The following is a 144,179-nucleotide window of genomic DNA, read 5'->3' on the forward strand; positions in this document are numbered from 1 at the left end:
GATGGCGAGTCGCATGCAAAACTCTTCCGTGCTCGTCCAGTGGTCTGAACCAACAAAAGTCACTTCGTGCCTGTCATTTGTACTCAATACTGAAACTCTGCAAAAAATTTGTAACAACGTACGTCCTGTTTCATCCAATTCATTACATACATATTGAAGGACCAGTCATCGCTTCAAGGTCGGTCTACCGGCTCGTCCCACAAAATTCTGCAACGTCTCTTACTCCTAGACCAAGCGTCGCATGGAACCACCATACCTCCACAATCCCCCGCATAACTGATGACCACGAGTTCAACATCGCTTTCCAAGATGTTTTGTAATATATATATATATATATATATATATATATATATATATATATATATATATATATATATATATATATATATATATATATATATATATATATATATATATGTATATATATACGTCTTTCTATTTCTCCCCCACTCATTTTTGTAGTACCTTTGGGCACTGCACGTATTTTTAGTAAATATTTTGCTAGAATTCTCAAATCGCATAACAATGCATGGTGGAGCCATGATTTCTCATGCGTTACAAAATTGGTCAATTTTATGTGGAACACGGTGGCAGGAAATTATGCTAATGATCGTATATTTTTCATCTAAAACGATGCCTTGCCCGGCGTGGTGGCGTAGTGAGTTTATTATTGCGCTGCGAAGCCCGTGGGTGCGAGATCAAATCCATGATGCGGCAGCCGCATTTTGATCAGAGCCAAATTGCAAAGCCACCTGTGTACCGTGAATTGAGTAAACGTTAATGAACCCGAGGTGGTTCTAAATAATCTGGGGTGCCCCACTACGGCGTGCGTCATCATAATATTGTGGGTTTACCCAAAGTAAAATGGAGGTATTGAGGTGAAAGTGTGTAGCGTGAAAGTAGATAAGATCCTGATACCTGTAACTCTACAGAAGAGAGAGAAATTTATTTACTCAAAGGTACAGAGGTCGGCCTGAGCTATAACTTGCTCTGGCCTGCTACACAACACTGGGGAAAAGGGCTGATGAATGATGATGGTGATATGAGGAGGAGGTGCATATATACAAGTTCAGAAATTGTGACAACTCTAAAGCCGTGCTTCTAGCCCAGTGACTTGCAGAAAGGCTATAGCGGCACTTATCACGACTGTGCTATTTGCATTAGGCCAAGGACCTAAAATAAACTCGTCTGACAGCGGCCTCTTATCGACGTTTGCAATGATAGAGACCAGTTTCTGCCGTTCTTCCCTTTACGCAGGACAGACACACAATGCAATATCAAGTGTTTCTTGTAGCTGACAGTATTCAGAATGTGAGCTAATATCGCTGCAACCTATCAGGTGTCCATAACGATGAGTGAATGTGAAACCAAGGCGTATCCGGTGCGCCAGGCTTCTTTGGTTTCGTTTGAGCTTCTGAGGCATACGAAATTTCATTTCAAGGTCCAATTTATGCACTCACTTGTCTCGTCAATCTGATAGGGTCCAGTGCTCCAACGTACACTTACGTCTTAGGCAACGTAGTAGGGCGTCTGCGGCTCTTCGTGAGAATGAAATACGTACTCCAGAAGCATTAGTTAAAGCAGTTTTTGTATGAATGTCTGCCTGTTCGTTCCCTATCACGCCACAGTGAGAAAGGATCCACGGAAAGGTGATATTAGGGGAATTGCTATTTGCGTGGTCGAGATACTGTGTACCTTCTGTAGCCATTGAATAATGTGGGCGCCGTCTGAGGGCACAGAAAATGGTTTGAAGAGCTGGCTTAGAAACGCAGAATATCGTCCATGCACGAGGAGGCTCCTCGGAGAGAAACCAAAATGCCTCTCGAATAGCAACAAATTCTGCGGCTGCTCATGTTGATTTATGGTCCAGTTTAAACCGCCCTGTGATGGTCATATGTGGGAGGGCGAAGGCTGCAGTAGAGGCATATGGTGGGACAAAGCCATCGGTATACACGTGCAGAGTAACTCTGTGCTCTGCATAGATGTGAAACAGGGTAAGCTGCTTGAGCCCAATGGATGCTACGGACGACTTCTTTCGGGCCTGCAGATTAACGAAAGGGTTACCCGCGGGGTAGTTATTCTCAGAATATAGGCGGGAGAAAAGTTTGACGGTAGCATATTTTGATGAAGCGATCAAGTCTTCTTGAAAAGCTGCAACCTCGGTTGGTGGAAGCGAGCGATGACAATGGATGGTGTTTGTGTCGGTCAATCCGAAAAGATTCATTCGAAGAGGTTCGTAGAGCAAGTATACAACAATAGCGCAAGCATGAGCTTCCGCTATTGTTCCATTCGTTAACATGCATTGTGGGAGGCTCAAACATTTGTGCAATGTTTCTGTTTGAATGCTCTCCAGCATGCGCAAGGTCGCATGTTTGAGAGCGCGGGCATGGTGTACCTTATATAGCCAACAAATAGTGCTTGGTACAGTAGCAGTAATAACGACTCCGAGGGTTCCCATCTTGTTCCTGCAACGACGTGAAGGACGTGAACGAAACTCTTCAGCTTTGGCTTCAGTGCGGAGTACGTGTCTTGACCAAGATAGTCCACGGTCTATGACCATGCCAAAGAATTGGTGGTGCGTTACTGCAGGTATCGCTGTTTCATTAACATTTATGGGATACTTGCTAATTTGTTTTCACGTGAATGCTATCACGAAACATTCTTCTGTTGAGAGCTGGAGGCCTTGACGCCGCAGATGCTTAGCTGTGATTGTCACTGCACGTTTAAGCCTAGTACGCATTTGGGGAAGGTGGCTCCAAATGGCCATATGTATATGTCGTCCGCATATGTGCTAATCTTCATCATGTTAGGAAATATAGTTGCAAGGACAATAAATATAACACTGAAGAAAGTTGGACTGACACCCCCCTGCCTTGTGGAACACCTCGGTTGGTATCGTAACGGCCGATGTCGCCATCGCTTGTCGACATTTACACGGCGCAGCCACTGAGATAGCTAACAATCCATGCATATAGCCGGCCACCGACTTATACATCTTCCAGCACTTTAAGAACTATATAATGGAGTGTATTGCCGTATGTAGCCTTAATATCCGAAAAACGGCTCCAACTAACCGGCGGCGCTTATTTCCTGCTCAACAGTGGAGACCAAGTCGGCAATACCGCCAATGGAAGAACGGCCTCTTCTGAATACGTTCGTAAATATGGAAAGCAGCTATTGCTTTCTAGGAACCTCTCCCATCTTTGACAAGACCATTCTTTCCATTATTTTACCGACGCAACTGGCCAAGGCATTCGATCTGTAGGAGTAAAGGTCGTTAGGGCACTTTCCCGGTTTGAGCAATGCTACAATGCGACGGCATTTCCAACTGTCTGAGACATTTCCTGACTCGCACTTGATTTTATAAAAAGATAAAAGGATACGTCCAGGTGCCCTTCCAAGATAGCAGAGTGCAGCGTACGTGATTACGTCAGGCCCTGGTGCAAATGAGCGCCGGGAAACAGCAATTGCAGCGTCAAGCTCTTGCATCGTAAAATTTACTTTAAGTCGCTTATCAGGTGATGGGGGCGCGATGGTGACAAGAGATGAAATCACTGCATTAGGCGTGCCCACAGTAAGTTTACAGTAGTCCTCTGCTACCATCAATTCGGTCCGGTGTTTGACGTAGAGCGACGGCATGGAATGGGTGTTTTTATGGTAGCGTTGTCTGGAGACTCCGTATGACCCGCCAGATCTTAGATGGGGATTGTCTTAGGTCTGGGGATCCAAAGAATGTCCTCCAACGCGGTGTGCCAAGCTTGTAGAGAGGTCTAAGAACAGGTCGTTAAGCTTGGCGATGGTTCTAAAGATCTGACAGTGTCTTTCTTCTTCCGTATCGCCGTTCTGCACAGCGACAGATTACACGAAGCCCCTCATATTGTGTTTCGACCGATGATGTGTGCCTCGCTACATTAACTTATCTGGTTTTGTCCCACAGGGCAGGCGCAATGATTGCCTCTATTTCGAATGGAATTACTTACTCTGAGAGCCGGTATCGACAGAAATCTTAAATAAAGTCCAGTTTGTTTGACAGATGCAACATGAGGCTGGCCTGCGAAACCAGCTAAAACTGAACATAAGCTGGGAGGTGGTCGCTACCATAAGTCGGTACATCCGTCGACAGGGTGATCAAAACAGAATGCTCCTTGATACAAACGTTATGTGAAGGCAACTGCTGTACGACGTGCCACGAATAAATGTAGGAGATCCGTCATTAAGTAGACTCAGTCCCTAACTACATGTAAGTCGGCCAAATGTTTGCCCACGAGAATTCACAACAGTGCTACCCCACAGGGAATGGTGTGCGTTAAAGTCAGGGATCACAATATGCTGCCCTTCCAATGCTTGCAGCGCAGCTGTCAGGTGCGAGCCATAAATCTTCGCGCTTGGGTAGATGCATCCTTCAATCCTGAGAACGTGCGCCAACTGTGTTTTATGGTAACGCATACGTAACAATTAGTAGTATGTGATAGGACGTCGTGTCTGAAGTACACCAAATTGTGACGTAAGCAAACCAATACTTCGCTTGAGGTTTGGTTGTTACGAGACCATATCTGGACATATCCGGAAATACCGAAACAATCCATCTTAGGTTCACAGATAACAATAACTTGAAATTGGTACCTAAATAGCCGCTGTCGGAAGTCCTACAAACGACCACGTATACCTCGACCATTCCATCGCATAACAAGCGATCGACGCATCCGTTCGTCAAATATCATCGCCATACTTCCTTAGTGAGTAACCACTAGAAGTGGCTCTAGCAGTTCAAGTTACTGCACAGCAGCCTTAGCAGCCGGGCTATTTAGGCCGGAATGAACACGGCGCATTGCTCCCATCAAATATTGCAGCATGCACTTGTCAATATCATCAATTTTTTCATGAATTTTTTTTCAGTTTTGGTATCAGCCTCGATACTGTGGCGCCCTCTCTTGACTAGTTTCGGTATCAGCCTGGGTGCGTGACGCCCAACAAGGGTGGACGGACCATCGCTACTAGATACTTTTCAGTTGTAAAACTCCGCCTGGGAGCGGCGCGAGAACGTGACCCTCTGCCGTCTCCTCTCGCGAGGTGGCGCTGCCGCCACGGTTGGCCCGGTTGGCTACAGAAGCTTCCCAAGGTAGCAGCGCGCCGCCGACTCAATGCCAGTTTTTTCTTTTCTTTTGCTGCTTTTCGTGGCGCTAATTAGTATTCAAAGAACAACATTTTTACATTGTGCGCTCTGTAAAAAGCAGCTAATAGGTGAATGAAGAGGACAGTGAGGCTTTTCATTTGTGGCATGTTTTATGTACAGATGAAAAAAAATGATACAACCGGTACAACGCCGTATTGATGAATCTAAGCATGATGCATCGATATTCACAAAAGACGCGCTTTCTTGGTTGCTACAGCTACCTTGTGACTGCTTTCTAGATGACAGTTTGTATCCCTGGAGTAAAAATGCATCCGCATAACAATGAAGAAATTCAGTACTCCGCACTTGAACGCGAACAAATGCTCTGCACAACCAAGAAGAGAAAAGCAGCACCCCTCTAGATCATCTAAAACCTTCCAAAATATCTCTCCGCAAAGGCCTGCCTCATCCAGGGAAGCTGACACACTTTTGTTAGCAGTCTTCATAAAGCCCAGCATCTTTGGCGTCGGGACGTGCTTTAAGGAACCTTGCTTGAGACTTCTGCACTCAATTAAGTAACTGTCGCAGCCAACTGCTGAGATTTCAAAGCTTATGTCGGCTATGCATAGTTCGCATGGTGCGCCCTTTCTGACTTTATGAATGACATATCCACACAGATAATAAACAGCATTGTCCCTTACGTTTCCTCGAGCATAAGTGTGCTCATTGCAAGCACATTCTGGTGAGCTGCTTGGCTCCAGGCAACTTATCAAAGCCGCCTCAATGGCATTGCGAAAACTTTTTTTTTTTTTACTGGCAGGCTTCTCTCATCTGCTTAAATGTGTCGATGACGCCGACGAGCACAGACAGGGCCTGACATACCTACCACACTAGCACGTATAGCGCTGTTTTAACAGGTGTATACAGGCTTAGAAGGCGGAATCTGCGGGAAGTTGATTACAGTAGGATGGGACTCATCACAATCGAAGGAACGCACTAGTCCTATCTATTGCTGAAAAAACATGAGTGAGGGAATTTCCTAGAAAACAGTGCAACGTGTATGCAGTCACAACAAATGTGAACAGTGTGCCTTACCTCCAGTGAATCTTGATAATGAACTGGCTGTCGAAACATAGAGCGCAACTGGACGCGGCAGATCATCGACAATGTCTAAAGTCGACGTCAAAGTTACTCGCAGCGACTTTGTCGTTTGTTGTGATGCAAAAAGCTTCAGGTTCTTTTGAATTGCACTCTGTTCTGTCAAGTTTAGCTGTTCCGAAAAATCTTTGATGACCTGAAATGATTAGTGCAACAAGTTTATAGCCCTTGGGAAATGCGCACGAACTTCAAAGCCGGTAGCCTGGTACACTATTTCATCGTAGAATGCTCGCAAGTTTTTAATAAAACACAAAAAAAAACAGGAGTGAAAACAGACAGTGATAGTTAGGAAGGGCGCGGCACCCTCCCTAGCTATCACTTTCTTTCTCGTGGTTTTTCTTGTTTCATTGCCGTTTCATTGTTCCATTGCAGGCATGTTTGCTCACAAGGCGAGCAGAATTTTCCTGGCATACAAATCAGAAACACGAGCAAAACGTGGCACGCTGCTGCGCTCATCGGCGTCTTTGTCCGCCCGCACAAACGTTGCGCGCACCGCCCGCCTTCGGGCCGATAGTGTCGCGCGCGCCACCCCGCGGGCGCGACAGAAAGGGGTCAGGTGCCGCGGCGGAGTTTGACAACTGAAACCAATCTAGTAACGTTGGGACGGACGACATCCCGGGCCCCTAAAGTGCTCCGCACTTAAAAAAATATTACAACTTATCTGCGCAAGCACAACGCAGGGCAACGCCAACGCGTCAATCATGGACACGTGTGGGCCGTCGGGAAAGATAACTATTTAGGCATGGAAATTCATCGTTCTGCAAGATTATCAAGGGCTCGGTTACCAATGTGCGACCACTGCTAATCATCTGTGATGCCTCGACCAGAAGGCCCACTTCTTCATTCTAGTGTCTGTAAAACTGCTCTTTTGATTACATGTATTGGAGTACAATATAGCAATTGTGGCAGTAAAACTAGAAGTTGCACGGTGTTCCGGCGCCCAACGAACGCTCATACTCAATTGTTCCCTGATTGGCAAAACGATCTGTCTGCCCTACAAAAAAGCGGCTGTAGCTGAAACGAGCTCGATAAACTACATCCGTACGGAATTCTTCAAATTTACCGGCATGCTTTATATAACACATGTCCGGTCTTACAGTTCAACTGGTGTTTCGCTGCTTGTGTATGAGTTCATGTACCGGGGAAGGAGTTCCCATTTCGGGGGCCGCGAGATGCAAAAACGCTCGTATATCGTGCATTGGATGCACGTTAAGGAATCCCACCTGGTCTAAATTATTTCGGAGTCCCGCACTACGGGCGTTCCTTCTACTGGTATCTCAGTTTTCGCGAATGAAACCACCGAAATATATTATTTATTTTTTTATTGTTCGCACCACGCCTTACATATCTTTCCTCTCTCATAGTGAGCCACAAACACAATGTTTTCCCCGTGTTAATTCCTTATTTTTCTTAAGTATATGTGACCGTAAGTAAATGTTGGAGAAGTGTGGTAGAAGCCTTTGCCCTGCAGTGAGCGTAACCAGGCTGCTGCTGCTGTTGCTGCTGCTGCTGCTGCTGCTGATGATGATGATGATGATGATGATGAAGAAGAAGCAGAAGAAGAAGAAGAAGAAGAAGAAGAAGAAGAAGAAGAAGTAAATGTAAGGCATCCCACAAGTTTCTTCTGCTTAGTTGTTTGCTTATGCATTACCAGCTTGCTACTCGCCCTTTCAAACGGAGTTTTATAGAACCGACCTAAACTTACCAAGCTGGCATTCTAGTTTTCTCATCATTTATTTTGCCTCAGTATTATTACGCTATCATCAAGCGATGCTCAAGAAAGGAACCGCCGCGAGAACGACGATTAAGTTGGTTTGTGCCCTTGGCGCGAGCGAGTGTCAGCCTAGCTGTCTGGCTCCAGTGTAAATAGTCTGTAAATAGCCTATTTCGTCTGTGTCTTTCCACACGTAACATTCTGGTGGAAGTTAGCGATCGCCGTCCTCGCCACGGAACTCCGAAGTGGTCGGCACATCGAGCTTGTCACCATGCCTCCCGTTTACGAGCCCGCCTCTGCAACGGTTTCGGCTTGTCCGGCTGCTCCAATGGTCACGGTTTCCCCACGTCGCAACCCTGGTGTGTTCTCTGGCATGGAGGGACAGGACGTTGACGAATGGATCAAACTCTATGAACACACCAGTGCTAATAACAGGCGGGACCCAACGATTATGCTCGCCGATGTCATCTTTTACCTCGGTGGCACCCCACACGTGTAGCACCAAACGCTTGACGACGAGATAACCAGTTGGGACAGAACTCGAGGCCACCTGTTCACCAGCTTTCTCCGCGACGCCTCCCGATCCACTAGCAACCATCATTGCGATGATTCAGGCCGTCGTCAGGCAGAAATTTCAGAACATGGGTCTGACCTCCGTGTGTTCCACGTCTAAACCCAGCGTTCCCCAGATCTCTAGCGGCCCTCCTCGCCCCCGGCAGTCCTTTTCTGTCACATCTCGCCGCAACCCGCCCGGATGGCGTACCCCTGATGACAGGCCGATCTGCTTCCACTGCTGTCGCATCCGCCACGCCGCACGTCACTGCGGCAACCGATGGCCACCACCTACTCGGAAATACTCCACCGCTTATTCCTGCACCTTTGGACCTTCTGTTCCCTACACCACCCGCCATGAACCCACTGCCGTTGATGATCCTGCTCCGAACCTTCGCTCTAGACGCTCGCCCTCACCTCGACGCCATCAGTCTCGTTCGTCCCCACCCCGTCACTTCTCTTCACCGGCTATTGCCTCCCGGATCCGGCCAGAAAACTAGTCACTAAGCTTCTGGAGGCGAAGCTGCGTTGTCAACCCTGCACTGAAATCCTCCACTCACGTTAGCTACGAACCAAAACCTTCGAGATGTTGACGTTGACGGCTCTCCTGTCACTGCACTCATCAATACAGGCGCACATCTTTCTATAATGAGTGCTGCCTTTCGACGACGACTCAAAAAGCTCCTCACCCCAGCGTCGGCGCCAGTCGTCCACGTTGAGGATGGCGGTACTGTGCCTAACGCCACACTCCTCTCCTCTTAACCGTAATTGCTAATTGCCCCACCTAACCAAATTGTCGGCCTCGATTTTCTCCATGCATTCTGCTCTTATTGACTGCTCTGCTAGTACCCTTCACCTTGAGTTGCCGATTCTCGCAGAACCTTCTGACGCACCCCACCGCCGCTTATGCCCCACCGACTTTCTTCGCCTACCGCCAAAGTCAATAGCCTGTATTGAACTTTTGTCTTCCCCACCAGTTCCTGATGGCAAGTACCTCGTCAATCCTCTGTCCGACATTCCACTGCAGTATGCTTATCCATCACATCACAGTATACTTACTATTACTGCGAACCGCCCTCGCATGACTGTCTAACTTTGGATTGGCAAAACAGATTCTACCGCAAGGAATTTGCCTTGCCACCGTTGATTTTCTCGGCGACCATCACGTGACAGCATTATCGACGGACGGTTTTGCTAGTTTAGCAGGCTCCTAGCTCGAGACTCGGGCGCCGATACTAACATAAAGAAAATGTTGCGACGGACCTGTCCTCTGCGCAGGCTGAAGGCCTTTGCCAAGTATTATTCTTCTACCAAGATATTTTCGACTTCGACGATCGCCCTTTAGGCCAGATGTTTGCGGTCAAGCTCCGGATTCTTACTGGCGATGCTACACCTATTCACCGGCGACCGTATCGAGTTTCTGCGTCGGAACGCCGAGTAATTCAAAGTGAAGTAAACAAAATGCTAGATAAAAACATCATTGAGCCTTGTTCGAGTCCCTGGGTATCACCTGGTTAAAAAGAAGGACGGCACGTGGCGCTTCGGTGTGAACTACCGTAATCTAAACATTACTAAGAAGGACGCCTACCCGCTTCCACCTATAGACGACGCCCTTGACTGCCTGCACGGTTCCAGCTATTTCTGTTCTATTGATCTTCGTTCTGCGTACTGGCGACTTGCTGTTGGCAATATGGACAGAGAAAAAAACGCATTCATTACACCTCATGGCCTATACCAATATAAAGTGATGTCGTTTGAAATATGCAATGCCCCTGCCACCTTTGAACGTATGATGGACTCCTTGCTCCAAGATGCTTGATGTATTTCGAAAGGCGACGCTGCAACTTAACTCGTCCAAATGTCGTTTTGGCCACCGACAAATTACTCTTCTGGGTCATCTCGTTGACGCTTCCGGAGTACAGCCTGATCCCGACAAAACTCGTGCTGTCCGAGAGCTTCCGGTTCCGAAGACAGCCGCAGACGTTCGAAATTTTTAGGGCTATGCTCGTACTTTCGTCGTTTTGTTCCAGGTTTTGCGGCAATTGTAGACGGCTCACTAATCCTTTGGAGCAAGGCGTACAATTCTCTTGGGGTACTGCAGAAGCCGCCGCCTTCTCTCGCCTCGTCACTTTTCTAACCTGACCACCCATTCTCGCCCAATTCGACCCTGATGCCCCCTACAGAATTGCATACAGATGCCAGCGGTCACGGTGCTGTCTTAGCCCAACGTCAGCGTGGCCAAGATCGTGTTATTGCTTATGCGAGCCGCCTCCTAGCACCATCGGAGCGCAACATTTCCATTACGGAACGAGAATGCCTTGCTGTAGTCTGGGTGGTTGCGAAGTTCCGTCCTTACCTTTACGGTCGCCCTTTTTCCGTAGTCGCTCACCATCATGCTGGCTCACATCGCTAAAATATCCTACAGGCCGGCTTGGTCGATGGCCTTTAAGGCTGCAAGAATTTTAATATTCCGTAGTGTACAAGTCTGACCGCCTGCACCAAGACGCTGACAGCTTGTCGCGTTACCCATTTGACGATTCTGACTCCTTCGATATTGCCAGTGCTTCTTGCGTATTCTCTGTATCACAGTTGCTTCAGTTGACTGACGAGCAGCGTCGTGACGCCTACATCAGAGCACTCATCGACGATTTTGAACAATCTCCGGCCGATGCTGCTCTAGGCCTCTTCGTCCTCCGCATCGGTACTCTGTACCGTGGTAACCTTCATCGGGATGACTCTCAGTTCCTACTTGTAATTCCTAAAGACCTCCGCTCCATCGTTCTAGAAGGCCTTCACGACGCACCAAAGGCAGGACACCTCGCCGTATCTCCAACCTATGACCGTGTACGTCACCGTTTTTCCTGGTCGGGCCTTGCCCGATCCGTACGACGTTACGTCACCGCTTGTGAACCTTAACGACGCAAGAAGCCTTCCCAGCTCCCCGCTGGTTACCTGCAGCCGCTCTACATCCCTGCCGAGCCCTTCAATTGTGTCAGCTTAGACCTTCTCGGCCCATTTCCGGAATCTACAGCAGGAAGCAAGTGGGTTGCTGTCGCGGCGGACTACGCGAACCGCTACGCCGTAACCCGCGCTCTTCCGACCAGTTGGGCAACTGATGTTGCGGACTTCCTCCTACATGATATCATTTTGATGCATGGTGCTCCCCGTCAATTGCTAACAGACCGTGCCCGTACGTTCTTGGCCAAAGTCATTGACAACATTGTGCGTGCCTGCTCCATGCAGCATAAATTTACCACCTCCTACCACCCTCAAACAAACGAAAAAAGTTGGCCGACTACACTTGTGTTGCTTTGTCTACGGCTCCTTAGATCGGATGGATGGATGTTATGAGCGTCCCCTTTGGAATGGTGCGGTTGGTTGTGCCACCAATATCTTGTTATTATATTGCCGAATGTCCTACCTAGGTTACAAAAAACAAAACGAGAAACCCGGCAATGAATTCGCAAAACCAAATTTTCTTACCTCTGAGTGTGAACTTTGTTTTCGTACGTCTAACTTCTTTCTCGCTTCCCTACTTTTCTTGCACCAATCTTCCAACCACCTCTTACTAATCTCTATTGCGGACATGTTTACTTTCCCCCTGCTCTAGCTGGATCAAATGGCTTCAAGAAGGCCAGTGGTGCCTAAATCGACCACTGAGTAGATATCTTCACATTCTAGTAAAACATGCTCCATCGTTTCCCTAGCTTTACCGCAGCAAGCGCGTGCATTTCTTCCTTCCTATATCTCGCTTTATAGGTGCGTGTTGTAAGGCATCCCGATCTCGCTTCGAAAAGCAATGAGCTTCCCTTTGAGTTGTCATGAATTTTTTCTTTCCTTATTTAATTTTTCCCTCTTAAGTAGTTACTCATGGCAGGTTTCTGTGATCGGAAGTGCTGCGCGCGCTGCCCCCTGGTGCTGCACTCTGTGGGCACGAACAAAACAGAATCGTTTTAGTTTTCGCATTTGTGCTGTAGTTGCTGGAACCGCAAAATAATTGATTAAGAAATAATTGAATTATGAAAGAGGACAACGCTTTCTCTCCCACAAGGTGGGGCATTTTATAAAAAGAGATGAAGAATGCAAGAAGAAATAAGGCAGGAAGGTGAACCAGGCGGCTTCCTACTGGGGATAGCAAACCCCAGTGTTCCAATGCACTGCAAAGCAGTGTACTGCGAAGTGTCAATAAGCTGTAGTATAGTACTAATTTGAGCTCTTTGGTGCATGTAATGAATAGGTGAATAATTAGCAGTGTCTTAACATTTACTCATGGATAAATGCACGTGACAGAAATGGGATTGTATTTAACTGGGAGAGGCGGGTTAATTGGGGGTCGATATGGGAATGCATCATGTAACCGCGCAAACGACAACGGACGGAGAAAGAAACACACTGGACAGGCGCAGAACTTCAACTGAGATTTACTGCGGGAAAGCCCACATTTATACATGTGTCATGATCCGACTTGATAATCATCGGACAAGCATCGCTCGACATGGGCATGCCATGTAAATAATTGAACTCTTTATCACTCCGTGACACTGAAGAGCTGCTTACGCAGCTGCCAGATTGCATTTTTATACTGTAAGCTTCAAAGATTTCTCCCCTCAGTTGTGACGCGAACATCTTCAAGACTTTAGTGTCGCGGAACCTAGGCGTGCAATTACGACAGTGGCGACAATGGTCAGCCAGTTTGCCATCCCGTGCCAATCCTTTTACCCTTGCGCGGTGCTCCTGCAGTCTGACGCTTAGACACCGTCCCATCTGCCCTATGTACCTGTTGCCACAAGAGTGGAGTATCTGATACACTACCCCTATTCTGCATGGGACGAACCTATCAACGTGCTTGATACTGCATTCATTCTTTCCTTCCTTCCCTGCACCACGTTGTACATGCCCGCCAGTTCCTTGGGTGCCGTAAAACCATCCGGACTTCGCATGTATGCTGGATCAGAAATAAATAAAGCTTGAATCATTACGCCAACCCGGCACTGGACGTTCTCTCTTGCCTTCTTATTTTATTTTATTTTTGCATTTTGACAGTACACACACTACTAGCATGGTACTAGGTCCCTCATCTCCAGTCACCTTCCTGTAGTTTGCACACATATCGGTGCACGTTCGCGATCTTTATTCTGCCGTACAAGAACGTGCGCGCTCACCGGTCTTATTACAAGATGAAGCGCCAAATATTTCGATTGCGTATTACTGCAAGAACTGAGAACGCACGTACAGTGAAGAATATGCGTAACCGTTGTGTGTCAATTAATGCACAGTTATTGACAGAGACGAGATGCTCTAGAATTATTATGGGAATGAGTTAACCCAACTACATTACAGTTGAGCGAACCCTTTCACTCGTGGGTTAATTGATTCCCGCATTCTAATGTTTCATTCAGCCGTTGTACTTGGATATAAAGACCGCCAGTTGCTTTCGAGACCATTTGTTGCTAAATGTAAACGCAGGTACGGTCATTGTACCACTCCCGGCGTTTCGGTACTGAATAATAGTGGACACAATTTTCGGCGTAGAGCACCAATGTCATCCCCAGTGCACCGGAATCTGAGTGCCGTAAGTTTGGTTACATGTGCAAGTATGCCCACGGCTCTTCGTTCACGTAAACATATATGCTGCATTATTAACTACAAAGCGCTTAATTTCAGAACGTTGCAAACACACGCATATATTTGGGCATGTGATTAAATTGTAACTAAAATTAAAATTGTAATAAATGTAACGGGGAGCATTTCCGTAGAGTGACGGAAGCTTCTGCCGTATTTTTGAAATACGACATGCTTTCAGTATTGTTACATGTAATTCCTCTGTATAATTACGGAATTCAATATCTAAAGTGTACCATAAAAAAAAGAGAGAGGACCCCTCCCTGCCCACGTTCTCACTTCGAGCGAACCCTAAAATGAGTGGCTGGATTCACCACGGAATCACGCTGTAAGACACTGTTCCAACACTCGTGGTAAACCGTTAATCAGATCGCAAAAAGGACCGCGGTCAAGAAATAGTGGGGTCCACTCTCAAGTATCTTACAAATTTTGATGCAGTCGGCTCAGAAAACACTTTTTGCAAGCAGCATCAAAGTCAAGAACGAAGGAAGCTTCGCTGTTCAAATATAGATGCAAATAGTGGCTGAGCATCTTGCTGGCAGGCTGTACAGAAAGTTGCGCTGCGCACAAGAAATCCTAGTCGGGCTTTGTTTTTCACTTCGATCAAGCGACGTTGTGTTTTCCTTGCGTTCTCATACGCAAGGTATTAGAATGTAGGCTTAATATTTGCTTATTGAGCTTTCTTTGTCGCCGCCATGGGGCGTCGTCACAGCGAGGCGTTGCAAATGCACTGATACACATGACCTTGTAGTTGTCCTCTTAGCAATAAAAGCAGACTGACTTAGTTCAATGCTAGCCTGTGTCGTCGCTGTGTCATGGCGATGATCATCTTGCCATGTTATCCCGGTATTCAGAAAAGTATCTTAGCTTGAAGTTCGTGATTGAGCTGGTCTGAATACCGCCTGTTGTGAAAGCTCCGAAGGAAGCGCAATGAGCGCTTTCTGCACGTTCACACCGGGCATCAGCTAGATCAAGTCAAGCATGTAATTTTGAACTTCTGAATACGGGGGATAGTGTTGAGTTTTCTGGTCGTACCATGTTCATGCAGTCGTTGCCGTCATCATCGTCATCGCCCAATCGCCCTTCATGGTAGTTTAGTGGCTTTGACGTTGCGCCGTTAAGCAAGATGTTGCGGGTACGACTCGGTATAGCGGCAGTCTCATCCGGATACCGCCATAGGGCAAAAATGCACGTCAGTTAGGTAAACGGTAAAGCACCACAGGTTTTCATAATCATTTCCGAGTCCTCCACTGTGGCGTGCCACGTCTCGTCGTTCCGTTCCTGTGTCAGGCCACCGTCGTGTAATCGTCGTCAAACCATCATGTGATAGGCCTTGCGTATTTTTTTATTACCGGTAACAGCATATCACGACGCTGCTTCATATATCAATTGCTAAATCTTTCAAAAGGCACGCAGAAATTAGAAACGCTAGCATATGGTAGAGTTAGAATAAGTAATTTCTCATTTTTACAGTTACGTGTTGTTTACGTGTGGAGAAACACAAACAAAGCAACTAATTAAAATCTATTTACAAAAGCAGCGCGGCTGGAGACCAAGATGGAAGCCAGCTCCTGCCAAGCCCAGATGCCCGTTTTCGTCTTCCTTTTCGCCATGCCATTTAAGTGTTTGTACCGCAACAAACAACAAAATGTACCGCAACAAAACAACCGGCGGCAAAAGCGCCGACCCTGTGCCGTTAGATATATGTGGTAAGCGGAGAACTATAAGCCTTCAGTCTGGCGATGTGGACGATATCCCTGGTGGTTGGAGCGGAGGACATAGTGAGGCTCGCTGGAACAGTTTCATAGGTGACATCATTCATTCGGAGAACCACACGACATGGGCCTTTCTAACTGGACAGGAGCTTCTAGCAAGTGCCTACGCGACGGGAAGGCGACCAAAGCAGCACTAGGGAACCAGGCGTGAAGTGCACATCATGGTGACAGAGATCGTAGCCGCGCTTCTGGTTGTCTTATGACACTGATGGGTGAGCGCCTCCAAGTTTTGGAGCGTGGTTGCCGCTAGCGATGGTACCACGTGCATGTTCACTTGCCGAGGTCGTAATCGATGTTAGCAAGGTGTCTATTGCTAGCGTATGTTCCCGGCCATAAGAGAGGTAGAACGGGCAATAGCTGGTAGTGTCAAGGCGAGAAGAATTGTAGGCAAATTGTAGGCTTGAATCAGAGCATTCACGATTGCGATCTGTCAACCCCTTGGGTTAACAAGGAGGAACTATCCGCTCGAGTGCAGACGTCAACGGAGCCATATTTCACTAAGATAAAAGTCGTGGAACTCTCTGCTGCAAAGGCGACGGAAACACGGCCGAGGTAGGCAAAGTTGCTTGCGTCATTAAATGTAATCCTGACGATGCCTTCAACTTGCCCGAGTTTACCAATTTTTCAACTGCTGGCGCCACTATTAAAGAATGCTGCCGCCTATAACAAGCCAAAAGCCGACGCGTCGCACATTAGTTCCAGTGCCTTCCGAATACTGTAGCGACGTCATCATGTGAGGATGTCTTTAACCCAGCCAGCACCTACGATTACGTTACGCGTATCGTTTGTCGTGAGCCCGAAGTGGCCACTCCAACTATCTTGTAACCTAAGTACTTCGGCCTGCCTTCGGTTCCTATACCCCATAATCAAGCCATCGTCCAACAGAAGGTCGCCTACATGGGTATCTACTCCCTTTCCTCACCTGCTTGCCTCGATGTTTAGCCACATTTTGCGACACACCGCGATCGACCCACATACATCAATGTTCCCCTCCTTGGTCCCGGAATCCGTCCATAAGCGAACTCCCGACGACAAGGCTATATTGCCACATCCTACATAGTCACCGCGGGCATGTGCCAGGCGATGAAAATGACGCTAAAATAGCGCGCGGGTATGAAAACAGAGACGACAACGATGTCGCGTTCACAGCTCTAATAAAGTGCTTTTACATGTCCACGACACCGGCTTTCCCGTCTCCTATTAGGCTATGACACTGGTGGAGGTGCGGGATATGATTTCCTCATGCTCGGCACCCCTTCGCGGAGCCATGCATCGAACGCGGAATCACCTTCGTACCTCTAAACTCATGTTCACCGGTACAGTCGCCGCCTGCTAGGCCTGACGCCCGAGTTCAACCCTTTGCAGGACCCTGCAGGCACGCGTCTACAGACTTGCGCCATGGCCACTGCAACTCCATCGCAGGTGACGCTGCAGAATCCTAAGATCCCAGAAAGTTTCTATTGTGACGCTTTAGAAGATGTCCACGATCGGCTGGACCAATTTGCTGGTCGCCATTTATAAAGACTGGGGCTCCCAGCAAAAGCTGGCTAATGTCTATTTTGCGCTTCAAGACAGTGCGCGGATGTGGTTGGTGAACCGGTAGAGGAGTTTGACCACATGGGATGCCTTCCGCACCCAGCAGCTAGACACATTCACTAGTAGCAACAGAAGAGACAACGCGCAGCGTCATCTCGAATCCCGTATTCCAACACCAAACGAGAGCGTTGCCATATTTGCAGAAGATATGGCCCGCTTTTTCCGAAGAGCAGACTTTGAGATGACCGAAGAAAATAAGTTGCGCTATCTCTAGCGCGGAGTGAAGGAGGAACTGTTTGCCGGACTCATGAGTAACCCACTGACGACCGTGGCCGAACTTATCAAGGGGGCTACCGCTATAGAACGGGCACTACAGCAACGGTACCACCAATATGATCAGCAGAACTCATCGGTGAATGCTTCAATTCTACCTGAGAGCTGCGGTGCGTCTCTGCGTGAAGTCATCCGAGAAATTGTGCGAGAGGAGATCCTGCATCTCGGGATTTCTCCCGTGGCACCAGCGGTGGCTTCTGTCGCTAATGTCGTTCGGGAGGAAGTTCGACAGGCCTTTTCGTCGCCCGACTGGCAGGCAGTGGCGTGACAATTAACCTGCACGGAAGCTGTCCGTCGTCCACCTCCCGCCACTTCGATGCTGCTGACACCGTCAACCACTGCGATGCAGCCATCATCGCCACCCCCGACGCCCTATTTTCGACAATCACAGCCACCGCCAGCTATGCCGTATCGCCGCCAGCCGATCGCTGCATCTCGTCCTTACGGTGAATACCCTGTCGCCTGCCCGCTTCGAAAGACCGATTTGTGTTCGCACCGCTGACCGCCGGCCGCTATGCTTTCATTGCGGCGAATCAGGACATGTTTGCCGCGCATGCCACTACCGCGCGGCTGGGTATCCAAGATTTCCCAACTCTAATTACCTTGTGTTTGATGCTGCACGTACCTTCGACGGAAATTCTATGAACTTTAGGCCGGAAGGTTCAATGACGTTTCGATCGCGTTCACCTTCTCCGGCTCGTTACACCCCACCAACCCGTAGCGATTTTTCTAATGCCTCTAGGGGCAGGTCCCTTAGACCGCGCCGGGCAAACTAGAGGCAGCGACCTCGGGTGGTGAGGTTTCAAACCTGCTAGCTTTCCAAGAGCCTTCCTCACCGACGATCAACGACGCTAAAACTACGACGACTCCACCCATACCCTATATAACCGACGTCGTCAGCGCCGATCTTGTCGTTTGCATTGACGGCCACCAAGTGGCCGCTCTCGTCGACGATACTGGTTCGCATTTTTCCATAATAAGTCACACGCTGGCCGATAGGCTAGGAAAAGGGAAGACGCTATGGACCGGGCCCTACATCAGAACTGCCGGCGGCCAGTTGATGACGCCGATTGGAAAATGCACAGCCAGAATAGTAATCGCCGGTGCAACCTTCGTCACCACCCTCGTCATGCTCTTTGAGTGTTGTAAGAAACTTATATTGGGGATGGTTTTCTTAAGAGAGTATGATGCAGTGATTAATGTCCGTGACCTCGTCGTCACATTTTCTACGCGCTCAGACGACGTCGACACCGCGGAACACCAGCAACCCCGCTTACGTATCGCCGACGACGACATCATGCTTCCGCCTTGAAGCTGTTCCCTCGAACCTGTAATCTGCGACAACTTTAACACCGGGACTGGGGCCTTATAACGCAAAACTATTCCAACATGTTTCTATTCCAATCTCCTGACGTCAAATTTGCGTAACCACCAACGCAAGCACCGGGGGGTAACCCGCAGGGTTGTCTGAACAGACTAATCAAACGCTCTCCTCGTTCATAGGAGGTCACTTTTGTTTGCTTGAAAAACGAATAACATTGCCTACACTGAGCGGCTTGTCGTATCTAATTGAGGCGAGGAGAACGCTCAAGTGGAGAGAGATTCGATGGGGCCGATCCACTGCACTGAAAGTCGATTACCGGATGAAGAGGGTGGTGCCGGCGTCTACGATTGGTCGGCTTTCCCTTACTTAGCTTGCGGTGTCTGGTGGAAAATCGCGGCGGCATGCAATGGAAGCTCAAGAATGAGGCTAAAACGGACGCTCAGCATAGAAGAGTTAGCAGAATGAGGGGGTAAACGAGCCGAAAGTGCTCGAAAACGTTACACGGCCACGCAAGAAGTTTTATTATACGCAAATACACCCATGCTCTCCGGCAGGTGCGAGTAGACAGCGTCTGAGCGATCGGCGGCAGCCATCTTCTATTCCTTTCGGAACGGGACAGCCTGCGGCTATTCCGAAGAAAATTCAGTTTTGTTCGGCATATTAATGCATCTTTATTGCGTACACGTCGCTAAGACATGGTGAGTTCTTGCGGTTTTGTGACGTCGCGTGACAGGCAGGTGAAGTGGGTGCAGCCTGAAAACTTTTTACCAATAGCCGAGGGCTAATGGCGGAAAGGGGTCGAATCAGAAATAACTGTTTTTCTTTTTTCTCTCAAATCATGCATAATCAGTGTGTACACATCATATCAGATGGGGAGGTATCGCGGTTTTCGTGACGTCGCGTGACAGACAGGTGTAGTGGGGGTGGTCGAAAAAAGTTTTTGACGAATTGTGAAAGCTGATAGCAGACTTGGAATAGAAAAGTTTGGAATAGTCTTACGTTATAGCGCCCCTGGTGTCGCTGAACACATCGACGCATTGGTACTCAGTCAAGGGGCTTCCGTTGCCAGGGCTGTAATTAACGTACACGACGAACATGCTGAACTCCTACTGATGAATTTTAACCGGGAACGTTGACACATTGCTAAAGGCATGGCTGTTGCTTACTTCGACGAATTTACCTCAATACAGGACTGCCTCTCAGTGGAGCACGTGACGTCCACAGTGGTTGTGCCTGCCCCTGTCGTTGATATTAGTCCGACCTTATCGCCCGTTGAACGCAACAGCCTTCTTGCGCTCATCGGTGAGTTTAAGAGCTACTTCTCATCCACGTCACGAGTTAGCCAGACGCCGCTCACTAAGCACCGTATTGTCACCGAAGCCGATGCCACACCAATTCGGCGGAATGATTATCGTGTAGCACCGAAAGAGCGCGAGACAATACAAACACAAGTGAAGACGATGCTTGAGGACGGTGTTGTTCGGCCATCTAAGCGTTCTTGGGCATCGCCTGTCGTATTGGTGAAAAAGAAGGACGGTAGCCTGCGCGTCTGCGTCGACTATCGAAAACTGTACCAGATCACAAAGAAAGACGTTTATCCGCAACCGCGTATCGATGATTCACTGGACGGGCTACGCAACGCCCATTACTTTTAGTCGATGGAGTTGAAAAGCGGCTACTGGCAAATAGAAGTTGATGAAAGAGACCACGAGAAGACAGCTTTTGTCATGCCCAACGGCCTTTAAGCATTTCAGGTGCTTCCCTTCGGTTTGTGTTCTACGCCAGCAACGCCTCGACTAATCGACACGGTACTCTCAGGCCTCAAATGGCAACCCTGTCTGCTGTACCTCGACGACGTGATTATTTTCTCCGTCACGTTTGAGGAACACTTAAAGAGGCTAAAGATGGTCTTTGAAGCAATACGCTCAGCTGGCCTAAATTTGAATTCTGAAAAGTGCTATTTTGGTTTTGAAGAACTTCAATTTCTCGGTCACTTTGTTAGTCGGGAAGGTCTCCGATTTGATCCCGATAAAATCTCTGCCGTTGCTAATTTCCCAACGCCATCAGGTAAAAAGGCTGTGCGACGTTTTCTAGGCGTTGGCGCCTACTATCGACGGTTTATTGCGGAATTTTCGCGCATCGCATGGCCATTAACACATCTCACCCGAGAAGAAGTCACCTTCGTGTGGGGTGAGGACCAGCAACGGGCGGTTCACGACATGCGGGAACGGCTGCAGACGCCTCCCGTGCTCGCACACTTTCATGAAGACGCCCCTACGATTCTTCATACCGAAGCTAGTAATGTCAGCCTTGGCCCAGTGCTTGCACAGCGGCAGGACGGCACCGAACGAGTGATTGCTTACGCCAGCTGGATGCTATCAAGAATGGAGCCTACCTGCTCCAGTACAGAAAAAGAGTGTCTCGCATTGGTGAAGGCCACCCTGAAATTACGGCCACATTTGTATGGTGGATGTTTCACCGTTGTCACTGATCAACATCCACTTTGCTGGCTGACTAATTTAAAGGATCCAGCTGGTCGGCTTGCGCGCTGGAGTCTTCGACTCCAAGATTGCGTGCCCCCCTACGAGGTCATCTGCACCGCCGATGGCGGGACAGCCGCTGTCGTTAGAATGCGTACCGCTTGGTCGAGGTTCTACTGTTCGGGCAGAAACCACCGTCTTGATCTCTGTCTTTGGGGCCCCGCTTGACTACTTCCGAGCCCCCTATGATCCGCTGAGCACGCCCGCTTGCCACCGCAAAGGCTGACTTACGTCGATATCATGTCGACGCCTTTAGTTCCTGATGCTGACTATGCTTTGATGCCCGTCACTGACACATTGCTCACTCATGGTATCACAATTGTTTATCACCGCATGAGTATCACCGCATAGAGTTCCATCTGTAGCGGTGAACTGGACTTTCCTTCTTTTTGTTGATTTCAGCTTGACGCCGTAAATGCTGCCACATGGGATTGAACTCCATTTGCTTTGTGCTTTCAATGAGCATAAAATAGAAGTTTTCCTGGTGGCCACTCGCCTCGATTGCTTCACTCATCAGCAGACCGCGTCTTGCCCTCACAGCCCCTTTAAATACCTCATCGCTTCTGACTTAACACCTCAGTAGACTGAATATGACCACCACGTTCTGCTTTCTTATATTCACATTTTCGACAGCAGCGGCCGTGTCTTGGGCCAAGGTACTCGTAGGACTCAGCGCATAAATACTGGTGGTGTGTTTTCATTTCAATGTCGCCCATATTGGGCGCCCACCGGTGAATGACAAATTATTCAACGTTAACTTGACAACACAGTCGCCAAGAACCTCATCGATCCATCTTGCAGTCCCTGGGAATCACTTGTCCTGATAGTCTGAAATAAAGACGGCGCCTGCCGATTCAGCATGGATTTTCGCCACCTTAACAGAATTATAAAAAAGAGAATGTCTACCCTCTGCTCGACATTGACGATCCTCCTGATTGCTTGTATGTTACCCGCTATTTTCCCGCCATCGACTGTTGCTCCCGGTACTGGCGATTGCCGTGGACGACGTGGGCCATGAAAATAAGGAATTTCTAACATCTGATGGCATTATCCACTTTAGGGTAATGTCATTCGGAATTCCTAACATCCGCACACTTTTAAGCGCACTCTTGGCTCAGAGTCTTTAAATGGCCAACTTGTTTATGTTACTTTCGACAATGTCCTCGTTCTCCCTCAAACTTAAAAACTCATATAGAGACCCTCCGAATCGTTTTCCGCGTTTTTCTTCACCTGGGATTGCAGCTGAACTCGTCCAAATATCACTTTGGCCGCCTCCAAATCACAACGCTTCAATCACCAGACACTGGAAAAATCTTCGCAGTTATGACCTTCCCTGTTAGCCGATGTGCAGAGCATGTTCGAAGCTTTCTAGGGCTATGCTTATACTTCGACTGCTTCGTGAAGAATGTTTTGGACATACTGAGCTCACTTACTGAGCTTTTGAGGCAAGACGTTCTTTTTTCATTGGGCCCGCAACGGGTTCGCGTTTCTCGCACTTCATCAGACTGCTCATTACTTCTCCGATCCATGCCCACTTTGACCGGGCTGCTCCTACCGAGGTCTATACCGAGGCAAGTGGGAATGTAGCCTGTGCAGTAGTAGCCCAACGCCAACGCGGCCATGACAATGTGTAGGCTAGCTAGCTCCTATCTGCCACTGAGCGCAATGATTTCTTTACAGGGCCCGATTCGATTCGATTGGAGCTAACTTTATTTTCGCAGTTGGGCGCTCGCGCGCCCCCACAAGGGCCTACGTCATCTACGATGTCGCCGTTACTCGGCGCGGGTCTCCACTCGCCGTTGCCGGCTCGCAGGCTCTCTGCCTTTCGAGCGCCCCGAGGACCTGCTGGACGGCCCAGATACAGGGCCCGACTATTCTGACGTCGTTTGGGTGGTTGCGAAATTGAGACCACACTTATACTGACGACCCTGCTCTATAGTTAGCGACGCCTACGTGCTGTGCTCGACGTCCTCTCCCAAAGATCCTTCCGCACAGATTGGTGGTTGGCCCATGCGCACGCAAAAATTGATTTGCTTCATGCATTTATTTGCTGAACGCAATGTTCGCATAGTGCACTAAATCTTCTGCGACTGTCGAGTTGAAGGATAAGCTGGTGTCGTCCCCACAGATTATAAACCTAGTTCTTTGGAAAATGTTTAACATCTCATTTGAATACAGGTTAAATAAAAGGGCCCTATAATACTTCCTTGATGTGCACTTGATGCGGCTGCGAGATCGTTCGAAGCTTCACTATTTATTAGAGCCCTGTGACTGCGAAATTTCGTATACCTATTGATTAAAGCTAAAAAGACACCCCTGAATCCATATATCTCAAATTTCATCAACAAGTACTCATGATTTGTCCGATCGAATGCCTTTGAAAAATTCATGGGTATCCCGAGTGCTAGTAATTTACGTTCAACATCGTCTAGAAGAAATTCTGTTTGTGTCAGGAGCGCCAGCTCGGTGGAGAGCCCTTTCCGAAAGCCACACTAACATTTTGTTACTATGCATGCACTTCTTTTTACGTGACGTTAGAGTGCTTCGCGGCACCGTGAGACAATTTCTCGCTGACTGTGTTACTACGTGACCATGTTACCTTCTCAAGTAATCGCCGACATACTGCGTTCAAGCTCTACTCAACGCTAACTGACCAGTTTTCACCATCCCCAGGCTGGTCACGATCGAAAAAACGATTAGGCCGAAGTAATGTCATCATTCCAGTCCCTCAACATCCATAAGAAATTTTAAAAAAAGGTGAATGAAGCACGTAGTTTGTTAATGACCTAACCCGCTATGCTGCTGCCATCACATGTCTTTCAGAATTTATGGAAACTATTCAATCTTGTATTTCACCATAACAGCTGCCTCTCCATTTGTATACATGTCAAGCGCACCTTATGTAATACTCTGAACGCGGTCTTTAAAGTAATAGAATGAAATGAAATTATGTGAGAAATGTGATATGCATGTACTGCAGGCCTAGGTAATTAAGCTGATTCTGAATGTTCGAAACGTGGGTAATACTATTTCTTTCTGGAATATTTTTCTTAGATTTTCTTTGCCCCTTTGCATTCCAGCATGCCCGGCAGTTGTATAAATAAATTAAAATACAGAAATCGCATCTGGCACATAGCATAATTGTTGCTGAGGTCGATCAATGCGGTGGATATTGCGCACACGAGAAATTGAGATACATAATTGCGCAGTTAGGAAAAAATTAAGAAATCAGGTTTTTAATAACTACTTTGCGGCACTCAACGCAACTCACTTGGAGTGAACTCTAAGGATGGCATGGGTTTTGATATGTGCGTCATAAAACTGGTGGTAAAATGTGCTCCCGTTCTACTTATTCTTTAGCGAAAAACGGTGTTATGCATTGAAGCACAGAAGTAACTGGAATGGCCTTGTATTTCGTCACGCGCTTTGGGAATGAGTAAATCGAAACTAGTTTCACGCTAAAGATTTCTTCCATGTGGTTACAACTTGCGAACAAATAGGATACAGCTTGTAATTTGCAGTATGGGTCTTACAGTTTCGTTTAAAACGGATTTCTTGAAATTTTTGTAATTATTCCATGACGGGCTTTGATTTTCCGTCCATCTTTTGTGCGCGTTTTTGAGTAATGGAGCTCAGGGACTGGAAGCATGTGAACTGCCGTAAGCCATTCTTATATATTTTCTACAATCTAGAAAAACAAGTCGCCTGGTATATTTCTCGAAAAGCCTACTATTTAAATAAGATCGCAAAACGTGCACATTCCTAAATTATGTATGACAGGATACCTTTGTTGTATCCAAGGAAGAAGGTTATCACTGAGGTTCAATTTTGCCCCTCTGTGTAAAAGAATGTCCTGCGCATATAGGTGGGAGCCAAGTTCTGCAAGGAATTGCGAAAACTGTCGGAAAAAACACGCGAAACAGCGCACAATTAATTCCTCTCAGATGTTTACCACCAGTGTTCGTTCATCACGGCTTTGTTGTCCGCTGCTCAGACGTAATAGCAGTGGTCACCGCGTGCGCCACGCCACCAGATGGCGATCGTGGCAGAGATACGCTTGTTTCTCCGAAACGCGGGTGCGAGAGCAACAAAAGAAATGAATCTAATGGAGAAAAAGCTTCGTGGCCAATGTTAAATTGATCAATGAATGCCAAGCTGACAGGTATGTAAAGTATGTGAAATTGAATATACGTGAAGTAGGAAGATGTATGCCACATTCGTTAGTAAGACACATTACTTTCTTTATTTCGTCTGGTAAAATTCTGTCGGAAGTGTACAGCACTCAATATACTTTCGCAAACGTGCGGTGTAGTGCTGCCGTGGCCTCCTTTTCTCTAACAAAAGCCTTAGTTCACTTTCTTTCCGTTGCGGAAGTCCACATACCTATTCCGTTCTCGTTACCAGTCTTCGCCATAACGTAGGCCTTGAAAAAATTGGGAGGGTCGTACACACGCCATTTCCTTGCCTTCCATATGTCTGTCTTAAATTTTTTACACACCAACTTCGACTTTGGTTTGTCCGTTCTGCAAAATGGGTCATAGCACTTAATGGAACCGTGTTGTACCTCGGCACAATAACAATGTCGCATGAAATATAGCACGTGCCCTTAATTTTAAATCGATTCAAGACAAAAGCTTAAGTTTTGACGAAGAAATGATCAGTAAACATGTACGGACAAACAAAATTGTTTCGTGCAACAGTTAATATTAAAATTAAACGGAGTCCTTAACCTAATAAATCCGTGAAATAAGCCGAAATTATTTGTTAAAACAAATGGCAGTGGTGACGCCTAAATAAACGTCTTGTGTACGAGCAACGAAGTCGGACAGGAAGCCACGAAAGCACGTATCTTTTGTTGTTCACATAATTGTACACTTCAGAAAACATGAGCCGCATAATAATCGGCTTGTAAATTAAACATTACTTTCACAGAGCAAGCGTTGCACATGTCCCGCCAAAACAACGGGATTAATTGCCAGAGCAACGTCACAAACAACTTTGAACGGATTCCAAGACCATTATCAGACGTATCGGTTCTCGCACAGTGACCGGATTGTTCATGCATCTACAATTAAGGAATGCGTACTAGGCTCCGCTACTGTTTCATATATGCGGATTGCAAGGTGGCCGAAGCAAGGGCTCAAATTGCCAGAGTCATGTACGAAATAGCTCTGAAGTCCTGTTTGTACACTTGTTGTGCGTCTCTGTTCTCGTACTCTGTTAGGAAACGATGGGTGTGTGCGTGTATAATTAATGAAGACACGCTATATCTCGTGCCAATGGCCCCTTTAACTCTTTTGATGCTCCGCCACAATAAATAACGTATGCTTAGGGGCATAACACTGTTGCATTGCGGCGACGCTAACGTTATAAAAATAGTATTATGCAGAGCTTTTTATATCTTTGTCATTGTGAAATTGGGATTGATTGTTGTGAGACATTCAGAAGACAATAAAAGTTCGGTGTAGTTGCTGTAATTATACAACCACCACAGGACAAAAAAAAACAACAGCTAATTATAATCTGGGGATGTATTATTATGAAAAAGATTTACGCATGACGTCTATCAACCAAGGGAACATGCTGGCTTTGAAAAGGGGTATTCTGCAATGAATCATTTTCATGTGTTTATTTCGGTAATCGAAAAATCTGCGGAGTGCAATGAATCTCTCTATATGGCTTTCATAAGCAAAAATTCCACAGCTACCTTGGCTCATCACAAGAAAAGTGAAAGTAGAATGGACACACAATCCCTCCAATTCTTTTAACTGCACGGTTAAAAGAAGTATTCAAGTCATTAGACTGGGAAGGCTTAGGAGTGAAGATCAACAGCAAATATCTCAGCACAGATAGGTTTGCAGATGACATTGCCCTATTCACCAGCCCTGGGGTTGAACTACAACAAATTATTTACGACTTTAACCAAGAAAGTGCGAACGTGAGGTTGACGGTTAATATGCAGAAGACAAACAAAATGGTCAGTAGCCTGGTAAAGCAACAGGAATTCAGGATAGCCAGCTAGCATCGGGAGTCTGCACAGGAGTAGGTTTCTCTAGGTCAATTCCTCACAGGCGACCCTGGTAATGTCAAGAAAATTTACAGAAGAACAAAAATGGATTGGAATGCATTCTACAGGCACTACCAAATCCTGACATGGAGCTTACCACTGCCATTGCAAAGGAAAGTGCTCAGCGACTGCATCCTGCCGGTGCTAAAATATGGGGCAGTAAATTTGAGGTTAACAAAGGAGCTCGAGAACAAGTTAAAGGACGCGCAAAAAGCGATGGACGAATAATGTTAAGCGTAACATCTAGTGACAGAAAGAGAGCGGTGGGGATCAGAGAGCAAACGCGGATAGCCAATATTCTAATTGAAATTAAGAGAAAAAATATGGAGCTCGTCAGGCATTTCAGTGCATAGGGTAGAGAACCGGTGGAACATCAGGGTTACAGAATGGTGTGCAGAAAATTGGATGCGCGAATAAATTTTGAAGTTTTCAGGCGCAAGTTGGAATCAGCGCAAGGCAGGGGTAATTGTCGATCGCAGGCAGGTGCCTTCGTCCTGCAGTGGACCGCAAAATAAGCTGACAATGATGCTGATGGTGATAACGGTGATACGTCTGAAAAACGTGTAGTGGTTAAATGTAGCCAACGTTGTTACTGCGTGTCATCAAGGCCATAAAAATTATATGGATGGATGGAAGGATGGATGGATGGATGAACTTTATTGTGGTCATCTAGGGCGCGCGCGCAGTGGGCCGCTACCACGTCGGGACAGAGGCCAAGCCTCTGCGACTATTCTTCGAAATTGGGGCTGTGTAGAACTGGATCCCAGCATTGAATAAAGGGAAAATCAGACATCCACCCGTTCGTAGCAGTTGCTACAAAGGAAACCCATACGGATTCCACGAAAGAAAGGCCTCATAGTTGAAGAAAAATTCGTTCTGGTCCGGGACTCGAACCCGGGACCACCGCCTTTCCGGGGCAGCCGCTCTACCATCTGAGCTAACCAGGCGGCTAGCAGATGGCAGGGCGAAGTCGATTTTGTCGACAACACAAAGCAAAGGCAAGAGTTTGACGCAGTAGTTCTGCGGAAACCCGCAAGGTGGGGAGAAGCAATGAATAAAGGGAAAATCAGACATCCACCCGTTCGTAGCAATTGCTACAAAGGAAACCCATACGGATTCCACGAAAGAAAGGCCTCATAGTTGAAGAAATCCCAGCATGTAGTGTTGCTTTCATCGCAGCGTAACGTGGGGCACTGCCAGAGCATGCGATCTAAGTACGTTAAGTAAATGCATAGTGCGCACGCATTTGCTGTCTAAATTTCGGGGCGAATCCTTTGAAGAAGTAGGAGGATTGGGTATGCCCCCATCTGTAGAAGCCCCACTGTTAAAGCCTGAGGTCTATTGAGTTTACAGTGTGCGAGGGGGTATGCCCTACGAGCCAAGTTAAATTGATAAGAAGTTCCTTGTACGAAGGAGGAGAGTCCCGATTGTCTGTACCCCCAACGTCACGCTGCCTGGTAGCTACGCACTCGATGATCCCTCGCGCAGCATTGTGTGCCGATTCATTGAGGTTGGGTGGGACACCATCAATTTGTCCCATGTGGGGTGGAAACCAAATGACTGAGTGTGACTGGATCTCCTTGCTTCCTAGTTCATCCCTCCGACTACGCATTCCATCTGGACTATACCGAATCGAGACAACTGTTCTCTCCCGACCATGGCTAGGAGTACCTTTCCTGAATGCATTTGCTTGCCGCGTCGTAATGACTGACAGTGCTGCCTGTGATAGTTGCGGCAGCGCGGAAACAATGGAACATATTCCCTGCCTTTGTTCACGCTACAGCTTCCAGAGACAGTCGCTCGTGACGGCATTAGCACGTCTCGATGACGGGCCGCTTTCTGAGCAGACGATCTTTGAGTGCCGGCTGATGCGACCTTCACACCAGAAGGCGGTGAAGGCGCTACTGGGCTTTATCCGGTCAAACGTTCCTTGTGTGTGTGTGTGTGTGTGTGTGTGTGTGTGTGTGTGTGTGTGTGTGTGTGTGTGTGTGTGTGTGTGTGTGTGTGTGTGTGTGTGTGTGTGTGTGTGTGTGTGTGTGTGTGTGTGTGTGTGTGTGTGTGTGTGTGTGTGTGTGTGCGCGCGCGCGCGTGCAGTGCAGGGTAGCAAACTGGACATCTATCTTCCGGTTAACCTTCCTGCCTTTCTCATCTCTTTTATCTCTCTCCAGCGCCAGCTCGGATATGGTTCCTGTGGCAAATGCCCGAACGACTGATCTCGAGTCACTGTAGATTTATGCGCTCTTGTCAAGATTGATATTGAGTTCCTCACTTAACTTTCATGGTCTACGATAACCGCAGCGAAGGCCCATCTGTCAGTGTAGCCCGCTGCGTATACAAAGCTGTTCTCCGAAGCCCGTTCACGGACCTTTTTTGTTAGGACCTTAGCGCGCACCCGACGTGTTCGCACGTTGCGTTCCGGATGGGCGTTTCGTGGGACGAAAGTGATTCGGTGCCTCTGCTCTCAAGGCATGCTGCAGAACTTTGTTTAGGCTATTGTGAGTGGAACGCCCAGCTCCTGTAGGATGTGTCTTGCAGGTTGTGTGGTATATAGCCTGCCGAACTGAGCTCTCTCTTGCGTTTCCGCGATTTCCTCTAGCGTGTTATGGATGCCGAGTTGAAGTAAGCGTTCCGTGTGTGTGTATATTGGGAGGCCGAGAACTCTTTTGATTGCCATCCTGATTAATGCGTTGATTTTATGCTGCTCTGACTTTTGCCAGTTTTGCATGGCCACAACGTAAGTGAAATGACACAATGCGAACGCATGTACCAATCACACGACGTTCTTCTCCGAAGCTCTGCTGCCGGTTGGCTACTCTTCTTATTAGTCTAATCGCATTGCTCATCTTCTTAGTGAGTTGCAGGACTGTCTGGTTGTTAGAGCCACTCGACTCGATCATCATGCCGAGAAACCGAATGGCATCCACTCTCGGTATATAGCCTCTATCGCTTGTGCGCCGTTTGTTATCGCATTCGGCGAGTGCCTTCCATTCCATCGGTTTGGGGCCTCTGCCCTTTGGACGGTATAGTAGCAGTTCCGACTTGTGCGGTAAGCACCAAGGTCTCGTGGGCTGGAGGTATTCCTCGGTAGCCTCAATCGCCTCTCGCTAGCGTCAATCGTGTAGCGGTTGCCTGATCTCCTGAATCCCAAATTCTACATCGAGCTCAACGTTCCCGGATCCTTCGAAGTCAGGTGAAGGTGGTGCAAGGCCCGATGCTACCGATTCTCACGCGTCTGGATAAAATTACCTCGCCGAAAAATTCGCGCTTGGCGCGGGTAAGGTGCGCGCCAGGGTCTTGCACTGGTCGGATTTAGTGTTCGTCTCGCTGAGAAGATGCTTTAGGTGGTTCCTGGTTCCCCCGTTGCGCATGTGCCCGTTGATCGAGTTGCACACCTCGCGCCATTGCTGTTTAGAGAGGGCTCTGCAGTGTTCCTGTATAATTCTGTTGATTTCCGAGATCTTTTTTCTGAGCCTGTGGTTGAGGCTTTCTCCATTCCACCTGGCGAGAAGGGACTGCTTACCCTCCGACAGGTGAGCCAGACAACTGTCCTTCTTTTCCGCTTTGGTGGCAGATTTGATGCCGCATCCAGCCGTTGCCACCCATTGTTCGAGGCAAGACTTGTTCTCACTCTCCGTTCGCGCTTCCCTAACTTTGGAAACTTGTTCCGGTATGCGTACTGGAAGATACGCTGTCTCGTCTGCGTGACCTGGAGGCGTACCCCGACGTTCTACCCCGACGTTCGTCCATTTGACCGCTGGGATGCTCCTGACAAAAGTGAGATCCGGTGTCATGTCACGGCTCGACCATGCCCCGCATCTGCTGGGGAATGTCGGATCTGTGCCAAGATCAAGTTTAGGTTTATAGCCTCGCGCCAGAGGTCCACTTCCTTGTAAGTGTTACATAGGTTGCCCCAGGTATGGTACGGGGCGTTGAAGTCATCCGCTATGATCACAGGGGAGTCGCTGCTAGTTGCGTGGCCTTGGTGATTAGGGCTTTAAAGCGTTGTCTTAGGTCTTTGGGACTGCTGTAGATATTTAGGATGAATATACTTTCGCGGTTCACTGGGCTGGGAATAATTTCTATCATTATGTATTAGACTTTACTTGCCGTCATCTTGATATCATGGCTGATGTGAGTCACCTTGTTGCTAATCAGTACGCTGACTCGTCCTTTCTCGTGTTTCGTTATGGGCCTGTAGCCGGACAGCGTGACTTTAGAGGTTAATGTTTCCTGTATAAGTCTAACATGTGGCTTCTCTGCGTGTGAGCGAATATATTGTGGCAAGGAAGCCCTCTTAGGAAGGAAACCCCTGCAATTACATTGCCACATTTTAAGTGAGTTTGTGTGGCCATCGTATTGCTGTTGTTTCGCTGTGCTAACCATCAGAGGGCCGATCGCCCTCGCGCTGGGACTAGTCGATGCTGTTGCAGGGAGTGTAGGAGCTTTAGATCCCAGCATAGGTGCTACCATGTTTTCTAAGACGGCTTCAATTTTACTAACCCAATGATTAGTGCGCTCCTCTGTGGAAGCCATGCTGCTTTGGAAGAGCGAAAAGTTTTCATTTTTCTACCTAATGCTGTCACTGAGAGCGGAGAGCAACTCGAAATCTGATTTGGTCCTACCTGCAGCTCTTTCTTGCTCTTTAGCAATTGTCCTCTTTTTATCAGGCCTCTCCGTATCGCTCTGCTCAACTATAGGGACTTCCATTGGCTGGGGAGCGACCAGCTGCTTGTCAGGCATAACGGGTTCCCCTATGACTGCCTTTCTCAATCTAGGCAATTTTTGCCATGAGTCGAGCTATTGTGTTCTTTATCGTCTCGTTTTCGCGCGCAAATTGTGTTAGCCTGCCGTTACTCCTATCATGCTCTGTGTTGAGCCTCGCGTTACCTTTTCCAGCATTCCTCGAACTCGGTAGGCTCAGGTAGGGTGGGCCTCGGGCAGCGATCCCTGGAGTAGGACCTCGAGGATCCTGGTGACTCGAACCGGCTTGATCGCCTCGGCGCCGGGATCCGGAGCCACCCCTGGACCGGGATCTGGTATTATTTCTGGAACAACAGCGCCCTCTGGGTCGAGAGCGACTACAGCAGCTTTTTCTGCAGCGAGAAGGATGGATGGATGGATGTTCTGAGCGTGCCCTTTGGGACGGGGCGGTGGGTTGTGCCACCGTCTTGCGGTGGAGGCTACTGAAACTGATTTTTGCTCTCGTTGCTAGGTGGCGGGGACAAAGCCCCGTTTCTCGAAGCCTCCACCACCGCTCTCTCCAATCGTCTCCTTCTGACGACGTAAGGGATTTGGAATCTCTGCTTGCACGTTTATCCGTCGTAAGGTGTGGGCTCCCGCACAACCCACACTTTGGTGTATACTGGTGTTGGTCATCCTGGTTCACTGCCCCATATCCCGTGTGGATGGACTCTTCGGGAGTAGGGGAAACATCGGCGCGATGTCCGAGTCTGCCGCACGCATAGCAGATATCGACTTCCTTGTGATAAAGAAAGCACCTCAAAAGGACTGGGCCACATTGTACCAAGTTCTGGACCTTGAGTCCGTCAGAAGCTATGCTGATCGTGCCTGCGTTCTTAGTTCTCTTGACCGCCGAGGCAGGCAGGTTTCTCTCGGTGACGATGTTGCGCTCCAGGTACGATGGACAGTCTTTGAAATCGGTGTTTCTGATTACCCCTTTACAAGTGGTGGGGGGGGGGGAGGGGTGGCTTCGTATGGACTGACTTCAAACGCTCCTTCAGCTAGATGAATTTGATTCTCGTACATCTTGCAGAGTTTTCTTGGTTGGGCGTGCTGGCCACCATAATGGTTTGCTGCATGTTAGGACAAATGATGCCCAAGCTCATTCGCGTCGGGGTAAGACTCGCCGCTTCCACAATTACCTTACCGATGACGGTGGGTCCTGTCTTGGCAATATTCAGCTCTCCGGGACGTGTATGTTAATGTTGGAATGCTCCATGGGCATGGGAGTCATCCGCGACGCCCTGATGATCCTGGTCTTGAGTTTATGTTCGTTTTCCCGAAGTCTGAGTGAGGCGCCGGCGTTAGGCCTGTCCTCCCATATGGCGCCGCCGGGGCTGTTGACAGATTCCGCCTTGGTGGACATGATCTTCGAAACTGCTGACTTCCACAAAATTCTACCGAAAATTCTTAAGAGGGATGGTCCTCCCATTCAACTGTCATCGGCATATTCACTGACATCTCAGAATTGTTGCGGCAGCAGCACTTGGTGGCGCCGATCGGTGCTACGGCGGGCTAGGCCCAGTTGTCATTAGGGCCAGCAAGGCGGTGGCGTGGTCCGAGCACAAAAATATTGAAAATATGGGAAGGAGGCCACACACCGGAGAAAGTCCAGTGACGGTATGATCCTCTTGCACTTAGACGTGCGCTGGCACCAACGTTTTGGAGATTAGAGGTGAAAATCTTGCCAAAACCATTCAAGAGAGCCGGAGTGAGCTATATCACTGCTCAGTTTCACATCATTATGTACAATTCGCGATAGTGTAAATAATGATTTATTTACATAAAAATTATGTATGCATACAAAATTGACTGACTTTCGCGAATTGTACTTAAAGGTGTGGAACTAAGCAGTGATGAAGCTGAAGACTATGAATAGTGGAATATGTAAATCACAATTTATAACTCACTATTGCAGTATTGTTATGAAATGGACCTGCATGGTTATATTTAGTTCCATATTGATGTGACGCCCCGTGGCAACCAAAGCGAATAAAAATATTCAAAAAGTTAAGAATGGCTGGCGATCAATAGTCGCTGATAGACAACTGCTGTTATCGGCAACAGACAGCATCCCCCATAAGTTGAAACAACTAAGAAAGTGCAGCTATTACACTTAATGCTGTGGTAAACTCACATCTGCTTGTCAACGCATTTTGTTGGATGACCGTACTGGTAGCACTTTGTTCTAAGTATGTCAAAGTAGCCGACGCCCAAGGAAAAAGAAGTAAAGGTTTGGGCCTTCAAGAGACAGTTGAAGAACTTCTTATCGGCATCACAACTTGTCCTGCAAGGGCCAAAAACAAGAAACGCACATATCAGTCGCTAGAGCTCTCTCCATACAGCATATGTTGCATGAGGTCATGGTTTTTCAAGTAATATTTTCAAATACAAATAACGAACGTGTGCCTTGAAGTAGCATGTTAGCTACACTTGGAAACGCTGTGTTCTTGTCATTGGGGCGCCTGGCTCCATCCCCATTTGTTTCGGTGTTGTTAATTGTTTCATTTAAAACTCATAAACTGGATTTCCCATTCAGGGCCATAATTTTGGGAAGATGGACTTCCCCATGTGTAATTTCGGGGCATCAGCCCAAACTGCTTGAGGCTCTTAACGCTGTTGAATCTTTTTATGTTAGCAGATCAGACAGCCTCGTTAAGTTTCTCAACACACAGAATTGCGGACCATGTTCAGTGTCTAGTTTTGACGTTGAAGATATATTTTATTCGCTACTGCATAACGAACTTATGAGGAGTGCCAGGTCTTGTGTGGTTGATGATAATGACGAAGCCAAGTTGGTTAGTAACTGCGGCCGATCTGTGGATAGTTTTCTTTAGAATCCTTGTCGTTTTATTTGCAATCAATGTTTGTTGAATGGAAAGGGAGCACGTTATTACAGAAGTCGGGAATTCGCATAGGATCAAAGGTGGCCCCAGCCTTAAGCCATATTTTTCTTAGTCGAGTTGATATTTATATCACCAGTAGTTTGGAAGTTTGGCCTTTAATGTGTTTGGGTACGTTGGTGATTTCTAGATAATGACGGAAAGAGAGAACCTAACTAATAAAGTGGCAGATATTTTAACGATTTTTAGGAAATGTAGTAAACGTTCAAAATTTACCTTTGAGTTGCCTGCCGAAGGTGAACTTCAATTCCTGGATATCATAGTGAGGTTTCGGGAGGACTATTTGTGTTGGGTATATCAGCCTCGTTATGCAAAGACGCGTTAAAATTTTTCACAGGGTATTCTAAAATAATAAAAAACCGGTATTGCTTACGCTGCGCTGCGCGCGGTGCTACAGAAGACATGGAAGTTTTTTTTGTGGGAGAGTTTGGCAGATTCAGAGAACAGCAGGCGGGTAAATTAAATAAGGGGGTTTTACGTCCCGAAAGCACGATCTCATTACGAAGCGCGCCGCATTGGGGGACTCCGGAAATTCGGACCACCTGGGGTTCTATAACGTGCAGCTAGATCCAAGTAAGCGGGTGTTTTCGCATTTAGCCCTCATCGAAAAGCTGCCACTGTGGCCGGGGTTCAATCGTGCTTAGCAACCCAACAACATAGCCACTGAAGCAACCGTGGTGGAAACAACGCGGGTTACCCGGAAAGCGAAATCTTGAGGGCCAGTCATAATCTGATTAAGTGGGTAAAGGCTACTGAGAAGGTAAAGCGAAATTCAAGAAATTCCGTACGCAGTGAAAAAAGAAAAACCAGTGGTAGTGCCATATTTTCACAAGTTTTTGCATTGCTTGCAGGAAGTGGCTAGATGGTATGGGATACGTGTGGTCATGTCCGCTTCCAACAAACTGCTGGGATTTGTTCCAGTTTGCACAAAAATTATTGGGCCATGGCAAGGAATGCAGTTTCGGTTCCGCGAAGTTAAAAAATATATACGTTTGATGCAGATATCCGTTGTGTGCAGAATGCCACCGTCATGCGGGAAGGTATATGTGGGCCAGACCGGCCGATGTGTGAACATTAGGTTAAATGTGCGGTTGCCAACATTAAAAGATACGGTGGCTTTGCACTTGTCTTTGCACTGGAGAGAGTGTCGGTACCAACCTATAGCGAAAAAAACACACTGTTTGCTGGTTCTGGTATAAAGGTGAAACCACAAGGGAGCTTATGGAAGCCTTCCATATTGATAGGGAAGGGGAAAGCGTGTTGTTAAGCCGTCTGTCGTATTTAGTAAAAGTTAGTTGAGATATTTGCAAGAAAGTCTATCAGGGTAGATTGCCGTTAAAATTGATAGAGAAGTCTTCTATTAGCATTATTTGTTTTTGGCTGATGTATTGGCGAACTGATTTTTTTCCACGTTATGACACACTAGTGTTTTCCACGTGTGGTTCGACACGTCACCAGGAGAGCTATTACAGCGCATGTACTGTCGCAAAGTTGTTGCCCTGACGGCCTCTGTTTATAAATGTGACGTTCTTCGAAGTAAACTTCAGTTTCGAGTGAGCGCCAGTGTCGTGTTCTTATTGGCCTGTGTCCTAGACTGTTTCGCGCTGTTACTTTTTGAAACATGAATTACTACCCACTCACGCAAGTTTCCCTCCTATTAAGACTGCACTTACAGAATATCATGCGCGCTCTCTTCGGTGCAGCTGCTGAACCACGAAATGGTAGGAAAACGAGGGACATTTCCGCTATCCCTATCACAGATATTTGATCGCCTATCGTACAGCTGTGTTGAGCTGAGCAACTTGAGTTTCACGAGGTAATAAGGCGACCCATAGAACGCCTGCTCTTCACCCTTAGTCAGTCACTTACGCGGTCACTAAGCAAAAAAAAAAAAACAAGCGCATAGACGAGTCATTAGCCAAATTAAATTCTGGGCATAGCATTGTGAAACTACAATGTTAATATGAGGCGTGCTCTAGTGGTGGACATTTGTTTTGACCACCTGAGTCTCTAGAACATGCACCCAATGCAAGGTGCATGAGCGTTCTTGCATTTCGGCCCGTCTAAATGCGGCCGCCGCGGCCGGTCTTTGAACCTGCGCCCTCTCCTATCACCGCAGCGCCAAAGCCACTACATCACCACGGCGTGTGACATATCATTCCATTTTTTAGAAATTGGCGCACCCTCAAAATGTCGTCTTTCGTTAGTGGCGCACCCTCAAAATGTCGTCTTTCGTTAGAAAATACGTTTATCGCGCACGTGCAGAATTTCTTTTTTTGTTTGCAAATGTTTGCTTATGATCACGTTCATCAGATTACGACTGCGCAGCTCGCAAATTGGTTGCACAGCGACCGGCGCTATCCGTTGCAGACAAGTGAACTTACATTGTGTAGAACAACCTGTTCTTCACTCCACGCTTTGCCCCAAAGGCCGGTATGCTCTCCTTGGCCAAATCGTGTTCGCGGCAGCACATGTCCTCCTCCCGGGCGGTTCCCAGGTCGTCATAGTTACTCGCCACGTTTCCAGCGCCGCACCATTTCGTTCCTGTGCCGAGGCATGTCCCTGTGAGAATCGGCAAAGCTCTGCTATCAAATGTGCGGCACAACTTTTTCGCGCAAGCAGAACATTCCGCATATTTTGTGCCTTTTAATTTAGTGACCTTGCCTCACGAGTCACAAGACGTGTCATACCGGTCCAACCCATGCGCTCCGCACCTGTCCATCTTGCGGGAAAATAGTGAATTATGCGCAAAGATTTTCAGCTGCTGCAACCGTTGCGATCATTTTATATAGAATAGAACTGAAAGCACTCAGAACGTAGTCATCTAGCAGAGTCTAAGAAGACACACAGCAACAGTCAGATAATAATCATCCAACGCAGTGAAAGCGTCTTGACACCGTCAAGTCCATGCATTTTCATTGCAGGAGATCAGTTTTTTTCTGGTTCACTTACAAATGTTCTTGCATTTAATGAAGAATGTCTAAGTAGAGATAATGCAATGACTTTAAATTTCAGAATTAGGAAAAAATGTGCGACCTATAGAAGCTTGAATACATGAAAAAACGACGTATGCTTCTCTTTTCCGCAAAACAACTTAACGCATAATATATACCGTCAAATTGGCCAGGCTTCAGCAAGAAGAGGTATTGACAGCAGCCTACACATCCTTGCTTAATGCACACCCCAACATCAGTCAACGACCATGGTGGACTCATTGGCTGGGTTGCGTTGTCGCCTATGCACCCGCTACTTCTTGCACTGCAGGTGTTTGCTGTTATCACGTGTGCTTGTTTCATCCAACCCGCGTGATTGCGCTGCTCGAAATTTCTTCGAATGAGGGATTGTTGGACTACGCCTACGCTGCGGTCACTTTTCGCACAGCAAGCGTTAGCGGCGTCATGTTAGGCGAGGCGCCAAATATTTTTCCTGGCTGGCGCCACTGGCGTCGGGAATCTTGCCCTGGAACCTTGCTTGAGGCCTTCTCCGCCAGTGACGTCATCCGCGGTGCCGCAACTTTTTTGGCATATTTATCTGCCTAGTGCAACATCTTATTTGAATATTTTTATTTATGTTTGATATTTGAGCTCTGCGACAGTATGACCTTCATACCATTACGTGTTGTCTGATCAGCGTATTGCGTGTATGTTTTTTGAGTGTCAGTACGTCCTCGAGAAGCAAATATTATGCATTCTTTCTCGCATAGCAATTTATAACTTCCCACTGCTTGACTCGGGAAGTAACATTTTTTTTTTTCCTTTCCATGAGCACCTAAACGAAAAGGCTACAGTTTTACGGCGCTCAAGTTTTGCTTGCGTTTCGGTCAGATTCTTTTGAGCGGCGGTCTTTCAAGATCATTCTATCTTTACCGATATATTTACGTCCACTCGACTGCAATCTTAACGCACATTTGCATTTATTATCAAAAAATGTTATGCTTGCTCCGTCCTACCGTCTATATTTGTTTATGCTCTGCTGTGCCATATGTCGCTGTGAAGCACCATTACACTTGCAATTTCGCGTTTCTAGTCCGATTAGAGTAACGTACACTGCACAAAGATGTAGTTTGTTCCGTTATTTAATTGTTGCGCCTTTTGTGTGACTCGTCTTCATTGTCTCACTTCTGTTTCGGTGCTCGACTGCATGCTTTTAGGGTAGCACAACTTAAACACCATCGAACAATTCAGCATGCTATATGAAAAATATTCCTTTGCACTAGGGAAACAAAAAAGCATAGTTCCGGTGTGTTGCACCTTGGCTTACGTTCCCATCGTGTCATGCCTCCATATCTTGACAAGAATATACATTTAATAATTTCAATAGTCTAATTGATGTTGAAAACAGAAAAATTGGCAAAGTGGGCGTAGTTGGAATCGGCCGAATTCATAAAGCTCTTCCTTCGAAAGGGGTCTTTGCCACCAGTAGGTCGCCTTCGCGAATAACTTGTTCAGTGACGGTATTCGCTGGACTTCTTTCTTTGGAATATTAGTAGCTGAACAAATTGTCAATAGGGAATCCAGGAATCCAAAACACCAGATATAGCGGCCGATTCTATGACCACACCTTGGTCATAGAAATAACGTTCTTTCTCCATGTTACTAATTCCATCGCCACTGAGTAATAGTTCTAGTCATATTTATTATTGCTTGCCGGCCTTGCCGCTCTAAAAACTCTTTTTCTTTCCTTTTGTTTTTTGTAACGTTGCAATCGAAGAATGACCACAACACAAGCACTTCCTTCAACACCTTCAACAACAGAAGTCTTCCAGTTTATCCGTGTGTACCAGTTTTCACAGGGGGGGGGGGGGGGGCGACATTGGCAAATTAGCTGCCCGAGAGCACAAAGGGGCTTCAGGCCCGTGCGTGATGATGTTATGCAATGTTTGAGTACGCATACGCCACGAGCGCTGCGCCTCCCTAATTTCTCACCATGGGAAGTGAGCTGTCCCGTCAACTTTTTATCGTACTGTCAATGTCCTACATATGTATTCTCGCTCTTTTCATAGCAAAGTATAATATATATCATTTTTTTCTATTGCATGAAGTCACATGGCTAACACCTCATCGTCACTGTCATTACCTGGAAACATAACGGCTCCTTGATGTCCTTGCTCTTGGAGCTTTGGGAAGTACGAGTCCTTGGCGTTTTGCGGCCGCTGCGCGCACTGGTGTACAACGTTGTTCATTTGATATACGTTTACATGATCCACATAGGAGATGGGAACGGAGAACAACAGTTTATTGATTAGCGCCCTGTTCAAAAGAGAGAAAAAAACATAAGTTGTGTTCAGCAATTCAAGAATTGACGGTAGCAGGCACATGACTTTGGTATGACAGAGCCACATTCATCTTTTCCATTTATTTACCGCCTAAAGGCCCCGCGAGAAATTTATTTATTTATTTATTTATTTATTTATTTATTTATTTATTTATTTATTTATTTATTTATTTATTTATTATATAGACCCCCAATCGCCGAAGGTTATAAGAGGAGAGTGGGGTTACAATTGAAAAAGCAACTGAAAATTCAGAAAAATAGGTGGCGACATCAATTATAGCAAACAGTAAAGATGGCCTGACATTAAACAAGAATAGCGCCTAGTAAAGCAAAAGGAAAACACAGGAAAAGAAGATAAGCACCAGCGGTTAACAATATGCCAGTTGCCTACATCATATAAGGTGCCCAGTGAATGTGCACCACACGAACAGATGCTTATCTTTATTGTAGATGTATACGATACGTATTGTAACAAGAAAAATAAATATACCAGGCGTTAGCATTGCAAGAAAAATAATCAAACAAGTATTTTAGTAAAAGCGCACTGTCGGTGAGAGATGCAATAGAAGCCAGTAGGTGGTTCAAGTCTATGGTTGTGCGTGGCATGAAAGAATTAGAGAAAGTCTTCGTACTGCAGCAGATGCAGCCGACTTTATTTTTGTGGTAAAACCGAGACGAATATTAGGTGAGTGCTGAAATGAGATGGTCTGTCAAATACATGTGATTGTAAATTTTGTGGAAAAAACAAAGACGTAAAGCCTTTTGGCGTGATGACAGCGATGGCAATGATAAGCTATAATTCATTAGGATTACTCTGGATATGCGGTTGCACTTAGAAAGGATAAAATAAGGTGTGTTATTCTGGGCAAGTTCAAGGGCTTGAGATAGGTTAGCTTTCTTAGGGTCGCCGATTGCAGCTGCATACTCTAATTTTGATCGAACAATTGCCTTATGCATGAGCATTTTTAGAGGGACAAGTGCTTAACAGAAGTTTCGCTGAAGAAATCTTAACATGCGGTTAGCATTACAGATTATCGAGTGAATGTGGGGTTTCTTAGTCAGAGCAGCAGATATGAGAACACCTGAATACTTATAGGAAGATTCTGTCTCTAGTGAAATATTGTTTAAGTTGGTAAGACGGAGGACAAATGTTCTGACGTGAAACGCGCATTGGTTTACATTATCTAAGGTTAATTCCATACACCAAGTTTTATACTAAATTGCGACAGAATTAAGGTTGCACTTAAATGCCATTAGATAAACTGTTCCAGTCATATGTAGTCGCAGACTGAAATTTCCTATTAAACGATTGTCCATAAGTCTAGCAACCTTCACTAAATGTTGGGTTACGAACTACAACAACAGCACTCGTAACGACTGCTGTTACTTTTCTTCTAACCACAACGTATTAGACGCCTTTATGCGATTCATGGGCGTTCTCTTCGCAAATAAAAATTGGAAAACGCTACGTAATAACTATAATGTCCCTGCCAACAATTTATACCATCAGCTAAGTAGAATCTTTAGTTCCTGCAGAGAAGACGACGAAATTGTCGTTGTACACATCAGTGTTATGGTCTTTCAGAATAATATAGATTTTCCCCAGTTTCTGCTGTGAGACGCCGCTCCCTTTTTCGCCTAGGGAAGTGGAATCGGTGGACAACCTTCCGGACTTGCCAATGTCTACGGGAGTTACTCCAACGAAGAGAAACTGCTCCCGGACCGAAGATGACACCGACGACACCGAGCTGTACTCTCCCTCTAGTGACGCCACTTCTGACGATGAAGGCTTCAAGGTCTACACACGCCGGAAAGCGAAGAGATGAAATGTCAGCGGGTGCACCGCATCAAGTCGACTGTGACTCCAACGCCAAGAGCTCTGGAGTATACAATTCTCCTTGTTTCCGAGACGGCTACTGACAATTTCAACTGACTCAGTAGGCAGGCCATCTCTGTTCCATCTCTGTTTATCTGGAAGCTCTCGCTCCTGGCAATATAAAAGACGTCACAATTAATGATCGCAAGAATGTCCTCGCCATCGTCGTTACTAACCGACGCGCCTTGCGTCCCTTGATAAAAATTACGCAGATACATGGCATCAAAGTGCGCTTCCACATTCCACAGAGCTTGGCAACCACTGCAGGCGCGATTCACAGCATCGATGCCTCAGTGTGTGACAGTGATCTGCCTATCTTGGCCAAAACAACGACAGACAGCATTGCCATAATACAAGCTAGTTGTATTTACAAAAAAGTTTGCCTGAATCTCCTCTTCGAAGGTGACTGCCTACTATCGCACGCGAAGGTCGGCCATTTTCATCATACTGTAAGGCCTTTCGTGCACACGCCCCCCACAGTGTCGCCATTGCCAGGGGATTGGACACGTGAGTGCTGTCTGTAAGAACCCAGGCATATGCTCACGGAGTTCGGAGTCACATAGATCTCACACTGGTCGTGCAGTGGACTTCAAGTGCTCCAACTGCAAGGGTGCACATGATGCGACTTCGAAAGATTGCCCGTTCCAGAAAATTGTACAGAGGATCTTCAGTCCGTTGGTCAGAGCGCATTCGACACATAAAGAAGCCGCAACTAAAGTGAGACACCGGTGTCTTCCGCACCGTAAGTCAAGAATAAACGCAGATGAGGCAGTGTGTGAAGGAAGTGCCCAATCCGGCGAAGATTGGTCGTCAACCACGGACGTCATGCATTACCAGTGCAGGCGAGAGAGGGACGCCCACTATCGCCATTTCAAGTGAAGCATGGCCACCTCTGCCGAGCCGAAGCCACACAAACTTGCAGAACTAGGAGACGCAACTCATCCACCAACTACGAATGGCCCTGCAGCAGGCCCTGCAGCCAGCCCTGCAGTCGGCCCTTTATCAGTCAGCGCGGAACGCCAGGACCTGCAAGTGCTCAACATGCCTATGCCATTCGTAAATGTTATGCGTACTCTACTGACGAACTTGAACACCCCGAGTGCTCACAGCACACTGCAGGCACTGGATGCGATGAATTCAGTACTTGCGAGTCTTGAATAGCATCATGGCTCATTCACCACTGTGGCTCCGTAAAGATGTCAAGGAAGCATAACTGTTTCAGTAAAGAGCTCGGGGCCTCAGATCTAGAATTTCGAATTTTCGACCTTCAACTTCCTCGAACAAATTTCCCATTGTCGTCGCCTGCGAACCAAACCTTCAAACTACTTGTCCACTTGTCTTCATCCTTCATCCTTCAACTTCATCCACTTGTCGGCCTGTGAAGCTTTCTCATCCATGACGTGTAGTGTCATCAGCCAGGTCATCGCTTATGTTCGGCGTGAACTCACGTCCCACATTCAGTTTTGCCTCACGATGACGACCAATACGTGTGTTGAACTATAAAAACAAAGAAACTTACATTCACTCTCGTCGCTGCATATTCTACAACCAGTCATTTTGACACGCAACGAGTGCATGCTTTGTAATCTGCAAAGCCTGGTGCTAGGATTCTTAGCCGAGGCTTTAACGCACACCAGCTGCTCTGGCGGAGCTTTAAAATGGACTCTAAGGGAACAAGACTAGTAGCATTTGCGTCGGACCCAGACCTTTGTTGTCTTGATGACGGAAGCCTAACGTATTTATGGAGATTGACCTACAATATCATATTGACCACAAATAAAGGCGGGGGACAGGGGAAGAGAACACAAAAACGACACCGCGCGTGTCGTTCTTGTGTTTTCTTCCGCTGTCCCCGTCTTTATTTGTGGCCAATATGATATGCAGTAAGCACCAACTAGGCCAAACTGAAGTTCTTCTGATCTACAGCAATTGCCTGGACTTGACTTTGGTCTCTCGGTATGTTTAAAGCGGTGTAAATTGATTCTCAGACAAAGAAACCTATGGAACTGTATACGTTCCTACCTATTTGAAGATCATACGAGTAGGCAACTCGCTATCCATTGCTTTCCGTAAAACAGGCTGGACGAAGTCCATACTGCTTATGGAAGGCGAGTATAAAGAAGGCCGCCCATCATTGCTAGAGGATCAGGATCAGAGGCCTTCTGCAAAATATATAGATTACGAAGCTGAATTGGAAAGGATTAGAACTATTCGCCGACCAGCAGGAAGAAAAAGGTGCATCAAATGTATTCATGATCTGAGGAAGGCGAGGCGGGTCCAAAAGAAAATCCAACGCCGCATCGATACATTGCAATCCCAAAAGTGGTAATACTTTTGCGAGTGTTTGGAGCCACCCAATAAACCTCTCTCTTATATATGGAGAATTCTGCATGGCCTACAATCGTCTGCGCAACAGCGCCGCCCTTTTATGTCTCTTGCCGTGCATCATGGACGGCGTGAGGTTGACGTTGCTGAGGACGTCTACGCAAGAATTGCTGGCTTGACGTTACTGCCTGTATGAGCATAACGTGATCTTGCGGCACCCCAGGGCTCTCGCATGCATCTCATGTTCTCTATGAAGGAACTAGAAGCTGCGCTCGCGACTTGTAGGAAGTCATAATAGGCTGGGACCGACGGGATCACATACAATGCACTTCAAAACCTTGGCCAAAAAGCCCGCAGCGTACTCTTCGAGAGATACAATGAATCACTGTACGGCGGATTGATTCCGTGTGAGTAAGAGGGCAATTGCCTATAGTGAATTTACCTAAAAGTTCTATATCTCCATTAGACTTTGCATCGCACCATCCCATCGCTATTGCCAGTTGCGTTGGGAATCTAATGAATAGGATGGTGTTGACACGTCTGGAATGCTACTTAGAGCATGATGAGCTATATCCGAATGCAATGGCGGACTTCCGTCGCGGTCGATCATTCATCGATAACGTGCTTGATTTCGTAACATCTATTCAACATCAGAAGAGCATGAAACGATTAGCGGTAGCAATGTTTCTTGATGTCAAAAGGCGCATATGATAATGTAACACACCAAGCAATCCTCGGTGCTTTGATTGACATGGGCATTGGTTGCAGTGAAGTGCGCTGGATTCACAGCTATTTGGTATATAGATCATTCTTCGTGCTTACAGAGGAAGAGATGACCTCCCGCCGTCTAACCAGCAAATGTGTGCTGCAAGGCGGAGTATTAAGTCCCGCGCTCTTCCATGTAGCACTGTTGCATGGCACTGGATCATTGCCAAGGATGGTGCAGGTATCAATAAATGCATATATCTGTATTTGGGCGTCCGGCGTGACACGTCCGTAGATGCGAGTGAGGCTGCAGAAGGTTGTCACACAAACGCTTTCTTGCCTGCATACGAAAGGCCTGGAACTCTCCTCAGAAAAGTGCCGCTTTCGTACACCATCTCTGATTGCTATTACAGCATACCGCGGATGGTTTCGCTTCCTCCGCTTAGGCACTGCTGTCACCCTTGTTTCGGTTGCGCGTCGCTAATGAGCGGCACTATCTTTGCCAATGTAATGAGCCCCATAACAAATTGCCAGTTTCAACTTTGATGTGCTTAGGTATCACACACTTTGACCCGTCGGGCAGAACTTTCTTCCATGAGCCAGGTGACTTCTAACTTCGAAGTCACTCGAAGTCACTCAGTCAAGCTACCCGAAGTCACTAAAACTCTCTGACTCAGAACATCTCACAAGTCGGAGTCTCAGTTGGCCTCCAGATAAATGCATATTTTTGGAGTTTAGCCTTGCGAGTTCGCATTTTCTGTGACAATTGCATGAGAACTCTAGGTGTGTTCAGGCTGTCACCTTCGACACCTCCATTCTGTCCTGGGTGCTATGAGGCATACGCAATTTTCTCATCCCTACCTGCCACGCCAGTTCACCATGCGCGACCCACGCTGCGCGTGTTGAGGTCAAATGATCTGTTGCAGGTGCCAGGGCTAGCCTACATTGTCCGGTTGTGGTCCACACTTAGCAAAGGGCAGTTGATCGATTGATATCGCCCGACTTGCCTGATTCTCCTGATTGCAATCAAGCGATATTTGTTGGTTATAATCAGGCGATATCGTCTGATTGCAACCAACAAATCAGGAGATGCTTGAGTAATCACCGGTTCCTTTGCGGTAACTAAAAAGTAGAAAGGGTCAACGAAGTGTCGATGCTAAGGAAGACTAGGTCGAAATACATGGTAGCTAGTGTGAATCGATGATTGAGTGTTCATATGAGGCCACGACACGATAGACGCATTTGGGCAAGACGGCCCTCGCGAGCATCGGCCTGTCTTCTTGGCCTGGCTGGCGCGTGCTTTGGCGAGCTCTCATCCTTCCCGAATTAGGGCGTAAAGGAGCGAAGCTTAGCGCCTCTGGCACTTGGCAGATGATGGCAGGGGCCAGCACCAACACAGGCACGCTCACCCCAGCTCGTTCAAGGCTAAATCACTCATTTTATTTATATTTATATTTACGTGCTACGAATACGTGTTCTCGGCATAAAGAGCTATCATTGGATAACATACTGATGCTCATAGAACATTATAGGACGTTCCTTTAAAGTGAAGCTTATTTTCCTCTTGCTTCGACTTTCCCACTGCTGCTGTCACGAACACCGTGTCGGGGGGTGATTCCGAGCGTGTACATACATGACAGGCGCGAGTAAGAGTGGAAAGGTGACGGGAGAAACTCGTTTTAACCCCACCTTGTCGAATGTGCACAATACCCTCTGGAGGTTCCTGGCCGTCGCCACATTATCAGCTTGACAGCTGCAATTATCCATGACTCCTCTCAGAAGCATTGCAGAAACTTCAGAGCTTCCCTGTCAACTAACGTGCGAGGGCAGAGGGGAAGCAGATAGAGCTGTACAGAGGAGAAGCAGGAGATGGAGGAGAACATGCAGTTCCCATAGAAGAGAGGGGGGATGTGACCTGAGAAGGAAAGTAAACCCCTCTACTATGCGAAAGTGGTTGCGGGGGCACCGGATAAGCTTCAAGGTTCAAGGTGCGGTGCAGTACATTGATGTCATTTCTTAAAAATAAACGTCATGTAAATATTTCAAGCGGGCAACTGATGCAGGGCGCGTAGAAGCAGAACCGCATTACTTAAACCGCAGCGTAGGGTCAATGAGACACCACCGACGCGGTCGACCGTCAAATCAACACTACTGTGCCCACTGCGTCAGCGTTGCGGCTATGGCATTTCTAGAGGTCGTGGATTTGATCCCGTTCGCGGCAGCAGCGTTTTGACGGGGGTGAAGTAGAAAACGCACGTGCACTTAGATTTTGGAACACGTTAGACAACATCACGGTGTCAAAACTAATCCGGAGTTTGCCACTATGGCATGCCTCTTAATCCGAGTGTGGTTTTGGCAAGTGCAGCCCCATAATCCAATTCAAGTTCAATACTTCTGCCACATTGTGATGTGCCATGTGAAGCAATGACAACGCTCAACTCTCTGAGAGGTTACAAAATATGGCGCACAACAACTCCGCAAGCAAACACCTCTCCCTGTGTGTTCTGCGTACTACGCAGACAAACAGGAGAGGTGCACGCACAGTAGCTTTTAACGTCAACTCACCACTCTCGTATTAGCCTAAGCGTTGAAGACATTTAGCATTAGCCGTCAACATCACCACTAGTTATCGTCAATCAAAGCATCCAGCACGACAGGCTTAGCTTACATCGATTCCCACAATGCTTGGGATCTGCACAATTTTTTTTTCTGGAAGTGACTATAAGATTTTGAGATCTCAGATACACCAATCCTGTGTGAAGTCAGCTAAGAAGACCTTGTCTACAAAAAGAGTTCACACAGCTTGACATTGCATCAGCGAGTGGAATATTGCATAATTTGATGTTGGTAGCGAAGTTGTTTTGTTTGCTTTATTAAATTTTATTCCTGTTCACATTTATTTTCCACTGTCAGGACGGGTCACCCAACAGAAGCTGGTCCTTATTGCTACGACAACATTGGTCAAAGCCATAATTCTGACAACGCGTACAGTTAATTGATGATCGGTTCGAATCACCAACCCGACCTTTCGGCATATACATGGGCCCTTCAGGTGGGCTGGAGTGTATCAATTTCTGCCGTGTAGTTCGGCTGGTTCAACCCTTCTCGACTCTTTCTCAGGGCTACAAGGCTAGCGGCTGCACGTGTACGACAGGCAAATTTCAACCCCACAAGCGGACGCGACCGGTCTTTGTTGGTTTTATGCAAATACCTTGAACGAGCCCTTCCTGTCACAGGCTTGGTTATTTTTGCTTTTTTTTATTTTGCCCTCATCGCAACAAACTCTTCAGGTGCTAGTGATTGCTTTGTGCTGTGTGTTCTTTCCTCTGCCCGGCCTTCTTTTGCTGCGTTGTTTTAACGTTAAAAAGAGTGCGAGGGCAAGCCGACAAGGTTGCTGCACTATTTGCCTCAGTGTCCACGGCTGTAGTCAGAATGGGTGCTTGACCCGTGGACTAGAGCTGCCTGTGGGTCCCAAACTACGAAGGTACTTTTAACCTCTTCCTCGAGACACTATTGCCACCGAGACGCATTCATTCTCTATGTTGCCTAACGTGCGTTATATGTCTATTATGTGCCGTTCTTCCTGCGTGTATTATTTCATTTATCATCACGCTGACCTGGACAGGATTTTAGGCGTTGCTGCTGTCAAACCTCTGCAGATTTTCCCACGAATAACCCTATCTCCCCGCGCACACAGCGCTGGATGCTATATGACGTATCAAGTTTCCAAGGCACGCAGCCTATGAAATAGCGCAGGGTGCGGCAACACGGAGGGTTTGGCTTGGCAGAAGCACGTGTACACTTCGTCGCCGGGGCGTATGAACACGCCAGCTCAGTGAGTGCGTGTATTCGCGGTCATCGAGTGAACCATTGTTTATCTGTGTCACACATCACCAACTTTAGTTGGTGATGGAATGTTTTGCTGCAGTTCATACTGTCCATAAATGTGAGAGCCTTACTTCATAAAATATCCTAATATTTTTCTTTCACTATTGCTGCTTCCCACTTTGAGCGAAAGGTATGTATATGTTACGTTATGTTACGTTGGAGAGAAACAGGCAGAGCAAAGCTGAGCGATTTCGTTGCAGTTAACTAGATCAGTGCTATTTTCTAAAGTTTCTGCCGAAACACAGCAGATATTTTTCCTCGTCGCCCGTCTGCGGGCATGGAATGCCTACTCAATAACGAGATTTAGTTGTTTCGTTTGTTAAGGCAAGCTGTAACCTTTCCCGCCATTTCCTTTCTTGGCGCATACCCTCTCCCGATTCTCAATCCCGCATCCTTCGTTCCGCAGTCGAGGCAACACCACCCCTGACAACAGTTTCTGCCACAAAGCAATGCCACAAGGCAATCTTTCTTTTTTAAATAACCTCCGCAATAATCGCGCAGGAAAGCATGAAACTAACCTGCACAGTAATATAGTCCAAAATTAGCCAGTTAATCAAACCCTTGCGACATCACAACGAAAGCTTCACATTAAAGGAACTCACCTATCGCCAAGCATGTTGCAGTAGTGGACGAAGCCTTCTTCGTCCATAAAGACTTCCGCAAGCCGGTGACCTCCGAAATACACATCTGTAACAACACGACTACATACAATGCTTTTTAGTTTCAGAAGGAGAGGTTCATGCATTGTTTCAACCCTGACGTAGGTAGAAGTAAAAGATTGCCATCTTTTATCCTTACAATGTGCATCTCATCAAAGTCCTAATATTGTGGTTTTAAATAGGGCATCGTACAGCAGTCTTCTTCAAGCTATCTCTCTCAACTCTTTAAAATTTACGAAACAATTCAATCTCCTAAGTGATTTTTTTTTTGGGTCGCTAGTTGTAAGTGTGTACCGTATATTTCAAATCCCAGAATGATATTCTGTTTCTGCGCAAGACATAAGGAGGAACGCTCGATATGCTGTAACCTTGAAGTTCTAGAAACAAGTCATTTAGCAATTAAAACGCGCCCCTAAAACATTCATTCGAACAAAAACACAAGTAAGTCAAAAACAGTTAAAAATTATAATCACTGAATGAAGCATTAATAATAGCATCACCGGCCATTGTGTACTTTCACTTGTCCTAAGTTTTCGAGGCTTAAGATATCGAAGCAACACTAAGGTACATTTCGCGGTTATCGCTTTCATTCAGTGTCAAGAAAAGAATACTTACTGGCTTAGAAAAACCGACTCTGTCCATGGGGAAGCAGTTCGTGAAATTTTCGACATATCTTGAAGACTTCGGAAGCCGTTGATGCTGCCCAGCAGGCAAGTGACCACGCCCAAAATAGAAGCATGTCGAAAGGCAGACATCAGTTCTGAAAGAAGTTCAAGTTATCACGAAATTAGGTAGCGCTTACAAATACGCAAGTGCACACTTGCTAAGAGTAGTTTTGTAAAATGATCCTCTAGCTTTGTAAATGAACCTCTAGCCAGCCGTGTTATATCTTTCAATGGCACAGTACCTTCGGGGGGCCCTACAATGCTTCCGAGAAAGCTTCTTGGGCAGCACCAACACCACCATCACGATGCGGCGATTTCATGAAGTTCGTGTGACGGCGTGACACCAATGCGTGGCACAGTAATAAATGGTTGGAAATTTGCGGCTTACGTTCTCGTAATATTGCGAGTAGGGGAAAAAACCGTGCCACCTTCCGTTTTACGGCCACATTTTGCATTGTCTGATCATCGCACAGCCACGGGCTAGGTGTTGTAACAATGGGAACAACACAGCAACGCGCCTAGCGCAAGTCGTGCCAACGGCCGCCTAGCAGGAGCTATGGCAAGCGCAGAAGTGACGTCACACAACACCTGTGATGTTATGGCCGCTGTGACCTGACCGCGCGGTACCCGTTCTCAGATCCCAGGGAGACACCAGTAACAGGCTGATCACGCTCGACCACCACGGTGCGCCAACTTACTTTACGTAACGTCGACACTTTGCGAGTGCCCGGTGCCACTCGAAGACGTAATAGAAGTGGTGTGTGGCATCCAGAGCCACGAAAATCGGAGTTGAGGGTTCCTCTCATTTTCCTTGTGTTTTGAACTTTTTGCAACTGGTAACGTGAGTTGGCATCCATTAACTCTAATGCTTCCTTTTGTTGTTAGTTGTTTGAAATGCTAACAAATGGCCTAGAGCCAGAATAGCGGCCTTAAGGAAGTGTTTCAAGATCATTTTATAGAACGGCACGTTGCGGTGGAGGCGTTCTACTGAGCAATGTGAGTTTTTTCTTGCTGCTGCGGCAGCGAACGTTAAATGTGATAATAATACTAACTATTTATGACTGTCACGAGTAGGTTAACGCCTGGTACGCTTGCTTGAGCGAGCGGAAGGAACACAGGAACGCAAGGTGCAGCACACACAACATTCATTCAAAATGGACTCTTAAGAACAGGAAAACACGGTAACATTCGACTTATCGCTCACGGCATGCGTCCTCCCTTAGTGAGCTTACCGCGCACACTACCGCGTTTACAAACGTCTGTGCGGCGATTGTCTATTCACTGTAGTAGGAGCGCTTACAGTACCGGTACTGTTCTACGCGAGTATCGGCGTCCCCCCGGTCTGTGGTCTGTCGATGCGATCTGGTCGTCGTCAGGCGTTGTTAGTGTCCGGCGTCACCGACGCCCCAGCCGACGTGACGACGGCACGGTCGCTGAGAGGCTGTCGCGCTCCGGCAGAGCGGGGCTCGTGCCGGCTGGCGCTCCCGGTGCGCGCCGGCCCAGCTTGGTTCTCCGGACGGGATGGTGACTGGCTGTAGCCAGCCTCCGCGCGTCTACGTTCAGCGGCAGCAACGCTGACGTGTCCTAGCAGGTAGGTCCGAGCCAGCGGTCGTTCCAGGGACGTCGGACATCTGCTCGCCGAGCCTGGTACTCGGGCGGGACGTCGATGTGTCGCCTAAGATCTGGGGCAGGACCCAGACAGGCGATCTCCGGCCGTCTTCTCTTGGAACGCTGCGCCCGGTCACCACGTCCTTCTCTGCGCGTGCCTCTTCTCCAAGATGGCGACTCCACGCGCTCGCTCCGCTCTTTCTTCCTCGTCTTCTTTCCTTGTCCACGCTTGTCACTCCTGACAATGGCCCCCTTGTTTTCCGAGTTTTCGCTCCGCGAAAACTTCACTCATTGCTCGTCTCCTCTTGGGTTTATACGGACACTGCACTTCCACTTCGTCACACCACATATAACTTCACTTCGCCACTTCTTCGTTCACACGTCACTGCATTTCACTTCACTGCACTACACCACATATAACTACTCTTCGCCGTTTCTTCCTTTACACCCTCACTGCACTCCACCGCACTTCACTGCACCCACACGCACATCACGCAAGTTTCTGCCAAGTCTTAACACTACGTCAGTGTCAACGACAGCACCATTCACGAGGCATTCTATTCCACGAGTGTTTGAGGAAGACTCCTCAGAAGCTCTAAACACTATATGCATGCGCCGCAAGGTGTTCCCCTGTATAAGAACATATTCACACAGTAAACACGTAAACGAACATATTCCGAAAAGTAAGTGATGTCCTTCGTGTCACGTTTACTCACTAAATCCGCGTACTCCTGCCTACCGGTTGTTGTGTGACATCGATACAGCCAGACAGGAAGCTGTGCACTAGTCCTGACTCTCGACGTTGGCGTCTCATCGCGACGTTGCCTCGAGTAGAATGATTTAGATGAAACCAGAAGTTGGGGCGGGACCCAGCCCTGCATGCCCTGGGCTTGTCAAAGTTGTCGGACACAGCGATGATGCGTCCATTGTTCTTCAATTCTTGAGCCCGTCTTTTCTCACATACGCTTGGTTTAGACATCATGCTTGTTATCTTCGCCTTCTGAGGCGTAATTTCTGTTGCTGGGATGTCTGCTTGGTAGGGGCTTTCAGCAACCGACTCTGTCATGACCATTCCGGCGTCCTTTTGAAATGGTTGCACAATAATAGGCGTAGTCCCTAGAGGTACCTTTGATACCAATCCTTTTGATGTGGTTCTCTGGCATATGTCGCAAGATCGCACAAACCGTTTAATGTCACTTTGCATGCACGGCCAAAAGAATTCTTCGGATACTCGGCTGGTCGTCTTCCTTACTCCTTGATGGCCAGCCCTAATAGTGTCGTGCGCCCTTTCGAGGACAGCTCTTCGTAAACTCACTGGCACTACTAACTGTCGGGTTTCTCTTCCATAGTTGGTTCTGACTATTCGGTACAGTAATTCTCCAACCTTCTCAAACTTATGTGTGACCCGGCTTTTCTTATTCGCAACCCATTTCCCTAAAATTTCAAAATACCGTCGCAGAGTACTGTCCGCTTCTTGCTTTTTCTTCATTTCCGTCGCGGTTATATCCATGGCGGCGCCTGAAGTGCCCTTTATACCGACATCTTTTCTATCCTGGTTCCTTGTGCTTTTCTCTACTGACAATATGCTAGCTTCTCTGGTATACGGATCCGAACTTTTTTCGTTGTCTCTGCCACCGGCTTCGGTGAATTCATGCTCCGTCCTACTTGTAATCGGGATATTAGGAAAACTCCAGAGGGGATCTGGATCATCCACTCTTCTGACTCCTGGCACATTCCCAAGAATGACGTCGTAAAGCGGTTCTTTGACGCACCGGGCTTCAATCCAGCCGCAATAATAGGGCGTCAAAAGTAACACACGAGCCATAGGCATTCGCCTTACTGTACCATCCGCCAATCGAACTGGTGCTTCTGTACCGGTGATATCTCTGTCCGACACCATGGATCGCCTTACCATAACAATGTTGGACCCGGTGTCTCTTAGTACAGACACTTTTCGTCCCTGCAGCATTCCCTCTACTACTGGCATCGACGTTTCCGGGTCTCCCGACGACGGAACCGTCATGACAGCACCTGCTTTGTCGCTGGACTCCTATTCCATTTGCGTCCTGTCACCTTCGATGTGCCTTTTGCTTGCAACAACACATGCAGTCTTATTTTCTGAATTAGCTCGACAGGTTTGTATTGTATGTCCCTGCCGTCCGCATCCCTCGCACTTCAAGGTCGAACTGCGAGTGCGACCCAAGGGACAATTCATAGCCCGATGCCCTATCCTGTCACACATAAAACATTTGATTGTGCTTCGAGTCTGTTCTCTTTCATCTTGTGTCTTTTTATCTTCCTTCCCCTTTCCCAAATTCTTTTGTCCTTGGGCTTCTAAATAGCGGTCGGCGTGTTCAGATAGTTCCGCCACCGTCCTCAAGTTGCGTTCTTTCAGGAATATAGCCACGCCCTGATGACATGATGCTAGGAACTGTTCTGCAATCATGTTGTCCCTCAAGTCTTCAAATGTCTTCTCTACGTTAGCCATCTCCAACCAACGATCAAAGTAGTTGGAGATTCGGGCGGCGAATTGCTGGCCTGTCTCGTTATCGTGTGGCTTGGAGCTTCGGAATTTATCCCGGACACCTCCGGCCGTTAGTCTGAAGCGTTGAAGGAGAGCCTTCTTTACCTTGTCATAATCTAGTGCGTCAGTCGCTGACATCCGGCTGTACACGGCCAATGCTTCCCCCACGAGACACATAATCCCGTCGCCCAGTCACTCTTCGGCCAGCCTTGTCCAGTTGCTATTCGCTCAAAACGCTGGATGTAGGCATCTAGGTCATCTCGCCTTTCGTCAAAAGGGGCGATAAGCTTTTGGGGACACACTGTCGCTATTCTCTGAGGTAGCACGTATGAGCTATTTCCTGCCTCTTCTCCACTATTACACATGCGCAGCTGCAATTTCTTTTCTGTAAGCTCTTTTTCCAAAATCAAATTCCTATACGCACGCTCGTCCGCATCCTTCGCTCTCTCCTCAGCTGCCTTCGCTCTCTCCTCATCTTCCTTCGCAGCCTCTCGCGCCTCTGCGCGTTCTTCTCTTAATCGCTTCTGTTCCTCGTGATATAGTGCTATTATGGCCTCAGCCGACATGCCCGCGGCACTGCCAGCCGTCATCAAACGTTCAAGGTCCATTCCGCTGCTCAAGACACACCGAGGCACGTGACAAAGTTAAAGGGATCCTGGCAGGCTCGCCAATGTTGTCACGCGTAGGTTAACGCCTGGTACGCTTGCTTGAGCGAGCGGAAGGAACACACGAACGCAAGATGCAGCACACACGTAACATTCATTCAATAGGCTATTTTAGCAGCAGGAAAACACGGTAACATTCGACTTATCGCACACGGCATGCGTCCTCCCTTACTAAGCTTACCGCGCACACTACCGCGTTTACAAACGTCTGTGCGGCGATTGTCTATTCACTGTAGTAGGAGCGCTTACGGTACCGGTACTGTTCGACGCGAGTATCGGCGTCCCCCCGGTCTGTGGTCTGTCGATGCGATCTGGTCGTCGTCAGGCGTTGTTAGTGTCCGGCGTCACCGACGCCCCAGCCGACGTGACGACGGCACGGTCGCTGAGAGGCTGTCGCGCTCCGGCAGAGCGGGGCTCGTGCCGGCTGGCGCTCCCGGTGCGCGCCGGCCCAGCTTGGTTCTCCGGACGGGATGGTGACTGGCTGTAGCCAGCCTCCGCGCGTCTACGTTCAGCGGCAGCAACGCTGACGTGTCCTAGCAGGTAGGTCCGGGCCAGCGGTCGTTCCAGGGACGTCGGACATCTGCTCGCCGAGCCTGGTACTCGGGCGGGACGTCGATGTGTCGCCTAAGATCTGGGGCAGGACCCAGACAGGCGATCTCCGGCCGTCTTCTCTTGGAACGCTGCGCCCGGTCACCACGTCCTTCTCTGCGCGTGCCCCTTCTCCAAGATGGCGACTCCACGCGCTCGCTCCGCTCTTTCTTCCTCGTCTTCTTTCCTTGTCCACGCTTGTCACTCCTGACAATGACATACCACACTTGATCCTCGCTTACAATGTTTGCAGGTTTGCTAGTCCTCAAAAATGCAGCAGAAAAGCGAAATACATTAACTCACAACCTCCTGTTTACGCGCTAGCATGCTCAATATCAGAAAAATATTCGGTTTTTTTCTTTATTGATTGTTCTTGATATATAGCCACCTTTAAATCAACAAAACTAATATTCCCATTAGTATGTTAGAATTATTTGTGTTGTCAGAACCTTAAAAATTTCACAAGGCAACCTTGCGCCGCCTCAGCGGAGGACTGGCCTACATGATTTCTCGGAAGTATATCCATGCTTTACATGCGTTTCGATCACAATGATGCCCAGCCCTACATAATTTCATTAGGTGTTGAGGTCCATGAGCGCTATTCGATCAAACGTCACCCACGCAAATTTTTCATCGGCAGGTCTGTTATGCTACGGAGGTAATGCGGGAAGCCTTTTTTTAAACTTCCCATTGCAATATGTCTCAGTATCAGGTAAATTCTGGCCCAAACAAAAATTCATGAGCTGTTTTCTAAGGTTTTTCTGTGGTTCCTGTCTTCTCTATGGCACGAAGTAATCATTTCCTTTATAAAATGCGCGGACTGGAAACGTTGCTCGGCATTGAGCACCGTGTACACAGACATTGTCAGAATCGGTACAACGCTCTGACGAAGGGAATTGCACACTGTAATTTTGAGCTGCAAATTACACGCCAGCACCTTATACCCTTCATTCATACAGCTGTTCTATCTTTTTAGGACAAAATTGCTTCTCCATCGCTACATGTGCACACTAATTCCTTCGTGTTTTATATGCAAGAGCATTTCTTTGCTTACGCGTGCCCACGTTGTCCTAGCAACATATTTCGCCTCGATAGGACGATTCGGTAGCCATCGTCAAAAAAAAAATACATTTAGATGGAAAGAGCTCAGCCCTCCCTCGAGGAATTCAACCCGGGTCCGCAGCGCAGTAAGCGAGTATCTTGACACGACGTCAACAATTGTGGAAGGGGCGCGTGAAACGCCCGACTAAGGTGATGTACAGAATAAAACCTCTCATTGGGAAGAAATGCAATATGATGTATGAGAGGAGCGAGCACTGTTCGCGAGAGAATAACTTTGACTTTTTGGATTAGGAGGGCATTTGCTTCACAACTACAAAAAAAGCGAGAGATCACGCGCAAGAGCGGTAACAATGGGTCTGTCAGCTAAAGAGGTTAAACCCATCTCACGTTGACTCTCTGTGTCAATGTCCATCATAGCGACCGTTGACTTCAACATTGACATATGAAGTCCAGCGAACAAATGGTTCGCGGAATTTCTCGAAGAATGCACCGTGGTTAGAACACTCCCTTACATGTTTCATGCCTAAAGCAAAGACCGGAGGAGTCACACATATTGTCTATGCTAGAGCTACATATCATTTCAAAGCGTTCAAATATGTATCACACTTCAGCATTCACTGCCCCCTGATTGTAGCCATGGCAAACGATAGAATATATGTTGAATAAATGTGTGCCATGATTGTTCAATAGTGTGTGTGTGAGAGAATGCCCTCACCCTAAGGACAGTCATCGTGAGATGGGTTCTAGCATAAATTTTTTTTCCCGAATTACATTTCTGTGTGAAGTAAGTCTTTCAGATTGTCACCTCGGCCGGAGGTACTATATCTGAAGACGCAGACAACTGTCTAAAAGTGTTATGCTTCAGGTTTTGCACCACCTGTTCTCGCTTGGCCGACAAACAAGAGACAAATCGACAAAGAGTGCTAAGACATGCCTAAGTTCGAATGAATCAGACAAAGTAAACGTTAATGGTTCATGGATGATGAGCTCACTAAGAAGCTTGGGCAATTTATATTTGAGGAGGGCATTCACTTTTTAGAGCGCAGCACTTACGCGCCCGTTCCTGCGGCGATCGTCGGCGGCGTAAACGAGCGTACGAGCCCCGCCAAAGATGAAAAAGCGAACGCGGAACAGGGGATGAAAGATGCGAGTCGCGAACAGTGAAGACCAATGAGAGCTACCCCTTCAGTGACGTACGCGCGTGAAACTGCTGCCATGCAGACCAGCCCCACCTCTCGATGCGTGCTCGTATCTGGTGTCAGCCGGAACGCTCATTTCGTACTATGGTCTGCTCGTGCCCGCTCACTCGCGCTTGTTCGGTTTGCTTGGTTTGGTCCCGTCCGTGCTTGTTTCGATTGGCATGGCTTGAGACTGTTTTTTAATCTGATTGTGTAGTAGTCTCTGAAAGTCACGCGGTATCAGCGATTACACTGCAATATTCAACAAGTCATGTATAAAATCTGGCGCGCTTGGCCCACAGATCAGATTTTCGGCCATTGTCGACTCTGCTACATGTCTCTCTCAAATTCTTTGCCTCAATATATCGCGAAATGAAAAGACGTATGGAGCTGCACTCAAATTTCGCATTAGGGAGTATCGTAATCTTCAGTTAACTTTTTCTTAATATATGTGTACCTATTCAACAGTCTAAGCCCATCAAAAAGACGAAAGAAGAGTTCCTCTATGTACTTCGAGCAAAAAAGATTTCACCACTGCATAAACCGGCCGAGGACACCGGTTTACTATGTACTGGGTTTAGCCTCTATTGTTGAAAGTACGATATAAAACACACAGCAATTACTTTCCGCAACATGCATAAACAGCCTTTCTCTTTTGACAGTCCGGTAGTATTCGATTACAAAACACCTATTTCAGAAGTACACATTGCAGGCAAAGTTCATAAATATGGTTGTTGTCTCTGGGAATTCCTTGTAGAAATCGTAAAATCCGGCGGCACTTTAGCCATGTTTGCCTTGCACACAGATCGCAGGCAATGATCCCCAACGCAACAAAAAATTGCTTTCGAAGAGCTGACGCCAAAAGAGGTGGACGAGCGCTATAGCCTGCCATTTTTCATCCCCTCCCCCTGGACAGCTTCGTTTAGATGTACCTCTACGAACTTACCCAAGAAAACGTAGCCAATATGTACAGAATGTTTTGAATGTTTATAAGTGATCACTTGCATTATTTACCAAACCCTATTTAAGATTCATTACAGGCAATTTCTCTGGCGAAAACCCACAAAGGAGCCACCTGATACTTGTCCACCTTTTCATGCGATGTTTTACTTGCTCTTGCCGTTACTGACAGGGTCTTCAGAGTTGCGAAAGGGGCTAAAGTTGTGCTCCGCTTAATACTGCGAAAATCACTTACTGTCGAAAGCAGTTCCTCATTCTAAAATTCTAGGCTCGTTCCCCATTTCATAAGATTGCCGCACAGTTCCAGGCACCGAGTGTTTCAATGAAGACTTTACTTAATACTGCAATTAACATCTACCTCGGGAGCAATCTGATATTTGTTCACGTGCGTTGGTTGAGCAACTGCGCCCCACCGTCTCCCTGACTACTCAACCAACATGTGCAATGCAGACGATGGCTGTGGGCTGCTAGCTTCTCGTCATTGAGGGATATTTCCCAGAGACTGCAGCATGAGCGCGTGGCTGGGCATGCTTGTCAGCCCCCGCAGATTCCGTTTTCGGAGCAGAGAAAGTTTCAATTCTACCCTACAGCTGCGAAGGGGATCGTAATTTTTCATATCCTGGCGTCGATGTCATGAAATGAAAACCTTGATTCAATTCTGTCACTGCGAACATTCTTTTCAAGTGCGATTATGATCCTACATCTGGCCACTTAGGCACCTCACAAACCCTTGCCAGAGTACGCGAGATGTATTACAGGCCCGTGTTTTCGGCAAGCGTCAAACAGTACTTTAAAGGCTGCCCTGAATGTCAGCCGCGAAAGTCACCGCCTATGAACCCCGCCGGGTTAGTTCAATCCATGGAAGCACCTCATAAGTCAGTCGACCAAGTGATCTTGGACATTCTTGGGCCTTTTTCTCTGTCAACCGACGGCAAAAAGTGGGTGAGTGTCACGACGGACTAGCGCGCTATCTCGAGACAGAGGCGCTCCCACGAGCCACGGCTACTGAGGTAGCGCCGTTCTTCATATGCCACAATGTACTGCGTCATAGTGTCTCGTCCACTGCAATCACAGACAAAGGGACGGCATTCATAGCACAGATCATGCGCGACATTTTTCATTTGAGCAATACCAGGGATCGAACGACGACTGCTTACCATGCGCAGTCCAGCGCACTTACGGAGCCGTAGAACAAGACCATCATGGACATGATCTCTATGTACATCGACGTTCAGCACGATACACGCCATCATATCTTGCCTTACGTGACATTCGAGTATAACATCGCCGTACAAGGAACAACGCGCTTTCCACCATTTCGTCTATTTTGCTGTCGCGAAATTGAGACCATGCTGGATGATATGCTGCCGTGTCAAGACGACCAGTGTCTAACTACTCACGCCGCAGAATTGGCTCCGCGCGCTCAGGAAGCTCGCCAATTTGAGCGGCTGTTCATCGGTCAGCAGCAGCCCGCAGATGCACGGGGTTATAACATCCATAGCAGGCAAGCATGCTTCAACCACAGCGACCTTGGGGGGGTGTAGACTCCTGTTGGCCGCCGTGGCCTAAGTGAAAAGTTGCTGAGGTGGTATTTTGGCTCATGCAAGGCGCTGTGCCGTATTACTGATGCGAAGTAAACTACGAAGCCGTTGCTGACAGTGCGGCTCAAACATGGCGCAGACAATAACTTAGCGCTGACGCTGTTCGCGTCGTGCTGATGAAACCGTATGTTGCGCGTTCGTAATTATTTTTTTTCTTCATTTACTAATTTTTATATTTCCGTTCATATTTGCAGCTAACGCGGTTACCCCTCTGCTGTATTTGTGTCTTTCCTGTAGCTGTCACAGCGTTCTTTGCGCGAGCGTGTGCCTTGCCCATGTTTTTTTTGCCTATTCTTTTTTCTTACATCGATTCTTAACAATCGAGCCGATTCTCTTTTGGAGGAATCAGGGAAATGTGACCTCCAGTTGTGGGCACAGTGCTAGAGATGAGGCAGGACGGACAAGGAGAAAGAAGTACGCGTGCAACACCCCCCCCAAACGACCCCGCTCGATAGCCGCTGTCGGTTTTCGGGGGCCAGCTGTCCTCATTAAACGTCGCCAGTCCTCTTTGAAGACACGTGATAATATAACGGCCGCTTGCGCTGTAACAGTCAGCAACGAGAGGTTTCGCTCAACAGAAGCATTTTGCACACGAAATGATCAGTGTCCTTTCTTTATTTTTTCTTGCTCTTGTTTTTACAAAAAATACCTGCTGCTCCTCCGAATTTTCTAGACCATTTTGTTTACAATGCCCTCATATCTCTGTCCGATTCAGAATAAACACACTTCTTCGCTTTTCCCGACATGAACCGTCTAGCACATCTCGTGCTGCTGCTCAACTGTGGGGTGAACAGTATATGCAAGCTTATTTTTCAGAAAGAAATACGCTAACAATTATGATACTCCCTAATTACGAATTTGAGCGCTGTTCTAGACGTGTTTTCATTTCGGGATATATTGGCTTGCGTGAACAACCTGTCTTGTGCGGCACGTTGCAAACGGAGCGAAGTTAAGCGCGACGGCCTTGCCATTCGGGAGATCGCGAGAGGCAGCGCATATTAGACGTGTGTGCGCGTTTCACATGCAGCCGTAGCAGATTACCTCAGCTCATGCAGTGGTTCGTTTCTATATATGGCATTGATGGCGTCATCAGTGAACAGACGACGCGCACTACTCCGGCGCCATCTCGTAGCGATCTTCGCCGCAGAACACGTCCTGTACGGCGCTGCTACTTTCGTCTCAAGCTTTCGCCATAGCCTTCTCCTGCGCTTCCCGCTTCATGGTTCCGCGGCGCCCTTCTCCTCCTCTGTCCCACTCCAACTCTCTTCGCTATCGCCCTCTTTATTCCCCCCCCCCCCCCCCACTGCGCCTCGCGTTCGCTTGTTCATCCTTCTCTATGTTTTTTAGCTTGATTACGAGGGATGCTGACGCACGCCACAAATGCAGGAGCCTAAGGGCTGCGCTCTAAAATTAATTACGTTCTCTGTCCGAATGCTTTGCTTTCACCTCGAAAGCAGAGATCGCAGGCTTTTCTGCGACAAACACAATTATGCATTGTGTTCATAAAGTTCAAACTTTTGGGAAAAAAATAAAGATAAGAAACCTCGCGCCAGACCGTCGCCCGAGCTCATTGTGCCAATTTATTCTTGAATTGTGAATGTTGTCATGGTTATGGTACTTGTGCTTTACTGCTGCATCTTCTGTATAGAGTTGTATCTGGCTTCGTTTGTATAAGGTACGTTAAGGGAAAGTTTTACCAGGTTTTTCTCTCCCCTCTACATTCCGTGAAGGCTGTCTGCCTGACGAAACTGTCAAAGTTTCAAAGTATTGTCAAGTTGAGCGAAACCTGTTGCGAGCGCATATGATCCAAAACTATCACGATCGAAGTACCAATACACGATAGCGCAAAGTTTGTTGTCGTACGCTCATGTTTGTCTTGACCAGTGAAAACAAGCTATTTATTCACTTTAAAGAGCCATTTCAAGTATCTGGGTAGCATCGCAACCACGACTAATCATTGAGCCTTGTAGGCGCAGCAGACTTGTTCCATATTGCTATGCTGACGGAATACGAAGCACGTCCAATAGAAATCGTTCCTAAGGCTTTATCGTTTAAGGGCAGTGTTCACGCCTTTGAAGTCGAAGATGTTTGCCGATAATGCATGCATTGAGGGCTTGAAGCGCCTGAAACTTTTGAAACTCTACACTGGCGTAGTACAAAATTACAGCAATCACGCAGCCATAACCAGGAAAATCTTTGTGAATGATAAATTCTGACCTTTGCACTTTAACGTAGCAGCAGACGGTCATGCACTGTTTGTGATCACATATTTTATTAAGCAGACAGCAGACAATGAATATCATTGCAGAAGAGCATGTTCATGGCTGTGGAGTTTCAGATTCTCTGAAAAACGTTTTTCCTTTTTTTTTATTCTGGTCTACTTTCGACAATAACACAAAGTACAAATGCTAGGGCAAGAGCCACATACGACGATTTTCCCAGGTATTGGGGGTTCCACCCACACGCGCCACTCAGATTTATGAGTCAATAAATTTGTTACCTCTTTCTCCAGTTATTGGGTTGGAGTTGGGGAACACATGGGCTGCAGTTTGATTAGTTTGAGCTCGCTAGTAAGCCAACAGTGTAGGAAACACGGATGTAAGCAGCGATGCCAGACTGCCAAAAGGCTTTGTTCTCCGCTTTGCTTACAGCGCCGCCAGCTTTCTGATGTTGTTTGGCATTTGTTTACATGAATCATCTGACCACACAGGTGTAGACTACGGGCATCAGCCTGCGTTAGCTCCCTGCCTTTTTCCGATGGCTTCTCTCTCTCTCTCGCTCTCTTTGATCGAACAACGAGCTATTCTCCAGTTTTCCAGTCGTTGCAGAGAGGCCATTTTTTTGCGATTGTGTCAGAAATCGAAAACGTGTGCATGGCCGGCTTCTGATAACAGCACATTTCGAAGCAGACATGTCCGCTGATTCCACAAGTGTAAAAGAGCCATTCGTAAGGTACATCTCTATCCTCTAATGACCTACAATTGAAGGCTGATATTGTGTGCAATGTGACAGACGGAGCTGCATAAGCGGTTGAATCGCCGACTCGGTCGTCGAAAATATGACACGTATAATATGTATGCCACTGGAAAACATATATTAAAAGGTCTTGTCCAATTCTTCGTTCCCAGCAAAGCTGTCAATCTAGAAACAGCAAAGCTCCGTTTGCCACAAAGCGAAATGAGTTTTGGAGATGCAGAATACATATCGCCTATGACTTATTTATCGTAAGTTCTTTGTTATCAATCACAAGAACGACGTTGATGGCTTTAATTTGTCTCGCAAATTTCCTCATGCTATGAAAAGAAAGACAGTGCAAACCACGCATCACGCAATATCACAGTCTGGCACTCTTGCGAGAGGTGCGAGCTTGCAGTGTCGCAGTGGCCCTACTATTTCCTTGTCTGTGCCATCTATACATTGCAATTTTTGCACGAACAGTACATTAATTGCGTGACTGACCTATTGCTTCAAGATTTAGCTATTACAGTAATACGTTAACATGTATTACTGATATTACGTGGAGGCACTCCGCTTCAAAGCTGTGCGATGAAGACAACGTGAAGTTCACGTCATGGTCAGCACACTGGATCTTTACTGAAAGTTTCAGCACCCCATGTTCACTTCCATGTTCACTTTTCTAAAGACACTGGAGATTGCGCGAGATAGTCAATGATGGCATTGTTAGACTTTGCATGCAGATCCATTCATAGAGTGGTGTCTTCCGCGTTCTGAACTCATCACCGTTGTTTCTACCTTTCTGCCCGACGTCGCTTAGCTTACGCAGCAGGCCAAAGAACTCCACCCTAGGTTGGCGTCGCTGTATTTCCCTTAAGGAAATCACCTCGATCAATATACCAATAGATATACACACCATTTTCTGAAATAAAGGCACTTTCAATAATTCCCCCAAAAGGTGCGGCATTACGGTAAAATTGCAGCAAAGTTTAAGCGCTTTTTCGATAGTATTCGTAATAGAGAATCGTGCAGCACAACCTACGCTGCTCTCAGCGCTAAAGTTCCTATTTCTGTAGTTCCTAAATTTCTTGAACAGCGTGACATAAGACAAAGAAAGGGGAACGAGACAAAGCGCGTTCTAAGCAAAGAAATACACAGTGCTCTGTCCGGCACGCTTATCTTATCGTCCTGTGTCGCACTTTTAACAAAAATCTGTCGTTTGACAACATGATACACCAACCAGGCCAAGTGTATGTGCTGCTTCCTCTAGTTTTTCATACACCCATCGTTAACTCCAAACGCGGTTGCATGGTTGGCTCTAATTACGAACAGATAATGCACGGTAGCCCTACGTGTGATAACGCGCGGATGCGCCCAAATGTGTGTTTTTTGCGTTCTGCTAACCCTATTCGACGTTTTACCGCTTCATGGCTTACGGGAGCGCCTTAAATGTTTCATACACAGCGTAACAACATATCTACTCACCAGAAGGAATGTGCAATAGGGTCCACTTAAGACTCTGGAAGAATGGTTTAACCAGAAAATAAAGCCTACGCTCTTCTTGCCTTTGACAGCATGCAGCTTTCGTCCGACGTCCGCGATGCAAAAGTTACGGATGCGTAGTGGAGCTTTAACTTCGTCTGCAGCACTGGAGCAGCGACAACGTATGGACGTGACAACAGAAAAGGAGCGAGTTACCCGTGCCGAAGCCGTTGCAAGCAAACGTTCAATATGAGCACCGCGTTGCCACTGCGTTTTTCAGCGCCTGTGACAGTACTGCCATTGTTGCTCCACTAGTAGAGAACGTTTTCGTTTCCACCATCTGTGAACGTTTCGCCAAAATTGAAAATTCAGCTGGGGCACTGTACACGCAACATAATAGGAGCATCCTAGCACCTCGGTGTGTGCGCTCCTTCTGCTTCGAATTGAGACAAAGCGACAAAATAGCAACGATCAGTAGTCTTTAAATAGACAATGTAACAGTGGTCGTTAACCTCTTATGTTATTGCAGAAGATATTGCGACAGCATCGCGCAGGATACAGCAGAAACCCCAACACAGTGATTGCTAGTAAACCCTGTCCACTAAGTTAACGGAAAAATCACTTTACGATGCCACTCTTGGCTAAATCGCAGGAAGTCGAATACCAGGCGGCTACGACGATACTTGTAAAGCCAGCCGTCTGAACACGTACGACCGCTGTTTTATACATACTTCAAAGCTGGATTAGAAGGAAAGTATACTCAGAAAGTGGCCATGACAGGTCAGCAGTTAATATGCTAGGAGTCGAACAAGATTCAGGCAACAGATAATAAATGGGAGCGCCCTTGAGGAACTTTGTTGAAATCCAAATTTTATGAATATGGCTGGTCTGCAAGTTTCACTAACCAGGAGTGATCTTGTTCGGAAACTACGTCCTTCGTTCTTGCAAGACGATATATCACGTGGCGATGCAACACTATTTTAAGACAAAGTCGTTTTCAGCGAGTTCCTAACATTTTCCCGCATCAGGCATGTTGCTTGCCTGTTACCATGCCTACGGGCCTTTCGCGGATATAATGTAGCCTAGAAATGCGCGCCAGCACGTGCTGCTGGCTATCGGCCACTGAGATTACTGGCCGTCGTGATTTGGTGAATGGGTGTGCGTGTACATATATATATATATATATATATATATATATATATATATATATATATATATATATATATATATATATATATATATATATATATATATATATATATATATATATATATATATATATATATATAAACACAAATAAAATTATTCCACAGCCGGGTTGGAAGAGATGATCCTTAGCCCAGCAGCCCCATGTTACAACGAATAAACCTTTGACTCATGCCCCAGTGAGCATAATAGAGCATCCTGAGTGATTTTCTGTGTGCAAGCCAGCACGTTGAGGGGCTTGGCGCGTTTTATTCAAATATCCATTATATGAACACAGTGCAATGCAGACCCTACCAGCTTGGGCTATCTTTCTTTCCCAGACCTAGTAGCCACCGTAGTGTCTGTCGGTGCGGGTTTTCCGCAGCGATGCACCGCGTCCCCGACACCGTGGAAACGTGCTCCAACGTGTTATCCGAACGCCAGCCGAAGAGCTCCAGCGAAACCCTGATCGCAATGAAGCAAGGAGGGTCCGCAAAGGCGAAATATAATACCGTATTTACTCGATTCTAAGCAACCCCTTTTTTTCACGATCGCGATGCCCAAAGTGAGGGGGGCGGTGCTCCCCCTCCCTCTTTTCGCTGCGACATCATGACGATACGGGTGCGAGAAATAACATTTTATTTCGCAGACATTCAAAAGAAGAATCGGTACAGACAGTGAACCCACCGCTTGTGTCGGATGCTCAGTTACTATCACTGCCACTCGAGTTCGTCGCACCGCTTGAGCCGCCGCTCTCGGTATCCCACAGCAGGTCGTCTTCCGTTCCCTCGAAGTGGTTTGGGATCGAGCACTTCTTAAGATTTGACAACAACGTCCACTTGTACCCGTTTCCACGCGTCCGAAATTCACTTTGCCATGGTTGATGGGGACGCTTTTTGCAGCTTTCGCCGTACAGCCGTACAGTCCGGTTGTACGGCGTACTCGAGCCGCGGACGCCGTGCCACCTCGGGACTCCGACGGCTCCGGCTCGATGACAGAGTGAGCAAGCGCGCTTGGCGGCCTTGGCTACAAGCTCTTCCTAACAAATAGGGGGGTGCTTAGATTCACATGCAAACTTCTTGCGCAGTTTTCTCGCGAAATTAGAGGGGGGTGCTTAGAATCGGGGGGTGCTTAGAATCGCGAAAATAAGGTATCTCCGTGGTTCAGATGCAGAAATAACCTGCTGTTGCGTGTGTTGCGCAAGCTGTGGCTCAACGCTGGTGGCATCCAGATGCGGGGCTATGGAAACAGGAGTGATGCCGTGAGCATGCAGCAGTACGGGAACGCAAGGCCGATGCAAGGCGGCAACGGCGGCAAGACATGTATAGTTCTAGGCGATTGTGCTCGCGGCCATCGAGTGCTTTCTGAGCATGTATGTGAGCGCACGTGAAACCATGCGCCTTTATTTAGCCAGCTTATATTTACTGCGGCTCGTACGGCTACTAAATCTACTAGCCTGACTTCGTGCAATATTCCAACCTATTGCTATCGCATTCATTCTTTCGTCCTTATGGCGTAATTGTGGTTTTTTGAAGAAATAAATTAGTAGAATCGTCCAACGGCCGCATGCGAAATTGAGGACCCCTGTATAGCACAGAAGCACGATACTGTAACCATTACGCCATGAACGCTGTTCGGATTGCAGTATTCGCATGTTATATCCTGGAAATTATCTAAAATTATTGAACACCTCATCCTACGTCAAAATGTGAGCCGTCCCCGAAGATAATGGAGTAAAAATGAAGGTCGTACACCTGCACAACCCACGTAGCGCACTCACAGCGTAAACTGGAAGCGCGGCTTCCTAAGAGACCGTCGTAAACGTCCTGAGAACGGTAACTGCAACTAATGCGTACACGGAAAGTGGCGTTTCATTTTTCACATATTTATGGAAATACACTCAGGTGTGCTTTGTCATCCGAAGCGTAGGTCGCGAATGACATACAAGTGGGGCACCACGGGTACTTTGTTGTTTATAAATACAAAGTGGACACAAGACCATATACACGAAGAGCTGCATAATGTTTTGGATACAAATACCATGCCGATGTCTCTGTGCACACACCGTAGGAGGCAGGCGTTGTGCAAATCCTTTGTCTTTACGTTGAAATCACCCACAACAATTAGGTTCTGCGCATCTGAGGGTCACCGTGGCGGTGGTCCCTGGTCTCATGCTCTGCTGCACGCACATGAGAGTCTTCACGGCGAAGCTGTTGTGCCTGATTTTCGGCAGCACGCACCAGATGGTCTGCGCGGTGAAACATGTTTGTGTCGTTTTCACGAAAAAGAACTGTCCGCCCGGCGTCGACGTCGAGCTGCGGCTTGTGCTGCTCTCAGCACAGCAGTTTGCTAAGCCTGACGCAGCCTGGCTGTAGCCGCTCATGATTTCATTCTCAGCAGTGGTTCCTACCTTGCGAGGAGGCGCCATAACGTGTGCCGAAGAGCAAGCACAGGTATCGAGACTACGCGGCGCACATGTCACACCCCTTGACACGTGGCACGATAGGATGCAACTGCTACATGTCGTCACACCTGGTGGAGTACACGCAAATGCCATGCGAAGTGTGCACGTGTATAGACGCCATTCAGCGCGTATCTCACATCGCATGACAAAACGAGAACAGGGGAACCGAGACGCTCGATTTTTGTTAATCATGACCACATAAAGCCAACAGACAATGAAGAGACGGAAAGCATCGGGTAAATTAGTTGTGGTTGAAATGGACATGTATAAATTAAAGAAAGAGAAATGACAGTGGAAGAACAGATAACGTGTCGCCCGTAGAAGCCGTATCCACAACCTCCGCATCAGGCGTGGGTTGCACTACCAATTGTTCTACGGCGACGGCTCTCAAACCGTCCACCAACTTGAGTATTTATGTTTACTAGATCTAGCCCTAGGAATGCTAGCCAGCACCACTCAAAGCCATGATGGGCGGATGTAGAACATCCTTTTTTGCCCGACGGCGTGATGTAACACATGCTTAGGAGGGCTGGCACGGGTCTAATAAAACCTTGTGTGCTACCTAATGACAGGAAGGCTGCCAGATTCTATACCCTCGCTATGAATAAACGAGAGAAGAAGCGAAACTGAGTGGCTCGATTTTCGTTATGATTGACAAAAATCGCGCTCCTCAGTTTCTCGCCACCACCACGAGTCAATAAATTAATCTGGTTTCAAGTGTTTTTGAATGAATGATATTTAACAACATAGTCACAGCGTGGCTTTCAGAGAAGCAGTCACTTTCAAAGTTCTCACAAAGGCAGCTCTTGACTGCAGTATATACCAGTCAACCAAGTTTAGTCGTAGTATGGTGTTGGTGTCAATGCCGTCATCTGTGTCGTGTGATGATTGTGTTACCCTCATCATTCTTGTACTGTCATCATCGTATATTTGCCATCGATATGATTGTTGTAAAATTGCCATCGTCATCACAGTATGGCGACTTATAAATGTTGGTGCTACGACAGTATCAAACGTTAGAGTGCCGCTAGACCAAAAACATTGTCCAGATGTAGCAACTGGAAATAGTGCTATCAGAAAAGTAAAACTATGTATTGTAATAGGACTTACCCTGAATCGTCGTCTTGATTTCTGGATAAATTTGCATCGCATCGGTTTCTTGTGAATGCCCTATTCGCCTAGATTCGCATGAAATGGTAGAAACCCGTTACAGCTAGTTAGTCGCTTCGGAAAGTAAGGGCTTCAGGATGCAAAATGCTTCTGAGATCGGTGCTCGCTTTTAAAGCGAACCTTCTTTTTTTTCTTTTACCAAGGTTTCGTGTCCAGCGGTTGTTCGGTCTGCCAGTATTTCGCCCGATATACTTGTGGTTATAGATACAAATTTTGTTTATGAAGCGATGGTAGTGTTTATATGCCGCTGGTGCGGAAAGACTTACAGGCACAGCGAAGAGAGGCGGGCGATATCTACCTGCGCTATCGAACATGGGGCGTTCAAAAGACTTCAATGCTCACGGTAGCGATGACACACCCCTCTCCGCCCCTGAAGGCACACACCTGGCAGGGCAGGCCAGTCGCCAGCCCAGCGTTCCACAGAGATTGTAGGACAGGCCTGGCCACCACCGCGGGAGGGAACGTACACGCCTACAGATTGCTGGAACTGAAACGATTGCAGTTACAATCACCTGTGAGGTCTGGCCAGTCCCAGAGCACGTGGTGAATGCTGGGAAGGGTTCCATATTGGGATGTCGAGCACTTGACCGTTGGTGGCTGCACTTGAGATCCGTCGTTTTATGCCTCAAGCAATGGGCGCTTCATCGCGGGCACGTAAGCCCACCATTTCTTTCATGCATGCGCGTGTTCAATCAGTGCGAAGTAGCTGCGGATTTTCCCGACGAATACTTGTGCACCTCTCATGAGGCCTTTCGGTGACGGGTGATCGCTTCATAGGATCATCTCCCGTAGCCCCTTGCACTGGTCGACAGATGCATTAGACCATTCACAGTCTGGAGCTGATGATAAAGGAAGGCCAGGTTCCGGTCGAGCTGCACCAAAAGAGTGAACGGACAGCAACGTCGCCGTGGTTCCCGCGTGTCCGGTGTTCAACCCAACCAGACACAATTCCCCGCCTTTTCTGCAATCCTATTGCAGATGTGTTTTACAGTTATATAGAAACAGGATTCTGTAGTACTTTCTGTTGACGGACAAGGTGGGACCCGAGAGCACACCAAGAGTTTACCGGAATCAAGCAATACGTCACTTAAAACATTTAGATATAGCTTTGCATCGTAAGCATCCCTAAAGCGCGACTACCTTTTAATGTATAAAATGAAACGGGGACGTTCATATGTATTAGTTTTGTGTTGCCACCTCTTTGGCAAATAGATATGTACCACAGTATAGACCGGCTTATACAGCAAGAAGATTGAACAAATTAATGAAATTGAGCGCTACTTCCAGTGTGTAAATAAGTAAAAAATCAGGGCACAAAAATTTTGAGTATAATGTCGGTCTATGCGTATCAAAACACACACACACATACCTGCTATGGGAAGAGCAGGTATTTGCAATGGCTTGTTCGATTTTGTATTTCTTATATTTGACCTAACCCACACTTTACCCGCTGTATATCTGCCGATTCTTAGCCGATGTTCCTGAATACAGGGTATCCCAACTACCGTGCAACAAATTTTAAAATATGCAAGCGCCACGTAGCTGGACAAAACGAAGACAATGTTTGCCGTCGTTTGGAGTTAGATGGTTTTTTGCATTCCGCCTGGTTGCATAATGAGTCTTAATTAGTGAATCGACCTCTCGAATATCTTAATTAGATGAAAAGTGCTAATAATAAAGTTGTAGAGCGAAATGAAAAACTCCCGATGTAGGTGTCTGTTGCTCAACACATGCTACGTGAAAGTGTTTTTCCGAGCCTGAAAGAAGCCGGCCACTGCATACAAAGTGCCTCCAGCGGCCGGTCGCACGTCAGTTCACTTAATACTGAGCTTAATACATCGTAATACTGAGCAAGTCACCGACTTCGAGATAAGCGTTGTCAAGCTTCCGGGAAAATGCGCGGTTGTTTCATATAAGGGGGCCGAAACGCTTCTCTAACAAACCAATGAATGGTCTCATTGCTGAAAGACGTCGTCTAACGCATCTCATGGCCCAAAAAAGTGTTTAGCATTTTAAAAAATTGGAGGACGCTTAAGCTTCGCCTTCAAGAGTGGGACGCGACAGCGTTCCCGTCGACCCGCCAAGGGGTATAAGACAATGCGCTACGGCACAGCGATCACTTACGATGCGCCCCGCATCGGACTTAGCGCCCACCTATCACGCGGTGAGCGTCGAGCAACGCAGCGTTCGGCGCGGCAACGAAACGTGCGCCTGAGTGAACGGAACGAACCAAAGAACTCGGTGCCTCGGAGGGGAAACGATCTACGCCAGCCAAACGTCGTGATCGGCACGGGCAGAGAGATAGATAGTAATCTAAAGAAAGGAACGGCGCTTGATTCTGCAACCGGAAGCACGGCGAAGCGTCGTCAGGAGAGAGGGAGTCGGGACCGCGACGCGCCTGGCAGCGGTCCCAATGCGCGCGCGGCGCGCCTCCTGTCGGGGCAGCGCCGTACATTGAGAGGAGGGGGTCTTCTGTGTTTGCCGCAAGATGGCTCTGCGTGTGCGGAAAGCGCAGAAGAAATGCAGCGGAAACGCACTTCGCAATTTGCGACTTCTGTACGTTACGTGTTCATAATTACCGATATACACCGCAGTATAACTTTCCACGGCTCGTTTCGAAGGCAACACCGCATTCACTAGAGGCGCGTTTGTACCGCTTGGAAGCATCGAACTTGTGGCTGAGTGGTAGCGTCTCCGTCTCACACTCCGGAGACCCTAGTTCGATTCCCACAGGGCCAATCTTGGAAGTTGCTTTTTATTTATGAAGCGCCTGTCGTGATTTATCGCTCACGGTCAACGCCGCGGACGCCGACGCCGACACCCGACGCCGACGACACCGGCTTTTCTGCGACACGAGCTCCTTAACGCTATCGCGTTAATATGAGAGGAGTATCGCGCCGCTACCCGGCTTCGTCTCTTTTTTCGTCTATACGCCCGCACACTGGAAGCTACACAACGCGAAGCTAACAGTGTAAAGCCTCGGGCGAAAATTGGGTGTCGCGGAGGCGAGTGCGCCCGTCACGGTACTCCGTGACGGCCGCGGTCGACTACACGACGTAACATGCCGCTGCAATCTCGGAGGCCACGAACAGCTGGCGCAGTGCAAATGGGAAATTATTTTTCGCTCTTTTTGAGAATGCAGACGCATATGTTTCCCGTTGAGTTCGCTCTAAATCGGCATTTACGTACTACTGAGAATGCTCTCGCTATCACGCGATCACACATTGGCGGACCAGCTGCTTTCGATGACGTTGCACATGAGAGCATTGCGGAGATGAGAGCAAACGATTTCTCGCTTTTTTTCTCTTTTTTTTGAAGTAAGGTTGTGAATTTCCCTGCGGCATACAGTGCAGTAATATTTGACTTGCATCTTCACAGCTCTCTTTGCGACATATCCGCAACTTTCTTTCTATGTTCAAAAGGTGTTTCGGGGCCCCTTTGTATTTTTTATGCAAACGTAGTTGTTTGCATTGAAGCACAAAAGTAACTACGGCGCCGGTGTATATTGTTCGCAACATTGGAAATACGTATTTTGAAACTGGTGTCACCCTGGAAATTCCTTCCATATGGTTACTCCTGACGAATTCACCGGCTACAATTCGTAAAAAGCAATGCGTGCCGTAAGGTAAATTTTTAGTAAGGGATTGACTAAATTTTGTTAAATAAACGATTATGTACTTCGATTTCGCGCGTCAGTAATATAGGTGTCTTTGTGTGCTGAGCTCAGTGACGAGAAATATGCAGTCTGCCATAGGCGATTTTTAATGATTCTCTGTAATCTAACAGAAACATACGGTATAACCACTTTATGCGGACCGTATCATTAGCAAACTTCAGTTCCTTCTAATAAAAAGATAAATTCGTACATAAAACGTGATCGCACATTGTCATAAGTCTGAAACACATTCACCTCTTAATAGAATAATGCATCATATTCAACAAACTTTTCTTACGTCATATTTTCTTTCATTTAGCTACTTGGTATGTGCCTATCCTTGGCTAAAATGATTGATATTCGAAACTATAACGTAACAAAGACTGAAGAACCCGTAAATGGACGCAGCCTGAAATAAGTGAGAAAGAAACTTGGCATCGGACAAACCAAGATGAATACACTGAAAGATAAGCAGCGTAATATCATGAGCAATCTCGAAGACATAGTAAAAGCAGCGGAAGAATTCTATACGGACCTTTACAGTACCCAGACGACTCAGGAGCACTCTATTCAAAACAATAATGACCAGTATACAGAAACTCCTCCTATAACTAGAGAGGAGGTCAGAAAGACCTTTCAAGGCATGAAACAGGGAAAAGCGGCAGGAGAAGATGGAATAACAGGTTATTTAATCAAAGATGGAGGAGTCATAATGCTAGGAAAACTGGCGGCTCTCTATGCGAAGTGTCTAACGACTGCAAGGGTCCCAGATACTGGAAGAATGCAAACATTATACTAATCGACAAAAATGGCGACGTTAAAGAAACTAAAAAGTTAGAGGCCCATTAGCTTACTCCCAGTATTATATAAAAGATTCACCAAAATAATATCCAATAGAATAAGGACAACACTGGACTTTAGTCAACCAAGGGAGCAGGCTCGCTTCAGGAAAGGTTACTCTACAACGGATCACATCCATGTCATTGACCAGGTTATCGACAAATCCGCATAGTGCAATAAGCCTCTCTATATGGCTTTCATATATTACGAAAAAGCATTTGATTCAGTAGAGATTCCAGCAGTCATAGAGGCATTGCGTAATCAAGGAGTACAGGTCACTTACGTAAGTACCCTGGAAAATATCTGCAGAGATTCCACAGCCACTTTAATTCTACACAAGAAAAGTAGGAATATACCTATAAAGAAAGGGTTCAGACAAGCAGACACAATCTCTCTACTGCGTGCTTAGAAGTATTCAAGGTATTAAACTGGGAAGGCTTAGGAGTAAATATCGATGGCGAATACCTCAACAACCTTCGGTTTGCCGATGACATTGTTCTATTCAGCAACAATGCAGACGAGTTACAACAAATGATTGAGGACCTCAACAGGGAGAGTGTATGAGTGGGGCTCAAGATTAATATGCAGAAGACAAAGATGATGATAAATAACCTGGCAAAGGAACAAGAGTTCAAGATCGCCAGTCAGACTCTAGAGTCTGTTGAGGAGAACGTCTACCTAGGTCAACTAATCACAGGGAACCCGGACCATGAGAAGGAAATTCACAGAAGACTAAAAATGTGTTAGATCGTATGCGGCAGACATCGTGAGCTTCTGAATGGCAGCTTACTGTTATCGTTGAAAAGGAAAGTATACAATCAGTGCATTTTACCGGTCCTGACACACGGCGCAGAGACTTGGAGGCTGACAAAGAAGCGTGAGAAGAAGTTAAGGTCCGCGCAAATAGCGATAGAACGAGGAATGCTACGCATAAATTTAAGAGCCCGAAAGAGAGCGGTTTGGATTAGAGAGCAAACGGGTATAGACGTTATTCTAATAGACATTAAGAGAAAAAATGGTGCTGGGCAGGTCATGTAATGCGCAGACTAGATAACTATTCGACCATTAGGGTTACAGAATGGATACCAAGAGAAGGGAAGCGCAGTAAAGGATGGCAGAAGACTAGGTGGTGCGACGAAATTATGAAATTTGGGGGTGCTGGTTGGAATCAGTTGGCGCAGGACAGGGGTAATTGGAGATCGCAGGGAGAGTCCTTCGTCCTGCAGTGGACATGAATATGATGATGATGATGATAATGATGATGTGCCTAACCTTGGCGAATGTTCCTACATGGGTATCTCCTGCTGTAACACAACAAGTACAGAATCCTTAAATACAGTACACATTTACTATTTACCCGTGTATAAGCATGTCCTGCGATCCCTCGACAAGCATCATGCGCTGCATTCGTCATCTTGAAACCGCTACTCAGACACTCAGACGTCTCACACTGCGCATCTGTCAGATCTGCTGGAGCAATTTGGAAACGATGTAGTGCATAAACATTAAAAATTGCATGATGTTGCATTCCATGAGAAGGGCAAGCTAGCGGACCATCTGTACAACCGAGGTGTGGCAGTCACGCATGAGATTACAGTTAAGAATGACAGAAAGCTGAGCTAGTTGGTAAGGATTCATTATGCAAGAAAAGTGAAGCGTGCAGACAGAACACAAGAGAAGTGGACAACGCGAGCAGTGTTCGTGTTGCCCACTTCTCTTGTGTCTTGTCTGCACGCCTCACCTTTTTTGCATAATAGATTACGCTTGTCGCCTTCGTACCGGGTAAGCATAAATATTGCGCCCGGTACAAAGTTGCATAACACGAAAGTAAACGCAATCGTAGACGTTGCCGTTAGCCGTATGGTATTTATTACCCACTTCATTAAACCCTTGCTACACATACATAACGACATGTATGTTAGTTTAGTGAAGCCTCAGCAATGCCATTCCACGAATCTTGGCACTACTTTCGAGAAAATTTGTAAAATACGTGTAGAGGTGCTTATCATACATGCATGCCTTCCCGTCACCACATGTGCGATCTAGTGACCTACACAAACATGAGGTGTGTGCCATGGTGAATTTTCACAAAAATCAGTTATAGCACGGCGCATGGCTCACTAGTCTCAAGAAAGAAGCGTTAAGTCGCGTCTCTAGACAGCACATATGTTATACAACATCAGAGTAAAGTACAATGCACGTAAACCACACGAGGACTGCCCTTCAGAAAGTTGAAACAAACAATAATAACGCCGCAACGGCCTTAACAGTTACAAGGCAAAGGTTAATATTACAACTAGAAAAACAATTCTGCACGTTTTAGCGGTGGTGTTTCTGACTTTAGAACGTTTTCAGTTACCGTAAATTTCTCGAGCCTTTTTGTTCTTTCGAAAGCTCTGTGGCCGTATAACAATAATAAAAAAAGTTTCAGTGGTGGCGTTGAGGTACGTCTCTTCTTGCTACGCTGTGGTCCAGGGTTCGATTCCTCCTCAGAACCTTACTTGTTACTTTTTGTTAATTTTTTGGCAGTTACTCTGACCTGCCAAAAAGATTTTCGCCATTTAGATGTGGTTATGGCAAGTGACCTCAAGCAACACGTCCTCAGCGCCGCTCGACCAACAGAACTAATGCACCATAGCGTTGTACGGATCAGTGCGTTTATTGCTGTATTTCTCGTTTATTCTGCAGTTTTTACATGTCCTCTGTAGCGCATGTAAGAACAGCACAATAAACCTACTTGCAAGCGTGACCCGATGGTCTGACGCATGTGGCTGTCTGGCAGCAATAATGGCGTCTTACCCTATGAACTGAATCGTGGCAAAAAAGCTTTCGCCATCTCTGACAGCGGCCACGTGCAAAAGCTAAACAAACGAAAAAAACCGTCAATTAGTTTCAAACCCACGTATCCATCGTGGCAATTAGAACATTTAATGCAACGCGAACAAGATGACACATTTGATAGTTTCGCTATACTAATATTAATCATGGACTACAAACTGTTCAGCATTTTGCCGCATGATATTTATTGATTTTCGACGCTTCTAAAACCCACTTTTTTTACGTTTTATGCATGTACTGCCTTCCTTTTCGCGCACGTATTGAAAATAAACAGCCACTGCGTGTATCGAGCCTTCAGTCGCGTCGGCACTAATTACCATCGAAGTGAGCGAAGTGTGTTTTCTTGTTTCTGTTTAAGCAGAAACTCATCCATACGGAATGCGCTACTTTGAGTAGTTCTAGTTTAAGTTCTAATTTAAGAACTACTTTAAGTTCTAGTTTAGTTTAACTAGTTTAAGTAGTAGTTTCAGTAGCGCTACTTTAGGACAGTTCGGCGACAGTGCACAGGGAACACGGACTTAATTTTTTTCCTGTTACTCTGCAGTCCCTGCCACGGATCGACTGCTGTGAAGGGCCGATTCGTCCAGCAAAGACGGCTGCTATCTGATCATCTTCGGACATCGTTCGGGTGGCTACCTGGTGCATGCGTGCTCCATAGAGAAGTTGGCTACGACGGCGGCGCCACACCAGCGTACTTAAGGAGGACGACAGCCAACTGCGACTACCGTTCGGCGACAGTGCACAGGGAACGCGGACTTAATTTTTTTCCTGTTACTCTGCAGGTGAGGCTACTTGCTATCCTCAAACAAATCCTTACTATCCTTGCACTGTTGCCGAACACAACGTGCGCCGCGAGTGTCGTATTGCTTCTCGTTGATCGAGAGCCTACTGTGTGCTGTGCTTGTATCCTTACCCCACTTCTCTTAGCTGCCCGCTTTCGACCTAGTTATGACTAAGGACGCCAAAGATTTTTTTAAGGCCCTTGATGACTTGAAGCGCGAACTTCGGGCTGACCTTAGGGCTTTGAAAGAAAGTGTGAAATTCTGCAGTGACACATGTGATGGTGTAAATGATATCAAGCAAGAGTTAAAGGAATTGCGAAAAGAATTTCAAGGGTTAGTGAAAAGAAATGAAGAACTTGTAGCCGAGAACCGCAAGTTGAGCAACAGAGTCGAAGAGCTGGAACAGCATCAGAGATCTAACAATCTGGAAATCAAGGGTGTGCCAACAGAAGGAGATGCTACAGAGGTCGTTAAGAAAATTGGCGTCTTCTTGGGTGAGCCAATCGTTGACACAGATATTGACATTTGTCATCGCGTCGCTGTACACAACTCGGAGGAGAAAAACATAGTAATTCGTTTTGTACAGCGTACCAAGCGAAATGTAATCCTGCAAAAAAGCAAAAAACAAAGGATAACTACGAAATACCTTGACTACGGAGGAGAAGCTTCTCCGGTATATGTGAATGAACATTTGACTGTCTTAAACAAAAGGCTTCTGGGGGCTGCGATCGCCAAGAAAAAGTCTGCAGGATGGAAGTTCGTGTGGTGCTCTGGAGGGAAAATTCTTGCTCGAAAAGACGAGGGCTCGGTTGCTATCAGAATTGCTAAACAGTCTGATCTGGAGAACATAAACTAAGGATAATGGTGCACCCACCTGTTCGACACACTTCAAAAAAATGATGGCAGGACAAAATGATTGCCAGTACTACGATTGCCAAACTTTTAATCAAAAGCACAGGTCAAACAAAAGACAATTTTCAGTTATACATATAAACATGCGAAGCCTAAAAAACAAAGTGGATAGTCTTGAGATACTTCTTCAGTCCCTACACATTAATTTTTCTTCAATAGTATTAACAGAAACTTGGCTAACACACACAGACACGGCACCGCATCTTCCTGGTTACAAGTGCGTAAGCCTTAGTAGGGATATAAAAAGGGGCGGTGGTATAGCAATTTTTATACAGGAGAGTGTACATTATGAAGTGCTGAGCGACCTGACTAGATGCGATCAAGTTATTGAAAGCCTGTTTGTCAAATTGTCGAACGTCACTGTTGGCGCGATCTACAGACCGCCAGCAGGCAAATCGATGGAATTTATCGACTTCATCGACAATGCTCTTCGCACTTTACAGACTGTAACAAAATCATTTATGCTTCTCGGTGACGTCAACATAGACACCATATCAGATAGTCCATGCGCAAGAGACTTTCATGACATACTAAATTCCTATGCCTGTTCTGATCTGATATCACTGCCAACCAGGGTCACAGTAGATACTGCCACGTGTCTTGATGTGTGTGTTACCAACATAGATGATGCAAATGTTACGGCTGGTGTTCTCAGATATGACATCAGCGATCATTTGCCAGTGTTCTGCTTGGGCTTTCCTTCAGAGAAAAATAATGTTTTTCCTCAAGAAAAAATTTTGTATCGAGCAATAACTAATGAAACCTTGATGACTTTTCATAACTCTATAGCAGAAGAGAACTGCGATGATGTGTTCAAGCAACGTAACGCCACACTGGCTTACCAGGTCTTTTTGATGAAATTTCAACATTGCTACGATTTGGCCTTTCCACTCCGAGAAAGTGCTCAGAAAAGTAAACGGATTAGAAAACCATGGGTTACTAGGGAGCTGCACAGAAGAATAAAAGAGAAAAACCGAAAATTTCAACAGTTTCTTAAAACCCGAGATCCATGTGTACTGAATGAATTCAAACAACTGAGAAACAAATTGAACTCGGATCTAAAATACGCAAAGTCCAATTATTTCCAAACTAAATTCCAGGATGTTCAAAATGACGGCAAAAAGACACGGGAGCTACTAAACAACATATTAGCAAGAAATCAAAGTGACTGTGGTGTGAAGGAAATCTGCATTGACAATGTTCTTCTAACTGGGAACAATTTAGTAGAAGCTATGAATCAACATTTCGTTAAAGTAGGTGTTTATTCAGGACGGCATGGCACTTCCAGTGACTGCGTACATATAAATAGCTTGATGGAGTCAATCATGCTTGCCCCTACAACGTCTCATGAAATCGAAACAATAATAGGAAATCTAAAAACCAAGTCGCTTGTGGAGACGACGGGATAAAAGTTTTGCCTATTAAGCATGTGGTAAGCTTGATAAGCCCCATATTGTCGCATATAATAAATCAGATGCTTCTTAGCGGAGATTTTCCACACGATTTTAAGATCGCAACAGTTACACCTGTCTACAAAGGCGGTGGTGAGACCAACATTAATAATTATAGGCCCATTTCAGTTCTGACAGTGTTTTCAAAGGTATTTGAATACGTCATCAATCACAGGCTAAGCGGTTTCTTTAATAAACACCGAGTAATAACAGAAGCTCAGTACGGCTTTCAAGCAAACAAATCAGCAGAGATTGCTCTCGTTGACATAAAAGATAAGATAATTGAAAATATAGAAAAAAAATTGCTCACTCTTGGCTTATTTATAGATTTCAGCAAAGCCTTCGACACTGTTCAACATAACACATTGTTAAGAAAATTAGAAATATATGGTATTAGAGGAGTAGCAATAAAGCTAATCCGGAGTTATCTAGAGAAACGTTATCAATATGTAAGTGTTAACAATTAGTCCTCCAGCAGACTCTAAGTACAACAGGGCGTTCCCCAGGGCTCTATTCTGGGACCCCTACTTTTTTCTTATTTATATAAATGATATTATAGCAATACATGGATCCCCGCAATTAATAATGTATGCAGATGATACCAATGTTTTTTTCACCGGAGAAACCATGCAAACTTTAGAGACGTCTGTTAATGACTACTTATTACAGTTATCTGCATGGCTTCAAAGAAATCGCTTGAGTCTAAATATAAATAAAACAATGTACGTCATTTTTAAGCCAATCAATAAACATGACTGCTACCCGGTTAACATTAGATTTGAAGGACGCTTGCTGGAACAGGTTACTGAACAAAAGTTTTTAGGTGTCTGGTTTAACCACAATCTCTCATGGAATACTCACGTTATTCACCTAAAATCAAGCCTTTCTCGCACCATTGCGTGCATTTACAAAGTACGACATCTAATACCCAAACGTTTAAAGCAGGCACTATACTATTCACTGGTTTACTCTAGGATGAGCTATGGAATCTTGACTTGGGGAACAACAATGGCTACTAACTACTACAAACTTAATGTATTACAAAAGCAAATGTTGCGCATACTGGAAAATTTTAAAGGCAACAAGCAGTTATTGAGAACACAGCCATTATTTACCAAATATAACATGTTGAAGGCTGACCAGGTGTACTACTTTAAGCTATTGCAATGGATCAATAAATACAAGTTACATATTTCCGCAGTGCCCAGCTCAAATTCATACAGTACCCGAAACCAAAACGAAAAATGCCGCAAGTTAGAACCAACTATGGAAGGCAAGCATTATCTTTTCAAATAACCAATGCTCTAAACAGAAGAGATATACAAGTCGACTTTAATAAAAATGTACATACATTTAAGAAATACTGTAGGAAGTTTCTTGTGAACAGTGACATGTTTTCATTATTGTAAATTACCTCACAAAGTGCGCTTTGTTCTCCCTTGCCATGCTTCTCTCAACTAGTGCAATTTTTATACACTGCTGTGAAATTGTGCTTGGTTATTGTGTCTTGGTTTTGTGATGAGTGCCATGGCTATGAATGATGTTGTTGAACGTGCCGACTGATAACTAAATTGCTGTGTTCTGTATTTACGTTGCAGCCTTTATGTTGCGCATGTAAATATTTTGTACCAATTATTTGCTGACTTCATATTCGAGCAGTGACTAGTCTCCCTTTTTAATATTGCCCACTGTCTGAACCTATGTCTGTCTGACTGAACTTTGTTGATGTATTTGGTCTGTGTATATTGTGCAAGGGGGCCGGGGCCCTTGTCAGGCGCTCTCTCGCCTTTAACATCCGCCCCCTCTTAGACTGTGTCTGAGGAAATAATAAAGAAAGAAAGAAAAAAAGAAAGAAAGAAAGTAGACGAATAAGCAACAAAGTTGTACATATATACTGTACTGACCGAGCCGAAAATGCCGTCGACCGCGTGCAGGACGACGACGTATAATACAAGGCTGTCGCTCGCGCTGTTAATTTTAAAGTGTTGATTAGTGGTTAGCCGAGAGGTACGGTTCAAGCAGCGTTCCTAAGAAGCGTCAAGAAAGAACTGGCTTGGGTGACAACGCAAATAATAAGACAAGGGTCACTCACGCCTACTTGCGAACAAACCGGAGGGCGACTGGAATAGCGTTAAGCTGAGCTAACTGTGCGGAGATTTGCACTTGTCTGCTTTATTTCGTTAACGATTCTGTTATTTATCGATAGCTCTGGCGAGTGTGACGTCTTCCCAACTGTGGAATGCTTCAACAGGAAAGTATTTACACCTATCACTTAGTAAATCGGCAATGGAGCTTAACTGCAGCATTGCTGTGTTTGCGATGAGCGCACGTTGTCATAGTATCATGTCTAGGGCCATAACGTGCGATGTGTTTTTCATGCTTTGAAAGCGTGAATCAACGCTACACGAGTCAATGCGGCAGTTGTTACAGCAATTAAGAGCAAGCAAATTAGCGTGAGCTGCGCGGACACAGGCACCCTGCAAAAAAAAAAGAAATATAATAAGCGCTGACACGAAGAAAACATCTATTAAGCTGTTCAACACACTCAGGCCCGATGTATTCAAACGTAAAACGGGGGCAGAAAGAACACGCAACGTTGGACGCACTTCCACAAGAACATTGCCGAATCTGTACAACGTACCTGTGAGGCAGCTTGGAAAGAGATGTCGGACGAACTTTTAGCCACATCCTCTAAAAAAACACCTGGCATTAACGTCAGCGAAGATAGGTCTTGTTAAGGGTCACGTGCTGTTAATGTGCAGGCGATGTCAGCCATGTTATAAATCATTTGCTTATGAGCAAAGTATGTAGGTTTCAAATGGAACGTAGCAGAGTGTGGGCGTAGGCCAGGAAGAAAAGGACAACACAACCGGTTGTGTTGTCCGTTTCTGGAAGTTTCAAAATTTCTCGCGGTAACTTCCCAGAATCACGTTAAACATGACTTTTACGGCGAACTACTTATAAAAACGCCCCAAATAATTATACATGTGTTACACAGGCGCATAAGATATTTCCCAGCTATCCTTACGGACTTGAGCCTGACACATAGTTCATAAGTGGTGCAGATGGAGGTTGGGGGACACCTTATGGCTGACCTGCGCACAAAACTGAATTGCGTCAGTAATTGCAGCGTTTTTAGTAAATTCCCTATTTTCCTGCTCAAAAACGTCAGGAGATTTACAGCCAACTCTTTTCGATGTCCTGGGAGGACTAAAGCCACCGCGAGGTTCCGTATGAAGTGGAACAGCTATAAAATCGTCCCCGCGCGCAGTATGCTGTATGTGCGAGTGAAAAGGTGCGACGGCGAGCCGATGGTCGCGCCTCAATCTCGCCCACGCAAGGGAGGGAGGCAGAGAGGAAGCCTGCCGCCTTCCATCGCGCGTAAGGCTCCAGGGTGAAATGGGGGATTTCGGGAGGGAGGCACGTTTTACTGCGGGCGGCTGTGCGCGCCCACCCGGGCCGCTGTGTCTCCAAAGCCATCTACGACGGGGACAGAGTCTATCGTCCGCTGTTTTCGCGGCATGCGAAACGCATCAAGTAGGTCAGTTCGCTCGATGCTGCTGCCGCACTTCTAAAAAGGGCGAATAAGAACTTTCCAAGGCTGGAAATGTTTGATTTCTTATATCTTATTCTTCAGATGTCCATAATACTCCCGCGTTCTTCCGGATTAGTTTCGCCTTGAAGAAAGCCTCAAAAAAGTTAGGTGGGTCGTAAATACGCCATTTCTTGAGCTTCATTATGTCTATCTTGAATTGCTTGCATGGTCCCCTCAGCTTTGGCGTTCGCAACCTGCAAAACGAGTTGTAACATTCAGTTTTCTGCTTCTTGTTATTCATATTTTACTTCGAACAACTACATCAAAAGTAGCCTGCGACATACATTGCTTTACCACTTATCAGGTGCATTTCTTACAGAGGCAGAAATTCCCTGAGTAAAGCTGGCAGTGTTTTTCTGGTTATTACAAAAGGTTCAGTAATTTTCTTTTTGTTTTACGTCACTAAATGAACCAGTGACAAACCAGTCTGCTGGTTCAGGTAATGTCCCTGAGCAGACCTAATTGTGCTACATGGTCTCTGATTTTCGAAAAAAAAACATTTCTACGTAGATAAGTAGCAGCTGGTGCCGTGCATTATTTACCAGTTATTCGTGCACACTGTGAATTTCTTATTGCTACAATAATGAACAAACGTGCGCAGACAATAGTGTGCTTTCTGCAACATAATATCCACAATAGACTTATCTATGGCCTCAATAAACCAGTGAAATAAACGCCATTTTGCTCCTCTTACTTCGCTGATGCACAGCCAAACGTCGCCCCAACATCATAAATTCATAAAAAGAATGGCAATGACGAGATGCTAACCACAAATTCCGCGATATCAGTTTAATATTCCAGGTAAAACCAACAAAAGTAAATCCAACAACCTGCTACAACGACAGAAAGGTCATTACACATACAGCTGCAAATCAAGCCCTTGCAGATGCTTTAGTGTTTAGGAATCCAGGAGCAGGCTTTTATAAAAGGTTCATTATTTTGTCATAGCATAAATACTCAGCGTGCAATGTTTTAAAATACCACTTCGTCTCCTCCCTGACACAAAGCTATGTCTGTTCCGTGATGTGCTTGAGCCACAGTATCGCCTACGTTTCATTTAACTAGAAGGGTCTCGTGATAGGTAGGTGGGATGATGTGCGCGAGATAATCATTGTTGGTTCATTGTTGAATGCATAGTAGAATACTATAACAAGGCCAATGCTTCATGCGATCGGACAGTGGCTGCAACTTCGCTACATGGAAAAATATTTGATTAACGCCGTCTTGTTCTTTTTTAGCGCAGTTTTCGGGCCATAAAGAAAGGGTAACTTGTCTGGTCTTCCCTAAAATTTCAAGTTATAAGCTACCGCTGGTCTTGCTTATTTCTGGCAAGAACAGAACACGGATTAAAAATCGCACATGAAGCTATCACCACGAAAATGGTGTCAGCGACAACATAAAGCTAGCTGTGACTAAACCTGCAAAACTTGGCTTTAGTATAAATTTCGTTGAGCTGGTCCATGGGAGAATTAGTCTCGGTCTCACAGGTCATAATTTCAACACTTGATTGAGGAGGAGAGGGAAGCCATCGCGTAGGATAGGCTGAAGTTGAAAAGTTTCTCAAGTTAGTTCAAAATGAAAGAATAAAGGCGACGGGTGGTATCCCTTTTCTTGCGCCCACCACATCCCATTTTGAAAGCGAATAACCTGCTCGTTACCCAAATAATTGGTACTCCAAATACCTGAAAACATTCCGCGTCGTGAATCTTGTACTCAGCTAACAGCTCTATCCACACATATTTTCCCTATAGCTGCAATAGTTAAGAAAGAGTGGCCACAATACCTTGAGTCGTGGTAATCTCACCTTTCTTTGTCGACGCATTTTGTGGGACGGCCGAACTTGTAGCACTTTGTCCTAAGTATGTCAAAATAGGTGACACCAACAGAAAGAGCAGTAACACTTGTGGCTTTGGCGAGGCAGTTGAACAACAGTTTATCTGCGTCACACCTCGTCCTGTAAAAGCAAGGTTAACGACTCGTAAATTAGGTGCTAAAGCTCTCGCTAAAATAGCATATTGTGTGAGACCCATAAATTCAGAGCATTAACACAGTTTTGAAATATACAAGTTGGTAATAAAACACTTGCAATATATGAGCACATAAAATTTGGACTACAAAGACTGAAATTTCCATTCGATTGACATTTATTTCCAAAATTTCACATCTACTTGTTTATATTTGTGCATGGGCCCACGGTTCAATTCATTTCAATTACATTGCGATTACATAGGGCATGTCGATGTGGATGGCATTTGTTGAATGGTTTGTCAGCTTTTGCTGAAAGTGGGCAGTAGATTGTTACTATGAAAGACATCATCGCAGCAAATAATTTTCGGTTGTAAAGGAAATATTTGAAACACATAAGTTCCTTATAATGCCGGAACATATGAAACAAATATTGAACTAGTTGTTCATGCGTAAAAATAATGTAGGTAAACGGTATGTCCAGAGAGCAAGAAAAGTACCACAGCAATGTATAAAACAGTGAAGTTTCTTCTACCATAAATCACATTTAGGTATTTCTAACGCCTGCATGTTTGCTGCGCAGTTTTTTCAGTCATTTTATGGCGTGTTCTCTTCACGGCTTGTTTTGCCATATTTAAAACGATGGCGCATTCTTGTTTTAACTCTTGGCGCTGTCGTTCTTGGAGATATTGCTGCATAAACGACAAGGCGAGAATAGAGAAGGCACGGCTTCGTTAGAACAACAGGGCGTGAATTAAAATGCTCTTTTTTTGACAACACAGACTACTGCCATTTTTTAACACTACAGTATACTACAGTTTTGAACAACCTTTATAGTATTTCGTAATAAGATCTTGCAATGAAAATTATGAATCATTTTTTTTTATTTCACCACTAACAGTTCGCCTTTGTAACGTTATACCAAGCCTTACTGGGTGAGCACAGGATTGTGTGTCTAAAGATATCAGCCCAAGCTGAATGATAAGGCGTAAATCGCGGACCAGCAAACGTGCCAATTATATAGCAAGAGATGTTGCAAGCGGTATCTTATTAAGCAGTCCAAGGCATCGACAAAAGAACACAGATTTTTTTCTGGTAAACGACCACATCAGTGTGGTTTGACGTTTCGGAATGCATAGAGTCGACATATGACGTCGTTAGTTCAGAAAGCTGTTTCTAAGCGATGAACACTATGAAATCTCTCTAATTGAAGCTGTCTTTTTGTCTCAACTTGTTTCGTTGGACTAAAATATCACGTACTCAGTTCCTATCTTATTGCAATAAATCCATTCTGCGTGATATGTCTCTTTGAGTTACAGACAATTCATTGCTATCCTGGCTGGGAGAAATAAGCCATTGTTTGCGCATAAGTGTGATGTCCATGGCCGGTGAAGGCATCAAAGTACACAATGTTTCGGCATAGAGTTTTCCACAATTTCGCTTCAATTTTAAGCAAATACGTAATTGGTACACCAAGTAACAAGCAAATTTCAGCGTTTTAAACTATTCGGGACATATTCGTTCCCCTATTCAATAAGTCATAGGCTTGTAGCCGCTGTCCCAAGTAATGTAAAATCCCATGTACTAATGTTTTGTTCTCGCCGGTATTAGTAGATCAGGCGTGAACATTTCGTTAAAATCTGCTGTGTTCTCTACGCAATGCATATGTCACTGAAATTAAACTTCGGTTTCGTTACTCGAAGCCCCATATGTTGATCGCTCCTCTAAGAAAATATTAAGGCACTGACACCTGAAACGTTCTTCTGAAAGAAGGCACGGTGATTACTTGACTAACGTGCAGCAGAATGCATCATTAGATCTCTACCTGACCGACAGTGATAGACTGTGAAATAGCGGTCCCCGTTACCGAAAACCCTAAAATATTTGTCAAAATTGCTTAGACAATACACCATTACAACAATACACCATTACAACAAACATTCTGATACCTTGACCGGGCAACTCTGTTATGCACAAGGCCATCGAAATGCTAATTTATTTCTTGAAGGCCACTGGAATATAGAAGCACTTGTGATTAAACTTCTACGTGTTAACAATGTGCGGTATTGTTCGAGTTGTCAGGTACTTGAAATATAAACAAGTACAAAATTAGCAGTTAAAAGGAAGGATACGGGGCATCGTCTCCCAAATATGACTGTTGTAACCGTTCTGTCATTATATACATTCCGCCATGTTGAAAAACATGTTAGCAGTGAAGGTGAACCGGATGCAATCATTGAAGCATATGAAGCATTCCAGTGAACCTTTTCAGAGAAAAATTTAGATTTCACTTAAATACGTCAGCTTTGTAACAATCTGCATTGTTAAAAAAAATTGAAGAGGTTGCTTATGGTTCCAGTGAAAATCAGTTGTAAATTAGCCCCAGTCCTATATCCTGACTCGGCCATGATTTTTCGCTCGTTTATAGGTTTCAAACATTTGAGGGAACGTACATCTATGGGTATGTGCACAGTGACTCTGATTTTTATCTTTCTTTGCGCTCTTTGCCTCTCCCATGTGCAGAGTAGCCTACAGGGCGCTGCCATATTTTCCCTCCTTACATTTTTCCTGTACATTTTTCCCGCTCTCTCATATGGGCCATAACTAGTGTGGTCAACGTATTCGATGAAAGAAGACGCTCACTACTTGGCAAATGCAAACTTGTCTGCTTAATTGTGGGAACTAGAGCTGTGCACGGGGCTCAAGCCGGCCCGCCCCGCGGGCCGGGCTCGGGCCATTTGGAGATTCTCTCACTCGGGCCTGGGCCGGGCCCGGGCCGGACCCGGCCTAGGCTTTCTATGCCTCGGACAGACCGGTCGGGCTCCCCGATCTTGACTGCGTACCTTATGCGAAAGTATGCGTGTCGTCTCGCATGTAGGTATAGCAGGAAGTTCAATGTATTTATTCATCAAAAATGAAATATACAGGGACGGGAGAAAAGTACAAACGCTAACAAAAGGCGAACAAAAGCTAGCGGAGGCTCGGAATGCGTTTTCGATTCTACCAAATACCGACGCTGTGGGAAAGCCGCCGCTTGCTGGCGCCTCCTAGTAAAAAGGCTGAGAAGGAAAGCGTTTGGGAAGCGAAGATAAGTTTGTGAAGGCGCACGCGGGGTCGCCTTTGCCACACACACAAATTAGCCAAGCGGCGTCGTAAATGGCGCTATTCCAATGGGCAGTTGTATTGCTTGAAGACTGGTCGGTGACCGAAGTCGACAGGAAGCACACGACGTCACTGCCCATGCTAGAAAGGTCACTGTTTTCTTTCAGCAGCACCTTAGAAACGGGTGAACTTTTTCAACTTGCCGCTGTAGGCACCCAAAAAAGGGGACGATCGGGTGCTTTGTGGCATTCTCAGGACTAGGCTTTACTAAGCTCCGAAGACGCGCACCCGGAAGCACTTGCCTTAACCCTTCATCAATGGACAACTTGTTGTTTTTGCACAATAACATAGAATAACAATTGTGTGCGCGCGCTGCATCTATATATATTCACGATTTTGTCAGGAATGGAATGCAAGAGTTCAACATTATAAGGTCATTTAAATAAACTGATTTTCCTGATATTGTTTCTTTTTGTGGCGGCGTCGCGTTATTGCAGGTCGGGCCGGGCCCGGGCCGGGCCTTAACCCGGCCTAAGGCCGAGCCAGGCCGGGCGAATTCAGGCTTCTTTAGCATCGGGCCGGGCCAGGTCGCCTGTGGTAGTGTAGAGCCCGGGCCGGGCGCGGCCTCAGAATTGCGGCCCGTGCACAGCTCTAGCGGGAACCGTCACGTTCCAGGGCACAAATGCATGACAAAGTGAGCTCACATTGTATAAAGATACTGGTTCTGCAATCCGTGGCTTGACATGTGGGGTGGTATGCTCTCCGTAGCGAAGTCGTGGTCACGGCAGCATACGTCTGCATCTGGGGCCTCTCCCAGATCCGTGTAGTTTCTGGCCACGTTACCAGCGCCACACCACTTGGTTCCTGCGCTCGGGCATTTTCACATATCTTAAAGCGCAATACCAATTTCGCGTACCCAATACATCGAGCTAGAGGAAGTTTCACTTTGGGACAAGCTCTTATTTTACCACCTGTGAAACGTAAAAATTTTCTGAAGAGAACCGCTGATCCAATTTGAGCAAAAATTGTTCGATTTTATAAAAAGCATATTTGTACCAACTATTGACAAAATGTCAATTTAGTGGTTCTAATGATTTACAAAAATTACCGCACATCGGCGACTTTAAGCCAAACAGAAGCACCAATTTTACAAACTCAAAGCTCAGTATGAAACAAAGATATACTGGTTCTGTGTTTCATAAAATCCGTGTGGTTTTATTGCTACTCGTATGGCACCTTTTAAAGCATTTAAACTACACAAATCATATTACATCTCACATGAAGTTGTTACCGTGCCTAGAACAGTTTTCCAAACGTTCTACTCGCAAATCTGTCATATATGATGGAGCCGTGTAAAATAGATCACATTCTTTTTATTAGGTGTGACAGTTCTTGCAGCTTACAGAATTCTGATATCGTTTTTTCTTGCTGAATAAGAACTTTAAACTGGATCCCCGCCTCGCGTTCTTACTTTCTGATTTTTAAGAATACCCCTAAAGAAAAGGACGTACTTAACTAAAGATCAGTTTGTTGCATTTATGATTCAATCTTTTTGCCTATTTAATTGCAACAAAGCTCGTCAAATTCGGTGCGGTGCGCGACGAGAAAAAGGCGTTTCCATCTGTTTATCGACGAGCCCCCTGAGTAAATTTAAGCTTGCTCTGAGGTTATTGGCTTTCGTCGTCACCCATATCACGTGAGAGCCAGCTTGTGCCCATGGTAGGGGCCTATTTTCTGCGAAATGTTCCTTTCGTACGAATGATCCTGGTCAATAAAAAGATTTCACGGTGTATTTTCGCGGCACTCCAACATCAGAAACGCACAGTGAGGGGCTTAATGTCAGGCAGAGGGAAACCTACAGGCAATTAGATCCTAAACAAGGTAGAAATTTACTGAGTTTATAGATCAGATATGGTGCTCTTTGACCTTACCTGGCCCTTGGGCCAATGGAAACCATACGTTCATTATAGATCAGATATTATATAATGTATCCGACTAACGGCATTTAAGTTTCTTTCACTCTCTTATGTCTTTGTGTATCTTCCATTTATTCAACAGACGGAGAGCTTATAAGGCAGCACGAATTTTAGAAAAATGTTGATGATCTAATCTAGATCAAATTCATAGCTAGAATAAAAAATTTCTCTATATCAAAACTTGTTTGGTCGGGTTAACAATTCGCCAATACAGCTCCAATATATAGCAGTGTAGTGTATGTTATTGCCATATGGAGCCTGCAATAATGAGCTGCCGTTAAGGATTCCATTCAGTGCTTGATTTTTCTTTCTGGTGGAAACAAAGGAGCAACCAAAAAGAAGCAGCAAACAGCAATACGTACGTTATCAGAGCGCGGCTCTTAGTCACCCGTTCCTGTATGAAGTGTCGGCGTCGTCAGCGCAGATGGCGTCGGCGGAGTAACCGAGTGAACAAGCGCAGCGAAAGATGAGAGAAGCGAGTCGCGAACACCGGAGACCAATGAGAGTAGCCCCTTCACTGACGTGCGCGCGGGAAACTGCTGCCACGCAGACCAGCCCGACTGCTAGATGTGTGCTCGTATCTGGCCTCAGCCGGACCGCTCGTTTCGTACTGTGCTCTGCTCGCGTCAGCTCTCTCTCGTGCTTGTTTGGTTTGGTTGGTTCGGCCTCGTTCGCGCTTGTTTCAGTCGCCATGGTTCGAGATTGTTTTGTAATCTGATTGTATATGCGTGATGCAAATTGCGTAGCACTTACAGGAAACTACACGGCGTCAGCGATAACGCTGAAACCTTCGACGAATCATGTATAAAAGCCGACGCCCTTAACCCGTAGATTAGATTTTCAACGATTGCCCACTCTGCCACATGTCTCTCTCAAATTGTCGGCCTCAATATATCGCTAAATCAAAACATCTATAGAGCCGCGCTCAAATTTAGCATTATGGATTATCATAATCATCGGGGAATTTTTGGAAACTATGAAAACGGTAATCACTAGTGCAAACCAACCAAAATCTAACAGTCTGCCTGTCTTCCAAGAATATCACATAACGTAAGCGGCGGGTTAAGTCCACAGATCTTTCCCATGGAAAACAGTATTTTTGGGCGTATTATCACCTCTAACGGGCTGAGGCAGGAAATTTTCTCAGAATTTCATCATTTTTTGCACATATTGAGGCTACGATTCTCCTCTTTGCTTTCCCTTGTGATGCTATAAGAAATCGCGTTCACCATAATAATCTCGAAAATTGCAATCAGTGTTGCACCGAGGAGGGTTTAGGAGGTTATAACCCTTCCGAGGCCAAGCTAAACCCGCCCCCCCCCCCCCCGCCCCGCCCAGGCGTCCAACCCCACCAGTCCGACGTTTACCTTCAGTGCTGTGTTCCCATTGTCATTACAATTCAGGAGGTTGCTTGAGGACGAATTTTCCTTATTAAAAAAACACTCTATCATTGTCTTGTATTTATTAATTGACTCTTAACTTCAAGGAGGGCCAACTGCGTGCTCGATGGCTTTGCGTTGAATTCCCCTGAAGCAGCTCTAGGCGGAAACAATATGCAATTTTCACCTTTAATGGGATGTCTTGCAGTTTGACCTTTTTTCTTTCCTTGCACCTTTGAGTACCGCAACTAACACGTGAGACGCGCAATCGTCTGCACACTCGCAAACTTGCGCAAAAAGCGAATTTTTGACAATTTCCCGTGAAGAAATATAAATTAATGCTGTTTAGATAGTATTGGCGAACTGTCTTACATTATTACATTTTTTCGGTTAATTTATAATGATCACGGATATACCGGAGGTACCGCAGAATACTCGAAACGAGGAATTGTTTTCTTTTGTTTTTTATTTGATTTAGAGGGAAAGTCTAAGAATGAAATCAGAGAATCTTTGAATAATGGGAATATGTCGCCTCAACTTGCCTGGCTTTCGAGATAGAGTTACCGTGCACTCTGAATTTGCTCCGCTTCCCAAAGAATCTCTTTCTGTGTCCTCCCTATTAGGGCGGGGACTGCGACAGTTGTTTGATTGGACAATGATTGTTTTCATAATTTTTCCTAGCGAGGAGCCTAGAGAAAACGGGGTATTAAAGGGGCCCTCTAACACTTTTCAAGTGCCCGATTTTATTAGCATGTTGCGTAGCCTGAAGGACGGAAATACAAATGTTGCACGGACGACAGTGATAGGAGCACGCAGTTCGAAGTTATTAAGCCGACAACATTCAAAACACAAGCAAAGAACTGCGGACACTAAACTCGAGTTTCGTGGGGCCACGTGACTACGTTTCACTCGCCACGTGCGACATAACGCGCAGCAGATGGGATTGGAAGCGCATGCGTAGGGGAAGTTCGCACAACATGTTTGCCAGTTCTTTCGAGTGTATTAGTGACGCCACTGTCACAGCAACAAACAACCTGGAACCTGACCTTGCCGTGCTGTAAATTATCAGCTTCTCTGACGTTCTGGCGCTCAATGAAGAACCGTGCAAGAGAAAAACAAAAGCAAGTATTATTCTCTTTTCCGATTTTACTTTTGCAGAATCGCGGCCTCGCTCGTTACGTCATCATTTCCGACACAAATAGTTCAGGCGAGTGCCCCTAGGCCTCGCCAAAACTTTCGTCTCCGCTGCTAGTCGGGGCCTGCAACCGCCTGTCTGGAAGCGAGGAAACCAGGGTAGCCGAGAGAGCCTCGACAGACATCGAACAGCAGTCATACCTACGTACAGTTCGCTTCCTAGGACCAATTTCGGCGCTTGTTGCGTGAATCTCTGCCCCAATTGATTGGTAGACAATGAGCTACCTCGTGAAAGCTACCTCGCTAAAGCGCCAGTCAAACACGATTATCGCATACTTCACAAAAAAGAGGCTGTGTTCGGATTCAAGAGCCGCAGCAACTTCTTTGGAAGGCCTTATTCCTGGCATTGAGGACCCGGTGACTCAGCAAACATCATCCCCAGAAGCGTCTATCGATCAGCAAGCGGTCGCCGAGCACGCATCAGTCGCCGAACGTGGGCACCCTAATGACCTGGGCATATACGCTGGCAAGTCGGTCAGCGTGGCTGTGTAATGAAGTTTAATCTTGAGCTTAAAATTTTTCCCGTGTTCCACTGAACTGCACATGCTGTTTAAAATTAGCATTGTTCGTTTTCGGGTAAAGCCCGATTTTACGCCATTCTTACACCAAGAACATGTTTTTAACTCAAATGGTGATAGGGCGACATAGACTAGTTGATTTGAACCTTGACGCTGCAATTGCAAGCAATTATGCTTAGTGCCTGTTTATTAATTGTGCTTATCGTTGGTAGATCACCGATGTCAAGAGAAAAGAGCTACTGACGAGCGCATGAACGCCTGCTGCAAACTTTCCGTTCAGGCCAATCGGCACGAGGAATCTGAAGTTTCAGTACCGGTGACTGCAGCGATGGAACTGGCTCTTCTATTCAAAAAAGCCGAACGGCGCATTTTGCAACTATTGCGCCCTTTTCGCTCCACCTGGTGCCGGCGCGCGAGGTTTGCCCTCTGGCAAACTTGTGCTGTCAATGTTAGACAACTGGCAGAATGCATTTGAGCATTTTAATGAGCATCAGAAAAAGTCGTTTCACAGGAACAGCGTCCTTGCTGCATAGTATTTTCTGAAAATTTTAGAAAGAAAAAAGAACCCCATTGATCCGGATCTTGACCACGGACTAAGAGAGCAAGTAGCCAGAAAGCGAAAAGGCCTGATTCCTGTTATTACAACAGTAGTCCGGTGTGGAAGGCAGGGAGTCGCTCTTCGAGGTGATAGAGATGGCAGGCGAATAGATATGTCTAGTGAGCCTGCTGAGAACGAAAAAAATCTTAAGGCACTTCTTACGTTGCGGGCCTGCAACGGCGATGAGTCTCTAAAACGTCATCTAGAATATGGCACTAACGCAACCTACACAAAACGAGATAATTTCAGCACATAATAACATTATTTTGAGAAAGCATGTTTCTAAAGTGAATGCTCTGAAATGATTTGCAGTATTGCCTGATGAGACATCCGATATCACCGGCATTGAGCAGCTTTCGCTCTGTGCACGCAATGTGGACATGGAAAAATCGAAATCCGAGAAGAGTTTCTGCAGTTCATTCCTGTGACTCACCTATCGTAGAGGAGCCTGGCCAAAATGATTCTGAACAGCTTCAGTGATATAGGTATAGCAACAGAGTACCCCAGAGCTCAAGAGTATGACGGTGCAGCTTCAATGAGCGGCGCTTACAACGGTGTTCAAGCGCACATCCGACAGCAGTGTCCTAATGCCATCTATGTTGTACTGTGGCTCTCATAGCCTGAATTAGGTTGTCAAGTGCATGCTCTGGGCCTCAGATCAGAAACTACATGGGAGCAATGGCGAAGGTTTGTGAGTTTTTTCATGCGAGCCCAAAGCGCCAAGCTGGCCTAGGTGTGCAAATTGAGAAGTTAATGCCCACAGCTCGCGTGTCCCGCTTGAAGTCGCTTTGTGCAATCCCATGGATTCAGAACTCAACGTGTTTGTAAATATTCTCCACCCCATTTTGTCTTCTCTGCAATACATTACCGATAACTGGAATGATCGGGAGTCTTCGTCAAATGCTCATGTGCTACTGAGAGCTTTGCAGAGAAAAAAACGAATTTCTTGTCTCTATATTTGTGGCGGAAAGGATTCTCACTTTGAGCTTGCCGTTAAGCAAATATTTCCAAACTGCCAACATGAATTTTTCATCAGCTCTCATGTTAGCTGAGGGCCTTTTGTCAACTGCATGTGACCTTCGATCCCAAGCTCCCGGTGTATTTCGTGAACTGGTTGAGCATGTTGTGTCAGTTTGTGAGCCACTTGGCTTGGTCATTGAAATACCGAAGGTCGTTGGTCCACAAACGACGCGCTCAACTGTGACTTCGTCAACTCCGGAAAAATAATTCTGTTGTTGTGTATTGGATCCATTCATCGAAGCATTGACAGATCAAATCGATGAGAGATTCGTGAAGCACAAGAATATTCTTTCCGAATTCAAAGTTATGCCGCCTTCGTCCCCAAGCTTATTGCCGAGCAAAGATGACGAGAACGCATTGTGCATTCTCTTTAAGTGCCCCCATACCGATGTCGGGAACTCCGCCTCGTCTTCTGAGGGAGAGCTACATCTCAGGTACAAGAAGCTTCAATGGCTTAAAATATGCCCAATCGAGCCGATGGAAGCCGTTGAATCCTGCCCAGCTGCCACTTTTCCTGTGATCCAGAAGCTTCTTCAAATAATGGCCACTCTCCCAGTAAAATATACAAGTGAGATGTCCTACTGAACTCTCAGGTGACTGAAAACATACATTCGGAACACCAACTGGGGCACTGACGCTAAATGGTCTAGCTTTGCTAAATATTCACCGAGAAGTTTCCCTATCACCGAAGGAAATTTCGGATGAATTGACGACGAAGATACGGCGGCTGGACTTCAAGCTGTAGAGTGTAGACCATCTTCTTCTCAAAAGCGTCATTACTCAGAACGCCAGTTTGAGAGTCCTCCAAAATGAGTGGTTTTAGACGAGATACCTGAATATGCCTGTAGGTCGTCGTTCCCCATTTTTCGGTATTTGTTTTAGCATTTTTACTTGTTTTTAATAATACAAACAGTCGATCACGTAATGACATATTTCCAAATCGGCAACGTACTCACTAAGCCGTGCTACCAACAAGAGTTTTCTTAATTGAAGGAACATACGAATAAGCAGGGTAGGAAGGAAACGTTCTTCGCGGCCCCTGTATAGGGCAGGCCGTGGACCCTATATGAAAACAAATGGCAAACGGCATATTCAAATCGTGGAAGCGCCGAAAGGGGTTAGTATCGGAAAAAATGAAAAAGGACATTGCTTGGTCTGAACGTTCCAGCTCCATCCGTCGCCAGACTTGCCAGAACTCTTCGCGACTTTTTCCCAATCATCGGAGATTCGTCAACTCGGCCGGCGGACTAACATGTACCATACCTTCTGTATTTCTGAATTCCTGGTAAATAGAACCATGTACATTGTAAGCTCTAACTGACGACCTATCCTAATGCCTAGGTGTGTAACTGTCAGCGTCCCCTTACGTGAATGTTTTGTATTTAACATTCATCAATATTATGTGTATATCGCGCTAGTTTCATTTGATTTGCTTCGTTCTTGTACTTGTATCCCGTCAGATATAAAGCTATTTTGTTTTCAACCCGTCTCTGCTTCCTTCACTGCGTCTGCTTACGTACGGATCGACCAAACCCTTCTTTTATTTTACGTCCACGCCTTCCCGCTGGCGGTGCGCGAGTGACAGCTTGTAAAATACACTTTATTATTTGGGTGCTCTGAGACACTGACACCGCTCGCTGGTGCCACGACCGTTTAGGTGAGATCTTCAACGAGTGACCACGTGCACTGCTCTGCAGGCCGGCTTCTTGGCCCAATCAAGCTCTTTCAAGACTTTGAGTAGAACGCTGAAGAAATAAACATCATCACCATCCTTGGCGTCATTACTACTATAATTATTAGGAATTTTATTTGCTTTTCGATTCCTCTGGCTAAAGCAAGGAAATTGTACTTTATGCAAAGTGCTTGCCCCCCTCCCCCACGAAAATTCAACCCCCCCCGGCAAATATCCCGGGTGCGTTACTGATTACAATCGAGGTAATTTTTGTCGTATCTAGTTTTGATACTGTAGGCCACAGTGAGGAGCCACAGGAGGAGGAAGGAAAACTTTACTTTCGTCAGATCCTAGAATTATGTGAATTAATTGGTTATTTCTTCTACCATGCGGCGTGACATGACCGTAAGCCCTTGACTTTCGGCAATCTCCACAGCCCAGTTCACGGTCCGCAGCTGGACTGCGCGATCCGAACTGGACACCGCTACCTACCTGTCCGGAGCGTTATTAAGTTGGAGCTCCACCCTAGGCTTTAGCCCGGGGTAGTTCCTCAATATATGCGTCAGGTCCGCCTTATGTGCATCGCCGTTTTTGAATTTAGGTTAAAGCAGCCTGGATACATTACTCAGTACTTGTAAGGGTTGTCAAACGAGCCAGTCTGCAACTATCTCTAGGTAACCTGTTGCAGTGTATCTAGCGATTTATGTAGAGCGAGGTATTTTAGCTACAGAACGGAAGACACTTTAGAGTCTAAGCATGATAAAAACAGCCAGGCTTCCTTTTTGCACAATGACGCAGGCTCTTCAACTTCCCGAGAAATGAAAACCTTTCTCCCACTCGCGATCACCCTCTCATTTCTTTTAAAGGGGCAGTAAAGGCAAATACGAAGTCGACGTGGACTCTTTAAATACCATTCTAGAAACCTCGCAATGCTTCTTTCGCGCCAAGAAAAGACTCAGTTTACGACACAATTGCATCTGAAGGGTCCGACTGCTTTTTGCAAAATCAATATCTCCCGCTTCCTGAACGGGGACTGGTGACGTTGCATGCACCATCACCACCCTTTGCTGCCGTCGGTCAGTAAAACGGTGCCCGACAGGCGGCAGTACCGAGCGAAGACAGAGCGATGGATTCGCCACTACAACTGCTTTTTGGTCAAGTGGTGTAGACCGTTCAGGCATCCCGCAAAGTCACATGGAAGTTGAATTCTCTGCTGATTACAGTTTGTTCTAGTTTAGCGAGCCAGCAAAGCCACGCAGCACCACGCGATAACGAAACTAGTGAAACACGAAAGCGTTTGCGAGGCGGAGTTCAGCGAAAATGAAACCTTTCGACCACCCGCGTCATTGCCATGGGTAATTTCAATTAGTTTCTTTTTATAAAAATCTGCAATAGAACTGGAAAATCGCATTTTATTTCGTCTTATAATACAATACAAGCATGTTCTGTGCAACGAATGGTTCAGTACTAGTGACAGAATTTAACTGACGAGTGCTTTCGTCATCGGGCAAGTACTTCAATGTCCCGGGGGAGTCTCTAACATTGCCGCGCATTTATCTCAATTTCTTTATTACTAAAGCTGTGTTCACCATAATATTGATGCCTTAGAGATTCTCAAGTACTAATCTTTAACCTTAGCTTGCCTTAATGTTTGCCTTTAGTGTCCCTATGATTTTCATCGTCCTTACCTCCTCTTGCCCTCTGAGCCGCACTAATAAATCGAGAGCCAACGCCAGCCCTGGTATTTCTCTTGTATGAGAACACCGCTACCAACACGGCCTCATTGTGATTACCTGGAAATGCTAGGATTCCTTGAAGACTCTTGTCCAAAAGTTGGGCGAAATAGGAGCCTTCAACATTGCGCGGCCGCTGTGTACACTGGTGCACTACGTGGTCCATATGGTGCTTGTTTACGCGGTCCACCAGGTGGATGGGAACAAAAGAAAGGACTTGACCGATTAGCTTCCTGTGGAAAGAGAGGGAATCAAGAATCACTACCATGTTCGACAAATACTGGTAATGGCGGTAGCCAGCACACTTCTTTGCTAAAACGAAATATATACAACGGTTTTGTCAACGTTAAAATATGCTGCGATTCCTTGTGCAACAAGTATAAAATATTACGGTCACTTAGCACGTAAAACATTATGCATGGTTTTATGTACAGCAAACATAATTGACAGCATAGGCTCTTTGTGATGAGTGACCTGACATCATGCATTTAGGTCAACGGAGAAGCACGACTCTTACAGCCTGCAAGAGCTTATGATTTAAGAAACGAACTCAGCTGATCCCGTCGGCCGCGAATTTCCATAGTGTTATTACTGGAAGCAAATATGGCCATAGTGTCTGCGCAAGCATACTATAGATTATAGAATGACAGACAGCGCACGGAGACCATTGTTTTTTCCCTATTTATTTTACTATATTTTATTGTTCTCAGCGGAGGTACTATAATACTAATTTGTCACTGTAAATTCCTTTTACAACTTTTCAAACAACAAGCTCTAATATTCTTTCATGAAGAACGCTTCACGAAACGTAACACGAATCTCGCCACCACCCGTAAGTGGCACTGCGGTCGAAGAACTGCTAGTGCCAAGATATATTGAAATAAAACTAACACTAACATTACGCTGGCGCTCCTATCGTTCTTGAGAGAGGGTAATCAGTCAAATTAAGCTGAGAGCCTACTTTTCTATAGTGCAGTGTTAAACCCTCATAGAATGGTTCTGCCCCTTCTTAATGTTCAGTTACTCGACCATTCAAAGCCATACAATTTATTAAAATGAGACTCGAAATTTGGGCTGCTTTCATTCCTTCTCAGCGCATCCAATGACACACCGGTTGCTACAACCTGACTTCAGCGAGCTGGTTCATCTTGAAACTACAATGCAGCAACGCCAAAGGCCAAGGACTAGAAAACAACCAGAGAAGGCAGCACAAAGCCTGTTGTGTTTTCTTCACCTCGTGCCTTTGCGCTCCTTCAGCATACCTTCAAACCACAAATGTACTTTAGCATTCAAAGCCCCCACTCAATCGTGACCGCCACGTACGGGTAATGAAGCGGTGACGTCGTGTTCCAGCTATGAACGCTACACCTAATGTTACGGGACTTTGTCTGTCTGATTCGGAAGTGCTGAACCCATCGCGTCGGAACGACATCCCCAGCACATGGCACAACGCCTGCCACTCGAAGCTTGCAACAAAACTCCGGTGTCGACATTAATGAGCTCTGGCTTCAGTTGAATTTTGGGCCCGTTGTGCGAAATTTCCTTACACAATACGTGTTTTGTCACCTGAAGAAGATAACGAATATTGGTAGGCATTGAGGACGACAATAACATTGGCGAGATGTACGGTATTCTACGATACTACTGCGATAGCACGGTTAGGCATTTTTCAGGCTATCTGCGTGCATTATAGGCCTGAAAAAAGGTATGTATTAGTTCCTTTTTTTTAAAATATATGGAAACTCTGGCCTCGTTGAAATGTTTCAACATTATATGTATGCAATAAACTTCACTGTTTGGTCACACTTTATTTTTGTTGCAGCGACAGCTGTATATGCCTAACCTATCCTACTTTTTCGGCATCTGGCAACAGAAAATAACATTACAGGGTCTCCTAAGATGTTTCTTAAGAGGTGAACGCCGAAAGCCCACACTTCTTCCTCTTATCATTCGCCTCTCTCTCTTTACCTCTTCTCTTTCTCTTTCTATTCCTCTTTCTCTTCTTTGTCTTTCTCTTTCCTTCTCTTCACCTCAAATCTTTTCTTCTTTTCTTCTTCACCTCAACTCATTTCGGTAATCCCAAGGCATATATGATTCATTATGGGTCATTAGAAGTCATTAGTCATTATTAGTCATTACCACTGCTTACTAAGCATGTTTAGTAATTTGTAAGCAATGGTAGTCGTTACAAGTCGTCTTTAGACATATCGGTCATTTCGTAGTCATTAGCAGCCATTACAAGTCATTTCAGTGATAAGTAGTCATTACTGGTCATTACTAAGCATTTTTAGTAATTTCTGGTCAATTGTAGTCGTTAGAATTTGTCGTATGCCATGTTCGTCATTTCATACTTATTAGTAGTCATTACAAGTCATTTCAGCCATTATTAGTCGTTACTGGTCATTACAAAACATTTCTAGTCATTTCTAATCAATGGTAATCGTTACAAGTTGTTGTTAGACATATTTGTCATTTCATAGTCAGTACTAGTCATTACAAGTCATTTCAGTCGTTGTTATTTACTAGTGCGCACTAGTAAGCATATTTAGTAATTGGTAATCAAGTGTGGCCATTACAAGCGATCCTTAGACATATTGGTCATTTCGTAGTCATTCGTAGTCGGTACAGATCATTAGTACTCATTTTAGTAATTACTATTTATTACTACACGTTTCTTGTCAATTGTAGTCGTTACAATGCGTCGTTAGACATATTGGTCATTTCGTAGCGATTAGTAGTCATTACAAGTCATTTCAGTCTTTATTAGTCATCACTGGTCATTACTAAGCATTTTAGTCATTTCTAATCAGTTGTGGTCGTTACAAGTTGTCGCTAGATATATCAGTCATTTCATAGTCATTACTTGTCATTAAAGTCATTTCCTTCATTATTCGTCATTACTACTCACTAGTAAGCATTTTTAGTCATTTGTAATCAAGTGCGGTCCTTACAAGCCGTCGTTAGACATATTGGTCATTTCGTAGTCACTACAATTCATTAGTAGTCATTTTAGTCATTACTTCTCGTTACCAGACATTTGAAGTAATGTCTAATCAATTGCGGTCATAACAAGCCGTCGGTAGACATATTGGTAATTTCTGAATCAATAGTAGTCATTACATGTCATTAGTAGTCATTACTAGTGATTACTAGCCTCTACCAATCTCTTTTCTAACCTTATCAATAACTAACTGTCATTACCAATCAATTTTCATTCTTTAATCTGTCTTTAATCTGTCTTCATATGACGTGATGACGCTTCGGCAGGTCTGCTGACAGAAACTTCACCATGAACCCAGAAACGCTTTCACCTTAAAAATCATAATGTGGGTCGATCCTGGTGATGGTACGTAAAGGGTCCAATCTGAATGGCACATACCGCTGTGGGCTCGGAAACCTGTAACGCGCCCTTGCACTAATCCTGTCACACGTGGGACCTAAAGGGGTCCTAGACACACGGCTAACAACAGACGTTTTTGAAAGAAATGTTTCGTACAAATTTCCCAAAAAGGCCTGAAAAATTCTGCGTGCCAACTGCGCAAACGCGCTAGTGCCACTGCTCGCGTGTTCGTCGTCGTCGGACATGGCTCACCGGCTACATCGGAGTCGTGTGGGATCGCCAGGCGGAGTCATGCCCTGCAGGTGTTGCTATATACGTTAAGAACGATATTCAACTGCAACCGTTCGATCTAGGGATGAACAAAATCACCGACTGTGCGGATGTTTGTGCTATACAAACGGAAGAAGGAATCGTGATCCCGAGGGCGTACATCTAGCCCGATTCTTGCAAGTCTAAAATCAAGGAGTTGATAACCACGTATTTCCAGTGGGTAGAAAGGATGATACCATACCTGCGATCACGAACGGATGCTTCAACGTGGACATTTCTAAGCCAGAAAAGAAATGGTTCATGCAATACACGTTGGAAGACTTAGGCCTGCCATGCTACTCTAACCCCATTCTACGTACTACACATCACCGGATGTGCATTGATTTGATTCTAGCTGACAACATCTTCAGGGTGGCAGTCAAATTACTGAGTTTATATCTCAGTGATCGTAACAAAATCGTGACTACCCTGACAAGAGTCTGAATCGAGTATCAACCACTGTCTTTACTAAATCATCCTTTCAAACACACCAAAACCCATCATCACATACTTCAAGCAAATGACAACCATTCCACTGTGTGAAGATGGAATGGCAGCGAAAGCTGACGACCGTCAAAGCTCTCAAACGAAAAGTAAAGTGCTTTCACTGCCATTCCATCTTCGGTCGTCAGCTTTCGGCAGCGAAAGCTGACGACCGTCAAAGCTCTCAAACGAAAAGTAAAGTGCTTTCGCTGCCATTCCATCTTCACTGAGTGGAATGGTTGTAATTTTTTCTTATCCTTCTACAGAGGGCAAGGGTGCTAAAAGGCACTCACCTGTCACCGACCATGTTGCAGTATAGAAAGCGGCCTTCACTGTCCCTAAAGACTTCTGCAAGCCGGTGACCTCCTGAGTAGGCATCTGTAAAAACGAGACTACGTAGAGTGCACTTGGGTTTCAAAACAAGGCATTAGTGGCGTCGCTGGGTCATCGATGCCCAGATGTGCTCGCAGAGACCAGGATCGATATATTGTAGCAATTCGATTCCAACGCTACTCCTTTTCACACTTCAACGGAGCATCAAGCGGCGTTACACCAGTGTCATCACCACATTGGTCAGTCCTTAAATGTTTTTGCTGGCTTGAAAGGAATAGAATCGAGCTGAAGGAATTGCCACACTATACCGGCGCAGTTAAATTCTAGTTACCTCCAGAAAACCCGACAAACATCATTTGGGTCTCAACAGTGCAAATGCGTCTGACGAGATTTTGTGGATGAAAAGAACATCGTAAGAAAATGCACGAGTGACGCAATATTGGATGCGCAACCTGCACGATTGTGTATCTTGGACAGTAGCGAATGTAAGAAACTAAAACCATATGAAACTATGTGAAACTCATGTTTACTCTACCGCGTCGAATCTGCACATTGGCCTCTGGAGCTCCCTGGCCGTCACCACATTAGCCTCTTGACAGGTTTAACTATCCGTGACTCCCCTCAGAAGCGTTGCAGAAGCTGCAGCGCTTGCCTTTCTTCTAAGGCGCGCGTCCAGAGGGGACGTAGACAGAACTGTAGGGAGCAGGGAGGAGAAGAGACAGTTCCCATACAAGGGATGGGGGGAGCAGGGGACGTGAGAAAGCAAGCAAACTCTACTGCCATACAACGGTGGTTACGGAGAAACTGGGTAAGCTTAAGTTTAAGGTACGGTACAGTAGGTTGCTGCCATTTCTAAAAAATAAACCCCATGCAAATGTGTCAAGTGGGCATCTTATGCAGGGTGCGCGGAAGCAGAGCCACGTTAATTAAAGCGCATCGCAGCGTCCAGGAGACACAACGGAAGCGGTCGACCGTCAAATCAACATTTCTGTAACCGCTGCGTGAGCTTTGCATCTATGGCACTGTTAGAGGTCGTGGATTTGATCCCGATCGCGGCAGCAGCATTTCGGTGGTGGCCAAATGGAAAAAGCACGTGCACTTAGACTTTGGGGCACGTCAAAGGACATCGCAGTGTCAAAATTAATGCGGAGTCCGCCACTACTGCGTGCCTCATTATCCGATTGTGGTTTTGGCACGTACAGCCCCGTAATCCAATTCAGGTTTATTACTTCTGCCACAATGCGACATGCCACGTGAGGCAGTGACTATGCTCAACCCTCTCTGAGGGATTGAAATATGGCGCACAACAACGCCTCCAGGAAACATATCTCCCTGTGTGTTCTGTGTACTGCGCAGACAAACAGCAGTGGTGCCCGCAAGGTAACGTTTAACATCAACTAACCGCTCTCGTGTTAGGCTAAACGTTGCAGAAATGAAGCTTTGGCCGTCAACATCATCGATAATTATCGGCAGTCAAAGCATCCAGCACGCAGTGCTTCGCTTACACTGATTCCCACAGTGCGTGGCATCTGCATAATTTTTTAACCCTCGTGGTTGTAGATATGTGAAGTAGGTGTATCGCACGTTTCTCATATGGGGAAAACAGAAGGAACGTCGAGGGCGCGGGCATGCGAGTGCAGGTGTAAAGTCACTAAGGACCGATTTCTGGTGCAAGGAGGCTAAGTTCCGGTGGCTTAAGTCGCGCCCACCTGATACAGCCCCTCTATTTGTTTGTGATGCTTTGTAAGATGAGAGAATACCCCCTTAGTTTTGTTTCCTAGTTATCATTTCTGTGTAAGCAGATCAATAGAAGAAAGCTTACTGGCTTCGAGAAACAGATGCTGCACTCGGAGGAACCAGACCCGGCCTCTGTGACGTGCCTTGAATATTCCGAACGCTGTACACGGCCTCAACCACACGAGGCAGGACGCACAAAACGAAGCAAATTCCAGGAGAAGACATCAGTTCTGAAAAGTGCAATGTTTGGTTGTAGTTAGTGCTTATGATAATCTAGCAGCACGCATGCACTGAGAACATGTGCAACCCCGCTGCACTGTCATGTTTAAGAATAGAATGCCTTCTTTATCGATTTCCATAAAGTATTGCACATGTGCAAAAGAATAACTTTGGAAATTTCATTATTGCAATATAGCTTGCGCTTTACAATGTGTCGATGAAAATGTGCTAGGTAACTGTGTGGTGCATTAAAACTCCTTCACGGCGCGAAGCTATTCATTTTTACTGCTGCGGGTAGACAATACTTGTATTAAGAGCAATCACCACCCTGAGGGTGATCCTTGGTTTATTTCTCATCGAAATATCCATGAGGAGAACAACTCCGATACGCTCAGGGACGGTAGGCAAGAAAGCTTCGCTTTAGGGAAAGCTTTTCCCGGCCACAATTTGAAATAATAGTTTGCTGTTTGGGATTCAGACTTTGGTTTTTGAGCCGAGTGCGCACTGCTTACGTACGCCACAATTTTTCGAAAAGTACTACTTTGTCAATCGAGGGCTTTCGGCATGTTACTGGCACATCCTACTTTTCTACAGAATACAGAAATCATTTATTAAGTACATATCAAAAAGTGATTATTCGGAACTTTCTATACGGCATTCTCGAAAGGTAAGAAAGAAATGTAAATGCTGTTCAACATCTTTCTTTCGTCTTTGACTGACATATCAGAAAAAAACATTAGTAGCTTGATTTATTTGATTTGGTCATACTACTTATTGTAGCAAATTCCATCGCCATATTTTTCATAGTACCTTTTGGCCAAATAAATAATCAAGGACGACATCATGTGATAATTAAAAAGAAACGGCCACACGCAAGAGCATTGAGCACCTGTGTGCATCTGAATCAATTGTCACTGTCTTCGATGTGACAAGGCACTGTACAATATTGATCCGTGTACTTGTTTATTTTTTCCGGGTGACCTCTTGTCATCGCCTAACCAATGTTGTCGCACAGCACAGGCCGCTTCTGCATGTATCGGAAGTTTCTGGAATGTTTTCGGTGATTTCGTCCGCTGTCGGTCACCAAACCTTGTGTAATCTGATTGCATGTATGCGCGATGCGAATAGTGTAGCACTTTGTGGAAGACACGTGGGTCCCAGTGATTACTCTGGAACATTGAACATCTGATGCATAAAAGCAGACACGCTTGACCCGCTGATCAGATTTTAGACGACCGCCGTCTGTTTTCGCCGCTTTCCTTGAGCTTTGAAGGTAGCCTGTTTTGGTGGGCATAGGTACGCCCAACACAGTTAGTTTCATCATTCACAGTTTTGTTGCTGTGCGTTCGACCATCACTACCACGTGACAATATCCATATGAGTCTACACCCAACTAACAAGCCTGAAAGAATAAATTGGCACCCACTTGAATGTACCACGAAGCTAGAAAAGAAACGAATACAGCTTCTTTAAGAAAAATGTTCATTTAAATGTCTCTTTATTATTATCGTTGTTAAGAATTTCGTTGATGTTTTTCCTTACTCTATCCACCCTTTGTAAAGCCAGAAAGGGCATTTTAGGGTGCGTGAAAAGGAGAAGTCGCAGTTTCGCCCGGAAGGCGAAGCATCGATTGAGATAGCAAATTAGTAGACAGTTATACGAAGTAACGATAGCAGATTTATCCGTCAAATAAACTTGGAAACATTCGCTTACTAACTTAATTAACAAGCATGTTGTTAGCGCGCACAAGTAGACACGGACACATCACACTCGATGAGCGCGGACACTCGCTGTCAAAACGCTAGTGTGAAGAAGTATGGCAGCAGCAGCGAGCGAAGTGACCTTTGTGCGGTCTATGGCTTGAACGCCAGAGCAGCGAGAACACAGCGCGCAGAAAAGTATTGGCCATCTGCAGGTCCCTTTCAAGATACGGCGCGTGCGACCACGCGCGTTGGGGCAAAGTTCACACTTGTTGGCGGAGTCGAGGCCGCCCCCATCCGTCCTTCCCGTGCAGCATCCCCGCTTTCCTCCATATCTGGCGCGGGAGATTGAGCCGTCATCGTGAGTTGCCCTTGCATCCAGTCGAGAAATGCACAGTTGTTGCCGCAGTACCACGCTTCCCCCTCCCCCCTTCCCAACCCCGAGGGCCTTTCCCGCGACGGAAGACGGTGCGTTTGTACTCCGCTTTTTCCTTCGCGCGCGCCAGATTGATCCGCGATGGTCAGCCTCGCTCGCGCGCTCTCACTCGCACTTCCAGCATACGACATGCGGCGATGGTGTTATCGACCTGGGACATTGTACGCAAAATCACGGCGACGCCGAAGGCAATGGCGAAAATGCGGCTCGAATTAAATAAACGGGGCTTTTACTGCTCTCGCAATAAGAGGAACAGGTTTCATAGCTTGAAAAAAAAATGGTCCTGGTGGAGGCATTCTTGCCGGAAAAGTGGCTTTCCTGGGTGGTGGCTGTATCATCGAAGCGCAGCGGAAGCTTGGCTATCATTAGTGCGAGACCGAATTATTTGACAACATGAAGCACGTAGAGAGAAAGAGAGATATGCAAATGAGAGAAAGGCAGGGAGGTTAAACAGAGTTAAACCTCCGGTTTGCTACCCTGCACTAGGGCAAGGCAAAGGGTGTGTAAAGACGGGAAGAAGAGCGTGAAAAAAAATGAAAAGGGACGGAATGGGATCATTATAGTCTTTCTAACAGGCACTAGCGCCACAATTCCCTCTAGTAATTATTATGTGAAATACCATGCTTGAAACGGTAAGCTACTTCCTCAGTGAGCCATATTTATATGGTGCTAAAGAAGTTCAGCGGTAGAGGTCAGACAAGCACAAAAAAGTGCACTGACTCCGCAAGAAAGCTTGGCTTTAGTAAACAGCTAGCAGAAATATCACCATTATTCCATCGAAAGCGTGTGTCGCTCCAGTCGTCTGCTGTGTAAAAGACGTTGGTGGCTTCATTTTCCCGGATGCGGTTCTCAGAACACACTTGTTTCTACGTTCAGTAGGCGTACGTGACCAACCAGTGGAGATCAGCGCACGTTCTAGGCCGTGAAACGCAGCTGACTCAGGCCGGCTAGGCTGGGCAAGAATCGGCCGTGTATCACCATTCGTATTGCGCGCGCCGCAGGTAGCCACTTGCGAGCTGCAAACGCCATCGCTGCCATCTCGTTTTCACTTCGCATCTGACTCGCACCGCGTATGCAAACTTCAAGGCGACGCCTTGCGTACATTTGTTTTTATAAATGAAAAAGCCACCGTTGTCACAACCTCTGGTGATGTGAAAAGTCTTTAATCATAATAAATATACGAAAGCACCTATGAGAAGTGTTAAATGTCGCACATGGCTGGTAATGTCCAACCAATATTTTTTTAAATAAACGCGTTTGAAAAGATGGTGGCCTAACAGACAAATAGTAACACCACCCTCGAGCGATGCAAATGCTATGAGCTTGCATTATCAATAGAATATTTTCATGGCCCCAAACGGGGAAAATGCGGCGATACACATGCCGCTCGGCAGCCATATCATATGATAGATCAATATTGATAATTTGCGTGGCTCGTCGCACGAGAAGTCATGGCGAAAATTTCTGCAATGGCGACCCAGTGCGACGTCACGCAACGTCAAATTGACATTTACCAAACGGGCCCTCCTTTGACGTTCCTCACTGAGTATTCCTTCAGCCAATCAGCAAGCTCACGTGGCAGCTTGCTCTTATCACTACCACATATCCGCAAAACTGCAGATGCATTACACGGGCATCTTCGCACTACGGTTCACTTTATTTTTAAAGCGCTAACGTCGCAATACAGCTTTCAATACTGCTAAGCACCAGGAAAATATTTACTTGTTAAAGTCTGCAGTGCCACGTCACGTTTCTTTATGTTGATCGAAACGCGAAATTCCGCTTTGCTAAACTTCCCATTCACGGCACAACTACGAAAACACGTGACCTCTGAACAGCCAATTAAAGAGACGACATGGCGAATAATGGCGGCGGTGGCGCCTCGATGTTTGTCGAGAATAGATCCTATCATCAACTCCCCAACGTTTCCAGTGAGTCAACACCGAGCACTTCGAAGTCCACGGCAAACAGCGTTCGTACCAGTGTGCGAAGCTAGTCAGTTTGCCACAGTGTCAGGAATGCTGTCAGCCATGTACGCTGGCGCCTGGTCAGTTTGATACAGGCGCCTTCAGCTGAATTCCTAGCCCATAACACTCCATTGCCGTACAATGGATGGACGTGAAGCATAGGGGCTGGAACTCAAGGCGCGAATATGCAGGAGCACTTTGTGAATTGCCAAGCCAATGCACCAATTCTTTTGTTTCATAAGAATAAATCACACTTCACAACGGACAGTTCAATTCATCTCTAGAAGATAGGAGTATTCTGTAGGAAAAGAAAAAAGTTTAGATTCTAAATTCATTATAACACTGCATTACACATACTCACCCGAAAGGCTCCTCTTTAAGGTAGAGATAAGGCACTAGAACGATGGTATGACTAAAGATATACAGGTTGCATATTCCCTGTTTTTGATGTTACATAGCCACCGTCCTGCGTCCGTGAAGCAAATGTGACGGCCGCATACTTGGGTTATAATAGAACATTAAGCGCACCGAAGCAAAGGAAATACAATAGATAGAATGGCTGTAGAGAATGAGCGAAACGTCTATGCCAGAGTTCGTGGGGCACGTGTGTGCTATAAGAAACACGTCGACAGCGAGTTACAGAGCACTTGTGTGCTGCTATTGTTGTCGCGATTGTAAGCGGACTTCTTACGTTTTGCCCAGCTGTGAAATTCACAACACTGCCTGCTCACTGTGCGAGCGTGGATATATATATATATATATATATATATATATATATATATAGAGAGAGAGAGAGAGAGAGAGAGAGAGAAGAGGAGACGATGAGGAATGCGGCATGAAAATTATCGTCGACCTCAGATATCGCGAGACCATTGTGAACACACTCATTGTCACTAGGCATAGGAACAATTCATAAACGCTCTTCGAGAAAGGTGCTACACTCTTTGACACAAATTCTAATCAGGCGCTAGAGCACACGAAATTAACCAAGCTTAACGAACTCATCAAAACTTCAGAACCGATATAAGCAACAGTAGCCAGTACCTCCTCCGTTTCACCTTTCTCACGCTTGTACTTCAAGCGCAAGGTTTCGGAACGAGTCGGTACTTTCCGCTCACGGTTTAAAAGGTGAGCTGGCCTTCAAACATTGTATAACCTTTGAGTCTCGTTTTCATAGTTTGAGAAAAAGTTCACAAATTTCCCATTAACTCAGTCGTGATGCAATGCCGATGAACCCATACTTTCGCGATACTAACGTCATCCCTCCAAAACATACCTCGCATTTCGAAGTATTTGTCGAAGATTTAGGTCAATATGACCAAAGAAGGAAAACGCATTTTTCTGTTCAGAAATTACTCGCATGAGTCCCGCGTGAGCGGTAAACATGTAAGCCAAAGCGTTTTCTGAACGCATTCCTTGTCGCCAGCACTTTTGTGGCTTCGGTTCGCTCTGATGACCATCTAACGCACAACAATACCTTCATTTGGGCCAGTTGGTTCATCTTGACGGCTTTCATAAAAAAGCACTAAAGACGAAGACGAAGTCCTGCCGTATGTGTTCCTTCGACTTCGTCTTCGCCTTTAGCGCTTTTTTATGAATACAGTCTAATGTACGTTGCAGTAACCTGTTCTGGTAACGATTTTACCTTGTCTTACGCCACGCTGGAACCTGTTCATTTTACTTGTGTGAAAAAGGACATTTCAGTTTCCATTGCGTGGTATCTGTAGATGATTGTGGACAAATAAAAGTTGAATGCAGCCTGCAGTGTTGACTTGTGGCATGAAACTTGTTGTATTCAAACCCGTATCCTCTACGATGCTGGTTGTGCTTGTTGGTGCTACAGACGAGAATGGACATCTAGGTTCTCAAGGTTCCTCCTGCAAATGATGAGCAAGTGACTAAGTCAAAACGAACGTCATATAGTCCTGGGTGTTCTCTCCAAGCACACGAAAATGTTCGACTTTTCGAAAAGCAGCAAAATTCCTCAATTCCAGCGTCTCGAACACGTCATCGGATCAACACTGCTTCGCCGTATCCCATAATGCAGAATCCTTGCAGAGTGGCACCATCAGATCGCCACATCATCAACGAGCAAGTGCAAGAGATGCTAGGAAAGCGACTAATTCAAAAATCGGCAAGTGTTTTGGCAGCTCCCGACATACTTGTCAAGAATAAAGATGGTACATAGAGATCCTGCCTTGATTATCGCCGACTGAATTCCGTTACCAATAAATACCTCTATCCACTGCCCCGTATTGTAGGCGCCGTCGACTGTCTGCATTCAGCTTCCGAGTTTTCTTCTGTAGACCTGAGAGCAGGTTGCTGGCAAATTCTGATGCACCCAGCTGACAAGGACAAGACGGCATTCGTTGCGCCTGACGAATTCAAAGTCATGCCGTTCGGATTCTGCAATGCGCCGGCGAAATTCGAAAGATTCGTGGACGCTATTCTGCGTGGTTTTAAACGGCATATTTGTATTTGCTACCCTTATGATGTCGTAACTTTTGGACGCAGATTTCAGGAGCAAAACACTCATCTCGCTATCGTACTCGAGTGTATGGAAAATTCTGATCTTATAAAAATTTAAAAAATTTAAATAAAAAACGTAATTTGGGCGAGCTTAAGACATTGGTCTTAGGACATCTCGCCGATAAAGATGGAATCAGGTCCGTCCCACAGAAGACATCAGCGCTTTAATCACTTGAACAACCTAAATTTTCAAAGAGCTTCATAGCCTTCATGGGGCTATGAAGCTCAAGACCTGCTCATATTTCCGGCTGTTCATACCGGTTTGGCGTATATCGCTCCCCATCTGATGAATCTTCTGTGTAAAAACCTTGCCTTTCAGTGGACTCCTCAATGCTAAACCGCTTTTTGCCAGCTGAAGTTCTTGTTAACTTCACAGCCAATCCACCCGCACTTCGATCCTTCGTCGATCTCCAACAGAAATTCACACTGACGCCAGTGTCGTCGGCATCAGAGCCGCTCTCATTCAGCGCCCTAGGAGCAACGAACATGTCATAGCGTATGCAAGTCGTTCATTAAGCAAGCCTGAACTGAACTACACTGTGACCGAATAAGAATGCCTGGCGGTAGTATTTGCTGTGCAGAGCTTTCTTTCGTAGGTTCATGGTAGCCCGTTCACCATCATCACAGATCACCATTATTTTACGCTGGCTGGTCAATTTCGTGGCCCATCCGGTTGCCTCGCGCAGGGACGTTGCCAGGGGAAGGGAGGTGCCTATGGGGCTTCAGCGCCCCCCCCCCCCGCCCCTAAATTTTTTCGTGCTGTCCAGGACCGCCGACCAAAAGAACACCCGGCGCTGTAAACCATTCTGGATTTTGTCTAGAATGTCCTCTTCCCGCTCGAAAAGACATTTCAGTGCAAACGTTGCGAAATCGGGCTGGATTTCACGGGAACGCCCATGCACAGTGAGTCACATAACGCAAGGAACCCTATCTGAGCACAATTTCCAAGGGCGTTCTGATGTCGAGCGGGCTTGTCGCGGCATCTCGTGGTGGCCGCGGAATCTACAGATCGCATGGATTTTAATTCTGACACTTTACGGGTATAAAGTACTCATAAACTTTTGACGCGAAAGATTCATTGACATTTCCAAAGTCGTGCTTTAGATTTTCTATTCGTGAACTTTGTGGGTTTGATGTTATAAACGTTTGACGCCAAAGGTGCATTGACTTTTCTAAAATAGTACATCGGACCATATGACTAGACAAACGAAATCAACGCACTGTCAGACAAGTTGACAAAGCACGAAGCAAGGTCCGATGAGACAAAGCGTTGTGGTGGTTCGTTTTTGCCTTCATATCAGAGAAAATAATATCAACATTTTTTTTTCACCTGCGCCAAAGCAACCATGTCAAGACACTAAAGCCTGGAAAGGTAACTACATACTTACTTATTTTTCTACTTCTTCTTGTATTCGCAAGGATACTTTAGCCTCTTCATTTTTTTTTGTTGTTATCGTTACCCGCGGGCTGCAGGAGCGCGCCACAGCGCATGCGTTTTTCTCGTGTTACCCCGACCATTGCGCGGTGCACTTCGATGCGCGTTCGTTTTTCTCTGGCCGAGTGGATTTTCGTCGGGCAATATTTTCGACGCTTTCTGGCTAGCAGACGAGGAAAAAAAACAATGCGTGGTCACTCGCCGTCATTACTGCGGGCAGAGTTAACAGATTTGGCAATTTCGCTCCTGGCGACCGGAAATCGTGTTTAGGGACTTGGCTACCTTACGGCTCCTTTCGGAGGTGGTAATCAGTATAGGCATTGGCTGAATACTACCCACCCCCAACGGCCCCCTCGAATCGTCCGATCTTCAAGGTCACGCTTGTGTGTCTTGCAAGCTCCGGAAGCAAATTAAGGAGCTGAAAATATATCATAGCCACCACATGTTTGGTGGGCCTCTTGGACTTGTTACCCTGGGCTCCCCAGGACTGCCCGAGATGCACCATATCTGACGCTCATTGGCTGAAATCAATGTCCCGGGCAGTTCGTGACTGTCAATGACGGTTAATTGAACAGGCCCAAGCAGCTCCCTCTGAGTAACAGGAATTAACCAATCTTATAGGCAATGCTCTTGCGTCCTTCGAAGGATGGAAGCAATAGGTGGTGTCCTAATATCATCCGAGCGACGATTACCTCTATAGTGAATCTAGAAGAGCATAATTCTTCGCGTCAGAAATCGCTGCAACAACCAAAAACACTTCATGGCAGCCATGACATTACAGGTGCCAATGTCTATCTGACTATGCGACTGCGTACCGGGGAGCGGAGAACGTATGTGATGTCACAGAGGTTGCACGGGAACATTTAAAATGAAGTCGTTGTGACATAGAGTTAATAACACTATCTGTGCAAGGACAGATGGTTATATTAACCGTCTGTCCTTGCAGATGGAAAAACTACAGGTCTTTCTCACCTGTTCTTTACTTTCGCGTTAAATATGGGCAAATGCTCGTTTGTCGCACCGTGGCTATATTTTTGACTACTAATTAAAGCTTTTGCCGCAGTTGGCGACTTCTTCGGCTTCTTTTAGGATTTTTCGGCTACTTTTTCTTCCGAAGACCTGGCGAACCTTCTGCGGGGACTCGATGAATTGCAACGCGTTCGGTTAAGCGCAGCCTCTCAGGAAAATTTGGTCTCGCCGTTGTAGGATACCGACCAGTATGCGTATGGTTCTTTGTGGACCAAGCGTCTCATGTTTTTTTTTCGAAATTCTTTCGGTAGCCAAATTAGGTGCCAAAATAGACATTCGATTATGGCCAACATGCTTTTCTTTGTGTTTATTAGTTTCCGTGACCCCGCCCCACAAAAGAAGGAAAGACATTGTTGCGGGGCAGCAAATTGTCGAATGGTGAAAGTTTGATTTTGTTACTACTTCTTCCACGTAAAGTGATGGGCCACGGGACGCTTCTGTTGCCGGATACTCTTATTATATTATTGTGGCAGCAAATATATGGACACTCCAGACGCATTACTGCCATCGCCTTCATCTTCGTATAAAGTCCAAGGGCGATAACATTGTGACCACGCGCCACGTGTTGTACGTGTAAGCGAAAGCGTAGGTGGGTGGGAGTGGTATGGGTGAGCCAATAATGGTGGCTGCATATTGTGTGCTCAAGAGAGAAAAGCGGGGAGGAAGCGCGCCGTCTCCTGTCGCGCGCGATAGATCAGGGGGAGTGGAGGGAAGAGGGGCTGTGATCTTTGAATCTGTGGTTGCACAACATGTTTATTTGGCTTGTTTGGCGCATTATATACACTGACGTTTTCTTAGATACGTAGATTTATTGGGGACTTATACGCATAATTAAACATATTGTGGCGAGGTATTGTGTATACGTGCAGTTAACTTTGTTTCCTGTGACACTTTTTTGTCCTTTATCAAGCTGTATTTTCGCATTTGTATATTTTATTGTATTTTCGCATTTCTAATGTACGAGGGCGAGTCAAATCAAGATGAGCCAACAAACCCGGAGCAATAATGGATTTTCCCTTTATATGCGAAGCCTGCGCATAGCACACAGGCATCTCTCATTTACAAGTGACATGCAAGTGTGAGGATAAATGTTCTTTAATGATCTCATACACTCGGTTGAGCATGGTTGCGTGACATAATGGACACACTAAAAGTTGAACAGCGTGGTGTCGTGAGGCTCTTGACAGCTAAAGGTGTTTTTCAAAGAAAAATCTGTCACCGTATGGCTACCGTGTACGTTGAACATTACATTTTATTGGACACTGTGAAGCGTTGGAGCAAACAGTTCAAAGAAGGACGTGAAAGTTGCAAAGACAACCCAAGACCGGGCCAAAGCCACCGTGCAATCACCCCCAACACAGTTACAAAGTCTCATGAGCTCATTAGATAAGAACGTAGGATAAGCATCGATGAATTGGTAGGGCGTGTGAACATGAGTCACGTTTCAGGCCCCGCCATAATTTGTGAAGATCTCCGTTATCGGCTCTTTTGTGAGCAATGGATGCCCAAGATTTTCATCTACCGCCAGAAGACGGAGAGGTTCGGCGCTGCGTTGACTCATCTAATCCGGTAGCACAATGAGGGCGACGACTTTTTGTCTGCAATTGTGACCGGGAACGAATAATGGTGCCACTACTGCGAGCCTGAAACACGACGGGAAAGCTTACAGTGGAAATATTTGAATTGACCAGCCCCAAAGAAATCAAAGGCCGTCATTTCTGCCGGAAAGGTGTTCTTGACTTTTTCTTGATCGTCAGGGGCCATTATTCATCAAATTTACTGAACCTGGAGAGACTATCAATCGTTTCTGATATTGTGAAATGCTGGATCGGCTGCGTGTCGTAATCAAGAACAAACGACGTGAAATATTGATGAATGGCGTCATCTTGTGCCCCGACAATGGCCGTCCCCATGTCGCTGATGTGGTTATTACTAAACTGGCAAAGTTCAAGTGGGGAACACTGCAACATCCTCCCCACAGTCCACACCTGTCGCCTTGCGACTTCCACATTTTGGCACAATTGAAGAAAGAGCTCAAGGGAACCTGATTAATCTTGGACGATGACGAGAAAGAGTCAGTTAGCGCCTTTTTGAAGCAGCTGTGCAATCAGTTTTATGAGACGGGAATAACGCGGCTCGTGAGTGAGTGGGACACATGTCTAAATGCTCATGGAGACTACTTTTAAATAAGGTACCCCGTTTGTCATATATTTGCATTGGCTCATTTAATTTGACTCGCCCTCGTATATTTTGCAGAACTGCTTTTTATATGTGCTCTTTGTTGCAACTATTACATCGGTGCAATTTGAATACACGACCGTTGACAGCATTGGTGGCAATACATTTGAACAAAGGACAGCGTCATTGAGATGTTTCTCTGGCCGTTCCATATGTACAAAAATGTAAACAAGGTTCTTGAATGACAAAGTTTCGTTAAAATATTTGTCCTCGACTTGTTCATTTCATGGCCTTTATATTTGTCTTATCAGCGGTATGTACTGCTTTGCTGCTTTCAAACTGATATCGTTCTAAAGTTCTTGTGATGTTTTGCTTGCTCATTGAATAGAGAGAAAGCACGGAAGCATTGATATCAGTTGTTTCGCGCACAATTTTTGCGACATACGAGTACATTCTTTTATGAAAAAATACATATTTTACTTGTCTTGAGATTGTGCAGCGTTCAAGAATTCGTTTGCAGGATATTTGACAATGGCAACGCAGTTATTATTAATGTATTTGATGCTTCGACAAATCCTGTAAAAAGGAAGCCGAGCTGTTCATTATCCTCGATCGTCTAAGCAAGGTGAACTGCACAATTGCACGTCTCACTTCCAATGACCGCTGTTCACGCAAGATTGAGTGACGCATGTGGCCCGCCTGAAGCCGTTTACACGCAAGCAGGCTTGACTCGCCCTGGGGGCTTTGTCTGAGAGAGGACGAATTTTGCAAAGGGTCACTGTTAGTGAAAAACGCGGGAAGCGAAAGAAGAGAAAGAGGAGGACGATGTTGCTCCTACGAGTTCCACGGTCTTCGTGCGTTGGTGATCATTAACCCCCCCCCCCCCCAACCCTCTCCGGAGACCATAACAATATTTAATTTTTTCAAAAGTGTTTTTTCATTCACGTTCGCTTAACTTCGCACACAGATTGGCTGCAGCTCTCGCATAAATTCACCGAATTTGATCTTAGCAGCATTTGTAGTACGCCAGGGTGGTAGGCTAAATTTTTCGTCGATCATTAAACACTTTCATAATGCTCTAGAGCAGTTGCATAGGTACTTTATTGCAGATGAATTAACAACCACCACTCATTGAACTTTGTCTATGCATTACATATATTCTCTTCCTTATTTCCACTAAATATAAACAAGGCTTATTGTCTAGTTCACGGGTGATACTGAAGAAACCAACTGCAAAGCTCCTATGACGTGCTACCACTGAGAAGAACAAGGGTTCGATATTATTTGTCACTTATCTGTTTAAGCCAAGTAAGTGAAAGTTTCGTCGCAGATTGTATTTAAGTAGAACCCTTATTCCTGCTGTATTTTAGGTTTATATATTGTACAGTTATTTTAGAAGTCTGGAAAACGTTGCGGATAAGGGTAGTATGACTCTGGAAAGCTTGAATTAGTGGCTGCCTACAAAATCGGTGCCTAAATACACAAAATAAACATTTGTCACTCGTCATTGACAAGATCCTTCCTTCTTCTACGAAATATAAAGAATCGGTCTGGGATAATACACCGGGGAAATCGGAGAATATAAACTAAAGGCCTTGTTTACTATAATAAGGTTGGAAGAAGGCGAGTATTGAGTAAAAATTTTCAGTATATTTAATCTACATGCTACAAGCTTTCAGTACGCGTCACCAATAATTTCACCATTAGTTATTGAAAACATGAAACCTCTTTTGTGTTTGGTCTTTTCAGGGCAGTGGAGAAGCGTTCGAAGCGTTTCATACAACTCCTTCAAATAGATTCGTAATAAAAGTTTAGCAATGTTCACTTAACCCGTACTTGACACAATGAATTGAGTATTTGCATGCATATTGTTCCTGATATTCCCAGCATTGTATCGAAATATTCGTTTCGGAAAAAATAGTGATTACGGAAAACTGTGAAAATTGGTATATAACGTTTTTAGAGCGCTTCTACTCTAACAGCTTCGCGGTAAGTCAGGAGAATCCAGGGATCACGTGTCTTGGTGCACAGCCGAGACGTACATGCGAATACAAAACCATCCGTATAATGTGCACAGGCACGCACAACACATTTCAGCCCAGCGGCTATGGCGTTGCGCTTCCGAACTCCAGGTCACGCGGTCGATCCTGGTCGTGGCAGCCTCATTTCGTTTAAGGCAAAATACAAAACCGCTCGTGCACTTGCATTTAGGTGAAGGTTGGACAAAACCGAAGCCGTCAAAATTAATCCGGAGCGCTCCACTATGGCGTACCTCATAATAGAAGCCTGGTTTTCTCTCTTAAAAGTCCTAAATTAATTTAGTCTTTTTTACTTGACTTCGTCACCATTCAGTGTTACCAGACTGCTGTATGGTTCAAATGGGATAAAAAGCTATTGAAATTTAAATTTTCAATCCACCCAATGCGGACGAATCTTTCCAGTCCGCTGGGCACTAGTACGGTTGAACATGCAGCGAATAATGTATAATGGAAAGTTGGGCAACAATTTAGCAACAATTTAGCAATTTTACTAAATTACTAATTTAGCAACAGCACTTTTAAAAGTCATGGAAGGGTTCGGGGACAGCACAACTGGAAGTGGACTGCCACGGTACTATTCGAAGAGCGCTGGTGACATCGCTGATGCTTATGACAGTAACCTCAAAGTAGCGTGTCATCGCGCAAGGCTATCAGCATGCATACCGGTTGTCGATGTGCCGTGGGACAGCGACGACAATCTAAGGGACATCGACCAGCAAGGGCAATCATACCCCTGTCCAAGGGTAAATTTAATGTGACAGTGAGTGAGCGCACTTCGCCATTACTCATATTCCCTGGTTGTCAAAGTTAAAGGTTTAACGAGACTGGCTTTAAAACGTGACCAGTGCGTTCCCTTATACTGATTTGGTTGCGTCTGTGCGTGGAGCCTCATTGGTGGAAATATTGCTGAGAATTCAAATGTTATAAACGTACCCGTACTATTCCCAATGAAAACCACCGATGCTTCAGTACTCTCAGCCCTTCACTTTTAACTCGCAACGCATAGCTCGAATGTTGAGTGGATTGTCGTCCTGTCTTGGCTCGTGATGAGTGCTCGTGTTATTAACTTGTGTATATTTCCTAAACACTCAGTCTAAATAGTAGCAGCTCATTTACCCACCGACACTGCCATCAGTTGCAAACCACACTACACTATTCTTTCCATTGCATTCGCACCTCCAAAGTGCATTGGCTCGAAATGTCCGTAAATTTGCTCGTGTGTGTGACACATTAGACATTCAAAGCAGGCTGAGATGTCTCACTTACATCAAGTGCTGGCGATAAATTGTGCTAAGATGCTTCCTTCGTGGCAATAAAAGGACATTCCATCCTCGTGATCAACTTGCGGAATTCGACCACTTTATCCGTGAACTAAGCAAACGCACGATAGGAAGCTATCGCGGTTTTCGTGGCGTCGCGTGACGGACAGGTGGAGTGGAGGTGTTTCAAAAAAACGTTTTCGGCCAATCGTGGAGGCCTGATTGCAGAATTGGAATAGAAAAGTTTGGAATGGTTTTACGTTATAGCACCTCCGTTGAGAAAAGGGGGACCTACCAGTAGCCAGGAAGCATTGGGAGGTCACCCTATACCCCCAACCTAACAAACCCCTTCGCATTGAAAACTTCCGTCCCATCTGCCTCACATTCTGCGTGGGCAAGCTTCTCGAGAACATGGTGCACGACTGGTTAACACCATACCTCGAGGAACACGGACACTTGCTGCACACCATGTTCGGATTCCGATAGCATTTGTCCACGCAGGACGTACTTCTGTTCCTCAGAAAAAGGCCTGCTTGACTACCTTGATCATCATCATCAGCCTGGTTACGCCCACTGCAGGGCAAAGGCCTCTCCCATACTTCTCCAACTACTCCGGTCATGTCGTAATTATGACCGTGTTGTCCCTGCAAACTTCTTAATCTCATCCGCCCACCTAACTTTCTGCCGCCCTCTGCTACGCTTCCCTTCTAATCCATTCCGTAACTCTTAATGACCATCGGTTGTCTTCCCTCCTCATTACGTGTCCTGCCCATGCCTTTTCCTTGATTTCAACTGAGATATCATTAAGTCGCTCATAACAGATATCATTAAGTTGTTCCCTCACCCAATCTGCCCTTTTCTTATCCCTTAACGTTACACCTATCATTCTTTCCATAGCTCGCTGCGCCGTCCTCACTTTAAGTAGAACTCTTTTCGTAAACCTCCAGGTTTCTGCCCCGTACGTGAGTGCTGGTAAGACACAGCTGTTATAAACTTTTCTCTTGAGAGATAATGGCAATCTGCTGTTCATGAGCTGAGAATGCCTGCCAAACGCACCCCAGCCCATTCTTATTGTTTGATTGTTGTGTTCATATAGGAGGTTGTGGCCAAGTACTGCACCAGGGTGGCCAATCCTGCTCTGGTGAGGGAGTGCGTTACCGTTTCTGGTCAGCGGGATCAGGCCACACTCCAGGCCTGTTTATGCAATTTTATCAACACACGGATTTTTTTTAATCCGGTGGAAAATTGTGCGGCACCCGGATTCGAACCACGGACCTCTTGCACGCGAGACGGGTGTTCTACCTCTACGCCACCGTTGCACTGTTACACCCGGCCCCTTGATCACAGGTGCCAATCATCAATCCTGGCAATCGACGTAAAGGGCGCATTCGACAATTTGACCCACGACGCCATTCTCCACAACCTCGAAAATACCGGCTGCAGAGCCCACATCTATGACTACATCAGCAGCTTTTCGACACACTCAACAGCAACGTAGTCAGTCCACTTTTAGTGTCTATGCTGAAGTGATCAGCGCAAGAGTGGACACGGGACACTAAAAAGGCGACAAGGACAAGCGCAAACTTCCAACTGATGTTCATTACAAAAAGTTATGTATATATACTCTCACGCAATTGATCATAATCAAGGGGCTTTCAGCTGTACCACCTTAACCATTGCAGCACCAATGCTTAGAAGATGTAGACATGTAGAATCTTCTAGATTTCTCGTATTGCGTCCTCACAAAAGCCGATGAGTCACCACACTTTTTGATCAACATCATGTGCACAGATGGAGCCAATTTTTGTAGAAAGGCCTAGGTTAATTTGCATAATGCACACCAGTAGGCGTCTGCAACCTCCGCAGCGCTAAATTTCGGCTACCCAACATAGGATCCCCACAAGGATCAATTATTTGGCCCCTCCTTTTGAGTATCGCATTGATGAAGCTATCGAAACAAGTCAACACCATTCCAAACTTATGCGATGCCCTTTACGCTGACGACATCACGCTCTGGACCAAAGCACCTACAACTAGACAACAAGACCGCGATCTACAAGAAGCCGTCGACACTATCGAAAGCTACCTCAGAGACTGCGGTCACCAATGTGCAACCGAAAAGTCGGAGCTTCCTGTCCTGAGTGCACGGACACGCGGAAGGCCACCCAACTATATCGGCGACCACTCTCCAGCGTCTCTAATGCACACTTTCACAAGTTACGCACTTTGTCAAGCGAATCCCAAACTAAAGAAACGAACTCAAGGAGCAAGACACACTAGGAATAATTCAAGCGTGCCTACCGTAGCACCTACAGATCTCCCTATTGACACTCAAGCTGGCTGAAATCAAGAAACTCAATGTTGTCACCCGAAAGGTAATCAAAGTAGCCTTGACCCTCCCGCCCATCCCGTCAACGGAGGAACGATTCATGCTCGGCGTACACACTACGTGGGAAGAGCTTGTCAAGGCTCATAAAGTAAGCCAACTAGAGCAACTCAAGCTCAGACTCAGCGGACGTGCAGTTTTGCGCTATCTCTACTACAGTAAGAACTACATTGCCGGCACAGACCAGCAAGCCAGAATCCTACCTGCACTCCGGGACTGTATCACCGTTGCAAGTATACCACGCAATCTACATCCAACTTACCATAAGGTGCGCCGGCAGAGCAGGATCCGCGCACTCAGCAAGAAATGCGGGGAGACCCGTATACCATTTACACCGATGCTGCCCGGTATACTAAACGGAACGCCTCTGTCCTAAGGCGTCACAGATAACCAAGGCAATGAACTCGCAGACGCGAGCAAGAGCCGCCGAGGATGCAGAGGAAACAGCAATCTCTCTTGCAATAAAAACTTGCTTTGAAGTAGCAGTAATCCTAACAGACTCCCAAGCAGCAGTTCACAACTATCGAAAAGGACGCATATTAGAAACTGCACTCAAAGTACTTCGAAATCACAAGGCACGTGCCCCGCTCCCTGACACCCATATCAGCTGATTTCCAGGCAATCAGGGTACGATAGCAAATGAGGCGGCACACATTACTGCCCGCAGGCATACCAGCCAGGCTTTTGTTCCATCCCACACCAGGCCGGCCACCAACGTTCATGACATCGTCATAAAGTACTCCGAGCTTCTACGAACGTACCCTACATGCACCTACTGCGATGTTCCAAACACCCTCGAACACATTGCCCACAATTGCTCACTACGTGACCCATCCCTACACCCGATCTCAGAAGCTCCACAAGACGACTCCAAAGAAGGACGCCCCATAAAAGCACACGAAAAGTGCCCCCAACTCACGGCAGGTCTATACCACCACTGAAACGTGGCAGGGCAAGCTTACCTCTGACGACGGATGACCAATGGAGTCTCGTCGCCCGGGCCAAGAAAGCAGCCCAATTCAGAGGGTACCTGGAATAAGGAATCCTCCCACCTAGGGTGAACCGGATCCCAACTCGGGTTACCATTTCGGAAAATAAAAGTTTGGTTCTCTCTCTCCTCACTACCGAACTTTTGCTGTAATATATGTGCTTCCATCCTAGCTTTAGTCCTGGAATGCTCGCCTATAACTTGGTCACACTACATGTCGGTCAAGGCACTCTTGAAGTTCGTTCGAGTCGCTTATTGGAGATACTATAGTTCTCACGGACATTCCGCACCTCCTTTATTTTTTTCGTGCCTTTGCTTTATCTCTCCGCTATTCCTTGCACATCTTTCATTCCCCTTTACCTTTGCCCGTGTAGGGAAGCAAACCGGAAACTCTTCACTTAACATCCTTACCTCTCCTACCCCGTTTATCTTACTGCCTTTCAATTTCCTTCACACAATACTGGCCCTCACCTCCAACACTAGTCAGGTGCCTATGAGAAACTTTTATGGAATTATACGTATGCACGAGGCGCATACGAGGCGAAGCTGCCATCGTATGGTCACAGAATCGGCGGCGCATTCGCAGCCCATGATTGTAAGGTTAGAAGGTCTGCAGAGATCTACAGGGCGTCTCGTACCGTAGCAAACAGTAAAAGTGGCCACTCCAGCTGTTTTGCTGTCGACTTTGAGGTTCTCAACGACTTATAGGAAGCTTAACATATAGAAAATAAAATTCGAAATTATATTTCATATTTTAGTACTCTAACATAAGTATTAACACTATATAAATATTAAAATGTCACTAAGTACTCTTCAAGAAACACTAAGACCACTATATGACGCTGCGGCAGTGGTCATGGTTGGTAGGTTGACTGTGGCATGTCAAGTGCGAGTGCCGTCATCGGAGTGGTTCAGCCATGCGAATAGGATGACGAAGCGCTGCAGCGGTTGAACGACCACGCCGAAGAACTAATTCGAAGATGACGACAACGAAGGCGGCACGCCGCGTATATTCAAAACATGAAGCGTTAAGCCATTGAGTGGTCTATAGGGCAGTGCAAAAGGACAGTAGAAGAAGAAAACGAATCCGGAGAGACGTGAAACAAGCCAGCGTGCAGGAAGGAGTTCGCCAGTGCTTTAGGCGCAGGAAGGAGTTCGCCAGTGCTTTAGGCGCAGTAATGAAGTCATCGGGCGTCAGGCCCATTTTTCGTTCTTTCTACTGCACCGGCATGACCTTTCAAGGGTTGAGTCGCCGCGTTTTCCTGGTCGCACACAGGAAGGTGCCGATCGACATGCGAGAATGAAGACTATGAACAGAGAGGAGAGGTGAATGCATTTGACTTGGTGTCCGGCATCGAAACCTATACCGTGCGAAGGCCACCTGCCAATGTTTCAACGTCAAAACCTAACTACCTGCTGCATAATTGGACCCTGGTGTTTGCCTGTGGGCGACCACGAATTTTCTTCGACGGTTTCTAACTTCACCGCCACTACTCCACTGCGAGCGCCACCTCCATTGCCACCTCTAGTTCATCTCGCAGAATTACTGCAGACCATCAAACTATAGGCCCCTTCTGACTTTGATCCTTCCTTTGGTGACCTAATTATTTTCTTTGTGTTTGATTATTTTGTAAAGTCTCTTTTTCTCTTTGTGCCGTAGTTCATTTAATGAATGGCTTGATGTGTCGTAACGAACGCCTTCATCACTTCATACACTGACGCTGTGTCTCAGGAACGATTAATTCATTGAAAGAATGTCATCACAATTGGCGTCCGTGACCGGATTAAGCCTTTCGTTGTTTCATACGTCGAAAAAAATAGCCGAAAATCAGTTTACGGACTTGGACACGGTAGCCCAGCGGTTAGGTTTGCATGAGCCAGACTTGAACAGGTGGGTTCAATAACGATGGTCGATAATATGCGAGAAAGCTGAGAAGGAATGTGAGAAGTGATTCGCTGAATGCGCAGCTGAGAAAAAAACACCTCCAGAAGAAGAGCTTCTCAAGGTACGCCTTCGCTTGAAATGAGTAGATCAAGCACTCACGAATGCGTCCTCCGCAGATTGAGGATGCAGTACAGCAGTGCAAATGCTACCGGAAAGCTCTATCCGACATGGCGTCAAATTTTGGCAAGCAGAAAGTGTCTTACTTAAAGCCAACTTGCAAGGATGCCGTCATGGGTTAATATACTGTTTTTTTCCAAAGAATACTTGCTCACGAAGCACGGAGCGTACTGTCTCCTCATGTCAACTATTATTGCGCGACCCCCAGACGATGAGGGCCTCGTACATGGGTCCGAGCTAGCGTACATTAGGCATATTGCGGAAACTAAAGTTGGAACTTAGTATCTCCTCGAAGCTAGAAATAGTACGTTGGAGAACTTTCACCTTGGTCAAACTAAGCAAGATGTCAAGGCTTCTGGGGAACTGTGTTTGGTTTTCATTAAGATTATTCAGATGCCCTATCACGTAAACAATTCCGAACTGTTTTTATTCCAATCTTCTGACGTCAAATTTACGTAACCACCGACGCAAACATCGGGCGCTAACCCGCAACTTGGTTTGAAAAGCCCAATAAAACGCGCTCCAAGTTATTAGAAGGTAATTTTCTTGCTTTGAAAGTGAATAGCATTGCCTACATTAAGCAGATTTCTTTATCGAAGTGGCTGACAGGAGGCGAGGAGCACGCTGAAGTGGTGAGGGATTCGATGGTGCCGAGCCAGAACAGCGAAAGTCAATAACCGGCTGAAGAGGGTGGTGCAGGCGTCTGTCATTGATCCGCTTCCCCTTACTAAGCTTGTGGTGGATGGTCGAAAATCGCGGTGGTGTGCAACGGAACTATAAAAATGCCGTCATAACGGATCCTCAACAAAAAATAGTTGGCAAAGTGATGTCGCATACGTGCCGAAAGGGCTCGATAATGTTATAGTGCCATGGAAAAATGTTTATTATGCTCAAAAATAATCCACGTTCTGCGGTCGCTCTCAGTAGCTAGTGCTAGAGCAATGGGTGGGCAGCCATCTGCTATTCCTTTCGGAATAGGGCAGCCTCCAGATATTGAGAAAAAAATTTGTTCGGCATATTAATGCGTCTTTAACGCGTACAATCACTTTGACGCTATGCGTTTTAGCGTTTTGTGACGTCGCGTGACAGACAGGCGAAGCGGGCGCAGCCCGAAAACGTTTGATCAATAATTGCAGAGTATTATGGCGACAAAAGCATCGAATGAGAAATAATAATTTTTATTCCGTTCGCTATAATCGTTCATATTCACTGTCAGTGTGCACACATCATATCAGATGGGGCGTTTTCGCGGTTTTCGTGACGTTGCGTGACAGACAGGCGAAGTGGGGGGGTGGGTCGAAAATTTTTGGCCAATCATGGAGGGTTGACTGCAGAATTGGAATAGAAAAGTTTGGAATAGCTATACGTTATAGCGCCCCAGGTGTCTCCACTGCATTCCTTGAATTTGACAAAATCAATTGCTTGTAACACTATGCACACCTGGGAGGGTTCATGCCTGTCTGCCAAATCAAATTATGGTTTTAAGCACGCAGAAGCTCCTTTGTGTTCTCGTGCGTTCGTGTGTGGTTAGACCATTGGCAGTAATGCTGCAACTACATGTCACAACGTTCGGAGCAGTAGATGACTGCAATGAGCAGGCAATGACTTGGTCGATGCCATGCAGAGTCGCCACTCCCGCTCTATCTAAAAACGTCTGGGTCAAGCCTACAGTTCACAACACTATAGGTATGATTTTTGTGCACATATAGAGACATGACTTCCAGGAGCGATATGATGCCGGACTCGCCTGTGTACTCTAATAAAGAAGATAGATGTCCAGTTTGATTGGTGTGGGAACGGGTTACCTAAAAAAGCTATATTGCTTCACTTATGGCTTCGGCCACAGTTTTGACCATGTACATGATGACGTATAGACTTGACTATGTTTATTCAAATGTACTGTGTGGTGATAGTTTATCGCAAACTAAGCGGCAGCTTTTTTTTAACTTCTTAAAAGGGGCTTAAGTGATGTGTCAAACGCACGAGTGCAGTGGTTAGAGTGGGCCAGCCATGCGAAGTCGACAACGAGACGCTGCAGAAGTTGCACGAGCGTGCTGAAGAAATTATTCGAATACGATGACAGGAAAAGTGGCAGGCGGCGTGAATTCTAAACATGAAGCGTTTAAGCAAGGAGTGCTCTATAGGGCAGTGCAAAAGGAGAGAAGAAGTGAACGGATGCGTGGAGACGTGTAACAACAAGCCAGCGTGGAGGAAAGAGTTTTTCAGTGCTCCTGGCGCAGTAGCGAAGTCGTCGGGCGTCTGGTCCATTCTTCGCGCTTTTTACTGGACCAGGGCGTCCTTTGAAAGCCGGGGTCACCGCGTTCTCCGGATCATCACAACAGGATTGACGTGAGAGAAACGAAGCCCTTGGATCGGGAGCGGAGTTGAAGCCATTGGACTTGGTGTCCGGTGTCGAGACCTCTACCATGCCAAGGCCACCTGCCCATGTTTCCAACGTTGCAACCGAACTTCTTGCTTAAATAGACCCTGGTGTTTGACTGGGGGTGACCAGGAATTTTCTTGACAGCTTCTAACTTCATCGCCACTAATCTACTCCGAGCACCACCTCCGTCACCACCTCTAGTTCATCTCGCAGCTCCACTGCAGATAACGAAAATGTAGGCCCCTTCTGACATTGATATTTTCTTTGCAGGCCTAATGCTTTTTTCTGTATTTGATTAGTTTGTCGAGTTTGTTTTTCTCTTTGTGCTGTATTCTTTTATTGAAAGGCTTGCTAAGCGGCGACGAATGACTTCGTCACTTCATGAGCTGATGCTGAGCCTCAGAAACGATGAATTTGTTATGAAACCCTCATCACCACCCGTGCAAAGCTCAGTCAAGCCCAGTAGGCGGTCACGCTCCGTTGTAAATTGCACCCAAAGATTCTTTTTGCGTTCGTCTGCCAGCATATGTCACTGCTGATTAGTCATTGTATTTTTTTCGCAAGTCCACAGAAAGTGCTTTTGTACATTGTTAAATGCATATTCTCTTCGTATTTTATTGCGTTCTGTTAACCCCATAAATCACTGACGCCGGGGACCATGGTGGCCTTGAAGACGGGAACAGCTGCAGCCAGTTAACGTTCTATTTCACATTCGACTTATTCTTTGCGTATTTTGCGTCGCTATAAGTGGCCAATGCCAGCGTTAACAGCGGCACATGCGAGCTTCCAACCAGGTTGCAGACAATGAAATGCGAAATCTGTTAAAAATAAAATGACTTGTTAGAAAACACGGGCTATGAAGAGGTACTGTTCGATGCTGAGGGCTTTTTGGTGTTCCTTTAGCTACCGTAACTGTGCGCAATGGCTTTTGAATAAGTGCGGCATGCCACTTTGTCAACGAAGTGGCCGTTTGGAAAAGTCCTCACGGGCGATGTTTTTAGAAATGGCGTGCCCATGCTCCAACCTTTGCGCGTTGATCTTAGCTTCGCTCCTTGTTGTGTTGCACTGCAGGAATTCTTCGAGATTATAAATTTCGCGTGAAGCTTGATTCCTTTTCCGGATGAACAGCGGTTAGACAAGGGAAGCGTCGATTAAGCGGCGGAAACTCTGTGTGCCTCACATTGGCCGTGTCTGATTACCCTACAATTACGCCAGGCCTACAGTCAGCTGCGATAATATTACTTCCCTGACTGTGGACGGCCTAAATGTAAACCGCAGACAAAAGTGGCGGTGACGTCACGCTCCTCTCCCTTAGCCCTCACCTCTCATTTCCTCTGCCGGCTACACCCTCGTTACCCCTGACGGCTCTCCGTCTCGTCACTTTCTCTCCTATGGGCTCCCTGCAATGGTCAGGCGGCGCGGCGTTCGGCTCAGCCGTCAGCGCCACCGTGTCAGTTGCGCGAAACAGTGAGGCGGCCGCTGCTGCGGAGGCATGCTTTTGCGGCGCTCGTTTGAAGCATTTCGAACGTTTTAAATTCCGGTTTTAAGGCAATCGAAAACGTCGAGGCCCATTTTTTACCACCGACGCTTGAGAAAGGACGTCAAATTTACGACTGCAACCACGTATACCGTGTCAAAGAAGTAAACAGCACGGACATTACAGTGAGGTGCTTAAATCAAATTGTATTTTAGGTGCCAAATCCACGATCTGATTAGGAGGCACGCCGTGGCGGGAGACTCCGGAATAATTTGGACCACCTGGGGTTCTTTAACGTGGACCTAAATCTAATTACACGGGTGTTTTGGTATTTCGACCCCATCGACATTCGGCCGCCGTGGCCGGGATTTACTCCCGCGACCTCGCGCTCAGCAGCCCAACACCGTAGCCACTAAGCAACCGCCGCAGGTCGCGAAGTATTTATCAGAACAAAGTAAGTATGCTTACGACGTCGATCTCAAAGTGCGTTAACAAATCATTATTTTATGCCACTTAATTGAGCAGATACGGCCGTGGACGTCATTGAACTGTAATTTGTTGCTTCCTTACTTGGAGCGTGCCTTGCACTCCACATTGTAGAGGTTCTGGCGAATTGGCCGGTAAGTGCTTTTTTCTCCGTTGACAAAGTGCCTCGAGCATATTCTGGTGTTGTCGTTCGGGCTCGAATGTGAGAGACAGGCATTACCGCTGAAGCGTCATAGATAACAATCAGCTGAGATTAAACAACGTGAAGACTTAACAAATATGCGCTTGTGTGTGCGAGGGAAATGCTAATTTTCGAATATTCGACGTGTTCTGCAGTGTGCTCCAACCTTAGTTCAGTTGTTCTAAGCGCGAGTAAACATCGGCACGAATGAGCTCGGTTCCAGCATTTGCGTCTTGATCTTGGCGCAGGAAGAAGCACAGCGCATACAAAGCTCCAGCACGGAGCGCTTACGAAGCTGGATTTGACACCTAACAACCACTGCGCGTTTGTTTTGGAGCAAGACGAGCTAAACAACTATCAAAACTGATTTACAACAGCCGGAATCAATTCACGCGTTTTTATGCAGCTGACGCTTTATTGCGTGTTTTATAGATGCCGCTGCTGGCTCTTTTTCATTTCTTTTTCTTGTTGTTGCACTTACGTCTTCGTTCTTTTAACAGAAAGTCGCAAGACCGACACGAACTGCGACGATCCACTTCAGCCGCCGGGTTGCTTCCCCCGGTTTCGAAGGGAAGCGGTACAATTTGATGCCGATATCCCCTTCGCGGTTGTGACAGTCCTTAACGCAGCAGTATCTGCGCTTGTTCTTTTTGTTCATGCTTCTCCCGAAGGAGCTGCGAAGAGGCCGCGGGGAACCCATTGGAAAATTGGAAAAGCAGGCTTGCAGGCGGGCCTGAGCGCACCACGGGCAATGGTGAAATGACGGTGAGGGCCTACCCGCGGGTGCTCACCGCCGCTGCCAGGTGGCGCGACATGTACAGGCAAACTGCATTGCAGGGTGCCTATTCCTCCGGCGCTCGCGGGTTGGCCGATGCGACGCGACGCGCTGACTTGTGCAGGTTATTCGTGCAGAGTGCCAGTAGCTGCAAACCAACGCACACCAAGCGCGAACGCCAGTTTCACTTTTTGTTATTACTTGGAACACTGACCAACCACCCAACACTCGCCGCACCGTGTAGGAGGATGTGCCTTTCCAAGAGTTGGTGCATCTGTGGGTTTGACGAACGACTTCGCCGTCTGCAGCCCAGTCCTCGTTATTGGACAGCCTTTTCTGCTATCTGTGAAGAAGCGAATTTCAGAAAAAAAAAGTTAATACAAAGCTGGTAATATGTGCTTTAATTCGTCACGATAGAGATTCATTGCAAGCTCAGTGCGTGCCTTTAAACTACAATGAATAAGCGCGAGCATTACATATCGTCACAATCACATCACAGATCGTACATGTGACCGTTGGTGGGCAAAAATTATTACGGAAACGCTAAGCAAAAAGAAAGTTATTGAAATATTATTGAACGTGCTGCATGGTAAACTAAGCTTTTACCAAGCAGAAGCACAAAGATACTCCAGTTCGCTTATGGTTTCTGCAAGCACGCGGAAATTCTTGGATGACAAAAGCCAAACGCTTATATAACACGATATCGCTTACTGTCGCCTCTGCGTATACGCAAAACTTGGCGTGCACTACAGAGACGCTCAAGTGTCGTGATTCCCTGATATAGCCATCTAGTCGTTTTATCCGAGTTGATCGTTTCAATCGTTTCTCAATCGTTTAAGACGCCTCATTAAGCCGAAGGGTTCCGAAGTTTCCCATGGTCGGTCTTCCAGTGAAAGCAAATATTGTCCCCAAAGGCATAGAAATGGCGGCTCCAACTACTCGCCCCCTAGAGGACCAGGCGACAAACATCCCATCCAGGTCCAACCTTGAAGCGAAAGCGGGCCTCAAATCACGACACGCGTTGAATGCCTCGAAGTTCTCAAATCGTCGTGATGCCGGCGCGCCCACACCCGAAAATGGAAAAATGAGGCTGTCGAAAGACTTGTATAACGTTTTGCGTGTTATCGCGGTGGAAATACAACACTGTATGGTTTAAACTTCCGGGAAAGAAGCAGACGACGCGCAATGGAGTTACTGGGATAAGGAACTTCTCATTGGGAAAAGGTGAAAACGTATGTTTTCAAGCCATGCATTTGCACGAATACAAGGAACTTCGCCCAATAGGAAACCTTCGCTAAATTTTAAGAACACTCTTGGAAGAAACTCAAATTAGTTCGATTGGTTGTTCGCTTCTTGCGTATCACTAGGGTTTCAGAATTTCTACGTTGCCGGTGTCTGCTGTGTTCACGAGCCCAAGCCCTACCTCGAATGCGGTATTCTGCAAGCATAAGCACGCACCATTCATCGGACCCAGACGTCCTTATCACACGTATCAGCTAACTAAAAGTGCGGCCCTGACCTTCGTTTTTATCCCAGGAGGCACTGACCATGTACGGTTACAGTGTTTAACCTTACTGCAGAGTATCCGTATTTAGCTTCTGAAAGCAAGAGAGACGTTACTGCCTATATATGGTGAGATGCCCTATGTGATATAATGCAACACGGGTCGCAGTGCAGAATTGCCTATGAAGGTCGAAAACAGTCGAATATTGGACCTGTAGTAGTGGAGCAACGCCGGGAAAGAGTGTTTGCACCTTTCGGAGGCGCCCTAAGTACAAATACACCCTTTTTGAAACCTCCGCGTTGCTTGAAAGTTTCTTCGTCTTGGAAAAATGGGATGTGGCTCACTGGACAGCGCTGCGACATCCGCGGTTTCGTCACTGAAATCCTTCAGACCGTTCAAAATAAGGTAACCGTCAGCAAGAACCCTTTCGGCTTCGCCGAAACACCTCGATTCGACGCCACGAACGATAATCACGTTAGCGCCGCACCAAGCGAAAGAGCTATCGTGAACTTGCATGTCGTAACCATCTTTGTTTAGTTAGTGTTGCCAGTGCAAGTAACGGATTCTGAAGTTGCCAAACGCGCACGACACGCAACAAAACTACGCCAAGTATGAGCAGCTAGGCTAGTTTCATGTATTAGTCATCACCGTATGGCCGTCGCAGAAACGGGGGGGGGCGGGGGGGGGGGGGTATTTTGTGAAAATCTGCCTAGTGGGCTGTGCATTTTGGCCGCTGCTGATTGGATGCAGCTGCACGAGAGAGGAGGAGACGAGCGGGCCTAGCCAATCAGCAGCGGCCGAAATGGACAGTCCGCTAGGTGGACTCTCACAGAATACCCCCCAAGAGTCAAGCACCGGAAGGTGAGCGCTAGTTTCGGTTTCAAGGAAAGTGTCTGCCCCTAGCGGTTGCTGGGCGCGTTCAAATCGAGTGGAAGGTAGCAAATTAGATGCGTTCGTTGTGATTTTTGGGCGATAACTAGTTTTCAATATAAATAATGTTGTGTTTACGTGAAAGAACAACTCCTTCCTTTTATTCGTTTCTGAGCTGCCGTTTTCGTTCATTTATATGGGCAGCACAGCGCGCGGAGCTCGCTCGCGGCGTACGTCCGTCTCACTTGCTCCGCTCAATCTCCCCGCTTGCTCACCGATTCCGCAGCTCAGCTTGCGCCTGGCGAAATGCTTCGGTTGTTGGGTTAAGTATGATGAGGTGTAAGACAGATTGATTAGGCACCAAAGAACGAACGACGCAGAAGTGCTTCCGAACCAAGTGCTAGGTGACCACGGCCAAGTAAAGGCATCGTATGTGCGGGTCTGTGGCACTCGAACAGCGGAATTTCGAATTCAGCTGAGCTTTTATGGTTTTACAACGCCGAAAAGTAAGCCCAAGGTTTTTACAAATTTTCTCAGTAGGTACACGTTTCGCACGAGCACAACAGTGTTGTAAGAGTACTAAGTTTCTGCATAAGCCTGTGTGACATAAGAGCAATGTGGCTCGGTTCATTCCTCATAACGATTTGTTGTGTTTGTGCTGCCGATTAAATACATGTAATGATGAAAGTGCTTGAGTTCGTCTTAGTTGAGCTATACATATTTTGGTCACAACTTGTTTTGTAGTCGAAAATTTCCATGTCCAAAATACATAAAGTGTGATCTGTCTATCCATTTTATTTGGTTTTAAGAGTAGTGACGACGAAATCGTGCGCAAACGTTATGGTGAGCTCAGTTTTCATGTGCCATTACTCTGACATAAATGAAATAAACAACCCCTTTATGCCAAATGGTGCAGCGCCGGTGGCTGTAGGAACTCTCAGAACACGGCTTGAGCAAACTTAAGCGATATTTTCAGGTTGCTACATGGCGTCTTTCTGCCCAGCTTAGATAAGAGCTAGAATATTTAGCGTTACTTCGGACATCCTGTTAGCTATGATCACTTCGTATGTACGAATTAGGTAGCTGAAGAAAAAGTGATTATTCATCTCGACATTTTCACCTTGCTTCGTGTCATCTAGCGATAAGATTATGTCACTAAAGATCAAGACGTTCAGTTCTGAATGGCATGCTCCCTTGACTGACTTCTAATTCGGTCATCTTTAATTGCTCCGCTTTTAAATTTCTGATGCTTCACGGCGGAAGGCTCTACAGAGTTTATCCGGCTGACACGAGCGCGTTGTCTGCGTTTTATGAGAATGCAAAAAAATTAAGCATGCTAAAGCAGGAACACAACGGGAAAGAAATGCGCAACACACGGCGTATTCATCAGACGTTCATGATGGGCGTCCTTACCGCGACATTCATGAACGTCCCAACAAACCACGCTTGCGTCATGGCGAAGAACGGCTTGGGCAATGCCCCTCTACCCATTCTATACGACACATCACCACTGACGTCATGAGGGCATAGTTTTGTTTTGTTTGCGATTTTTGGACTACGATGCCCGGTAACCGGTAGTGGTTCTCATGCCGACGCTGGTCTGGGGCGTCGGCATGAGAACCACTACCGGTTACCGGGCATCGTAGTATGGGGCGTCGGCATGAGAACAGGATCAATCCCGACGTCTCATTGAATTCCAGTAAGGTTCCACGTTTCAGTTCATGGAGGTTTCTTCCGATCGGACCTCCATAATGATAGAGGGGTTCAGGATTTCGGCTGAGTCGGTGCTTGTTGAGTGCCCGGTGCAACTTCTGGAACGCGTTGTTCCATGGCCTGGTGTCGCCATTGTGGCCGAGCAAGAAAAACATGCTGCCACGTTGAAATGCACGAACCAACTACTTTATTTTACCAACGCCCAAGCGCTCACTCCATAGCGACTTCGTCGTTGTTGGTGCTTCGGCACATGAGCGCTGCGTCAAAGATATAGGGAGCTTGCGCAGCCTGCGACAGTAATATCAGGCGATAACTACAAGCTCAGGTGAGATTTTATGAAATAGAGGTTGCTTTATTTTATTGATGCCTTAGCGTTCTTTGGGTACTTCACACATTCCAGGGCTCTCTCTATGTTTGTGCGCACCTATCTACCCAACTGTGTATCTAACCGTTTTCCCGCCTACCTGGGTCAATGAGTAGACCGTGGTAGAATACTTAGCGCGTCGGGCTGTTGTGCTAATATCTCTGGAGCTCAAGTGCGATCGAGAATGTAAGCCAGTATTGGCTTCACGCGCGCAACCTGGTTAGATAATGCTTTTTCTCTATTGAACCTGCGACGACATTCTGGATATTAGAAACACATGCAGACACGTCTTGAGCTAACCGATAACTTTGAAACAGTGGTTAGGTGATAAAGAAAGTTCACACAAAAAAGCAAAAAAATACAGTTGGTTTAAATATTACCTGAAACATAGTGTTCGAGGTAGAAAGGGCCCAAGAACTGCACAGCGTCATCGACATACCAAAAATTCAAGAACTAAACATCTTCAAATTACTGCTACCTATAAAACCAGAATTCTGTGCGTCATTGTAGCCATGTAGCCCCAGGGGCCAGTTCCACCGCGGACACTATGTCGGAGCTCATATTTCACGTCACTGTACGTATGTGAGCAATAAATGTTACAAAATGACAGTATTTTCTTCTTTAGGTTTAACCATTTGACAGCCAAAATACATGCAGCAAAACCCTCATCCTAATGCTTGAGTGCGTTTCGCTCTAAGGTATGCCTCCGCGCTGCTTCATATGTTAGGAAATAGAGAAAATGTATCCAATTCATTCCCCCAGGCAGTTGCTTTTATTCCGGATGATGCTAGGAAATCGAGCCTGATACCAGCAACGCTGAGAAATCTAATCGGGAGTGTGCACAATGTTCTCGCACACCTTGTGTGATGTACCAAAGTGCTGAGGTTCTTCTTGTATAATGTAGGAGGAGCGATTGTTAAGGCGAAATTTCATGGCACATGCATTCAAGTTCCTGATGTTGATATGCGCCAAGAAAACCTGTGTAAGCACTCACACTTGCTTTATTAGAAACCTGCTGCACCATCAATGTGCCGGCTGCTTTCAAATGCATCAAATAAAACCACTAAACCAATGCAAATAACGTTGACACCATTCTATCATAAGATTGTTCACGTTGGCAACCTCTAGATACGGAGTAAGTTGAGAACTTGTGTGGTGATTAACGAAGCTACGTTAATTTTCAATAAATGATCTGATGTGGCTAAAGCAAATGAGTATTTTCGAGATGGGATTATGAGATTTCGAGATAATGAGATTATGTAGCCGAGCAAAGATACTTTGATTCAGCATGCTTCTGTAAGAGCTACCCGAACAAATCTATAGCAATTAAATTTTCATAGTGGAAACGGCTCCCGACGTTCCCACTATGATACGCTTAGGTTTATCAAGATACTGCATGAATTTACACGACTGTGTTTGAAAAATCTCTTTTGAGAACAGTGTTACTCTGTTTGTAGAGAGTAGAAATAGCCATCAATCAAAAACATAGACTCCGGTCTACATATGCTGTAGCTGCTATTACGATAGCAGCTGTGCTTTTATAACAGCTAGTCCTTGCGCCTCGAAAATTGAGCACAAATTTTCGTCGTTTCAGAGGCTTCCATTGTTGAATCTTTAGGTGCTCTGGGAACAAACTACTAACTTTCCACATCATGGTCACTGCGTTTGTCTCGTGTGGATTGTCTTCTAGAACATCTCCGTCGAGTAATGAGAGGGGGAAAGAGTGCGGCGACCGGGCCTGTACACGTGGTCTGCGCTTTTTTGTTTATAATGTCATGTGTGACGGAGGTGCCGGCGCAGCTGCAGCAGCGGTTGCAGCAGACGCACGGACGGTGCGCTGACCGCGGCGCCGCTTGTGTCGGCGTAGCGGGGTGCCGTATGAAACAAAGGTATGATTTCAGAATGCAAACAGCCCAGCTACGTAGCCTGAACACCTTCGCTGGTAATCCGTCCTCATATGACTGTTGCGGCCTCGCGAATTTGTTGTTTTATTTTTTGTTTTGCACCGCTACTTGGATGAGCTGGCTGTTAGCACATGGTCGATGACTTCTTTATTGTCTGCATCTGGCTCTGTGCCCAAGTGGCGACGAATCTTGGGAGACACCTCCTCAGCCGCCATACCTGCTAGACCAGTAGCATGCGTTGAAAATCCGAAAGGCTGCAGGAAAAAACAGACAGGCGATGGCGTCCATGCGTCCTGGGGGCCGCACCACTGAAGCCATGTAGCGCATCAGGCGTTTGGCGTAATCAGGGCGGTCCTTGGTTGCAGCTTCTCGTGGAATCACCCGATGAACACGCCAGGCAGCAGGAAGGATCTGCACAAGATTAGAAGATATCAGCTATCAATTTTCCAAACAAAAAGATTTTCCTCGATTCACCGTGACTCGACTGTACACTTGCGAAAGAACAGCGACCCTCTCATGCAAATGATGCGTTTGTTAAAGCGAAATATTTACTTTATTGTTCTTATCTCTGTGTTCATTAGAAGCGGCTTTTTTCTTAACTGTTGAAATTTACGTTATGTTTATTGCCGATGCTCCGATGCCCCTTTAAAAAACATCTTGTGAGTGTATTTATTATCTGGAGTGACAATTATTTTAATTATAAGTGCTAAAGTGAAAGTTCTGTGAGGTAGGATACATAAAAAGCTGTCAGACAGTTATGGTTTGAGTAAATAGACTTTCCAAAGGGGTTGCTTTTATCATGTATGCAATCTGTTACTGATGCCACCATATTTAAATAAAGCCATTTGTGCGCCTGTTTCAGTAAGTAATAATAACTAGCCATTCAGATCTTCCTGCCTTTTAATTTGGTCTAATAAAACCACCCGTATAGTCTAAGCTATGTCAGATGGAAATATATATGCAATATGCGAAGCATTGAAAATTCACTTTAGCTTTAAATATAACGAGTACACTGCGAATGGGGCCAATATTGAAGCAGTTTTCTCGTTTAAGTACCTGAGCGTATTCTTAACTTTCTTTGATCTAAGTTGGAATATTGACATAAAGCGTATTATTTCGAAAACCTTTTAAAAACTTGGTATTGCGATATATATCGCGAACACAGGTACAATTCTATTTACGTACGACACAGTAGTCAGACCACTATAGGAAATTTAATCATGTAGAACCCCCCCCCCCCCCACACACACACAAGAAAGACTTACCAACGTGGTCGAATAAGTACAAACTAGAGGAGCACGATTAATAAACTCCTCATAATCATGCTGCCACACGACGGTGTCCATTAAAAAACAAAGAACGAAATTTCAGACGAACCCATCTCACGATGGCGGTTGATGATAACGTGATTAGCTTTCAAGCAAAATAATGACCCAATAGGTCTCTAAAGACTAGTTTCTTTATAATATCTAGCGCTGATTCTGATAGTTGTGTAGCTTGGGTATATGCGCCTACACTACTATCAAAATGCGGCGCACGTTGCTATCACACTCGCTTGCCAATGTCGGCCTTGAGCATGACGGCAAGATGACGACAATACAACGTCGACGCAGTAGCGACAATAGAATGAAAGAGAACAAACGATGTGTCGATGGAAAACGGAAGTGAGTGAGTGAGTGAGTGAGTGAGTGAGTGAGTGAGTGAGTGAGTGAGTGAGTGAGTGAGTGAGTGAGTGAGTGAGTGAGTGAGTGAGTGAGTGAGTGAGTGAGTGAGTGAGTGAGTGAGTGAGTGAGTGAGTGAGTGAGTGAGTGAGTGAGTGAGTGAGTGAGTGAGTGAGTGAGTGAGTGAGTGAGTGAGTGAGTGAGTGAGTGAGTGAGTGAGTGAGTGAGTGAGTGAGTGAGTGAGTGAGTGAGTGAATAAACTTTTATTTGGTCCAGCAAAGCGCAATAAAACGCGCATCCGGCTAATCCCACGATGGGACTGACAGATCTAGTCTACCGGCCCGATCGCGGGTGCGCTGGACGGCCAGAATTTGATCCTCAAAGACGGGACTTCGCAGGAGCGCGTCCCACTCTTCCTTGGTGAACTTCGGGCCCAGCGACCCGCACTCCCAGAGCATATGAGGCAACGTAGCTACCTCACCACAGGCCACGCAAGAACAATTCGGATAAATCTCGGGATGTATGCAATTAAGGGACGCCGGATTTGGGTACGAGTTCGTTTGCAGAAGTCTTAGTGTGACCGCCTGCGGCCTGCTTAGCTTGGAGTGAGGCGGGGGGAAAACCCTTCTCTCTAAGTAGAAGAATTTAGTGATTTCGTTGTGTGTGAGGGGAGCGTCTCTGTGTCCGGGGAGAGAGTCGCCCAATCCGAGGGCAGCGCGGTCGGTAAAGCCACGCGCAGCCTCGTGGGCAGACTCGTTGAGGTTCAGAGGAACCCCCTCATTCGCCCCGACATGTGCAGGGAACCAAAGGATCGAGTGCATGGAGGTGTTGCCGTGTTTGGCGCCTTTCAAAATTTGAACTACCTGCCGGTCTACCCGGCCTTTCTGGAATGCCCTGATGGCGGCTTTCGAATCGCTATACACCCTGTCTCTCCGACCATCTTGCATGGCGAGTGCAATGGCCGCTTGCTCGGCCACCTCTGAGTTGATCGTCCAGATGGAAGCACAGTTGATAACTTTGCCCAGCGTGTCAACGACGGAAACCGCAAAAGCCTTGCCGTCTCGGTATGCAGCTGCGTCCACGAAGCTTGCTGCGATGACGACGGCATGAGGACAATGAGATGACCACGAGTGTATGACGACGATGGCGTGATGACGACTGCACCACGAAGAATGAGGATGACGGCATTACGAGAATCTTATGATAACGGCTATGCGATAATGGTATCACGACAAAACGAGGTATTCCGAGAATCGGATGGTGAAGTTACAACGACGACGACGGAACGATCCCACGGCATCTTCATGATCGTTCGGCAACAAATGCATGACAACTGTATCACTACATCGAAGTTACGATGATAACACGACAACGGTGACAAAGGGCAGATGCTGAAGGCAGGATCACAATGTCGTGACGTCGCCGGCAATTCAAAAATTGAATGAGGAAGGTGTGGAGAGGAGACGAGACGACGAAGGCATCGATACCACTAGCACATACCTAGGGGCCTAAGCTTGGGCCACAGGGTCGGCGAAAGACGATAGATAGATAGATAGATAGATAGATAGATAGATAGATAGATAGATAGATAGATAGATAGATAGATAGATAGATAGATAGATTGATTGATTGATTGATTGATTGATTGATTGATTGATTGATTGATTGATTGATTGATTGATTGATTGATTGATTGAATATGCCTGAAGTAGGCACAAAATAATTACATTAAAATTAAACCGAACCTCTAGTAACGAGAACTGTCCAAGATATGCGGAGCATTCTATGGCCGTCATGGGATAGAAGGGGGGGGGGTAGAATGTATCATGCGCGGTAGGGATCAGTGTGGGCGTTATGCTGATATAATATTTGAAAAATACGTGGGAAGAGTATGAGCAGTGAGATACACGTATTTACACTGCAAAATATGTACATTCTGGATTGCCATAACCGCCAAAGCAACGCATTCCCGTTCAGAAGGTTCCGCCTAATTTGCTTGCGCGATAGTCGGCATGGCACATACAGCGCTTTAAAGCCGCTATAGGAGCGGTGGAGTGAGGATAGGTGAGCGTGAATGCGTAATTCACGCATGAGTAGCGGATTCCTTCGATTTGGGCCTCATTTAGTCACCTTCCATCCTCACGGGTCGGGTGTTTACCAGGACGTCCCATACTCCTTGGTAATCCCTGTTAAGCATAGGCTTAGGCGTTCCTTGCATAAATTTAACGCGTCTTTTCTACCTATGACGTACGCGGAACGGCGGAAGTGTACGGGTTCGTAGAACAATAGATGTAAATTTTGCTTACAAAGAGATGGTTCTGTTTATATGCCGGTGGTGCGGAAAGGCGTTCAGGTACACAGAAGAGAGGCGGGGCTGCTTACTTGCACTTTACATGGTAGCAACTTCACTGTACACGGTAGCGATGACACATCCCGCCCCTCCTCAGAAGGCATACACCTGGAGGGCAGGCCTTTCTCCAGCACAATGTTCCACAGAGATTGGAGTACAGACCTGGCGACCGAAGCGGGTGGGAGCGTTCACTCCTCCAGAGTATTGGAACTGAAACGATTGCGGTTACAGCCGTCTTGGAGGTCTGAGCAGTGCCAGACAGGGGCGTAGCCAGAAATTTCGTTCGGGGAGGGGGGCTCACTTTGCAGCTCGGCCTACTCCTTATAGAAACTATCGAGCGATCAAATACTTCAAGCATTAATAATAAGTGCGTTGCCATTGCCAAAGCTACTGCAAACGAATTCTTGAACGCTGCACACTGTCAAGACAAGTTAAATATGTATTTTTTCATAAGATAATATACACGTATGTCTCAAAAAGTGCGGCCGAAATAATCGATAGCAATGCTTCCGTGTTTTCTGTATACTTAGTAAGTAAAGCTAATATCACACGAACTTTAGAACTATATCAGTTTGAAATCAGCAAAGCAGCGCATGCCACTGATGTGAAAAATGTCAAGGCCATGAAATGAACAAGCTGAGGACAAATATTTTTATAAAACTTTGTTATCCTTTTTGCCTTTCTCAAAATGTAAACAAGGTTCTTGAATGACAGAGAGAGAGAGAGAGCTCTTTCTGTCATTCAAGAACCTTGTTTACAATTTTGTACGTATGCAACGACCAGGAAAAAATCTCAATGACGATGTCCTTTGTAAGAATGTATTGCGCAGGAGCAGCTGTCACCGGTCGTGTATTGTAATTGCTCTGGAATTATGATCGCAAAGGAGCGCACTATAAACATCAGGACTTTCGCAATATACAAGGGCGAGTCAAATGAAAGTGAGTCAATGCGAATATTTCACAAACGGGGTATTTTTTTAAATAGTCTCCATGAGCATTTAGTCATATGTCCCACTGACTAACAAGTGGCGTGATTCCTGTCTCATAAAGTCCCTTGGGTTGCTGCTTCACAAAGTCTGCGACTGACTCTTTCACGTCATGGTCCGACACGAATCTGGTTCCCTTGAGCTATGTTTTCGAATGCTCCAAAATATGGAAGTTGCAAGGTGGCAGGTCTGGGCTGCATGGCAGATGTTGCTGCGTTTCCCACTTGAACTTTGCCAATTTTGTATTCACCACACCAGCGACGTGGGGACGAGCATTGTCGTGGAGCAAAATGTCCCGATTCCTTAATTTTCCACATTGGTTGTTCTTGATTGCGACACACAGCTGATCCGACGTTTCACAATATCGGAAACGATTGATAGTTTTTCAGGTTTAGCAAATTCGATCAATAATGGCCCCTGACGACCGAAAAAAAAGTCAACAGCACCTTACCGGCATCAATGCCGGCTTTTGCTTTCCTTGGGGGTTGTTAACAGTGTAAGCTTTGCCGTCGTGTTTCAGGCTCCCTGTGGTGTACATCTAGTGCCGAGCTCTATGGTTTTGCTTTCAATATTGCCTATGTTTACGGTGGCAGTACGTCCCTTGAGGAATGTGGTAATGTAGGTATATGTTCTCTTACCTACGTTCATGTTGGATACGTTTTCTAGAATGGCTCGATGTGAGACATTGTCAAACGCTTTGTGTATGTCTAATGCTAACACTGTTCGAGTTGCGCGTATAGGCGCTGGGTCGGATATCATTTGTGCTTATATCATTTTGTGCTTGCCACAGTATGTCTCGGGTGCACAGTTTGGGTCGAACGCCGATCATTGTCTCTGGGAAGAGGTTGTTGGTTTGGGCATAGTCAAGCAGCCTATTGGGAACCACATGCTCCATAGCCTTACCAAGATAAGAGGTAAGGGATATGGGTCTGAGGTTCTCTAGACTGAGTTACTTGCCCAGTTTAGGAATGAAGACCACGCTAGCATGCTTCCACTCTTGCGGGAGTGTACCGTTGTGCCAGTGCTGATTAAAAAGCTTGGTGATCATTGTTATGGTAGGGTCACCTAGGTTCCTGAGCATTCTGTTGGTGATCTTATCTTTACCGGCTGATGATGTCGTGTGTAGGCAGCTGAGAGCGGCGCGTACTTCGGCCTCGGTGATGTCTTCGTCTAATGTTGTGTTTTCGTCTCCTCTGTACTCTATATAAGCACCCGGCTCCCGTTCTGTATTGAGATATTGCCCGATCAAGAGGTTTACGAATTCAGAGTCTGTTCCCGGGAAACTGTGTACGATTTTCCTCGATAAGCCAGCTATTTGAGACGCCGAGCAGCTGCCAGGCAGAGGTTTCTGCCGCACAGCAGCAGCTGCCTGGAACGCGGCGTAGCGGCAACACGTCATCCCGGCGTATTGTTGGAACACTGTTCGAGGAACCTCAGTGCAGCGCTAAACGTTGGTAAAGCTTTTATGGCTTCAGCGTTTGTGCGAAACTGCCCTGCCTTTTTCAACGCACAGGTTATACGCACCACTACTTAAACCGACACCGGCGTCCGTAACGCAGCAAACGTTGTTCAGTGGTAACGACGACACCGAGATTGGCGGCCTGAAAGGAAACCCACTTTATGATGCACAGTGTGACTTAATCTATCCATCCCGAG

At 46.1% G+C, this 144,179-nt stretch overlaps 2 protein-coding genes across 3 annotated transcripts; both read right to left on the minus strand.

Annotated features, from left to right (window-relative positions):
- Nucleotides 1-7,658: 7,658 nt before the first annotated feature.
- On the minus strand, nt 7,659-56,357 carry LOC139048066 (uncharacterized). Its single transcript, XM_070522460.1, has 8 exons — nt 52,075-56,357; nt 50,720-50,864; nt 50,048-50,146; nt 40,454-40,626; nt 37,762-37,939; nt 34,612-34,761; nt 26,051-26,190; nt 7,659-7,789 (listed from the first exon to the last, which is right to left on the minus strand). Exons 2-8 carry the CDS (start codon nt 50,857-50,859, stop codon nt 7,665-7,667), a joined length of 1,005 nt encoding a protein of 334 aa, XP_070378561.1. The 5' UTR covers nt 50,860-50,864; nt 52,075-56,357; the 3' UTR covers nt 7,659-7,664.
- Nucleotides 56,358-84,297: 27,940 nt separating this feature from the next.
- On the minus strand, nt 84,298-110,492 carry LOC139047532 (phospholipase A2-like). 2 transcript variants are annotated; one of them, XM_070521358.1, is made up of 7 exons: nt 110,327-110,492; nt 105,729-105,873; nt 103,867-103,965; nt 99,502-99,674; nt 90,056-90,215; nt 86,089-86,238; nt 84,298-84,478 (listed from the first exon to the last, which is right to left on the minus strand). In XM_070521358.1, the coding sequence occupies exons 2-7, from the start codon at nt 105,866-105,868 to the stop codon at nt 84,316-84,318; spliced, it is 885 nt and encodes a 294-aa protein (XP_070377459.1). In that variant the 5' UTR covers nt 105,869-105,873; nt 110,327-110,492; the 3' UTR covers nt 84,298-84,315. The 2 variants fall into 2 exon arrangements, with proteins under 2 accessions (XP_070377459.1, XP_070377460.1); XM_070521359.1 differs by having other exon boundaries at nt 103,867-103,951; nt 110,327-110,491.
- Between the last annotated feature and the right edge of the window lie 33,687 nt (nt 110,493-144,179).

The sequence above is a fragment of the Dermacentor albipictus genome, chromosome 7 (genome assembly GCF_038994185.2).
Source record: "Dermacentor albipictus isolate Rhodes 1998 colony chromosome 7, USDA_Dalb.pri_finalv2, whole genome shotgun sequence".
In the NCBI taxonomy this organism is placed as follows: Eukaryota; Metazoa; Arthropoda; class Arachnida; order Ixodida; family Ixodidae; genus Dermacentor; species Dermacentor albipictus.

Bases quoted from the DNA above. Each gene is read 5' to 3' on its own strand.
- LOC139047532 (XM_070521358.1), bottom strand. From the start codon at position 105,868: ATGTCTTCTCCTGGAATTTGCTTCGTTTTGTGCGTCCTGCCTCGTGTG. The intron at 99,675-103,866 runs GTGAGTGCCTTT...CTCTTTCCACAG, and splicing joins TGCAACATGGTCGGTGACAG to GAAGCTAATCGGTCAAGTCC. The intron at 86,239-90,055 runs GTGAGCTCACTT...TTGCTTTTACAG, and splicing joins AACCAGTATCTTTATACAAT to GACGAGGTGTGACGCAGATA.
- LOC139048066 (XM_070522460.1), bottom strand. From the start codon at position 50,859: ATGTCTGCCTTTCGACATGCTTCTATTTTGGGCGTGGTCACTTGCCTG. The intron at 34,762-37,761 runs GTAAGTTCACTT...TGGCCCTTGCAG, and splicing joins AACAGGTTGTTCTACACAAT to GACAAGTTGTGATGCCGATA. The intron at 7,790-26,050 runs GTATGTGGACTT...CATCATCATCAG, and splicing joins TGGTAACGAGAACGGAATAG to CAGCAGCAGCAGCAGCAGCA.